This window comes from Simochromis diagramma, unplaced genomic scaffold, assembly GCF_900408965.1.
Source record: "Simochromis diagramma unplaced genomic scaffold, fSimDia1.1 OVJJ01000596.1, whole genome shotgun sequence".
Classification (NCBI taxonomy): Eukaryota; Metazoa; Chordata; class Actinopteri; order Cichliformes; family Cichlidae; genus Simochromis; species Simochromis diagramma.
The window spans coordinates 1,066,840-1,188,735 of NW_024387245.1; the positions used below are offsets into that span (position 1 = coordinate 1,066,840).

Consider the following 121,896-nt stretch of genomic DNA (forward strand, 5'->3'; position numbering starts at 1 on the left):
TATATTTATAATATAGCTATTTCTCGGGACTGTACTATTGCATTGCAAAGCTAGTCACGATTTATGCCTCGTATAAGAGGCTACAGATCCTTTTGAAGAGCAGCCTTCACAAAACGATCAGCCAATCAGTAAACCACACCTCTGGTGCAGTTTCCTCACTTGCTGCCTATGCCTTCTGTCTTCTCCTACAACAGCTGCAGATGTATTGAACCTCAGCTGGTTAAGGCAGCAGGCCAAGGTTAGAAACAGGAGAGTGGTGGTGGATTTGTTTGTGCGATACTTTCATGATTTGGCTGTTGTTTAGTCCAGGGATTTTTCCATGCTTCTACAGAAGGACCAGCTTTTGTCCTTGTGAATTTCAATATTGTTTGAGCCAATGAAGTGGGGGCATCATAAGTTTCTTATTTTGATATGAATATGTATGCTTTTGCAAAATGACTTACAGATCTACATTTTTTGACAGTGTATGCTTTAGTTAGGAAAGTATTCAGGAAATATAAGGGATATTTGCTATACTTTTATCATGTGAAAGCAACACAAATGCTCACAATGTAAAGTATTTTGAAGATGTGAACCACGTATTATTGTCACTTTCCTTAAACAAGGCTTTTCTAATCAATGCCCGTAGGCTAAACTAAATGTCAAAATTAGATACATTTTAAGTAGTTACTACAGTGAGACCATTAAAAAGAAAAATCTGGTCATGTTTTCACTGAAGGCACATAGTGAGATGTTCTCATAATAAGTGAATGCTCAATGAAAGTGATTAGACACATTCTGTATATTTATTAGGCAATAACTTGTCACCTCATACTGTTTTTAAAATATAGTAGCAGAATGGGTTGAACTTACTCCTCACTATTTAAAAAGACATCCATCAGTTGGGGGGGGGAAAAAGCATATTTCATAACTTAAATTCAACGGAAAATTCAAATTTGTTTTGGACATCAGGTGTGGAATTAAAAGTTTAGAATTCCTTATTTTTCTTATGACATTCACTTACATGGTGTTTATTAGGCCTTATTTGATGTGGCTTCAGTGTAAAAACATCCAGCCCATCCTGTAGGATTACTTAATTATACTCAGAAGACCAAGTTTAAAGAGACTCAAGGTCAAACGCTAGCTTTTCCTTTCTGAGGGCCATTGACTGTGGTCTTGAGGGTAATGAGCACATGCAAACACGATCTTTTTATTCTGTTTTATTTCATAGTTTTATCTTTGAAGGTGTTTTAACATCCTAGAGAGACTCAAACTACAAGTTCATTTTAATTGTAACTCCTGTGTAAGAAGCAACTGCAAAGGTGTCAAACACTGGGAGCAGGCGCCATTTGTCCATTTTGGCCCAATAGATGAATTTCCAAAATTAAGCCTTCTATTTCTATATTTTTGCTCATAAAGAGGTAAAATAATATTGTTTTGCTTACAAAAACTATGTGTGAAGGATTTGTGTCTCTGTAGAGCCATTACAATCTGTAAATTACATAAATTATAACAAAACAAACGGAGAATGTGAATCTGCAAAGTTATATTTTTAAAATCACCCTAACTTTTTAAAAGATGTCTCAGTAAATGCTTTACACATTAAACAAGAAGGTTAATTTAATTTAAGTGCTCCGTGACATGATTTTTTCAAGGGAGTAAGGAATGTCTTTCTTTGGACCTCTTTGTTCAACTTTTTAGTGCAAAACAAGTGTATTGTCTCCAGTACAGTATTAAGCATTTACTGGTCCAGCTCACTCTACATCAAATTGGGCTGTATGTGGCCCAAACTGACCCTTTAGGAGGAGGATCTGTTCCCACCCTCTCTTCAAGCTGCCGAGGAAGCTGCTTATCACGAGTATCTTGGTTTACAGTGCCCGTGTTAAACCCATTTTTAAGCAAAGACGTTAGATCCAAGGATTTCTCCAAAGGACACATGATGTTCCGAAATTTTTCCTCGCTAATCCAACAGAAGATGGTTTCGATCAGACGGATGTAGGCACATCGAGGACTGATTCCTAGAAGGGAATTTACACCTGGGAACCAACACGAGAAAGAAATGAAACAGCCCGAGTGCAGGAGTTGTCACTGCATGGGAGATACGAGAGGAGGGCGGGGTCAGAGCCATATCAGAGGGCCGGAAGACTGCACCGGAGAGTAGGCCACAGTGTAAACGGCAGTCATTTTAAGAGTAAGTTGAAGTCACGGCGTAATTATAGTACGAGAATGTATATAACGATCTCCACATCAGACAAGGGTTTCTAGATTAACGGTCACATGACTGGATTTGATAGTTTATTTCAATGCAATTGAATAGCATTTCTACTCTTCACTTTTCCCAATTTTCATTGCAAAATTTAAAAAAATTCCAACAATGACTTTAGGCGCAAATATGCCATCTTTGTCAGCAGCTTACTGGACTGCAACTTACGTTTAAGTGAAATTCGAGTACTATATGATGTGTATTGCTTCGTTATTGTGAAGTATTTTCTGGACACTGTTCTGGCTGAAGGACTCGTATATGCTGTGCAGCTGCATGTAATTAACACACATCTTGGCAAAGATTTGTGTTAAGAGTGGCGTGGTGATGAATGCTCTCCACCCATGAGGTTTTTTTCAACTTGTGAAATTCAACCTGGAATTTTTTACTTTTATTTTGTGTTCAGGATTCTGTTAGATACAAACAAAACACAACTATACGTGACGCACACGAGTAAAGCGCTACGGATTCAATTATCACTATAAAGGTATAATATTTTTTATTACTGTTTTTATCTTTTAAAGATAGATTTTAAATCTGCGGAGTACCTGCTAAAAGACTGACCGTTATTAAGCATCCGATATGGATGTTATTAAGACTCATATCAGTATATCTCAAATACAATGGAATATTATCCAATATGATGATTAATCAGTTAATGTACTAAATGAAAACAAAAAGACACCTATTCTAATTGTTGATCTTGTAATTACCAACTTTGCAAAGTGCAAAAAGCTATGTGACTTCATGATTACCAATAATGGGCTGTCCTGTTACTATTAAATGTTCAGTTGCAGGGAATATTGTGTAGCCTTCACAATGAGAAACTAATGATAACCAATATATCCAGAGTTGAAATTAGCCAAATCAATATATATATTTGACATGTATTGATATCCCACGAATTAAAAGGACAAAAGCAATGAAAATTGTGCAGATAAAATAGAGAATCTTTGTTAGATGTGTGTGTGTGGAATGGTGACATATTGAAATATGTCTCAGTATGCTCATGTTTTTAAATTAATTCTATTTCAGTACATTGCGAAGAAAACAAAATTTTAAAACAACAAAACAGTGTGCTATCTTTTTGTTTTCAGGTGAAAATCTGGTTAAAGAACAGCAGATTGAAGAGAAGAATCAGGAGACTGTGGCTACCTGTTCTGAACTGGTGAGGAAGAAGAACTAAAAGACAATCATCTGCAACCTTTGGACACCTATAAGCAGGTGGTAAGAGACATATAAGAGGGTAATACACAAACCCAGCTAAAGGAAGACCCAGAGCTCATGGTGTTTTTCTCTTGTACCAACACAGATTTTATTATGTTTGCTATTGAGAAAACCTTTTGGAATGCTTCTCTTAACTCCAGCTTCAAGTCATGTGGTTTCACTGCAAAGCCATTAATGCTCTCTCTGCCTCAGGCCATGTCCTTTGAACACAAGGCCATGTGAGCAAGCATGAAGTTTTATCCATTTTCATTTGAAACAAGAAAAACAAAACAAAATATATGTTTTGAGTTTTCTGTTAATATCTTTTTAAAAATATGTATATTGGATTTTGATGTTATTTTCTTTAAGTTGGTGTTTATCATGATGTTAATGTGTATGCATTCATAAAAAATGTCCTGCTTAATGCTAATAGCTTCAGTTTAGTAGTCAGTACCTCAGTATACTGAAGCTGAATATAAAACCAAATGAATATGAGTCTAAACAATCATCTTTGCATAACGTTTGATGTTTGCCTCTTTGCTATTTCTCCTCTAATCAGCAAAATCAACAGAAGTGCAGTTATATTCATGGTTTTCCTTTATGTACTCATTTAAGGATGATGAATATGAGGACTATGAGGAAACTGTTGTTGATTAAACATTAAAAAGAATATCATTACCACTGACACATTGTCTAATGTCTAATTCCTCTTTTTTGTCTCGTTTAATGTCGCATATATATTCTTAAATGTAAAATGTAATGAAATATTATTAAATACCCTTGTGACAGGACTGTTTACAGTAACACCGACTTGTTTCTTTTGAAATGGGTTTAGTGGGAGTTGTGACAACCTAGATGTTGATTTGTGACAGTTTACTGACTTAATTTTATAGCTTTAAAGTTTCCAACATCTGTTGTTTATGGGAGACCTGGCCAAGGATGAACAATATTACAAGGTTACAAAATGTGTAAAACAGTGTTAAGTATATTTAAAAATTCTGTAAATGTTAAAATTAAAAGAATCACTGGCTAAAAATATTACAGAAAATTACTTCATTAAAAATTGAATTTTTCAGTGTATAACAAAAGCAGTGAACAGAAATAAATAACATCAAGGCAAGTAACACAACATCTAACTTAGGAATGCAAATGTCATTGTTCAGTCACAGAAGTTTGAGATTTGAACTCCAGAGAAACCAAAATTATTTAGTGTTAGTATTTCCTGAAGGTTATTCTATGGCTAAGGAGTAATAGAAGAGGATGATGTTCTACCAAGCTCTGATAAAACCCTGGGTACTCAGAAAAAGGAGCTCGACAACCATACTGGACAATGGATTTAATGGAATTTTAAAAACACCTGTTGTAACTGAAATGTAAGGCAGTCTAAAATACTATAAAATTTAATATTCGACATCAAAGAGAAGAAGTACTGCATTAAAGAAAATCTGGAAAGAAGAACTTCTCAGACTTCTGTTCTTTGTTCTTTTACACCTTGGTGTGCTGAGTCTGAACAACATGGGACCAGACAGCAGAAACACCCAGTGAGTCCAAGGCTGCTAATGAACCTTGAACCGCAAACAAATCCCAACAAACCACACGGCCACAAACCACCATTTCCTCAACTCGTGACTTTTATTGGGGCAATACAGACAGTCTGCTGCCTCTCGCTTTGTTTGTCTCAAACACTCACCTCATCTGTGTGTGAGTGGGACTGCAAACGGGTGTGTATTTGTGAGTGATGTCTAAAGAAAGACAAAGGAGAGATTGTGTTTCTGGCTGGAAATAAAGACATTAAAGCTAGCTACCCCCAATAAAACTATTTTTGGGGTGTTTTACCTTTGCAAGAACTTGATGCTGTCGTACTAGTAGTTGTTGCAACCTTTTAGTTACATAATATTGAAAATGAAAGGAGTGTAGAAGTAGACTTACAGGGGCTTTAATAGTCAGTCATTTCATTAAAGAAATAATCAAACAATTCTGAAAAAAGTTCCTACTGGAAACCTTCAAAATCAACATTTCAATTTTTTTACAATGTGGAATGAAGTTGGTGCGTATTTAATCAACCCATGCAGTATATTACCTTTAAACAAGTCAGTTTAACCTACTCACCAAGTGTCCGAATCAAAAGCCAAAATTTCATTTTTTATATTTTTAAGCAATTTTGAGCATCGTTATCATGGAATATATCATAGCTCCAACAGGAAAAATAAAAAATTTAATGTCTATGAGCAAGATATAGAAATAGGTATTGGTGCCTAGGATGTTTTATCTGATGGAGGAAACTTGAAAAGATGCATTTGAGATATATGGCTAGTGAAACAAGTTATAGCATATGAAAGATCATATGAAGATACATTTTGGTACCAGGCTCATCTTTTAGTTGTAGTTGTCCTGTGTCAAATTATTTTTAATATAGTAATATTCTAACACTGACTAAAATGTACAATTCTGTTTTATTCAAAGAATTAAAACCATGATAATACAAAGAGTGTGTGTAGAAATATATTAGCAATTACTCCGAATCTACTAACAGGGGCACTTGAATGAGGTATTTTGCATTTAGTGTCCATTATAATGTTTATAAGACACAACATATAGTTGTTTGCAGAAGCACAAGCAAAGTGTTACCAATACGGGGAACACAAGTAAATAAAAAGATGATGAATGACAAACCAGGGCAGTAATCATGTAAAATATGGCCTGATAGTAATAACAACACTTCACTAATTGTTTTTCTTAATACTCATCTCTAAAACGTCTTGGCATCAGTTTAGGGAAATGCATCGTGGGAAATGGTGCCAACATTGTCCCATCATATCTTACAATCTGTCATATAAATTTAAAGAGCAGCTTGAGTGACTTTTAATTTTTACACAGCAAACACTCTCCATTCTTTTACAGCATCCTCAGACCCCCCACCCCCACCCACGCCCATTAGCAGAGGAGCCGTTATCACACTGCCACCTAGAGTAAGATACCCTGAATTTCATTCAGGCATTGAGAAGTCTCTCTGGTCCGAATGAGGTTTGAAGTCATTAAATCATAAATTCTGATTCATGTGTTTCTCCATGTCAGTATTTTCATAAAACCACTTAAGAAACAAGATTTTCAGATCTTAAAATCACTTCTGCAGTGATTTATAAATGATTGCTGGGATATTTTGTATAACATAGAGGACTGTTTTGCTCACATACCTCTCTTCATCCTGCTGGAAGTGACTCTCAAAGTGTCTATTTATTTTCAAGACGTTATATTCCAAGCATATAATCTCATTTTATCTGAATATTATTAGCTGTAGTAATTAATTAATTTAGTGAAAGCCTTTGGACCTTCTTTAATTGCAAAGTTTGGAGTCCTCGCAGTGCTTTCAATCAGATTTGTCTCATTCAGCCAGAAGATGGCGCTAGCTGTGCACGATCAAGGTGTAGCCCAAGGGTGTCAAACTCATTTTAGCGAATGGGCCACATAAAGAGCAGTTAGATCTGAAGTAGGGCGAGAAAGTAAAACCTTTACAAAACAGTTTTTATTTAAAAATTAATGAATAAAACTAAAATATCACGATGAAAACATTCACGTGGCTCTTGTGATTTTTGAAAAGCTGAAACAATTAAGATACCACAACCCCTCCCCCACAAAATCTGTCAGACAATAGGAACTTTTACTTATATTCCTTGAGCCTGCAGTCATTAGATGCACAATAACATTTGCTGATCACTGTGGATTTATAAAGACACAAACCTTTACATGTACAGTTTTTGTATTTAACCAACAGTATTATTTACTATTATTATTTATTATTCCAACAACTTGACTAAATCTAGAGATAATTTTAAATTTCCATCTATTTTCACTCCTGTGTAACGCCACCAGTATTACCCTGGAAATAGCAGTGCAATATATTAAAAATGTTCTTGCAGTTTTCACGCTTTTCACACTTTTTCCGAACTCAAAAGTCAGTGGGCCAAAATGAATCCTTACTGTTTACCGTTCCTGGCCTAACCTAGCATATAAGAGCCACAAAGAAAAGCACTTGGAATTTCACTTTTATGCACAAGCACTGCTATATATATAGATTATGACACTGTTTTCCTTCCACTGCTTAAAATGACGGATAAATCAAATGATCTTCTTAGATTTGGTTTATTTAGTAAGAGAACAACAAAAGCACAGCAACAACAAAACACTCGACACTTTAAAATTAGAAAAAAGTAACTAATTTGAGCACAGAACTTGTGAACTGATACAAATCAATTTCTGATCTTGGGTAATAGTTCCAGGAAAATAAAGCTGCACGCAATTCAACATGAACTTCAAGGGAGAATCACTCTAAGCTCGAAATGAGTCACGATTCACACAAAGGAAAGCCGAAGCCCATCCCCTCCCGTTTTAATCAGTCCTGTGACAATCTGAGGCTGTGATGACATAATTACTAATAAAGTGTAAGTCATATTTTTGCATTAAATAAGTGCAAAAGGCAGAAGCACCTACGCTCTCTTCAAACGGGCATACGAACGGCCCAATGCTACTTTTTATTCAGCCTCTAAAAAGAGTCCAAGTTTTTTTTTTTTTTTATTTATTTTTTTTTATATATATATGTTACATTCAGGTCCATCCGCAGTAGGCGTGCTATCACATTTCTGAAAACAAAAGAAAGAATTGATTTATCTTCTATACTGGCTAAATACAGTCTAACCATGTGATCCGCAGAGTAACCAATGGGCAGCCGAGGAGAAAGTAAGGGCAGGAAAAAATTACTACCATTTTAGGGGAGGATGTAAGCCACTATACCAGCCCATCTAACGTTTTACAGTCGCATTTAAGTGTCTTTTTATTGAAATAATAAAATAAACATGTCGCTAACGAATTATTATTCCATGATGGGTCTCCAGACCGAGGAGCCTTACGGTGCACATTTCATCCCGGGAGGCTTGCAGGGTTCGACGGCTGGCTGCGCAAAGCCAGGCCGGGGAGCAGAGGAGGAGGAGGGGACCCCCGGCTCACACATCCCGGATTTCTCTCATTTTTCCAACAAACAGTCGAGTTTAAATGGCTTTTCTCCTTGGACAAACACTTCCACTTCTTCTACGTCTTCTTCTCCGCAGCGGCAATCCGCCCCCGGTGCGTCCATCCCCGGCCTTTTTCATCCACATCACCTCCTGAGCCACCACCCCTACTACGGCCCGCAGACTCAGACACACGCCGAACACCTTGCATCCGCGTCGGACAGCAGGTTTGTACGCTGCTGGGAAGGGGCGAGCCCCACCTCGGAGACTGCTCTGTCGCAAGTTTCGGCCACTTTCCCCGCGTGTCTCCCAGCACAGAGTGACCTCTCCAATCCGAGCCCGAGGTATGAGACAATTAAGCCCGAGAATTCACCCCCGTCACACGACAGTCCTGAAGATTCCAGCTTCGCCAGTCCGGCGGAGGTGGTCCTGGAGCGGCTTGGGACTGTAGAGGAGCTGGGGAGGAAGCCTGAGCCAAAGAAAGAGGACGACGACAGAAAAACACAGCAGCAGCAGCAGCTTGACCCGGGTAAACACAGATACACTAAACTCAGGAATGTTTATTAGCTTTAAGAAGTGGCGATACACAGGTGTGTGTGTGTGTGTGTGTGTGTGTGTGTGTGTGTGTGTGTGTGTGTGTGTGTGTGTGTGTGTGTGTGTTTTAGAGAGGGGAGGACTGTGGAAGTGAGTGTGTGACTTTTATGGGCCTATAAATGTCTTGTAAACTGTAAAATATAAAACCTTATTGTCCATTAAAATAATTAAGGTGATATTGTTATTTAACAATTTGTCAATAGCTATATGAAAACCCAGGTTGACTTGCACATGAAGGTTTTTCTGATAGTAGGAGAGTTAGCGAGCCCGTTTTTGCAAATACTACTCCAAGCTAGTTTTGCCTAAAATAGTCAGTATAATCACGCTATGCTCTAAAAGCATGCCATGCCATTTAAAACACATTATTGGACCCTTACTCCAGAGTGCAGACTCATAGCTTTATTATTATTATTATTATTATTATTATCATTATTATTATTAGTAGTAGTAGTAGTAGTAGTAGAGATACATTAATATATTTTATCTTGGGATAAACAAAACAATTATCTGGGTTTCATTAAAATATCTACTTTTTGTAAAATGAGAGATTTTAGCTAATCTAAAGTTAATTTAATGATGTAAGAATCCTAAGTGCTTTAAAATTTTTTTTAATGCAAAATAGCATTGTGAGAGCATGACTATCAAACTATTAAATGTTTAAAAAAATATCCTTACTCAGCTGTTTAAAAAAACAGAAAAAATGAGCATGAGTGTGGCTGTGGTTGTTTTTCAGCCCTGTCTCCTCTCGTACTGAGATTTAGGCTCATCTTTATTGGGTATACTTTCCTGTATTTATAGCAGCTCACTGTCCTTCCAAATCGAAAAGGACAGAAACCTCAAATGTGGCCACATTTTCAATTATGTCACATTATGTTAAATTACGGGTTTGTCATAAATTACAGGAGGAGTATGTGAAAAAAGGTGTAGAAGTGTTTCTTTTTCTAATGAGCCAAAAACTGTGGGCTCATAAAATTTGCTCCACAAAATGTTTTCTTTGAATCTTATGCCAGCCTTTGAACTCCTCAAAACACACACAGAAAGACATGCTTAAAACCAGAGGAAAGTAAATATACGTGGTGTTTGGTGTGAGTAAAAACCTATGCAACTCTCGTCTCTTTTCCTGCAGAAAATCCATCAGCTAGCTGGATCCATGCCAAATCGACCCGGAAAAAGAGATGTCCTTACACCAAACACCAGACCCTGGAGCTGGAGAAGGAATTCCTCTACAACATGTATCTGACCAGAGATCGGCGCCTGGAGGTGGCAGGACTCTTAAATCTGACAGAGAGACAGGTCAAAATCTGGTTCCAAAACAGACGGATGAAGATGAAGAAGTTGATGATTCGGGAGAGGAGGAGTATGAATGAATGATGGATTTAGAGGCTGGGCTTTTGTTTTCTTCCTGTGATAGGTGAAGAGGTGGTGGTGATAAAAGAAACACAGTGCTCAGAGATGGCCAACACCTCTAACATGAACTGACAAGATCAGTTGTGACTAAGCAAAGGATTGTAGAGCTAACATGGCTGCTTTTGAAAACTGCAGTGATAAACTCTGCAGGGGAGACCGGGATGTGCTGTAACACACACATTAATGTCTTAAAAAAAAAAAGTTAGGTAATCTGTACTTTGGCGCATAATTCTTCCATCTGCATGTTTTAAAAAGAAAACAGCTCATCTGAAACCCGGGGTAGTTGTAAATAATGATGTGTTAACATTTACAGGGAGGTCAATAAACCCGATCACAAACATACCAGCTCATATCAAAGACTACTCATTTTAAAACACATCTGTTTTTAATATGGATGCACATCTCTCATGTTCAGAAATGGCAATGCTTGAAACATTCCAGACGTAATACTTAAACTGTCTGTGCTCTCAACAAAAAAAATGGGAATGGTGTTTTATGATTTAAGGCTAAAACTATCGTCCTCGTGAAAACTATGTTTAATGTGCAAGCTCGGACTGAAGTACAAGGGAAAACGATCAAAGATAAACCCCATGAGTAATCTCATGGCTGAATACCTGCTTGTTATAGCCTGAAAAATAGCTGCAGAATATTTGTATGGGATTAAAATGAAATATTTTTGGGAGCAAACAGGATTCAGGCTAATGGACTGTATCTGATGCATGTAAGTATTAACATATTTACATGAAACATGTTAATACTCTTGGGTTGGCATTACCAAAAGATAAAAGACACATTCGCTAAGGCTGGAGTTATTCTCTTTATGCTCTTTTAACAATGCGATTACCCTTAGAAAACAAACCAAAACCAAATGTATCTTCAAAAACACCAAGATTACACATGTGAAAAATCTAAAAATCGCAAGTACTTAAAAGGTGAATTGATCATGCTAAAGTAATAATGTGTTTTAAATGTGATACTTTCACATCTGTCCCACTTCAGTGGCTTTTTCAGACCAGGGTCAGCTGTACTTTGTCTAACTGGCTAATAAGCGACTAAAGATGAATATTTTCTGTCTAACACATTATCTGTGACTTGAGGCTTTATTGTCTGTAAATAAAATGAGTCTACTGCATTTTAAATAGGACCACCTCTTGTTTGGGTTTAAAAGGCGCTCTTGTCTTTTCCTGGTTCTCCATTGAAGTTTCTGCACAAATGCGTGGGTCATAATAGTTAAAAATACTGATGTAGGTTTTGTATAATCACAACCTTTTACATGTCATGCACTTGTAACCACAGTGCATTTGCTAAATTTACGAGATTTTATATATTTACAATAAGCAACATAAAAAAGGAAGCAAAACACCACTTCTTCTTCTCGCTGTATTTCAGGTGCCTGACAGGTCTGTACAGAAACTTGTTTCACTTTGCTCTTAGTGGAGAAGTTCTCTGTGTTACAACCAATTCTGGTCTCCCTTATTAATCAGAAAGGAGCTTTTAAGGAATTTGCTCCAGAAGACAGAATAAAGCTTCTTTGTTTTGTTTTTATAAACTCTGCATGTAGCCTTATAGGGGCATATTTGTTGGTATTGTTGTCCTTGCTGTTGTTGTCATTGTTGCTGTGTATATTTGTTGTTACTGTGGGTTTGAAATGCAGATATGGTCATGCCTACACACACACACACACACACACACACACACACACACACACACACACACACACACACACATATACACCAGTCATGGCTAAGCTATGGTGTGACTGCAGTTTGATTGTTAGATTTTCTGTTTCGCTGTTTCCTCCCAGTAACCAGCTACTGTCCTCTTAAGACGTTTTACAACAACGCACAATCGATTTCCATTTTCCAATGTAAGTTGGTATAACATCCGCGGCAACGGGAACATTGTGGGGATTTTAAAGGTATTTTGGTGCTTTTCGTTTTTGTCCACATTCTCCTTGAGAGAAGAGGAAGAACAACAGGCTATGTTAGCCTACAGCGACAGGCCTGTGCTGTACTGTGAGGCGAAGTGTGATCAAATAAGGCCTTCATCCTGTCATTTAGGTTATAGGTTCAATATGCTGCTCATGGTGATTTTTCTAAATAAAATAAAAGATGGATTACAGCGTCGGTGTTCATTTGCGCCTTCTTTTTTGGCGACTTGGTAATTTTACGCACGGATTAGTCCGCACAAATCAGTTTTTTTTTTCTTTTTGTTTGTTTTTAACTTGATATTAAATGCATATTAATAATATTTATAGCATCACATGACAGCATTGTAGACATAAAAAATATCCTGCTATAGAACTACTGCAAAAATATTTTGTAGCCCCTGATCAATGTAGCCTAAAACTCATAAAGGTTAAAATTGTGCTGTCGTTTATTAAATAGCGCAATACAACCCAATAAAAAGGCTTACATACAGCATTATCCTATATTATTATCCTGCGGCTGATTCTACAGGGGGGGAAACAAAGGCAGTAATTCATGGTTGACATTAAACAGGATTATAGGCCAATAACTCGATTTATTATGTTTGTCATTATGATTATATTCCACCGTCAAGGTGTTTCACTGCTCTCAGGTATGTGTTCGGAGTTTCAGCCCACGGAGAGACATTTCTACCTCCTTGTTTTGTCAAAGTCAGTGCAGCGCCTCGTAGCTTCCTTCATTTATTGCGGCTATATAATCTTCTCAGGGCTCATCCTACTGCAGGGTCATAAACCAACAGCATGCATTTGGAGAATAAACGTGACTTTCCGCCCCAACTCAAGACAGAGAGACACGCAGAGAGAGGTGCCATAAAGTAATTTCGCCCAGACAGTCATCGTGACTATATGGTTTTATTGGACACCCTTTCCTGCCTTAGAGCCTCAACTGTCCTTCTAAATGTTAAAGTCATTGTCTGCAGATGAGACTAGACAGCTCCAGTCACGTCTTTTACAGACAGCGAGAGCACAAAACACGGGAAATTTCATTATGGAGGGAATTAAAACGGATTTGCCAAAAAGCATGTGAGTCTTGATGAGGTGTATTTTTCCTGTTTCAGAAGTAATCGTTTAATTTAGGCTAGGTTATCTACAACCTCGGTGTAGCGGTACTGGTAAAAACAGGAAGCTTTAACATCAGCAGTAGTTTAATTTTTTTCAGCTAGAGCAGAACCTTCTTCTTATTTTTAAAGTTAAGAAATGGCCGTCTGAGTTGCAAACACCATTCAGGCCTTTTGTGCTGACTGGGCACAGGTATTGGTTTCTATGGACTAGTATTAAAATAATTTGGTCCTGTATTGGAGCACAGACGAGTGACAAAAGAACGAATATATGCATCCATTTTAATAGCTGATGGACAAGAATAAAACATATTATAACCATTTAAATCTCAAAACTTCACTCAGAGCACACGGACAAATGCATTAGAATTATTGTAGCCGAAAATAGCACTGAATGTAGATAACATATATTTTTTTTAAAAAAGATAATAATAATACTAATAACCTGAAAACATTTTTAAGTAAATGCCTCCAAAGTTCTGATTTAATGTGCACTTTTAATAAAACTTTCACAAACGAAACTCTTCCATCTGCATTTACATGTAATTAGCCTCCAAAAGAATAATATTGAAAGTGCTGCAGAAATTCGGATGTATTAGGATGATAGGATTGCACGTAGAAACGTTAAAACCATTACAACTGTCTAAGTGCTGCATGCTCCCCATCACATTTCTTCAGTATGGTAAAAATAGATTCATAATGATCCATTAACAGAGTCCAGGGCCTGACCAGCTGAGCTGCATGGAAACGATTGATGTAGAAAAGTGATGTGTACTTGCATTTATTATGTTACGAAGAAAAAATATAGACGGTAAAGCACGTAAGCCTACTGCGGCCTGACATGAATATTCTGTTTTATACTAACATAGATAAATTTAAAAAATAAGTTTTATTAATCAAGGTGGTCTCGATAAGTTAAAGTAACATTTTTGAATTAGGTAACTTCAAGACACGAGCTGATTTAAAATCCTCATAAACACAAAAAAAATCAAAAAACAGGGCTGCTTCTTCATGTGTAATTACTCATTATGTCCACTGGGCGGAGGTGTTGTCTTTCATGAGCTATTTGCACTCGAGCAGCAATTCTATGGTGTGATATTTATTACTGTGGACCTGAGTCCAAATCTCAGATTCTGACGTCAGCTTTCTTCACAGGCAAAATCTCATTCAGATGCTTGCAACACAGCATTTTACTACATTAACGTGTAGTTTCCCTGACATGAGTTAAGTCTGAGACAAAGAACCTTTTTTTCAGAGGACATCGTCACTGAAATTTCCTTTTAGTCTGAGACAACTTAATCCATGTCTGGGAAACTAGCTGTACACGTCCAACCTGTAGTATTCAACTGGTGACATGTTAAAAGCTGTAACTGTTCAGGCAATAACCTTTTCTCGACCTCTGGAAGAATTTATAATAATAATAATAATAATAATAATAATAATGGAACATTTCATTTGGGAGGAAGACAATGAAGGAAAAAAGCAGCTCAGTAATATTCAAACAGCTACTCCGTGATCCGAGTTTCTAATCAATTTCATCCACCCTATTAAATAAATTAATCCTCTTCTAATCCTGTTATGTTTCTTATTTAATAGTCAAAGGGGATAGTAACGCTACTTCCGCTCTGTTTCCTCTTCAAAATAAAAGGTGAAGCAATAATTGAAGCCTCTGAACTCATTTCGACCTGCAGTTTATGATCACAGCCTTAAAGTCCATAGAATAAAAAAAGGGTTATTTTTACTGAAACGTGCTCCAAATGATCTGACGCTATTTATTTTAAAGCAGGAGAAAGAAAATGAGAGGGAAAACAAAATGCCTACAAAATACACAAGAAATATCGACATTACTGCTTAACAACAGGCAGTGTTCAGCTTTGTCCATCTTATGTCTAAAACCATTACAACCAGTTTTAGACATAAAATTTGAAATAAAGGCGCATGTACAGAATTCTGAATCAAGACATGAATGTGTGAGGGATTAAGATAAAAAAAGGAGAAATTGTGGAATCTAAAATCAGAATTTATTAAGTTTATTAGTGTGTGTGTGTGTGTGTGTGGGGGGGGGGGGGGGGGGGTGCGCACACACACACTAACACACCAAATATACAGGTGCTAGCCATGATGACTTCCAGTGTAATAAAATAGAAATATAACGCACTGCACAAGCTATGTTTCTTCACTCTGTAAAATACTAACTATTACATACCAAAAATGAATGTACTAGAGCGTTACGACTAGATTAATGTGACTGGATGTTTTCTATCCCTTGCTATAAAGCTCTCTGTGGACAGACAGAGGATGTCGCTGAACTTTATGAATAATTAGGCTGCAATAATTCAGTATTTATTACATTAACCAAATATAAAATGTATCCATCCTAAGGCCAGCCTAAATTTGCTATAGATACCAATATAGACTTTTTAATAAAATGTACTTTATTTTATTTCAGGAAATAACCAGAAAATCAGGGTAAATATGAGAGCTGTTCTGCAACAAAGCGTTGTAGGCTATAATATTACTATTATACTATCAATATTAGCCTAAAATATTAATGTTACACTATTAATATTGTACTTTTCACCAACACAAGGAGGTCTGGAGATCTCCCATGAATGTAATTAGTGTTTTACTTTTGTTTGTTTTGTCTTGTTAAAAAAAAATAAAATTAGTGTTGTTTAATAAAAAAAAAAAAAAAAAAAAGTACAGGTGATGCATTCAGCAGCTCTGTTATTACAATTACTTAAAGTTAGTGCACCACTCATATTTTGGGGCTATTCGATATCAGCCAGGAATATGAATATTTCAGTAGAGAAGTTAAGCTGTCTTCACACGTCTAAACTGACGCCAAAAAAGTTTATAGTTGCTATTAAAACAATTTTTATCTATTAGGTTGAAGTCCAGCCAGAGTTCAAAGTATTTTGAAGGGCAGTAATACTAATATATAGACACTTGTGTAGTCGTCTCCGAAGAAGGGTAAAAAAAAATGCCAGTTTAATGATTTAATCAACAACTTTATTTAAGGCAAAATTATTATTATTAACATTACGACGTTTGGGCTGCATGTGGGCCGAAATTGTGGTAGTTATTAATTACTCCAATCTTCCAATAAAATACATTGATATTCCTGTTGCGGCGAACCCGACATCAATACATAACTATAAACTGTGTATCCAGACAGGTTGTTGCCGTCATAGCTAAAATTCTAGTTTAAAGATGCCTATATTTGAAGGTTCTGGGGCCTTCCGTTTTGTTCTGTAAGTGTAATGTAGCCTAAAGGAGCTGACTTGTTTTTTCTTACAACATTTATATTTTTAAGGGTTAAATAACAGCTAATATCAGAGGTGGTCATCGGATGATGGTGGTCTAAACAAATAATGATTAAACCTTCTTAAAACTGCTTCTTAGATTTATCTGGAGCCCTGCCTGCGCGTGTTTGTTTGTTTGGAAATGCGGCTCTCTTTTGCACCCAGCTGCCACAAATTCCAATTTTCTCTTTGCACAACTCACAGGTCGTAAAAGCGTTTTACGACCTGACCCTGTTCGCCATTGGCCGCTCACTGTCATGTGTGCGCGTGCAGTGTGCAGACAGCTTTGCCTCGCGCGCTCTCGACACCACAGAAGTGTTTCTCGGCATCCGCGCGCCTCCATGGACGGTAAACAATTTCTCACTTTTTATTTTTGTCTCTCTACTGTTCTCACCCTAAGGTCTTATTTTTTTAAATAACTCGTTAAATTTTTCGTTTGAACGTTAAGACGTCATATATACGGTTTACTTATTTACACATATAGGACAAGTTTCTAACCAACAGGCTGTCAAGAAAGCAGTGCTGAAAATGAGACGTATTTTTAGACTCTTTTCATTATGTGTAGGCCTATTACAAGCCTCGTGCTATTTGCGCTGATTTCTGACTGATTTAATCATCCTTTCTTTTTCTCCTTTTTCTTTTCCTGCTTATTTCAGAATGCTGTGGAAGAAAATGGAGTCCAGTAGACTGATGATGTCAGGTACTACTTCTGACTAATTCTTTACTATCTAGAACTATCCAGAATGTAATTCAGCAATGTAATTGAGTCCTCACAGTAGTTATGTTTTTCTGCCGACTAATATCCAAGGTTCAATAAGCTCTCATGTTATGCTGCAGAAATTTTTAACTTTGTGCACTGTATGCAAAATCGTGCACTCTTACTAAATAACTGAATTTGTAATGATGGTATTAATGCTTCAGGGTCTGTCTGTACGCACAAGAAACAGACTGAAACAGACTCCTCTTTAACTCTTTTTATCCAAATGATGAAACCAAATAATAATACTATTGTTAAAAAAAAAAAAAATTAAAATAATAATAAGGGAAAAAGAGAGAAGCAGCATCCTTCATATTTGCATATAACTGAATTGGGTTAATTACCTTAAATCAAATATGAAAAATGCGTCATTTGAATCTATATAAATACTATACATTTAAAATTTATATTGTAAAACAATAATATAATTGTAAATATACATGATGTACATGACGGTGATATAAGGCCTGATTCCTCTGAGTCTTTAACATACCTCTTTAAGATCACATGACAATGTGCACATGCATATAAATATGCTAGCCCAATGTTCATACATATTTGTCTGTTTCAGCCATCAATGCAATGTTTATCTGTAAATGGCTCCATGAACCATTGGGGTGCAACGCTAACAGGACACCTGGTGGCTCTTTTGAGGCAAACTGCAAAAATAGCCCCAGAAAGCAATTTTTTTTTCATTCTCAGGGGATTATCTGGCAGTATTATCACAAAATATCATCTTCTTGCATGTTATCTTTAGTGCTTGTTCTGCTATCTGTCTCAGTGCTGATACTTTTCAAGGTCTTTATGTCAGAAATTCAATTTCTCCTTCTTTCCCCTGTAAGTGTACTTAATCAGATGGGCAGAATCAGACAGAAGGAATGCTTTCCCCCATGTTTTTGTTTTCGCTGATGTCCCTTTTTATGAGGGCAAGTGTCAGAGAGACAAAGAGACAGAAAGACAGTGTTTTCTCCCTTTTTTGAATTTTACATTTTTTTTTTCCCACAAGGGCAGCAGGCGGGGTGTGAGAGATACAGAGAAACAAAGACAGTATTTCACTGGTGCTGCTCACTCAAGCTCAGCTGGCACTGAGTATTTACAACCTACTGCAATGCGGCAAAGACTCTCTCTCTGTGTGTGTGTGTGTGTGTGTGTGTGTGTGTGTGTGTGTGTGTGTGTGTGTGTGTGTGTGTGTGTGTGTGCGGTCAATGCGTATAAGACAGAAACAAAGAGACAAAAGGAGATAGGGAAGATAGTGACGCAGAGAACGAGGCAGACATTAAATTAAAGCCTGTGACAGACAGAAAGAAAGCCTGAGAAAGAATGACAAAGATGTGTGAGATGAGTTTGTGTGTGTGAGGTATAAAACATGCCTGTTTCTCTCTCTTTGCAGTGCAGTGCAAAAACCCAAGTTTCAACTGGATGTTTTTGAAGACAAAAACAGACTGCAGGTTTGTCCAGGGGGCTTCATTTCACAGTTTTCCTTGGCAGACATCGAGGTTTAAGTTGCTTAAACACTATCAAATTTCAGGCTTGATCATGCAGGCTGCTGTTTATTTCTGTTTTAATAGTCCTTCTGTCATGGCTCGTATTTGGTGTTCGGCACAGCTCAGCTGATGCTTGAGCATTTAAATAACAATGTGTTTCTTTATAAAATGTCCTTATTTCCCAGCATTCACACAGTTCGGCTAAATTGGCCATTATCACTGAATGCAAATACTTATTTACAAGCAGTGATTGCCTTATTGATCCTGTCATCTAACTTTCTTAACTTAGACAAAAACATAGACCAATTTGGGGGAACTGCTAGGCCTGGAGTGCTAATGTTATTATTAACCAGCAGGGGGTGCTATTTGCCAGGAAATCGGCAATGCACACTGCAGCGCACACTGCAGATACTGCAAAATATCCATCCACCCTTATCACAGTGCTAACAAACACATAGATAGAAAAATACAGGAGACAGCTTAATCCCACTTCATTCAAGACAGAAAAGGGAACGGCTTTTAAAAGCCAGTAACACAAAGCCCAAGAGCATTATCAAATTTGTAGCACATTAAAAAAAAAAAAAAAAAAAAAAAAAAAAATATATATATATATATATATATATATATATATATATATATATATATATATATGTGTGTGTGTGTGTGTGTGTGTGTGTGTGTGTGTGTGTGTGTGTGTGTGTAAAAAACTACTAACAAGGAAAGACTTTTCAGACTTCCAATACATGTGAGCTGGCGCTATTCGGTGTCGTTTGACCACTAGATGGCGTTAGAGACCCAAGGATGACATTTTTAAACAATGGCCTCAGCTAGCTGCACAAATTGAAGCTCTATGGATTTTTAACAGCCGCTGTTCAGACTGGGGTAGCAACACCATCTTCATCCTCCTCACGGTCCAGCCCCGTTATGACGTTCTTTTCTCCCACTTACATTGAATGCACCTGGAGCAGGGAGATTTTCTCCCGTTTAGTGTCCCGGGATCATTTTGTTTGGTCTGGATGGGATTTTATGTTACAGCTGCTAGGGGGAGTCATTAGGCAAGACGCCAAGCCAAGGTGCTATAAATCAGGGAGTCAAGTGGCTTGTGGTTTTAAAAGCACCACTAAAGCTTCAGTGATGGAAAGATTTATACAAAACGCGTACGAACGCCGTTGATCAGTGAAAGTTTGGCTTAACATGATTCATAATTATTAATTAGCCAAATGTTGAATATTTGAGTGTATTGTGCATCATCTTTTCAAGGGAGGAATAAGCCCAAACTAAAATCAATAAAATCTGCCATACAAGGAATAACGATATGTTTAAAAGAACCGATGAAATGCGTTTTATTGAAGTGTTATTGGCTTGTACGCACCAGTAGCCTGTGTGTTTGAATTAGGCTCAATTGTTACCATTGTTTTTGTTATTCATATTTTTCCTTCTTATTATTAGTAGCAGTAAGTTCGGTTATTAGGTTTTTGAAGCATTGCTACTTCATTAGAGAGATTCTTGTGTAACATTTGGTTAAATGTCTTGTTTGTGCCCAGCAGCCGCAAAGCTGCTAAAGCAAGCATACCGGTGTCCAGTCTGTTTTCACAGAGCAACTTTTATGGCTTTATTGCTCCCCATTTACGGAAATCAAAGCAGGAAACAAATGCTCCAAACAGCATTCCAGACACATCCGGAAAATGCAAAAGGCGTTCAGTCTCTGCTTGTTTTAGAGGAAAGCACTGCAGTGCAAACCACATGAGTCTCATGGGAGTGGCAGACTCCCCATTTTACGCACACAAAGTATTTTATGCACGAAAATGTATCTGTTAAAAGAAAATTTTAATGGTAAAAAAAAGGCGTTAGATTGAAAATGGGGGGAAAAATCAATATATTTTAGAAATGAAAGATAAAAAGGATTTGAAGCTTCAATAAATTGAGAAACCCGTATTCAAAGAACATTTAAGTGAGAAGGAAAACGCATTTATATATATATATATTTATATTAAAAAAAGACCACAAAACGGTTAATTTTTAAATCTCCAACAGCACAACCCCCAGAGATTAAAGCTCCCCTTTTTTTCCTTTGGCGCCATTATCGAATAAAGTGGTTCTGGTGCAGGGCCTAATAATTTATGAACCCTTGTGGGAGTTGCAAGAAAAAAAAGCTGAGCACGTGACGGTAATAAAGTGTGTTTTATTGCCGGAGCTTTGACAAGCCCCAAAATATAACTCAGAGAGAATAGCCGACAGGCGGCCAGATGGGATTGGTAGCCGATATTTGTCCGAAATCAACAGAATGCGCTTTGTATTGCTGAGAGAAACAACCGAGACGGTCTCCACACTCAGCTTCGATCCACTCTAACGGGATTTTACACTACACTAACGAACGATCGCGTTTTAACGCGAGAGCAGGACAGAGCAAGTAAGTGTGTTTCGTTTTTCATATTTGGCGCAGATATGAAGTTATGACTATGGGGCAAGGGGGGCAGGAAGAACATGGGTGGGGGAAGTGATCTCCGAATGAAAGCGGTGGTCGGGAGACCCCCGAGGGCCCTTGGTAGAGTGAGAGAGCGGTTCAGAGAGCCACCTGTAGTCCAATATATAATCGAATTAACTGAAGCAACAAATACGTTTGGACTGAAAGTAAACTTACATCGAATTTGTGAGAAAAATGTTGACTTTCCCATTTAGTTCGATTTAAGGCGTGTTTTAGTAGAAAGAAATCTGAAGAAATATTTGTTTGCTTTATATTGTCTCAGATCTAATATTGAAACTGCCGGTATATACTCCAGTACTCAATATATATGATTTTCTTCAAAAACAAAATTATCCACTTACACCTCTTTCAAGGAGAAAAAACCCTCTTTCAGTGGGGGACTGTTTAGGATCACAGGTTTAATGTTGCTGTCTGCATTCAGCTCATTGCGGACAGATGATTGATGCCGTAAAGCTGTTCCTCTGATTCTGGAAGAAAGATAACAGTAGTCAGAATTTTTAACGTGCTCTGTAGGAAGTCCTTAACATGAAACTCTATATCCGTGCTCGTGTGTGTGTGTGTGTGGGTGTGTGGGTTTACGATTTCCATGTGGCATATGTGTGTGTTCCTAAATCGGAAAACGGTAGCCTGCATCCTTTCTGAGGCGGCTTTATTCCATATGTTGAGGATTATCTTGCTTGTGTACATTTCGAAAATATAACCTCCCATTTAGATTATTATTATTATCAATAATAAAACAAATCATAATAATATTAATATGAATATCCTGTGGAATAATTTAATCAGGCTGGAGAAGTGCAATAATGCAAAACTAACCAGTCGCTTGCTTGGGAACTACACTTCTGTTTGGCGCATTCAAAATGATTTTACTATTGTCGTTGCTCGGCTCATGTTTGTATGGATATGTAAACGCAATCAGATAACAGGAGTTATGGCATCTTTGTTGAGATGTTAAATTTTACAGCTATCTCTCTAACGCCAAGCCCCGCTCCCTATAGGCTATAAACAGAAGCCAGAAGAGAACTATAAACCAGTGGTTTATGGCAAGGGGAAAATTTTGATTATACTCACAGCTGGGCACTCCGTTCCAGAGAGGCATGACAATTTAAAAAATACATGGCAGCAGGGACATTAATCTTTTAAATAACTAAATAATGGTTACGACTGCGGAGAGGGGAGCCTCACTAAGCTGCAACGACAAATTTTGCAATTGAGGCATCTTTTTTCACATTTTAACTTAAAAGTGAGTTCAGTCTTCTGAAGACGGATTGTTGGAAACAAAAGCAGTGTGTGTGTGTGTGTTACTTATTCTTATTTTGGCTTAACTGTATATATTTCTTAATATGTCATTTTATTTTTTCCGTAAAATTAAAGAATTTAATTGTTTACATACCGGCAACCATTTCGAACTGCGTCTTTACATCGAGAACTTTTCAGTTCACAGATATTTATGGGAGCTATGTTCATTTGTTGCGGGAACCCGTGTGATTTTTGAGGATTTAAAACTAGGGGTGTCTTATTTTGATGTAGTTTGATATAATTGTAGTTTTACGCATGCGTTTATGGAAAAAACAAACTTAAAAAATCAATTAAAAAAGAAGCTTATAATTTTTTTTTAATTAGAATTATGAGGTCAATATTGTTGTTTTTGTACTGAAAGTTGATTTATTCCCTCTTAGTGAAAAATGACCATATTTGAAACAATTTCAAAGTAAATAATTTTAGTCTCACAGTTAATAAAGTGTATCTTGTTAAGTAAAACGACCGTTTCCAGCGTTATAGATAATAAATTAATTCCAAAAATATTTTTGCAGTCTTGCCATAAGTGCTTGCTCATTTAAACTGCCCTCAGCATTTAATTTTACAGTTAGTTTTACTAATTTACAGCCAGATTTTCCGGGTTTTGCTCGATCGCACTGGTCAGTTCGAGGCGGTGCCTGGGTTCCCATGCGGGGCTGGAGTTCGCAGTTAATGTCTAAACCGGGTTAAAGCAGCTCTCAGCTCGGCTTTGACCCGGCACAGGGCCGGGGGTGGAGGGGTGAGCCCGCGGTCAGCCTGTCTAAGATGAAAAAGTGAAACGACCCCAGAAAGAAAAGCCACAACTGAATGGCTTCATGTCAAACTCGGGATGAGAGGAAAATTTATTTATGCGATCTTCTAAAAGGCAATAGGCTGTTTATACGGATAAGTGCTTATGTTACTGCTGCTTGTGGTTATATCATCTGCAGACCCGAGTGTTGGATTCAGATCTGCAAAGACAGCCTGGTGAAAAATTACGTAGTCGGAGTATCACATGAACACCAAGTCTGCAGCGAGAGTATCCAAGACGATCATCTTGGACTGAATTAACTCTACAACCGGAGTGAAGAGGGACATTAAGGACGTCTAATTATACTACCAGATTTACAGCGTTAATCAATAATCAACCTACAATGGAAAAACGATACGAGAAGGTTGATTAAACCGCTGCCAAAGTAGCAATAAGTCATACATGTGGTAGAGAATCCCTTTTTAGATCAGTGGATTATATTCAAATAACGGTCACGCACGCATCCTCCCACTTTAACCCCTAATATCGGAGGAGACTATCCAACGAGAGAGCGAGAGAGAGAGAAAGAGAGGGAGAGAGGGAGGGAGAAACCCACGGAACAATAGGCTCGCGACTCCCGCAGGCCGCGTGAACTCTGCGTGGTCCCCACCTCGAGCCCCTGCGTTGGCCTGTCCAGCGCGGGGACTAATGAAACGGTGAACCAGCGGTCAACGATTCTGATTGACCCTCTGGCGACCTGACGGCAGCTAGGCTACATTCTTAAAGAAGAATGCTCTTTGAGAAACCGAAGCATCGCTCCGTTGTTGTTGTCTGTAAAAGAAATCCACCAAAGTTCAGAGCTAGGGAACACCATTCAAAGGTGTAAGCTAATGACGCCAGTGTCCGAGGGCAAGAATAATTGTGAAAAATGAAAGTCAAAAAACAAAACAAAAAACTCAGGATTAATAGTTCAACGTGAATGAACTCTCTTTTTTTGACCATTTGTATTTTCCACATCAGCAGAAAGGTGCCCTAAACTCTGCAGCTTCATTTTTCACCCAAAATCAATCAGAATTGTTATGGATCAGTGTTTGCTTCGCTCTTTTATTTTTGTTTAGCTTTCCCACTGTTTAACGTGAAACCAATCATGCTCTACATAAAGTTTTGCTGTTCTTCTCACTCCATGCAACGCGAGCTTTTTGCTTTCGCAACAAATGGTTCTGACCGGAGTTGTCATCAAGCACTCATTCAACCAGCCATGGGAATTTAGAACATGTAAACACAAGGAATGAGCGTCTGCCAGAGCACAGAAAATCGCCTAGGGGAAGAAATGGAAACAGAAACTCTATGTGGCATCTTGACCAAATTTGCAATACAACTCGAAAAACAATGCAGACGTCAGCAATATTCATAATGATACATTACTGTATAAAGAGGTGAAGTGTGTGAGAATGGGGGAAAAAAAAGGCGTGGATAATGTTGCCTTCAGTGGAGCATGAGCATTGACACGTGAGACAAATCAATACATATGTAACACATACATCTTACCCAAAATTTAATATACAAGCAAAAAGAGTCAACATGATGACTAATGCTGTCAATTGCAAGTGCACAACTTGAATTCAAATACAGTTGGGTATAAACTGTGGTGCCTTCACTGGCAGCTGACGGCAGATGTTCAGCTGTAAACATTTAGAGGCGCTGTGGACCACCATAAATGTATTTCAGTAGGAACTAATGAGAAATTTAGATTCAGTTTCAGGGCCAAGTTCTCTGAAGCGCTGCAATTTTCAGTTCAGTCCAATAAATCTGAGGTCGAGGCCAAGTTTGGAAATTACCCCCAGCCACTATTTTAATGTGGATTAGTTTCACTGCAGCTGGTAGTTTGTTTACCAGCAAACTTGGCAGGAGACCAACTGCAATTTGGCAGTTACACTACAATCAAAGCTTGGCCGGCTAAATTATGAAAGACATGCAACTTTTAACTGCTGGTGGGCAACAGCACAGATCGCCTCCTCCTTGATTTCTGATGTTTAAAGTAAAGAAATGTGGCATACTTGTTTAACAAAGTGAGGTCATCAGTAACAAACTTCTCTACTGTAACAAAGTCTTTCTGATAAGCTAGCTTTTACCTCAGAAAGCCAAAATAGTAAAGTATAAAGACATGGAAGAGAAAGCAGAGTCAGACTCACAGTCACACTTGCAGAACTTCAATGAATTGTGTTCAAACGATAAAATTGATATCAGAGTAACTCCGACACTTTGTATAATAATTAACAAATGAGAATGTGGCTAGGACAAGGTGACCATCTCAGTTTCACATTAACTATACTCTGCTGCAGTTATCTTATGGGCAACTGTTTGCCCTCTTTCCAGTGGAAGGTGAGCTATTTTTCATGCAGCAAGACCAATTTCATAAACCTGAAATTCACCTTGTGCGAATTATTGCTGACCTGCCTAGAATTTATGGTTTTATGTTAAACTGTAGAGCCAATTTAGAAGTAATTAACTTCAAGGACATTTACCAATATTAGGTAGGACAAAATGAAACATTTTGCAGCATATCTTTAAAATGTACACATTAAAATGATATACGAATAATTAGAAGACACTGCCTTGCAGTTTTCAAGAAAATATCATAAACTAATCCAGCTCCAGATAACCTTCTGGATCCAGGGAATCAATTCGTGCCTATGTGGAGAGCATTATGATTATTTAACCCGGGGAGAAGTCTGAAGTCTCATGATGTTCTTGTTGAGCTTGCTAGTCTTCTGGATGATGGCCTCACCAGTTTACAGTAATTGCACACATGTATCAGAATTAATGTGTTATGCCTTATAACGAATTATTGATGTCAGAAGGTACATGCTGAAGCACCATTAATGGTTTCAATAAATTATACAATGACACTTAACAACAGGTACATGCACATCTTTACAAAGAAGGGACTGGCTGAATAGTGATTTTGGGCATTGTAATTACTCTTACGCAGAGCATTAGTCAACACAATGGCCTCTATGAAAAAAGTCAGAATGAGGGCACAGGAGTGTAAATCTCTGTCAACAACAAAAAGAAGTCATCAGCAGCCAGCCATGAAGTGAACCTTCGCCTATATATACCCTGTAGAACCGAATGTGTGTGGAGCTGCCTCAGTCACAGATTGGGTTCTTGGGGAGTCTATGGGCGATGACTAACCATCCATCAAAATCCACGACAGGGGAGGAAAAAGGGATGACTCTTTACTGTGCTCTAGCTTTGCTAAAGGAACGTGTCCTTCTTCAGCCCTACAGTTCCACACTTTCATAGATTAGAAGGATTGTTTGACATTTGTGCGGTGTCAAGCACAGAAAAGTGTCCGTGATGCTGTGCTTTGCTGCATACAAATGGATTGGCAAATCGGGCAGGATGGTTTGCTCATACTGAGTTTCACGGCATGAATTGTGATCATGCCGCTGGATCTAATTTCCTGCATGGTAGCGTAAAGGTTTGCTCAGTGACAAATCATAAAATCAATATTAAGTGCAGCATCTCAACAAGAACCACAGCACAGTATCTTGTTCTGGGGTGTAGAGCTGATAAAGCCCTGGCTTATGAAAAAAAAACTGCAACTCTGTTTGCTGCCCTGAGTACACCACCTCTGCAGACCATTCACAAATGTAGTAAATCTGTAACTCTTCAGTGAAAATCTGTTCACACCTTCCCTTTATCTCAGCTGGAACAAAAACTGTCTGATAGAAGCTGAAGCTACAAACGCTTCGGCTGAAAAATATCCATTGTAACAACAATGGAAGAGCTGCCTATTTAAATGGCACTAGACCATGACACAGAAAAAAAAATATTCTGACACTCTATTACCTATTTGGTTGCTTATCAGTCACTCTTTAAGGGCTGCTTTGTCTAAATGACTCATTAGATCAGAGCCATTAAGCCCAAAGATGCATAAGTCCAGTTGTATTTTGTCAGCCATGGCAAAGACTTCAAACGCATTACATCCTCCATAGGAACTCTTTAATGCTTTTTACAGGAGTATTATAGGAAGGAGTAAAAGTAGTTCATGTAGTAAAACTGGGGTTTTAGCTGCGCATCAGTCTTGCCAAATCCTCGGAGAGCAGCTGCAGCCAAAGAAATCCTCGTGAAATCTTGAAGGATTTCATACGGATTAATGGTCGATTGCTGGGTGTAAAGATGATCTATTAAGACCTTGACATTTGCGATTTACCATTTTTAAAGGGATCACTTTAGCAAAAGAGCAAAATTCCTTGCGCAATGACGCTCATTATGTCTCTCTTTCTTCGTGTGAGGGCACACATTTAGCATATTCCCACTTATCTCTTTCACCCTTTTTCCCACTAATTTTGCATTAAGGTTCATTTTTTAAGCCGTCGCATTTTTCTCTCGTTCGGCTTGATTTAGCATCATTTTTTTTAAAGCAATGCATTTTTCTCCCCCTCCTTTAAAAGCCGTGCTGGTGAGCGGGACACCTCGGCCTGACCTCGGCCGAACAAAGCCAACTACTAGTCACTGTCTGGGAACCTTTTATCCCATTCTTTTATTTGAGGCCTTTCTGACCGGCCACGTTTTGTTGTCCGTCCTTTGACTGGCCACAAGGCCAAATATGGCCCCGCCGTCCCTCAATATGGGCCAGATTAATTTTTCAGCTTCGGCCATCTGTGGGGGTAAAAGTCAGTCAGCTAAAAGTCATAAATCTACAGTCAGTGCGTCTTCAATAGGGGCTGTGTGGCAGAGGGTGATGGATAGATAGATAGATAGATAGATAGATAGATAGATAGATAGATAGATAGATAGATAGATTTGAATTACTCATATTAACACTTTAAACTGTCAGGATTATTTTTCAGTGTCCACAAACACCTAACCGTAGCAACTTACCCGGCCAGCAAATCTTCATTAGTTCTATAATGAACATTTTTTTCCTCCAAATTATCCCATTACGTCTGACATAAACAACCAAAAGTGTCGCCTCTCATTGGCTGGCCGCAGGGTCACGTGGCCCGAGCGGCCGTCCGTCTATTTGACAGCCGCAGGATGGCTTCATGCCAGAGGGGGGAAAAGAGACAGAGAGAGGGGAGAGAAAGAAAAATTAGTATTCTCCTACCAGCCTCACTATAAATCAATCATGGAGTCCTACGTGGTGAGCTGTAAATATGCTGAGCCGCAGTTCCCGCCATGTGAAGAAGATTACAGTAATTTTAATGAACAAGGGGGGTATTACAACAACCCCGAGGACAGTGGCAGTTATGGAGGGGGCTATATGTCCATGCAGCCCCCTCCGCCTCCCTATACACAACAACAAACCGGTTATCAACACTCTTTGCAGGGGCATCGCCGGCAAGATGGAGAGGACCCCTCGCAGCATCAAGATGCAACCTACCCGGTCTACAGAGAGACGGACGGGCCCGTGAAGGAGAGGTTTCCCGTGGGTGACCTGCAGTGCCAGGCTTGGATGACCTGCGCAAAGCCCGCTCAGGTGCAGAGGAAAACGGCCTGCCAGGGCAAAGACAAGCCGCCCATTGTTGTCTACCCGTGGATGAAGAAAGTGCACATCGCTCATGGTAGGGTAGCCTGAACGTTTTAATCAGTCGATCTTCACTCCCCATTTCATTTCTCCACAACATTGGTGTATTTCTCATGTTAATGTTTTTATCTGTCTGGCCTTTCTTTCTTTCTTTCTTTCTTTCTTTCTTTCTTTCTTTCTTTCTTTCTTTCTTTCTTTCTTTCTTTGTATAGTGTTTTGTCCATTTGTGAGCATCGCTTTTTGTTGTCGAGTTATTTACGATCTTAGTGAGAGTCAGCGAGAATTACAACCCCTATAAAGTTTTATGACCCTGCCCTGCTACAGCTTGTTTGTGTGTATGTGTGTATGTGTGTGTGTGTGTGTGTGGGGGGGGCAAGCAAGCTTATTGTGTGTATCTGATGTGTAACGCTTGCGGCGGAACAAACCTTTAAAGATAAAAGTCAAAATCGTTTCTTGGGCATCTTCCCAGACCACCACGAATGAAGATTACGACAGGAAAGGCTACGTGATTATATCTGGAATGAGAATTTTAAAAGATCAACTCATTTTTATTTTAAATATATTCTTAATATGGGGCTTCACCCAGGCCCACCCTCATCATTACGGAACACAAAACAAAATAAAAGCTGTAAAATAAATAAAATAAATTTAAAGCGGTCTGTAAACCTCTGTTCTTTGTTTTTACAGTTAATCCAAATCACGTGGGCCCGGAGCCAAAGAGGTTGCGGACGGCCTACACGCGACAGCAGGTCCTGGAGCTCGAGAAGGAGTTTCACTTCAGCCGCTATCTCACGCGCCGCCGCCGAGTCGAGGTGGCCCACGCGCTCTGCCTGTCCGAACGGCAGGTGAAGGTGTGGTTCCAGAACCGGCGCATGCGCTGGAAGAAAGACAACAAGCTGCCCAACACCAAAGGAAAGAGCAAAAACAAGAAAGCGACCGACAACAACAACAACAACAACAACAACAGCAACAGCAACAGCAGCGACAGCATGAAGACGGTGATAACTGTCTAAACACACAGGAGCGCAGAGTGTGGCAGTCGAAGCAGCCATGGTAGCACCTTCATTCTCCAAAGCTGATGTTGCTTAATTTATCCAGGGTGACTGCAGTCCTCAAACAATTCTCACCTGCTTTAAAGTTACGGCTTTGACGAACACACGTTTATAAATTCCATGATGTATTTTTTCCTTTGTTTTTAACTTCACCTTTGGAGCATTTTAATTTTTTTCCTTTTTTGAGGTTTCATCCATATTGAATCTCATAATGAATGAATGAATGAATATATTTTAAGTTCACGGAGGCCCTGACATCTCTCTGGTGCAGACAGGGAATTGCTTCATATTTAGACATCCGATGAAGACGCAAAAACAGTGCTCGTTTGTTGCGGTGCCAAAATACTCGTGACTGCGTGGAACCAGGATGAATCAGGGTTTTCTTTTCTCCACAGGGTAAACATAATACAGGGTTATATAACAGCTACCTAAAAGCAGAAAAATCCTAATTTATGAATATGCACGTTACCAAAATGTTACATAAACTGGCGCTTAAAGGGTAGGTAGAAGAGCAGAAACACCAAATTGCGTGTTGAGTGACTGCACAAATTATGTTTTAGCTTTTGATTTTGTACAGAGAAGCATCCAAAAATAATTCATATTTGGAAGGAAATTAGCCATATTTTTTCTTGGATTTTATTTCCCACATTTATAATTTTTTTTAAAAAAAAGAGCCAAAATGAAAGTACAATTTTTTAACGCACACACCTGACTGTAAATCCAACTTCTTTTCTCAGGGTTACAGGGTTTTACAAAGAGATCTTTTTTTTTTTCTGAAAAAACTTGTTTGATTTCGCACCGAGAGGATTAAATTAGCCCTCTGTGAAATACCATGATGTTGCATATAAATAGGTATGTTCTCTCTTTGATTCCAGTTTAATATGCTATCGATATCTATCATAGTCTACGCCAGTACTTATGTTTAATTTGTAATAATTAGAAGCATATTTTATTCCTTCTTTATAGCAAGCATCTTCTCCGTTATTTTTTCGTTACTTTTGAAAAAAAAAGTGTATTCCTGTAATAATTTTATATGTGGAAATGTTTTGATAAAAATAGATGAGAAAATAATAATAATAAAAAACTTCAAACATCAAAGGTGTGAATATTTGTCTGTGTTGGAAGATAAGCGAAGGACCGATGATTTTTTTTTTTTTTTTTTTTTTTGGCGATAGGGGAAGATGAGGTCGGGAGAGAATCAACGGAAGTGACGTGTGATTAGAAACAGTGAGTTAAAGGCGAAATCGTGATATCCATTTTCGGCTTAAGAAAATAAAATAAATAAATATATAAAATAAATAAATAAAATACGGTGTCATCTTTAAGCAGCACGGTCTTTGTCGCAGTCACAACTTAACGGGGGCGATAAGCCAAGACTAATGTCTAGTGCGTCATGGCTCCGTTGACAAGCTTTTAAAATGCATGCACGCTGTCCCACGGGTGGATTTAGGTTGATCTTTACAGTTTTCTGATTTTCGAGGAGTTATTAAACGGAGCCGAAACTAAGGAGAAAATTTGGCGTTAAAATATTTAAATTTTTGGGTATTCTGTGTCTTTTACCGTTTAAATTTTTTTGGGATGTAAATTATTATGTTAAGAGACTTAAGTATTGTCTATGATGATATCTTTGTTTAGAAGTTTATAAATCCCAGATACAATAATTTGGGCTCCTCATAGATCTTATTTGTCCAAATCGCGAATTTTTGTATGAATATCAACTTAAGTGAAATCGTTTGTGCCAGGATCAAGATTAGCGGTTAGGCCTATGTGTATAGTAAGTTTACGGGAAAGGAACGTAAATCAAAGTAAAATCCCTTGAAGTAGTGAAATCATGGCTGTGTGTATTTGTGTGTTGATATGTAAGAGAAATGAGCGCTGAGTGCCAATAATTGGTGGCTTCCGTTGGAGACTCGGTTACATGTGCAGGATAGGCACAAAGGGGCTGACACGGAGCAACCTGGATTATCTATCACACGCTGAAGATCAACCACAGAGCTGCCACAATCATGACAAACAAAGTTCAGATCTTCACTAAAAACAGAAAAGCTTCTGAAGTTCTGCATGTCTGCAGTTTGAGATGTTACTCAGGGGAATAATACCACAAAAACACGTCAAACATCTGGAATTCAAAACCTGATCCCACTAAGACACGCGTGATTACAAACGAGATGCAATTATTCCTAAAATTTCACACCACAAGTTCACACACATTCATGTATTTTATGTACATTTAAATGGACAGAAACAGAATGCAAACAGAATGCAATAATACTGAACAGCATACTTTGTAGATATGCATGTGTTTGTGTTTGTGCGTGTACACCTACCTATCTTTCTCTAGTCTGTGATGAAACAGGAATGCCCCCGACTGGTAGCATTAAGTATTACAGTCTGAAAGAGATTTTTTTTTCAGGTTAAGATAAATAATATTTTTTCATTTAAGAAAACATGGAAATATTTACATTAGAAATACATGGATATATTTATCATTAGCCCTTTGGATTAACAGAAATGTGTATAATACAATGTACCGTAATCAATGCTAAATTAGCCTTAGTAATAATAAGGTATATGAACCAGAAACATACACATCTTTGCAAAGGTTACAATTTTGGGTTGTTACATCTATCCATACATCATAATGTGTCTCAGTTACTTTGTCCACTTGTGTTTGCACTGTGAACACACAACCGTAAAAATGTACGACTACATCTACCTACAAGTAAGACTTTTAAGACGGGAATGAATGTTGGATACTTCTCACAAGATTAAGAGCATGGCAGGTCACTTTAAATACAGTCACGTGTTCGATTGTAGAGCTTAAAACAGGACAGGGTGAGAAATGTCACGAGAATGAAACAGTGAAGCATTTCTTGTTAGGGTGTGGACAATAACATAGCTACAGAAAAACACAGAAACATGGGTGTGCCACAGGCTTGTTTAGATATGGTCGAATGCAGCAGCATTTTTCTGCAAATAGTCTGGATTAATAAACAAAATTTAAAAGAGAAATGTTTAAATAGATAAAGTACAGTCGCTGTGACTTTCTTGTAAGTTTTTAAAGATAACGTTTTTATCTTTTATTTGGACATCATCTGCGTTTTCAGTCGTTTTCCTTGTACCTAACTATTTTTAGAGAAATGTTTTTTTTCTTTTTGTTGTTTCTACATCACTTAACACCGACATATTAATATTTAAGAGTAAAAAGTCATCTCACAAGGGACGAAAGGTGTGTATCAAAGAACTCATTTTAAATAGCATTTTTAGGCATTTAGTCTTTTTGCACCAACAATGCAATTCCCAAACACATATTAGACAAAAACATGGGATGTCTCAGCATGCTGAGCAGTGTGTAATTAAAAACTATCTCCCGCAGGTGAAAAGTATCTGAAAATCAACTGACACAGGATGCAAAAGATGCATCTGACCTTTCAGTTGATTCATCTGTTTGCAGAAATGATCTCAATGGAAGGAAACTGGGAAGAAAAGGCTGATGTATGTCAAACTATTGAAGAACTGGACTGAAAATCAGTAATCACTGACTTTCTTATCTTATGTCTTATGGAGTGATGAATCCAAATGTGAAAATTTAGGTTCACCCCCAGTATAAACAGAGATCATAAGGAGACAGGTACAACAGTGAGATGCTTCCGCCATCTGTGTCATTTTTGGGGGCTGCATTTCAACCAGTAATGTTGGGGGATCTTGATAGATAGAATTATAACTGCAGAAAAGTACAGTACATTTTTGATCCACCACCCAGAACCTTCTGGAAAGCAGTTGATTGCCAGCAGCTTAATTTTTTGAAAATGATCCCAAACAAACTGTCAATGCAGTAAACACATGTCTAGATAGAAAAAAACACATAATGAAACACTATCAGTCATGGACTGGCCTCCCCAGAGCCCAGACCTCGACATTATTAGAGCAATGTGAGATCATCTTGACAGAAAAAGGAGCCAGCATGCAAAATGGAATTTTGAGTGTCATTCAAGAAGGCTGGAGAAATATTCCTGAATAAAGAAATTACAAGAAAGTCTAAAACTAATAGAGTCTAAGAGAGTTCACACTGTGTTGAAGAATAAAGGTGGTCATATCAAACATGGATTTTCAAGCTCATTAGAACTGCACAACCCCTGTTTGTGCCTTGTATACTGCATTTCAATTGAAGTGAGTATATATGTAAGAAGATTTTAATTTCTGTGTTCATAAACTTGGTGGGAAGGAGGCAACTCTTAAAGAAACTCCTCTGAATTAAATAATAACAATACAACAAAAAAGCAAATATAATAAGACAGCAACAATAAAATAGTGGGCAAAATAACGAGTATATTAACTTTGCAGATATAAAGGTATAAACACACATAAATGCAGTTCTGCTAAAAATCTACGCTTGTCAAAGAATGATATTGTACTTGCTGCTAGGTAGCAGCAGCCATGGAGTGTGGATGAATGCACGAATATTACAAACGCTATTAACCTAAAATTCACACCAAACCTGAGTTTGGTGTCTTGCCCAAGGATACTTAAACATGCAAACTAGAGAAGTGTGGGATTGAACCACTGCCCTCTATCTCCTGAGCCACAGCCACCCCACACCACCAGTCAAATATGATAAAATCCATTCATATTTAGGTTTTGCTGACTTTACCCTCCAAATGTATGTTTTCTGCCCTGGACATTATCCTTTTAATCCTATGTTTGCTGTAACAAAATTATCACACAGATTTCAAATAATGCTTCTCTGAGTCCATGTCTCTCTCACATGATGTGTGTTTTAGTCAGTTTCATATACCCTTTTTGTGCAGTTAGTTCTTTCCCTTAAACCCAAATTAAAAATGCTACTTTAATAATATGTATTTTTCCATGCATCAAAAGCCCCAATTATTTCTAGTTAAATATAACAACATTGCTACAGTAGCCTCTATGCGCGTCCATAAAGTGGAACTAAAGATTAATGCAACCGTTTCTCTTACGGACATCAATCGCAGGCGGACCGGTCAGTGACTGCAGAACAAGTACTTGCCCTTAAACTTGCAAGCAGTGCTGTTGCTCAGATCGCTCATTATTCTAATCATTATTTAACAATAAGAGTACAACAGCAGCACCATGTCTCTTGCGGCAGAGGCGTTCATGTCGCAGATGGCAGGTAATATGTTGACTTCATCCCGTTTTTCTATTGATTATGAATAACATTAGCCAGCTAGCTAGCAAGAGCTAAGGTTCACAGTAGCATAAGCTCTTTACAAATGTAGTTACTTACATATATGGACCTTTAGCTGTTACTATAGCTGCCTTTGTTCGCCTTTTCTTGGTTTCTTAAACAAAGGCTGACTGGCCTGGAAAAGCCCCAAGGCACTCTGTCATTCTGCATGTCGTGGATTGCTTGGCAGGTGTAACACAGGACTCTAATGTAAATAGCGCCATATTTCTGTTTACTGTTAAAATCATAAATCAGCAGGGGGACGGCGAATTCAAGCGGAAACAGCTCAAGAGGGCTAAAGTTACTGACATCCCCGTATCGTTACAAAAACGGCTCAAATCTGTCAATTTTAACAGAGACATGCTCAGAGATTCCCCCGGTGGCTGGAGGCTGTACTGCAAGCACGGCGGTGTTACAGCATAGGTCGTTGAGTGAGCACCGTGCACCTCGTGTCTGTATTCTTTATAATCTTTTATTGATTAACTTTATATGAGTAGAGGTGAAGAAGAGGGTGATGTGGGTGGAGATGAGTGTCAGGGGTGATTTGTGACAAAGTGAGCCAGAGTGAAAGGGAAGGTCTGCAAGATGGTAGTGAGACCTGTTGTGATGTATGGTCTGTAGACGGTACACTAACAAAGGTCAGTGGTGCTAAGGTTTTCTTTGGGAGTGAGCAGGATGGACAAGATTAGAACTAAGTATATCAGAGGGACAGATCAGGTTAAGGAGTTTGACAAAGTTAGAGAGGTGAGGCTGAGATGGTTTAGATATTTGCAGAGGAGGGGTAGTGAACATGGAGCTGGCAGGCAGGAGGAGAAAAAGGAAGACCACACGAATGGTCATGGATATAGCAAAGGAGGACATGGGGAGAGTTGGTGTGAGATGAAGGCAGATGATCCACCGGGATGACTGTTAAAGGGAGAGTCAAAAGTAGATGAAGAACAATTAGTAAAAGAATGTTGACAGCTGATCCCACAAGCAACATTATAGATTAATGAGTTGCATTATCACCGTATAATTGTGTGTGTTTGCCTGCATGTCTGTTTGTGACGTTGACAGCTGCTGAGCCGTGGCCTGAAAATGCAACCTTGTACCAGCCACTGAAGGGTGAGTTAGTGAAATGGAGGCACAATACATAATGTCAATAGCAATATAGCTATTTATATATTTTGTTGTTTTTGCAGAGGATCAGATTCTCCTGTCAGACTGTGCCTCATCTCTCGCTGTTCAGGTAAAGCAAACATGCATGTACACAATTTACACACCTTGTTTAAATATAATGTTTATTTGTTAATAACTCAGTCTGTTGTGCTCAGGAAACAAGGAAAGCTTCTGTAAGTTTTAGTGGTTTTAATTCAAATATTTAATACTATTTTCATTATTTAATGAATTAAAACTGAACTCGTATAAAAGCTTTCAGTTCTTAATTGCGCAATTTTGAACATTTAACCAGCACAAAACTGATATAAGATAACAGATGAACATTGGCTTCTGCCAACGATTTAATGTCAACTTATTTGGTATCTTATTAATTGACTGCCAACTAATAAGATACTGATCTTAGGTTGTTATACTTTTTAAATGCATCAAGTATGAAATGCAGTTGTTGATATTATCTGTATTTGACCTTTTGACCTCTACTCTGACTTTGGATTTGAGCTTACTGCAGAAGGAAATCTGCAGTGCTGCAAAATAAAGTTAACTGTTTTTTTTTGTTTTTTTTTTAAAGCATATCAAAGTATACCACAAGTAATATTTTTCATTTACTTTCACAGTATGTTTAGTTAACACATTCATCCCACAGCTGAACTATTTGAGACTGGGAGGAGATGCAAACCCAACCTCATGGAATTACAAGCTAGTGTCCTCCTAGTGCTTTTATTCCTCAGCTGCTTAATTCTGTCCCGTTTCTGATGTGCAGGCGTACCTGAGGATGTGTGGTCTGCCAGTTCAGGTGTTCTGCAGAGCAAATGCTGAATACATGTCACCTTCTGGTTAGTATACATGTTGCTTCAGAGACAAATTCTGGGTGTCTGATCTCAACACTGTGTGAATCTCAGCACTCATTCTGCTCATTAAAACACAACACAACTGTACACTGTAAGCTGGTTTGAACATTGTCAGTTAGGATTTTATTAGAAATTTTAGTCTTACTCCACTATAAAATGAAATGCTAAGTTTGCTTCCAGGATTCGTGTAGGTGCATCTGGAAGTTACTTTGTTGCAGGTTAGCTTTTTGTGTTGAATTAAATGTGATGATTTTAATGCCCAGCCTTTTTATGTTTGTGTCCACAGGTAAAATTCCCTTTATCCACGTGGGCAACCAGGTGGTGTCAGAACTGGGGCCGATTGTGCAATTTACTAAAGCTAAGGCAAGTGTTGTACAGATGAAAGCTGTTTGTTTCTTTTGGCAAATTTGCTTCTAGTTTTTCCCAGTGGAGGAGCAGGTTTTCATATTTCTTTCTGCTGTTGTCTTCTTTTGGGTACTTAGGGTCATTCTTTGAGCGATGGCTTAGATGACGTTCAGAGAGCTGAAATGAAAGCGTACATGGAGCTGGTCAACAATATGCTGCTTACTGCTGAGGTATGAAAAACATAAAAACCATAACATACTGATACTAGAACTTCAGCACATGTACAGTTTTTATGAATGTGTCTGAGAAATATCCTCTCACACATGTCCTCATCTCTCTACAGTTGTACATTCAGTGGTGTGATGATTCTACAGCCACTGAGGTGTGTACACCACGTTTAAAAACAAAACTTGTTAAAGTCTTGATAGCCTCCTAATCAGCTGTATCTGTTTTTGTAGATTTCTCGTCCCAGATACAGCAGTCCATACTCATGGCCTCTCAATAAAATCCTCGCCTACCAGAAGCAGTGGGAGGTGCGCAGGAAGATGAACGCCATTGGCTGGGGAGGGAAAACGTTGGAGCAGGTTAGCAACAACCTGGAAGTGAAAAGTTGATGTTTTGCCAGCTCTACAATTCCCTTTCTGCAATCAGAAAAATAATTTCCTATCTTTTTCTTTTAAAGGTGGAATTCTTCAAAATTTTACAGAATTGATCTTTTAGACTGTTTGAAGGCCCTTAAGTTTAACTTATTTGTGTTTGTCTCTTATTTAAGTAGGAAAAAGAACCCAGTCTGATCGTCAACATCAGACTGTCTATAAAAAATAAAAAATAAAGTAAACAAACTTGTTTTAAAAGTCTGTATGTCCTCATGTATTTCAGGTTTATGAAGATGTGAGTCAATGCTGCCAGGCTCTCTCTCAGAGGCTGGGAACACAGTCATACTTTTTTAATAAACAGTATGTATTTTTTTTATATCTGTATGTTTCTGGTTATCGCTTTCTCTTTTGTCTTGTTTATAGCGACTGAATAACAAATCTACATCTGAGTTCTCCAGAATCCTTTCTCCAACCCCTGTTATAGGCATTCACACCAAAAAGGAAATGTTTCTAATTATTGCAAGCAGTTTTCCTGGAGCACCACCTTGTGGTTTAAAATTGTATTGATCTCGTAATCAACTGAAAAGCTTTGTTCTGTACTCCCTGGCAATGTTTGATTTGTGTTAGAACAAAGTATTACAAGTGAAGCCAGTGTCTGTAACACCTCATTTCTGATTATATTTAAAGCTGAAGGAGTGCCAGTCATTAACGGAGTGTGTGTGTGTGTGGCGTGTGTGTTATAGGCCTACGGAGCTGGATGCATTGGTGTTTGGCCATCTCTTCACTATACTGACTACTAGACTGACCAGCACTGAGCTGGCAGAGAGGGTCAAGAGCTACAGCAATCTTCTGTCCTTCTGCAGACGCATTGAACAGACCTACTTTGAAGACAAGAGCTCCTGAAGGACTGAAAATAACATATCACCTCTTCTCGTACATTCTTTCCTTCTCTCATTCCCCAGATTGTAGCCCTAAGAAGCTGAAATGCCTAAAACAAAAAAAACTGCATACGTGTCCTTTTTCCTATTTTTCCTTCACTTGTGGCTTCCTGTTCATGCATCATCTCCAGAAGTTTAAGAATTATGAATGTCCTAAAGTAAGCATAATTTGTAAATGTATTAAGAATATGTAAAAGAAAATGTCCTGAGTTAAATGTATTTTTCAGAATATTATGAGAACAAATGCCACATATGCTAGTAACTGTGATCATCACAGTTAGTGGAAGACCTTGAGAATCTAGCTTTATAAAAAGTGAATACAAAAAATATCAAAGCTGATATACAACCTTAAATCAGTCTGAAATGAACATCAAAGATTAGGATTAAATGCTGATCAGACCTCCAAATCTTTCAGATTTGTTGTCAGGATCAAGTTCACCGCAGCAGAATGTCTGCACACACTTGGGTTTTTCATGTTTTACACTCTTTTTTTTTTTTCACGAAAGTGGTGTCTACATGTGTCAGAGTGCATGAGTGCGTTTCTAAACGCCCACCGCCTCGCTGAAAACCGAGGTGTGGATTTCCCAGCCTCGTGACATGACTGCATTTCAAAAAACAGAACTCCACTTGACCTACGTCCGAGGTCAAATGGCTCACTGTGTTTTTCCTCCAGGGCACTCCCAAAGCTTGCAAGAAATGTGAAACCGAGAGAGAAAATCCAGAGAGAGGTTGCTTCTTATTCTGTACAAAATGCATGAACATAATCATGAAGATGTGATTTATTCCTTATTTTTTCCATGTTTTACTTGTGTGAATAGAAAGTGCCTACATGATGGAATACACTTGCCACAATACATTTCTCCCCCAAATAATACGTGTTCGGAAGTTTGTTTGATATTGTTTGAAATTATAACACAAAACTATATAGTGGCTCTTTCATTAGGTACCCCTGTATGTTTTAGCATCGGGTTTTATTGGATTAATCCCTCATATGTTGCCAAAACAAAATCTGAAAGAGAAGTTTAAAAAGACGGAACATGCTGCCAAGTTATCGGGTGTCTGTTTCTACCTTTGGGTCTAATACAAGCTCAATGGTAATGTCTGATCACCTCTGATTGCCCTTGAGTTGAACAGGTTGTGAGTGCATGACAGACGGGCAGAGCGAGTCTGTCTTCCAGGTTTCCTGTGAGGTCGGGCTTTGACCCTTGAACTTCCAGGAGCTGTGGCATCATGACTAATGACCTGCAACGACCAAATGTTGCACACTTGGAGGTCATCAGCCAGGCACCAGACAGAGATAAATACATGGAAAAACAAAACGGTACATCTTATTGAAGACATGTAGTCAAGTCTGCAGTTTTTTGTGGATTTTCTTTATGCTATATTAGGGTTTTGATTAATTATTAACCTCTAAAAATAGACCTAAAACACCATACAAGTAAAAGACTGAAGTAATGTGAATTAGTTTTGGTTGGAAATTGAACAGATGATGGAGAACAATGCTGAGAAATTGTCAGCAGACCTACAGTGTCATTTGTAGTTAGGTCCTTATAAATATTCTCATGTTTTTTTTTTTTTATTGTTGAACATTTCTAAGGAAAAAATGTAATGTGTGCAAAACCACAGTGTGAATAAAAGTTATGAAAATTTATCCTTTATTTGTCCAGGTAAAAGTCTCACAGAGATTAAAAAGAAACCTGGCCAAGAGGGCAACACAAAATACAACAAATATAACATATATCAATATAACTACAAACATCTGAATCATATGAAATAGCACATCTTTACAAGAGCAATTCGCATTATTATCATGCTGCCCAACTGCAAGCTCTAGATTTGGAGCTTATGAGGGGAAAAAAGGGTAAACAATGCATGATTTCTAATGTGAATCAACTGATTTTAAGCTAAGATAGAGTCACAACAGTAGTGGACAGCGAGAATGTTTTATGGTGCAGAGATAGTAATGGGCTTATTGTCAAAACTGGTGACACCGGGCGAGCAGAATTTTCCCTGATTGCCCTTGATTCTACTCTCCTGCAGGGAGGAAGATTACAGCCGAGTCCACACATCTCTGACTTTTCTGTTACCTTTAAAATGTTCTCATGCTGTGTCCAAACTCTTATTTTGGCCTTCCACTTCAAGGAGACAATGCCCGAGGCCATTAGAGGGGGCAAAGGGTTTCAGGTTCAATCTGTGGCAATGAGTTTGGGGTTGAAGGGCAGAGGTACAGCCTTGACCGGTCACTAGTCCATCACAGGGTAACACAGTCTTATATCCACACCTACAGTCAGTTTTGAATCACAAATTAATTCAAGTCAAAAGCATGACAGAGGAATATTAGAAACCAAAACAATAATCAAATTCTATGTTCATAAAAGTGCACAGAAAACTGAAAAACATGCATTTGTCCTCCCACACAAGCTTAATATTTGCATACAGGAAGGGACTGCATACAGATATATTTTTGAAACATGGACAAGATTTATCACTAAAGCAGGTTTACCCCGAGCTACTAATTGTATTGAAAACGTTTGTCCAGAAGGGGGCAGCATTGGGATTCCAAAGTATCTTGCAGTGGCAGGGCTTTAAGGGATTTGGGGCCAGCTTGTCAAAGCAAATTTATCGTGGATTTTCTCAAACTGCGGTTAGGAAAAAAACTGAAAGAAGAAGAAAAAGGATGAAACAAATGGCAAGAGAGTCTAGTTTAACTGCTTTTTCAGTTTTGGAGAGAGAGAAACATTTGGTTCTTATTATGAGAAAGAAAGTCACACAGCTGGTTGCACTGGTTATCATTATGTTTCTTGATCATGCTGGGTCAGTGTGTGCTCAAATTCAAACCACTGAGGAATTTGAGTGGGTGGAGCTGTACCGTCCAAATGCACTTAGAATTATTATTTTCAGCTGTGGATTTCATGTGATGGCCTGGAACAGGCGATGCATTTTCTTTTGATAATATTCTTGATCGATTTATACGTTTATGGATTTGTTCCCCCCAAAAAGTCTTCCCATGTAACAGTTCAGCATTCTCTTTGATAGATTAAATTAAAGGACAGTACAATTAGTTAATATGAGGGTGGTGATGGGAGGGAGGTAAAAATGAAGATTATTGCCAAATCGTGGGAATCATTGTCCCATCATGGAAGAAGTTGACAATGTAAGTTTTGTATTCAAGGATGTGAATGTGCATCTGTACATGTGCTGTGATATCAGATTAGCCAATACGTCTGGAGGCTGATGATTACACAGCTTGATTTTCAGAGTGAGTCATGATGCACAATGTGGACTTTCTGTGAAAGAGGTTGTTTTTTCACTTATGTTAATTGCATCTGGTGTGTATGAGCTGGTTTGTGTGTGTGTGTGTGTGTGTGTGTGTGTGTGTGTCTATGCAAGTACTGAACTGAATCAATGCAATGTGTAGTTTCTGATGCTGCGACCCAGTAATTCTTTAATCTCATTCACATAAACTGGATCAGCATGTCTTCTCAGGTGTCAAAGCATAGGGGTGGTTTAAGTGATTTGGAGACCTCAGGCAGTCAAACACTGAGCTAAGTGCCTGTGGGTTTGTATATGGGTGTGAGCCACACACACACACACACACACACACACACACACACACAGAGAGAGAGAGAAATCTGTGAATCTTACATTTTAACATGACAGAATCATCCCACCCTTGAAAAAGTAATTTCACTGAGACTGAGTGGCTGACTTTGCAAAATATGACGTGACACAACCCCCTACATTCCCTGCAATTTACCACCACTCTGCCAAGACTCGCTGCCATTACAGCTCTGCTGGAAACTCTGCCTCTCTACTCACATTTCACACTCATGGAAAGAAACAAAAACTATTTGCAGGCAATGATTTTCAGGGAGAAAATGCGGAAAAGCTTTCTAAGTCCGTGCAGAAATGTACCCTTTCTTGTTAAAAACAAAGATGTATAGACTTAAACTTATGAGGTCTTCACTGATTAGCAGTCTCTTAACTCTAAAGCTAGTTTTTCTTCATTGCCTTTAGAGGTAAGGAAGCACTTTTACACATTTTACACATATTACTTTATTTATTATGACGATTACTCAGCGAGGACAGTCAAGATTATAAACTGGAGTTAAAAGATGTGGACATGTTGGCTTTTGAGTTGAATAAAGAATCATTAGTTGTTCTTTTTAAAACATTAAACTAACTGAAGCATGAATATGCCAATAGAAACAAATCAATTATATTTTTAAAATTTCTTTGTTGTTTTTACTATTATCCTTTGTGAGATGATTGGCTTTAAATATTAAACCCTTAAAAGTGTAACATTTTAACTATGTGATCAAATGTTTCCATGCAACCGTTCACATTCTGAAACACTCTGCACAGGAGCTGCAGCAGCTGTTTCAATGCACCAGAATTTACTTAAGCAAACATTTCCCTGTCTGGTGCCACTGAGAAATTTACTTAAGTAAACATTTTTGCACCCGTGCTTCTTATGAACCCCTCCTGGTATGATCTAATATGAAAAACAGTATAAAAAAGTGATATGGTTTAGTAAAACGTAAGCACTTTCATTGTAACCTACAGAAAAGGCAGACGACATCTCATTTTTTGCTTTCTTGGTCCTTTCCCTGCAGCCAAACCAGGGTTTTCTACCTCTTTCTCCAGGTAGGTTTTCTTGTTTCTAGCATTTCCTTTAAAATGCTATATTTAGTTTCACATACTACTCTTGTAGGAGACCCAAAATGCAGTACACAGGAGATAGAGGTTGCAAACAAAAAGTGAGCATTATTGCTGGTAGCAAGTCCAAGAAAAACTCCAAATGAGAGGAGAAACAGAATCCAAAAAACACAAGGAAGCAGAAATAATGTAGGGTCAACACAAGAATCAAACATTTAAAACTAACCTGTATTCCTCATAACTGGGATCTAGATTCCAGACTGTTGCCACAGATGCTCTGGCAAATGAAGGTGCAATGCTAGAGCAGGGGGGATCCCAACCTTACTGCTGCAGTTTACCTTTAGCACCAGCAGGATTCTTAAAGTAAGCTAAGGGCAGCTCTTAGTTATATTTTATGCAGCCTTTGAGTACTACAAGGAAAGAATGCACCACTGTACATTTCATTAATTTCACATCATACTATGACAATGCATTGCTGAATGAAACCAGGAGAGCATTTCTATTTACTTTCATTTCATGTTGCTCCAGCTGTTATACCTCATCAAATCTTCTTCAGCTAACTCACTATTGGCTAAAAGATGAAACATGTTTGATGCGTGTGGATTTTCCCATGTGGCCAACTACATTTGCACTCCAGTCATCAAAACTTTAGCATTGATTCACAAACACACACACACACACAAACCAGTGAATTACTTTAATTGCTTTTTCATTGTTGTTTAATTTAGTGATAAAGGACACTAGTGCCCCAGTGAGGGTAGTCATTCTCACTCGTATCTAATATGTTGCCAGTACACGCCTGTGTGGCTGCTTTTGAGAGTATGTTGACTTCTGTATACCTGAAACATCTTATCATGTGTGTCTCCATCACATTCCATAGTGATCATGCGTGTTTATATGTGTGGATTCACTTTATAAGTATGTAAGGAGAAGATGGTTATTGAGAAAGTGTATTTGGTTTTTTTTTTTGTGATGGGTTGATGTAGATCAGAGTGGAATAACGAGATTAGCTGTGTGTTGATAATCCTCTTGTCAAAGTCCATCCCCTCACACTAACACATGCGCACGTACTACCATTTTATTACCGTCTCCTTTCATGATGTCTTCTCCTACCAGCCATGTTGCTTCTAGTTGTCGTGTTCAGCCTCATCTTTCACAGTTTATGCTGATAAACCTGCTTTGCTGCAGCAGACTTAAAGTCAGAATTTACATGTTAAAAAAACAATAAGTCTGATTTGTCTCAGGCAGGTTGTTGTTTACTCTAATAGGCTTAAACATTTCAAAGTTTCAGACTCATACTCTCCCACATGCCTCTCAGAAATTCCCAGTTTTACATACATATCACCCAATGTTTAATTCTCACCCTGCAGGAATAAGAGACACGTGTTTAAAACAAATAGTAAAAGCTGTCTGCTTCCCCTGAAATGTCTTTTCTTACGAGTTAAAAATAATTCCCCTCCATGGTCTTAAGATGCATTAATTTTAATATGAATGGAGTGTCAGGTACATAGTGTTAATATTCATTTTCTGTACAAATAAAGAGATGGTTTCATGTGCTAGCACCCACTCAATGGAAAATCAATGTAAGCGTGAATGTAATCAAGGACAAAAAATGAATAACATCGTGGATTTGAGCCAAGAGTATGCATTGGAAATCTTCCACCGCAGTTGAAAGGTTCCTTCCACAACACTTTAAATCCACTTTCTTAGCAAGCGGTTATTGGATCATTTTTTCTGCCAACATTTAAAGAAACTATAATATTACTGTTTTGTAAGTCGGTGATTCTGCTGATGATTAACGATGAGCGTTGTGGTCAAGACAAGTCTATTAAAGGCTCTTGGTTCCCTTCAGAGTCAGTATGGCCCTTTTACATCTGGGTCTGGTTTACAGCACAATCAGTAACTGAGCTGCAGTGTCATGCATGTGAAATGAAAAGAAAACAGTGCGTTTAGTCAAATTTGGTCAAAAATAGGAGTGTTTGAAGCATAAAGAGTATACAGTTCTCCAGCAGAGAAGTGGATTATGCCATATGACTAGCTTTAAAACTGTCTCCACCATGAAAGCTGGAATCCACTCTAACCACTGTGAATGGATCACAGCCCTCAGCTTCACAGAAATACAGAAAACTACAAAGTTTTCGCAGCACGTCTTTCACTGTCAAATGAGACATTGAGATCTATTTCTGGCATTTTGCCTTTATTGGATAGAGACAGCGAGAGAGAGAGACAGACAGACAGAAGGGAGGGAGAGGTGGGGGGCGTTCAGCAAATGGCCCAGGAACTCTCTGCAGTAGACTACAAAGTGAGCTAAGGAGGGACCCCTAAATAACACATTTTTAAGGAAAGCATCATTTTAATAAGCCATCCTTGAATTGTTCTGGCATTCAATAAAGTATAAAAAATATGTTTAGTTTTTTCCAACCCATCTTGTTTTTCTTCTAACTTCATACCACCAGTGTTAAAGATGCACCTTCTTCACTAGATTAATTCTTTCTCCTTTTCTTATTTTACACCCCCGATTTTTTGAGACATGCTCAGATTCAGGAAACAATCAGAAATGAACATTTCTGTCTATGTCAGTGTGTTTGCTATTGCCAACTTGCTTAAATCCTTTAATGCACAGGGTCACTTTTCCAACAGTGTCTCAGGTTGCAAACACACAGTCATTTAAATGTCAGCAAAGGGGTTTACTTTTTCAGTTTAGACAGATATATTTCATGTTTATACCGTCTTATCTGCACACAAATCACTGGAACTTATCATAGAGTCACACCTACTCAGCTCAAATTAGTCTACGTAGTAATCACAGTAATCACGTTGTGGCACCCATTTCCTTCTCTCCAGCCCTGGCCTCAGCAGCTGAAAGACAACATTTTCCAAGAGAGAGATATTCCGCCTTCCCGTGTTGGAAATTCATCCAGCAAGGCTGAGAGTCTTGAGATTACTATTTGGATGCATGTTGACTACTCAGAGTACAAATAAGGATAAAGAATATACAGCTCTGAACTAAACCTGTAACCCAGGTGCTTTATGTTTCTGTGGCATAAAGCGAAACAGATACACTTTTAGAGCATTTTGTGGAACCATGGGACAGTACCTCCACCACTAAATGCAGCAGCATGTCTTTATATGACTCAAGATTTTTGCACAATAATGTAGACCCCTTTATAGTCTTGTGAGCCTGCACAAACTATCTGGTCATTTTTGTGGGAATAACAATTTTAGATTTTCATCAGTGTTGTAAAGCTGAACTTTGCAACACTGCAGTAAACTATGGCAAACAACACCATCTTCCATAGTTACATAAAAGCCATTTCATAAATGATCATGTCCTAAATAATCAAAAATATGTGATTTAGTTAGTTGGTGATTATTACATCCTTTGTACTTTCAGTTCAGGCATTGCGTGTCTTTAAAAGGTTATCTTCAGGCAGAGAACTGTTGTGGTGTCGAGTGATTGACAGAAAGCAAAAAGTGGCTTAATGAATGTGTGGATGGGAAAAACTCTCAGCAGAAACCTGCATGTTTACTATGATGGTTTACTTAACTCCAGAACTTGTCTTTTAATATTAAACAACAGCAGATGGCTTCTGAAGGGAGGAAAACAAGCCTCGATATCTCCCGCTATGCCGAATGTGTGCAGGCACCGAGAGGAACAACGCAGAGGCAAAGGGGAAAACTACAAGTCTGGCACAAATAGTGAGTATTAAAACGGTGCGATATTCATTCTGGAGAGAAAGTCCTCGGTGTTCACGGTGTGACATTCTCACACTCTGCTGTTTGTGTTTTAAAGCAGTCGACAGAAAAAGGCAAGGTTTCAATCAAGAAACACGCTGGTCTGATGGAGAGAAAGCGAGTCATGCGAAACCACATGTTTTAAATGTTAGTTAATGTTGTTTAGCTGTAATTTGAGGTGTGTTTCATTTCCTGAAGCTGTCACTCTTTCTCCAATGACCTCACTCTTAGAGTGCGCTTGCATTTGAGGCCCTGTTCGAACATGAGGCTTAAGTGGCCCGAGAGACCCCGACACCATGTAATCACACACACGCACACACATATGTACCCTGAAATTTAATGATCATGTGAACCGCATTGAAAATGTGTGTGTGTTGCACTGCGTGAATGTGTGTGCAGACTAAACACTGACCGACATTGCTATTTTTACTGATTAGAGGTTGTTCATAACGAGACCTATTAACATCAGGCCTTAAAACACATGCACGCACCAAAACTTCAGATTCAGTCGGCAAAAGGCAGAGCAAGAACATACCCGCTGGCCAAAGCAAGTGCTTGTAATTGTCACGGTTGAAAAGGTAAGTGACTTTTTTTTACATTACATTTTTTACTTGAGTTTTTTTTTCCACTTGGTTGTTTTTAAATACAAATTGAGCGAAAACGTTTACCTTCGCAAACATATTCAGACACTTTATCTGGTCTTCTCTGATTGTTCGCCTTTTGAACTAGTGTGCAGGCATACATATATAATACTTTCTATCCTACAGTGGTGTTTTGTGTTTCAGTTGTGAGCACAGCTGGACAGCGGTGGCTGTGTGACAGTGATGTTTAGTGGAAAAGTGAGCTGAAGGTGGTAGTGTGTGCTCGGGTGTGGAAGAATGTGTTTTTCATGTACTTGTCATGTTTATATGCCTTCCACAGATAGGCATATGTATTTAGGAAGGCATCTGTGTCATTTTTCATTTATCTCTATTTCCTTTCATCGACCCTTTTCCTCCTTAATGCTTTGCATTCATTATTAGGTGCATTCTCTTTGTTACTATTTCTTTCTTTTTAATCTCGTATATCTTATTGGCATAGATGATGGCCAAAAATGAGTAATATAATTTTTAGATTTATACTGCTGCTGTCAACATCTAGAAAGTGGAGAAGGGTCAGAAATGGGATAAAGCGCTTGGGATTTTTGCATTTGATGAATTTGCTGTCACCCTCTCTATCTGAACAAATAAGCCTTTATTATCCAAAGAAAACTGTGCATCTTCAAAATATAAACTGAGGAACTGAGTACATGTGCTGACAAAACATCACAGTTTTTTTTAAAGGTGTTAAAATCCTAGGAGCTGGCATGTTAGTGTTTGGTGTGAACGTTAAACCAGGAAATTGAAAAGGGCAATTTATCAAATTCAGAAAAGAGTCAGGAGCAAGGGAGCAGTCAGTGTACAACAACAATCCAAAATCAGGACAAGCAGGTAATCAAAACAAAAAGAGTCATTAGCAATCAGGAAGACAAGCAAAACCAAAGATAAATGTCAAGCTGGAAAATGTGTGCATGCTAAGTGGAGGGTGAGGGGCAGGTGTGAAGGCAGGTCATGATCAGGTGTCCACTACATGGTTGGATCCACGATTACACAATTACATACATGATATATTACATATTAGATACACGATTAAAAGCTGCACAGCATGCACTGCAGTAGTTTAGCAAGGTTCACCTTTGCATGTGGGGCTCACCATTTTCAGGAAAAGAATGTAAAAATCATGTAAAGAGACAATGGCAACTGAAGCGGTGTGTGTGATACTAGCTGTCTAGTGTACTCTGTGTCACAGCTTTACATAACTGCACCAGCAACATTATTTTTTTTTCTCACCGTGCCATGTCTATGTATATATATGAGCAGAGAAAAAAAACTCAGGTGAAGACAAGTGCTTTGTACATATATTGGTCAACAAACAATTGGCTGTAATGTAAAACCCATTTTTATTTCCACCCCGAACCAATGTTTGTGTTGTCTGCCCATACTGCCTTTTTCAGCTAAGAAACATCTCCAAACTGCGAACTTTTTTGTCTAAATCTGAGTTAGACATGGTTATCCATGCTTTTATTTCTTCTCACTTAGATTACTGTAACAGTCTTTTTCTCTGTTTGAGCAAAAAGAATCTTGACCGTCTCCAGTTAGTCCAGAATGCTGCAGCAAGGCTTTTAACAAAGACACGAAAAAGAGAACACATTACACCAGTTTTACGATCATTACACTGGCTTCCAGTACATTTTAGAATTCATTTTAAAATCTTAGTCCTGACTTTTAAAGCTTTGAATCATGATGCTCCTATCTATATTCCTGATCTTTTAGAACCTCACACTCCCTCTCACAGCCTGAGATCATCTAATCAAAGGCTGTTGGTAGTCCCACGAACACGTTTTAAGACCAGAGGTGATAGATCTTTTAGAGCGGTGGCCCCCAGGTTCTGGATTTCTCTCCATCTTCACGTTGCCTGGATTGTATTTATTCTTTTAAACATCATCTTAAGACTCATTTATTTAGATTAGCTTTTGATTAGATTTGGCTTGTATGTTTGATTGTGCTGGTTTTTGTTTATCTGTTTTATATTATTGTGAAGCACTTAGTGGTTTTTATCCTGTGAAGAGTGCTATATAAATCAATAAAATAAAGTAAAGTAAAGTTTATACTGTATAGTCTGAGCCTAGCATTATACACACTGCAAAATTATTCTAAATATTTGTGCTGGTACAGTTCATCTAACATGCAAGTAGCCTAACCTAAAGTTAAAGCTAAAAGAAGACCAAACAAAATTAATCATATTCTTAAACATCACAAGTGCAAAGAAGCAAGAACAAGCCAAAATGTCTCACCCAAGCCTCACGTCTCAAATTGCAGGCATCAGAGAGGACAAGAGCACACCCAGCTACAACAGCTGACTCTGGGCCCTTCTCTAAAAACAAAATTTTCGAACTTTATTTCAACAAACGGGTTAAACAGATTCAGATTTAAATTAAAACATATGCAGTAAGTTTCCTTATTTTGATGTAATAGTAATAACATGCATGAGGACAAATTTTCTCGCTTTTTAAAACCATTTGGTTGCCATCAGGAGAAGAAGCTTCCAGCAATGTTAAGTTAGGGCTTTAATCTGTCATTTTACCTTTGAACCAGTGCACCAACCCTTCAATGTGGCACACTTTACAGGCTCAAACCTGGAAACTGTTAAAGATGTTCTTGACAGTGCTTTATGATTGATCTGATAACCACATACATACAATCACAAAGTGGGCAGCAGCCTTGAAAAATTCAAATTATGCCAACAATCTAGATCCTCTTAATGATGCTAATGTCATTATTTCCATGGAAGATTAATGAGAGCTATTTATGGCTCATTAATCATATCGAGAAGGACTACAGATTAAACTGTTAATCACACATCAAATACAACTGCTGCCCCCTGGGCAATAACTAAATCCCCCTGGGCGTGTGTGTGTGTGTACATGTATTACCACTGGAGTTCACCAAATATCTCCACCTGCTGCTATTGTGTCCTTCTGTCTTACTTTTATTTATTTAGTTAGTTATTTTTGTCTGTCTTCTCATTATGGCTGACTGATCTTCTGTGTCTTATTAGCCTGCAGTAAAGAGTCACTAGCCCAGAGGAACTGGGCCACGGTGCTGAAATCCAATCGTTCCACTGAATCCGCTTTCCCAGAAATAGTGACTTGGTGAACTCGTTGCTTGGCCTTTGCATGCTAAATGAATACTGCCCTCTGTCCTCGGTGCTCTGGTAGCTCTGTTTTATTTGTCACTAACTATCATTTATCTGACTGAGCAGCATGTCTGCATTTTTCTGCCTGTTTTACATCCAGGCATTTTTATAATGTTGTATCCAGAAACAACAACAACTGCTTTTTTGGTTGTGCATTGTTGGCTGAGCTGTTCATGTGGGGACAAATGACCACCAAACCAAAACGTATTTATCAGTATTTGGATGACAGGCACCCCTTCTCCATGAACAGGCAGATCAAAGCTGTTGTGGTGCCATGAAGGAAATCAATATAATTTACATTGATATGGATACTAGAAGGTCAGAAAAGGTGTTATCATCCAATCTGACCTATTCAAAACGTAGAATCAGTGATCAGATTAGAAAATAAACCAAGAGATCTCTTGCAGCCATGTGAAAAAGTGCAATGAAAACCATCATCATTTTATTTTAGCAAGCTTTCTAACATGTGGTTTACATTATAGTACACAGTTTTACTTTAATCACTAACCAAATCGTGAGTGAAAAGAAAACTATGGAGATGAAACTTAAATCCAAAAACTGGATTCAAGCTCAAGTCTCCTGGGTGAAAGTCATCAGATTCACTTAATTGTGAAACTCGGTTCTCAAAAAAGACTTCCAGACATCAGCATGCATTCCCGTAGAGGTGCTCAGATAGAAACCTCCAGTCCAAGAATGAAGCAACTTTTACAAAAATACAACTGAGCACAACAAGGCTCTGTATTGTAAAATGCCATGCTTATTGTGCAATACACACTTTGGGCTTAAACAAATTTAAAAGCTGGAGTTTTCCTTTAACTTTAAAATCTTTTCACTTATAGTTTTAACAATCCTTCATCTTCGGATGATGAAAAACAGGATGCCGGTCTCACTATACTTGCAGCACTTTATTATAATCCCATTCCTGTGTTTCTTTTTTGTGGTGGGTGGGGGTGAGGAAGAGGATTTTATGAAGACATTAGAACTGGCTTAACAATATAACAATCAATTTTCTGTTGTTGTGGGGAAAATGCAGCTTAAGCTGCAATCATAGGAGCAGTAGTGGACGATAGATGGGGTTAGGGGGCATCTGGACTGCAAATCCAGAGAAAGATAAAAAGAGACAGAAAGGGATTTCCCATCCCTTTCTACAGAATCTGGGTGTTCCTAATAACAAGCTTAGACCACCCCCCTTCACTTTTCCACTCCTTCTTTTGGATATGAGGGGAGATCATCCCACTGCGCTTTAAACACACACTCTGCTCAGATTAAAACACACACGCACACCAGATGCTGTTGTTGCCTGGGGTAAAGCCGATGTCAGCCACCCCCTCTTTCTCATGTGCTTATGAGTGGATGTGATTGTTTCATACCTGAAGGCTTTTCCTGACCTTTTCATGATGGTAGTGACTGAGAATAATGACACTCCGCACACTTTTTGAATAATTGGAGTAACAGGATAAAGATTCTGTGGTCCCTGTACCACTGGGACGTGATCTTGGGAACAAAGGTGTAAAAACTTTTATACACTTTCTGCATATGAACCATAAATAGCTCTCATTAATCTTCCAAGTCTCCTGCCACACTCAGATTGTGTGAAGCTGTACTTTGGCACAAGAGGCAAAAATTAAGAATACCAATATGCTCACCATGTAAATGCTCCAAAATTTGAGCTGATATAATACATTCAATATCTCGATTCCCCAGTACAGCAATGACCAGTGGCAATTTCATTAGTTTGCAAGTAAACTGAATTGACTAAACAGGAGATTATAAAATGCCGAGAGCAGGTTTTTGATCACCGAGCACCAACTTAGTGTGCTAGTATTTGACTTAAGGCTACAGAAGAAAAATGCAAATACCAACCTTTTTTTTTTCAATTTAATGTTTGTAATCTATCCGAAGATGAAGATTTATGTCTATAATATATCTTTTGTGCTGGTTTATATTTTTTAACCATGGGGTGTGAGTCAGTGAATGAGGTGTGTTGTATAAAGCACTTTGAGTCTTCAGGAGAGTAGAAAAGCGCTTTACCATTTACCATTAGTGAACCGACATTAGGAGGATTTAATCTGCAAAGATGGCGAGAACAGAGTTGAAATTGAAATGCAATATGCATGACACAAACTGTGGATGAATGCACCATATCAGTCCTCGTTGTGTGTGAGTTGCGCAAAATGTTATCAAAGGCCATCTCTGGCTTGGAGAGCACATTTTGAGAAACCTATAGGTTTAGAGGTGACTCAACCTGGTACTTTATTTTCATGAAGAGAGTAGCTGTAAATGCCTTTTATAACAGAGTAATAATAAACAACCATAATAATAACAGGAATATTTTACTTGTGTACACTAAAGTTTGAACTGCATGCCAGTGAAAATCCAAACTCTTTCCAGTTGGCATCATCAGCACGTTTTACATGAACTTTTGATCTGGAGTCCAACAAATCACTACAAGCACACATGAGCATGAGAAAACCTTTCACTTCTCACGCCTCCATCTGGTCGCAGCCTTTGGACACAGACTGCATCGTGCCTGCTTCGGCAGCGCTGTGAACGGAGTGTGCAGTCGTCTTAACGGCCCTCTGCTGTTGGTGATGGGACTCTAGGGTTGTTATTGTGCTGCTGTTTTTAATCACACACATGTTGTGAGGAGGAGGAAGCATTGCTCACCCTGAACTTTGCTGACTGCTTTTAAACTGTGTGGAACTGGGACATTTCTTGGAACTTAGTTTCTATCTCAGATTTTACAGTCCCTGCTCTGCATGAGCCAAACCTTTGATTATGTTATTATTGTGCAAGATTCTGAAAACTTTCCACTTTACTTTCATTTTAGATTAAACCCCTCAGGCTAGTTTCCTGACCAAAAATACAAACATGAAACTAATGCTAACTAAGCTTTGGTATGTCTATTTCAAGCTGAATTGCATAGCTGTATATACTTAATTTTTTTTACACACCAAAAATCCCAAGAGGGATTGTCATGACTGCATAAATGCAAAGCCTTTATAAAGTAAAATGCATTAACTCAGAACCGAAAGAAACAGAGATAGAGGTGAGGATTTGTGTAAATGGGGTGGGACAGAAAGAGGATTTGAAAGTTGGGCTTGAAAGCTGTCACTGCTAAACTCTCAGAGAATCTGTTTGGGACTGAATGTCCACATAATGGAGTTTCAGTACTGGATTTGCTCTCCAGCATTTGTACTATACAAAAAGCAAGGCAAAGTTTGTACCAAAGTACCCAATTTGGTCACCAGTTTGAAATCTTTACCTGATTACAGCACTCAGGTCCAATGGCTCTATGGCACCTTACCTTTTTCCTGAACAATTAATTTTGGGAGCTGTTGAAAAAGCTGATGATGTCCCTAACTATTGATTCTAATCAGGAAACAACCTCAACATGGAAGTGCAGTAATTTTTTATACAAGAAAAAAGCCACAGCTAAAGAGCAAATAACATAACTAAGCTGCAACTTAATTTTTTAACCTATTTATAGGTTTATGGGTGCATTGTTTGGATAGGTAACCATGTTGACTGGCAGATAGATGCCTACACAGGCAGCTGTAGCTGTCTGAGATGTCTGCTTGCCTTCACTTTATGTAAATTCAAGTCATAGAATTGGACTCTGTTTGTGCTGTTTGAATTTTTATCTGAAAAATAAAATGGTTTACTGTGTAGTAACTCACAGTCCAATAAGTCTGTGCTTCTTACAGTGTCATTTAGCATTTATTAGCCAGTATTTGTGTCTTAGCAAATAATTTTAGCCAATAATAACTTTCGCCAGTGGATACACTTATCTTAGCAACATTAGTAGCTTAAATTTAAGCCAAAAATCTTTGCATTTCATCAAAGGATAGCCACTTCTGGCTTTAGAAAACCAAGATGGCAACTGCTATACTCCTATAATAGAGAGTGAATGATGTTGCAGTGGGTACCTCCTTCTTTTATATATAGTTTGCAATTTGAATAACTTAAAATGATTATTTTTCTTAAACAAACAAGTGGCAGTAGATGAAAATTAAGGAATCATTTTCAATTCAGACTGCGAGTCTTGACCAAAGTGATGGCTGGTCACATTTGCTAGAATCACTAAAATAAACATTAGAGCCTAAATATACTAGAAGAGGCATATTAGACTTTTTTCTGTCTTATGGATATGAAAGAAATGATTTTCACCCAAGAGACTGAACTGCAATACTATTTTAAAAAGGTAAACTTATTGGACTTTGCTTTCTCCATTACACTAGTCTCCCTCTGTTATCACTTCTTCTCCTGTATTTGATTCTCTATTTATTATAAACTGATTTATGGGTGAAAATTGAAAGGTCAATATTTTATGATGTTCACTAAACAAGAAAACAAGAAAACTACTAACACCGGGAAACTACCATATCCAGACAGGAAAGCGTGACAAAAAGTAGACAAAAAGTATGTAAGATAAGAAATTAGCTTTTTATTCAGGCACTTAAAAAAAAACTTTAACTTGAGTTGTGTTTTAGCAGCTTATCTCTTTTATAGTAATTTTCTTTAATCACAGAATAATTAAACAACTGAAGAACATCCTGGTAATTTATTAAAAGGTAAATGTTTTTCTTTATCTATATCTACTTCACACTAACCAGCAGAAGCCAAAAAGCATTAATTCCAGTGGTGTCCACACTAAAAAACAGCGAAAATATAGGCAAACGCAATGAATTAGTGATCTGAACTCAAACGATGTACACTGCAAATACTAGACATTGCATACACAGAAAGAAAGTATGCATTATGTTATACATTAGACTAAAGAAAATAATTTAGACTTATAGATAGACTCATAAAGTTTTATCTGCAGCCAGAAAAGTGTGATACTACCTAAACTTAATAGTAAGACTCGAGATGTGCAATAAAGCAATGACATGATTGACAGTTAGGCTTTCTCCGTGTCCTCCACTTTCCTCCCACATTGTTATGATAAATGGAGATTCTAAATAGTTTATGTGGATATGTATGTCTATCTTTTAGGCCTGTGATGGACTACTGTCTGGGATCTACTCAGCCTCTTGCATCATGTCTGTTGGGATATACATTCCAGTGTGCTAATTATACTTCATAAACCTGAAATAATTATTCTGTTCATCTAATTTTAACTATTTGTTACACAATTTCATCAAACTACATTCCCCATACCCCAACTACAATTTAAACCACTTTATTCTTCCTGGTTCCAATGGTTACCAAGCAGACAGATTCTCCTTTCTAAGGCTCTGGCATAGACCTTCCTGGGAAGACTGTAAAATTCTGCTGCTTAATTCTAAGCACATTCCTCTGGCCCCCATTCTTAAAAAGGGGAGTCACCACCACAGTTTGCATCGCTGACTTCCATGTGATGTTTCATAAGGCATGTCAACCAAGGCAGCCTAACAATCAAAGCCTTGAGAAACTTGGGCTGAATCTCATGCACCTCTTATGACGGGCGAGCCATTCCCTTTGTTCCCAGACTCTGTTCTGTCTGTGGAAGGTATTAGGATTGAGGAGGTCGTCTAGTTATTCCTTCCATTGTCCAACTATGTCCTGTATTGAAGTCAGCAGCATTCCATTCCCACTGCATGCAGTGTCAGCAAGAAGCTGCTTCCCCCTCCTGAGTAGTGTGAGTTTTGTCAGAATCACTTAAAAGCTGACTAAACGCCTTGCTCTAAGGAATTACCAACTTCTTCCAGACCCAAGCTTGAGGCATTGATAGACCTGTGCTCCACAGGCCCAGAGTGTTGGAGTCGACTGGACAATTCAACGTCATTCCCATGTTCACACACATTTCACATTGTCACAGCTCAGAGAAGAACAGGCAGTCACTGGCAGTGTTGGGAAGGTTAGTTTTAAAATGTATTCCACTACAGATTACAGAATACATGCCCCAAAATGTATTTTGTAACGCATTCCGCTACGTTACTCAATAAGAGTAACGCATTCGGAATACTTTGGATTACCTATTATATTATCATGCTTTTTACAACTACATGAATGTACTATTGCTGTGTGAATTATTACTATTACTGAAGGTTACTTGCCATACCAACACCAACTAGATTTAAATCTTAATATCAAATGAGTAACAGTAGGGTGGACATTAGGTAAGGCTGCACTTTTTGCATCGATCTCGTATTGAAAACTATTCCACGAGTATAGAAAACAGGTCCGCAGCTCCGAAGTCCGAACCGTAGTAAAGGGACCTCTGGCTAATACGTCGGGTTCGTGTCGGGCTCGTAGCCAAAAACTAGCTTTACTTTGTTGTCTGGGTCAACTTTGCTAGCGAGAGACAGAGAGAGGCGTTGAAAGGCTGCTCCAACGGAACTTATTGTTTCGGAGGAAAACATGAACACAGTGTACAGTCGAGTCTTAATAGCTTACTTACAACTGGGCTCGTCAGATATTCTTTTTGGCTGCAGTGGTTATTATTATATTTACATGCTTCCATCTCCCGCTTCTGGTCAGTGACATCTCTTACTTTTCGACTCTCCTTTTTCTTCCTCCCTGGCGCTCACAGACACATAACGGGTATGGCAGTCCATTCTCCCTGCAGCACAGACTACACTGCCCATGAGGCTACATTCTTTGGGACTATGCCTGTAACACTCATATTAAATAATTTTTGTGAATAATTTTTTAAAAATATTTCTTCACATGATTATGCGGGCCGCAAGTAGGGGTGACATGGGCCGCGGGATTCAGACACAGGCATTAGAGCCTCTTAATGCGTGTTTTGCTTGGGGTGTGGAAACCAAAAATAGAGAGGGCATAGCTGAACATATGATACAGGAAAATACCGCCGTGTAAGCCCTTTATTTCAGCAAAGTAACTGTATTCTGAATACCACCTTTTTAAACGGTAACTGTAACGGAATACAGTTACTCGCATTTTGTATTTTAAATACGTAACGGCGGTACATGTATTCCGTTACTCCCCAACACTGGTCACTGGTTAGCTAGTTCTTGAATCACAATGGCAACTTCAAGTGCTGCTAGAACAGGAGAGTTAATTTCAATTGTTTATTTACAACAACATCCACTTTTAAGGCAGTCAGTCGAAGAAAAGAAAAAATTTAATTAATTAATTATTTATTCAGTAGCGATTCAGAAGAACACCTTCTCCAGCATGCTATATGACAAGCAGAACCGGATAACTTGATGTCCGGTGAGAAGTGCCTTCTTTTACTGAAACATTGTACTGAAACGTTGTGGACCACCACTGCTTGTTCAGTCTTCTGCCACAAATCATCAACAGTAACTTGCAGGAGAGTAAACGTCCTCAACGTGATGTTACCAGTGCGAAATGCTTTGGGCCGAGGAATTTTTCTACTGTGTGGGGTCACACTGACTTCCTACTATTGAAACAGTAGCAGCATGCAACACACACACATGCAGAGAGCACTGTGAAATGCCGTAACCTCTGTCTTCCTGTTGAGTTGATGGAAACTTCTGACCAGTGCAGCTGGATAACTACTTTACGTCACTTTAAGTTCACTGTAAAAACTCAACTCGATGCAGCCACACCTTGGGAATATTTTAAGAACTCCTCTGCAATTTCCTCTACTGCCACTTTTGAGGGTTGAAGATAAAAATTAAAATGAAAACAGTAAATTAGCAGCTAACCATGGTCATCAAAACAATCTCTTATATAGCGGCTTGTCTTGAGATCAGTGCAAATCAAAGTGCTACAGAGAAGACTAATGCTAACAACATAAGAAGACAGAGCAAATTAAATAAAAATCGAATAAAAAGACAAAAATAAATTAAAATATATTGCAATTTAAAGCTCACATAGACTAAAATTTGTAACAATAATAGCAATAAAAACGAAATACAGCAAAATAAAGGAGTTTAAAATAGAAACCAGTTAACATTAATGTGAAAAAATAAAGTAATACTGGATAAAATTGTCTATAAGAATATGTTATCAAAAGTAAAGCTGAAGAGAAAGGTTCTAAGTTTTAACACTATCAGATGTGACCAGGATGAAGTCATTGTGAATTTTAAGTATTTATGATATATCCTATAATGCTGTTCTTACAATCTTATTAGTATATTTTGATATGTTTTTTGTATCACAGCCAAGTTTTATAAAAGATTTCTACAATTCAAGCAGCATGTTGTTAATTTTGTTCATTATGTTTTTATTAGAGGTTCAGCCGAGTGTCTTCAAAGATACTTTTAGTACAAAACAACAAATCAGAGGAGCACTTGAAAGAAGTGAAGGGTTGTTGCTATGGAAACCACCAGCAGGAAGGACTGGGGAGACCTGATTAAGGACTGGCTAGATCAGATTAAGTATTGTTTCTATTATCTCACTTGGCTCACCCACACGCACAAGTGGACATGCGCTCATACGTGCGTCCGCGCATTACACACACACACACACGCCATACATGTTCACACTGAAACACAAACAAATACACACAAACACATCACTCTGTGGGACTGGTTTTCCAGATGTGAGCAAGGAGGAAATCCTTTTATGGAAATGACTTTTGATATGAGCCTCAGTTCCCTAAATGGGAATCTAGATTCAACTGTAGTCAATATAGCCAGCCAGCTGACTGGTTTGTTACGGTAAATGTCGTAACATTTTACTCAGTCTGAAAAGTATTTGAAGTTTTTTTTTTTTTTACCTCTGTGACTAACTTCCTTTTGTACACAGTGCAACAATAACATGACCTCACTTCAAAGAGCAAAGTGTAATTAGAAGAAGATAAGGTTTGAGCTGAGACCTCTTGGTGTTTTTATCAGTTAGCAGAAGAGGAAGTTTGTTTGTTCATTTATTCATCACTGTCATAAATAATAGTGTTTTTAAAAAACACAACAGAATTTGTAAAAAAAAAATGCTGCGTGTATCTATTGTTTTCCAAAAGTAACTGATAGCGTTTTTAAGAGTTTACCTTTCTTTGTCTGTAGGTCACCAGACTGGCCATGTTCTTAGGAAATATGATTTACTAAGGAGCAGTAAAACTGCTGAACAACGCGGTCTCAACACTTTGAAATCACACATGAGATATCTTATATTTTTAAGGTGCCATAAAAGATATTGGACATGTTCCATGTCCCAGGTATAAACCTTCATTTTATTTTATTTTATTTTATTTTACTATGACAATAGTAGTTTGAACCTCCCATATTAAAGGTCTTGAAGTATGCTCAATCATACAGGTAAGGTCTGAGAAAACTGATTCTGTTCATCTGGATGTTATATTCGAAATGCAACATCCAGATGAACAGAATCAGTTTTCTGGGATTCCCATATGAAAACATCAGTTTTGACTAATGCCAAATATATTTTTAAAAAAATTCAATAAAATGCGGTAAGCTGAGGTAGTTCAGGCGTCTCACTATAATGCTTCCTGGATGGTTTTTTGGTGACGTGTTTTGGGCATGTCTACCTGGGAGGAGACCCCTGGGGAATCCCAGGACTCTCTTCCGGATGCTGGAGAGATTATGTACTTTGGCTGTCTAGGGAACGCCTTGTTATTCCCCCAGAAGAGCTGGATCCAGTGGACAGGGAGTAGAAGCTCTAGGTATGTCTGCTTACACTGCTGCCCCTGCCACTATTAGTATAACTGATAGAACAATGAGAGGATAGTGAAAACATTTATTTTGCTTGGATATAATTTAACGATGGATAATAATTCTATCTGAAGTTAAAAATGATTGATTCACAGCATTGATTTGTCCAGATCCATGTTGTTCTCCTATAAGACTCATTTAACTGTTGCAAGAACATCTGCTAAACACAGCTCAGATGTAACACTGATTAAATCATAACGCACACTGCTCTCTTTCTAGGAGGACTCTCCTTTGGAAAGATCTGTAGATTAGTGAAAAGTGGATTTTTATTATAGTTGCGTTGGAATAAGGCAAAGCAGAAACTATTGTCCTTCAGAAGGGAGAGGCTAGGCCATCTGTGTGAGCTGATGTAATGCCTTGAGTGAAAATTAGCTCGAACTCGGTGCCATTACCTTTAGATTTGGGGAAACCTGGCATCAGGGAAATTTGTAGAATAAAGCTTTGTAGCCTTTGTTTATTTATTTTTTAAATAGCCAATTTTAAAAGCTAAACCTGGATCGTTTCCTTACCTTAACCACAAACTGTTTGTGTCTATCCCTAACTAAATGTGAACAGTGAGTGAAAATGAAACTTAAAATTGGGCCCAAAAAAGCCTCAAAATACAATCTCCCATCTACATGCTGCCCACCTTATAACGTGACCTGTTTAACTGAAAATTGCTTATAACTGTGGGCAAAAACAAAAAATTATTTTTTTTTATTTTTGAGGAACTTTCAAAGGAAGAAGTGACTGGTCATATACATCAACATTACAGTAATATGGACTTGAGAAACAATAATCAACAACTAGATGGCCTGATTAGTTCCCCTGGGCTCTGAGGGCAACAGCAGTTTTTTTTTTTCTTTTTCTCCAAACAGTCCTCGCCACAGGGTCTCTAAACCTGCATGTAGCCCAAACCTACTCAAACCTGATTAGTCAAGCTCAAAGTGTAAAATACCTTTGCCTAGGGAGTCTGTATATGCGTACACAGTTGTGGTCAGAAGTTTACACACACTTGTTATGGTCATAAATGTCATGGTACTTTTTGGTTTTATATAAATCCTTTGAACTTTTGTTTTTCAAAGGTGGAATGATTGTAGGGTATACATCTTTAATGATTGATAAAACAAAACAAAAAAAGAATTGCACGCACAAATTTGAGTTTATTTGGGATTTTTTTTTTTTAGGTTAAGCCTAGTTCAAACTAGGCTCATATATACATGTACACCCCCACCAATATATGTTTAAATGTCTTTTAACAAGTTGCAACTTGTTAGCCTACACCTACGTTCCTAAACCTACGACCACCTGTGTGGATTAGAGAAAAGAAAAAATAAATTTAAATCTGTTGTTCTGTACAACGTCGCCATCTTGGAAAAAAAGAACGGATCAAAGAAATGCCCAAAATTATAATGGCAATTTTTAATTTATACATTTTTCAACAAAAAGTGGTTAGTTACAGCCACAGGAAGAGCACTACATTTAAAACACTGCCTAGTTGAGTGTAATGTTTCAGTCTTTCTTATCGTCCCTTGTTGATTTATGTGGATCAAACATTGCACCAAATATTTTTTGCTTTTTGCAAAAGAAATAGGTTTTTTTTTTTCTGTATTTTTTTCCTAACCCCCCCTTTTCTCCAATTGTCTTTGACATGGATTTTTGTCCTGGTGGCATATTGAGCTTGTGTGTGTTCTTGCATATCTTGGTGTATTTGGCAGGAGGCTACAAGGGCAGTGAGAGCAGGAGTGGGGTTCTATGATGAAATTCAGTGGCAATTTGAAGTCTCCAATCATTGAACCATGTGAGAAAAAGAGGCAAAGGGGAAAGCGAGAGAGGTGGAAAGACAGAAATAGGTGGGAAGAGACAAAGAGAATGAAGAAGGTTTAGAGGAAACAGGAAAGAGGTGAATAGAGCCTAAGTAAAGAGAGGGAAAAGGTAGAGAGAGAAAGACAATTAATGGCTTCATCACACACATTTAACTGAGAGACGACATGAAAGCGTTGCCTCAGTCTGTTTATTATACAAAAACAGTGTGTGTGTGTGTGTGTGTGTGTGTGTGTGTGTGTCTTTGATTGCACAGTTGCATCTCTTGCAATTTTGTGTGTGCGTGTGTGTTTTTGTGTCTGTCAGTCTGTGTAATTACTCTCATTCCTTTCCACACACTATAGCTGGAGGTTTTGCCAAGTTGACATTCAAGCTCTTGTGATAAACAACTCAGTCAGATTTGTTTGGCTTGCTTGGTGCTCTGTGTGCTTCTAGGGAGGGCATTTGAATCGCATTCAGTGGGGGGAACCACAGCGATATGGAAGAAAAATATCAAGAAAAGGCATGAAGGAGGCAGTTGTAGAGTCTGGGCACTAGTTAGCACCGTTTGGCAAGGAGTGATGAGAGGTTGCATCATCAGAGAGAGAGAGGGAGGGAGATCACCTACTGGAAGCATCAAAGCATTTTAACCTTGATGCTCTCTGTATCACAGCTGGATGGCTGGATGTCAAAGAAAATCACACAGTCTGGTGACCTTGAAAACAAAATCATTTGCATTTTTACCTTTTAACACATTTAGCGGAGGTTTAGATCCAGACAGACATACAGTAATCCCAATAGTACAGCATTGCTCCCGTGGTACTGCAATATTGCTATGCCTGTGGCAAAATGATTAAAAAGAATAAATAAATAAGGATGCCTGTGAAGCAAAGACGGAAACACACAAAAGCTTCATGAATATATAAGAATGCTAAGTACTTATTATGTGTCAAATATACTGTGGATGTTTAATACTAAGCAAAGGCAACCAAAATATACCTTCGTCATATAGATCCTTTTTTTCTCTTTAAATAGCATGAGACATGCAGAATGTTTCTAAAGATGCTTCATTTTCAAACCAAAATGCAAGAGGAATACAAAAAGGAAGCGTGCAGAGCATGTTTATTTCTCCCTTTCTGCCTCAGGCAGTTTAAACTGAACACATTTTCTTTTGCACTGTGAGTTCATTTGAATTCAGTCATTTGAAAAGATAAAGTCTTTCTCTGTCACTTATTTTTCTTTTAAAAGCAGGAGCTCATTCTTTTCACCTTGTTTGCTGAGCGCTACCCAAAATTCAAACAAAGCAGAATAAAACACATGCCAGTTTCACGGTTCTGCATTTTAATACTCTATGCAGCAGTGTGAGTTGGTTTTCTATTGCCTCATTTCAGAAGTTGAGCATCACTCCGTTTGCCTGTAAACAAAGTGTTGATATGTGCTGCTCACTGGTGCAGTTGTAAGATTTTGCAAGTTCCAAGTGAAGGATTTTCAAATACCTTTGATTAAAATAATGCACAGGCAGAATTGTGGTATGGAAAAGCAGCTATGGTGTAGTTGACTGCTATCTCACACTGTTGTTATGACTGGTTATTTCAAAAGCTGACTACAGTTCCAGTGAACTCTCAGCCTTTCTGTCACAATGAGGCAGAAAGGCTGAGAGCTGAGACAATGAGACATTGTTTTCATCTGAAATATCGCTCGTTTTTCATGCGGATGTTGTGGCTCTGTAAGCTAATGCTGAGACTGTAGAGCAAGAAGACAGAAAACATTTTAGAAAAATATTAAATAGTAATAATTTTTTAAAATGTAATACTGATAGCAGTTTCATAGCAGCTCGGTAAAAAAGTGGTAATAGTAGGGTAACAAGGCACAAACAAGAATGTAATAACATGGTAATTACTACTCAATTACCAAAGTAATGACTACTTAATAGCCAAGAAATATCAACAGTTGAGTAATATTACACCAATATTACCCCCAAACTGGGGATAATAATGTGGAAATAAAGACATTCACATGAGACAAAACCAATTGCTGATAGTAGTGTAATACTTGATAACCTGATATGATAACCTGCTAGAAATAAGAAAGTAATGTCTGTGAGTTTGAATTTTCACATTTTTAAAAGTTTTCACTGTAATAACCTCATAATTAATAGGTAATATTGGCTCATGTCATATTTGGGCAGTATTACTATATTACAATGCTTGAATGAATCCTACACTAGGTTCCCAGCATTCTGCTTTGCTTAAAAGCAATAATTTAAATATTATGTTCAATGCTTTGGATTAATAAAAAACATCTATGGTAGTTTTGTCTAATAAGCTCTAGTTCTCTATTCATATTTACAATAATAATGGTCAACTTATTTCAAGACAACCTTACTTTTATTCAGTCTGAGTTTTTATTTCTTTATTGAAGAACTAAGCTAAAATTTGATGCTAAGGCACTGTTAGATACTCTAATGTGAGCTAATAGTATGTAGCTTAAGTTAATAACAACAAGACAATATAACTTACCTTGCAGTACAGCCGTAGCTAGCATGTGGATTTGATTCCAGATATTTGTGTTATAATCGACTGGTTTATACAAGCATGGATCTATGAGGCAAGCCAAAAAGGGGGCAAAAGGAGGCTAAAGTTAACAGGTGTCGCCCCACTTCTTCTTTGTCTTTATCCAGTGATAAAACAGAAAGTGCAAACTCCCAGCATTCTGCCACCTCCTGGCAGGTGGCTCTTTCCCGCAGTGCCTAGTGTTGAAGGGGACAGTTTAAAGTGACCAACACTCACAACTATAAGGAAAGCATAAATTATTAAACTAATTAATTACATTTCATAAAAATCCATAATAAACCAAAATAACTGCTGTACATTTTCTTTCTTTATTTTTACTGCAATGGAAGCAGAGTGAATGGGGGAAACTATTGTCTGATCACCACATTATTAGGTTCTTGTTTCTCTCTTGTTTCCCTACTATTACCACTTTATTACTGAGCTGTAATAGAAAGTACTGCTGTAATACTTTACCTTGTTTGTCATTTAAAGTGAGAATGTGTTCCACAAGGTAGTGTGGGTGGTCCAGTAGTGTGAAGGTTAAACACAATTCTTTCACTCTGCTCATCACAGCTGGTCAATGTGTTAAATTTAAAAAATTGGGTTTGCATTTATACTTACATGCTGATTAGTCTGCATTGCTCTCTCACCACTAGTGAAACTGAGCTGATCACATTGGACATGGTGTTAATAAATATTGAATAAAAAAGTACTTTTACTGGAATGCAAGAAAGAGAGAGAGAAAATGTCTGAACCTCATGAAAATTATAAAATATACATAGACAGGAATCATGCATTACATTAGCATTGTGAGAAAGCTAGTTACAAATACGGTCGGTTAAACTCTACTTCACAGAAAAATTATCCGAATGCTAATCAGTATAGCTTTGTTAATTCAGTTCAGTTCAGTTCAATGAATTTTATTCATATAAAATTAAGGCACTTTATATTTTGGGTTAAAGACCCTACAATAACAGAGGGACAAATAATAGTTAGACTTGCCCCTTTGAGATAGCACTTGGTGACATTGGGAAGAAAAAACTCTCAACAGAAAGAAACCTGCTGCAGAACCAGGCTCAGGGAGGGGCTGTCTGCCATCACTGGTTAGGGGTGAGGGGACAACAGCGTCCCCACATACACAGACAACATATGATTACCAAGTGGACCTATTGTTCACTCACCAGCCACTTTGTATATCTTGCTAGTATTGGGTTGGACCTAGTTGGAAATATTCCTCAGAGACTTTGGCCCATATTGACATGATAGCATCACACAGTTACTGCAGATTTATTGGCCTCACATCCATGATGCAAATCTCCCGGTCCACCATATCCGAAAGGTGCTATTTATGATTGAAATCTGGTGACTGTGAAGGTGAGTTGAATAGAGTAAATTTATTTTCATGCTCACAAAAACAGTTTTAGGTGATTGTGAAAAGGCATGTAACAATGGTGGAAACAGCATGGACATGGTCAACAACAATACTCAGGCAGGCTGTGGAGTACAACCAATGTTTGGTTTGTAGCGAGAAGCTGAAAGTGTGGCAAGAAATTATCCCCCACACCTTTACACCACCACAGCAGCCCGAACCAATGATACAAAGCAGGATGGCTCTATTGTCTCGTGTGGGTTACACCAAGTTTTGTTGCAGCAGAAATCAAAACTAATCAATTCAACATTTTTCCAATCTTCTACTGTATTATCTACTCTGGTAAACCGAAGTGAATTATACTCTTAGTATCCTGTTTTTGATTCAGTGTGTTGTGTGCTCTGAGATGTTCTTCCGCACATTTTAGTTCCCATTGCCCATTTTCCTCTGACCTGTGACGTGAACAAGGGCATGTTTATCCACAGAACTGCTGCTAACTGGATATTATCTCTTTTTAGGACCATTCGCTGTAAACCCTCGAGATGATTGTGCGGGAAAATTGCAGTAAATCAGTAGTTTCTGAAATACTCAGAGCAGCTTGTCTGGCACCAATAATCATGCCACATTCAAAGTCACTTAAATCACCTCCCTTCCCCATTCTGATGTTCACTTTGAGCTTCAGTAGGTTGTCTTGATCAGGGTTAAAGAAGCTAGGAACACTAAACATATAAAGGCTAATTTACATCAGGGCTCTGCTTGAAAAAACTGACACAGATGTAACTCTGTCTGTGAAGCTGACGAAACCTAACATAGACAATTCAATTAAATTCTCTTCAACAGTAAAGACTACTTAATAGTTTAATGAAGGTCAATAATGAAGAAACCAACAAAAGCTAAAAATTTTAAACCTGCTCTTCCAATGTCTTTTTTTTATCCTGTTTCTCTGTGGATATGCAATAATGTAAGTGTCAGTTTCTATATTTTGAAGGGGTATCTTTCCATGCTTGCATCTGTCTGCCTACATGTGAGTTGGTACAAGTATGTCTATCTGGTTCTACCACTGTCCATGTTTGTGTATGCTCTATATGTGAGCCTATTCAGTCCTGCTGTTTTCAACAGTTTGACGTGAATGAGAAGTGACTGTGTTAAAAGCATTAACATTTTCAAACCCCGAATCACTAATCAGGATGTTGTTGGGGAGGAGAGGCATTCGGCAGAATGCTGCATTATTTAGCATCCACTAGTTAGCATCCTCAAAGAAGAAGCTCACTCAAACACATGCAAAAAACACACACGCGCACACACACACACACGTAAATGTGTTTTTTCACACTTTTTGATGTATGAAATACTGAAATGGGAGCTAGGCAGAGCACATTAAACCACACAATCGCAAAATCTCTCAATAATGAGGAAGAAACACATACACAGATTTCTTTTCACAATGTGCAAATGCATACACACATTTTCTCTCACTCAGATCTCAGATATACATGCAGAGACATCCTCAGACATCTCGTCATTGATTCAACCTCTGATAGGTTTCGGCCACAGAGTGGAGGGGGTGATGAAAGACAGCAGCAATAAGAGACAGACAGGTGGGAGAGAGAAGGAGAGATGGGGGAGTAAAACAAGAGGAGGCAGAAGGGAGGAAAGTCTGTTTGGGAGAAATTTGTAGGTCATTATCTCTGGATTTTAATGGGGATGTTGCATATAAATCCTTTGTGTGTGCATCTGTGTGTGTGTGGGTGTAAGAAAGTGAGTCCTGTATCCTTTAGCGCTTCTTTATTCTTTTCACCTCCCTTTCTCCCTTCTTCACCTCCATATTTTCTCCCTATAGTTCTACACTAGAGACTGTCTTTCAAAACACCAGAACAAAAGACAAGTAGTATTTTCTGGTGTCATGAGGAAACTGTACTACTAAATATATTATGAGATCAACTGGAAGAAAATATTTCTAAGCTTGGTCATTTTTCTGCTTTAAAATACCCCAAATAACATGGATTCTTTTATATTAATCTCTTTGGATAACATGAAAAGTACATAGTCATTCAACTAAAGTAACACCCTGGTTTGAGGCCAGTTGCTGTCATGTTTCCAGTTTTCCAATTTTGTTTTTTTTAAGCAGCTGAAGCACAGCAGCACCTATTACCAGTGAATCATTTTGCATCAGTACTTTGTTAGGTCAAGGATGTTACGGTACTCTTTTACTCTCAGAAACATTTTTAACAAACAGCTTAACAAATAACTGGCTAAGTCACACAGTCAAATACCAACAATGCTATTCATTTTGGAGATGTGATTCAGGCCACCCAGTGAAGGTAGCGTTGGGACTGTGGATTTTGAGGTATTATATGGTGCTTCTTTTTTTATGCTTTGTTTGTTTGCTCTGTTTGTTTTATTGTTTCCCATTTTTATATTTATTGCTGTTTTTCTTCATATTCTTGGCAGTTGGATCGGTGGGGTGGAAGGTTCAAATGCCACTATAGGAATTTTATTTAAAATTAAATATATTCTGTGTCTATTTGGTGTAACGAACTTTAGTTTAACGAGTCTTAAAAAATCTAAGATTAAACATGTTTCTTTGTGTAGCTTTAATTTCCTTTAATGTGTGTTCTGTTTTGCTGGATGCCTCCTTTATGTCATCGTGTTTTCAGTTCTCTGTCCCCCTGTTTTGTTATCCTTGATTGGTTTCAGGTGTTTCTGTTACCCATGATTACCTTCAGTGTGTCTTTGTGTAGATATTGCTTTTGTGAGATCACCTTTTTGTTTCCCTAGTTTGACCTGTTTGTCTCGGTGTTCTTGTTTAGAATTTTTCTTCGTCTTTTCTTTGTTTTTTTTGAGCGTTTTCCTTCAGCCTAAATAAAAGGCTACTTTTACTTTATCTTATCAGCCTCTGATTTTGGATTTGGATCTTTTCAACCAAACCCTGAAGGTCCAACATTAGCTTTCAACATTTGGCTTTCATTTACTCCTCAGAGACATGATTGCCACAGATTTCCTGTAAATCTTTATCTGCTAAATTGTTGGCTTTGCATTCATAAATAACATAATTTGATTCAGTGTTAAGATAAAGCTGTTTACTTAAGCAGCTTTAATTTGCACTGTCAGACAGCTAATACAGCCACGCATCTGTCATTAGTGACTGATTAGAAAAAAATCAAATTCTTTCATTGTTTGGTTAGTTTTTTTTTTTCCCTCCTGATGTATGCAGAATTAGATAAGATAATTAATAATGACAGTCATGGGCTTGAGCTTCATTTCAGCATCGGGAGGAGGGGTTGGGTGGGGTAACACCCTATACATTTTTGAGCTGCAGGCACAATTTCCTGAGTCCTGGGGAAAAATATTCTTGACTTTTTGTTTTTATTTGTTTTTATTATACCTACTGAGTTAACACATATATAGGCATAAATTTGCTCTGCTCTGCCTTTTTGTGTTTTGTCTGATGCTCACTCCCCCAGATGTGACAGTCAGCATGTAATGATTGAACCCATCTGACAAGCTGGTTTGCAAACAGCAACAATTCTAAACTTATGGGAAAATGTCTGAATACCTGACTTTCGACCCTTTTTTCCGTGTGCCTCCTCCCTGATTATCAACTGCCAACACCAGATGAAATGCTGCAGCTGCTGACTAAGATCACAAAACTCCCTCTGTGTGTGTCACAGTTGTTTACCACAAAAGATTGGTTATGTGAGCTCATCATTTATGTTTTGTGAGTAAAAAGACCCTTCCTTTTCTTCACAGTTGATTCATAAATCTTGTCTTTTATGCACACCCCCAACCCCCACAGAAATGTTAAATCTACACCTATGATGTGAGTTGTGGATGCTTTACATTTGAGCTTTTGGGATTATGTATGATTTAGCCTATAGAGGTGACACTTTCTTTCTGTTCACATTTAAATGCAATGGGGCGATAATAACAGAAGCTATGTCAAAAACTGTGGGGATTAAAATAGGGATGGAGGAACATTAAATTACATGTAGCTAACATACAAATATAAATACTTAGCATGTTTGTTTTATATTGCTCTTTTGGCTCCTCATCTACCTTTTTTATTACCCCCCATCCTATTCTTTCTCTTCCTGAGTCACCCCGGGGCAGTATTTCACATTACTATGTACATCAGACACAGGAGCTCTGGATGAATACACCTCATTCCTCTTTGCAAACACACACACATATATTTATTATTACACACATGCACAAAGGGCATGCAGTGATCAGTCATGCCTGAAAACAGATCCTTTTTCTCATCGGAACACATGCAGAAAACACAGAATGATACAGTGCAGGAATAAACATACATTAGCGCACACAAAGATCATTGTGGTATCTTGGAATACACACACAAACACGGACAAATGGACACAGAAACAAAGAGCTCATCCAGAGCCAAGTAATGTTGACAGCGACCCTGCTATTTTTAAAGGGCACACTTCACAAGATATCATCTCCTCATCATTTGTCCTCAGGGATCTTGTCTATTTACACAACACAAAGACACACAGACACACACACAAATGATGTTAGACGCATGTATAGTAACACAAAAGATTTTCACACGCATGCACACAGGAGGGGTTAATGTCCTAACATATATCTCTCTTGATTGGTGTGTCGTAACAATTCAAGCTGGTTAAAACTGAAATGACTTTTTTTTTATACTGAGGTCATAGGAGAGGGAGGCCTTGTTTGCCCTGGTTTCATTTTCACAACATTTTCAGATTACAAAAGCTCTCAATACATTAGATTTCACTGTAAATTCAAAAATAACGTGAAAGATACAAATCAAGTCAGTCTCCAGGTTAAAGGCTGGACTTTTTTCTTTAAATTTTAAAGAAAATTCCTCTGTTTTTCCTTCTAAGTGCAAAGTGGAACAAATATTATACTGCATCTTTTAACAGGAAACTAGATACTAGTACACTTTGCAGAACAGGCTGGTTTCAATCCTTGTTTTAACTGCTGTTCTTAAATTTTATAGGTTAATGTGATGAGAAATCAAGAACAGGTGTCAAGCTTTAGAGTCACAGCTGACTGACAGCATGAGGGAGAGTTAGATACCTCAGCTTTTCAGATACAGACACAAACACTAAATCATACATCTGCAACTCAGTCTGACCTGTTTTAAAACTGTCTGTGGTGATGAAGCAAGATGCCCACAGTCTGCCTGAGGCAGCCAAGCAGAAAAGGGTAACTCGTCTGTTTGGCTCTAATTTGGGTTTTGATAGCTAGTAAATGATGTTATGGCCACAAATCTTTTTTTTTTTTCACTTGTAGCCATAACATATTTAAGATATATGGTGGATCGGCATACAAGAGCTTTTTTACTGGAAGCTCCATTATATCTTTGTTTTACAGAGGATACACTTTATTTTGCATGTGTGTGGATTTTATATGTTCTCCCTGTGGATGGTTAGGTTTGTACTTCCTGTTACAGGCAGGTAGAACAATATAGATGAGCTTTTTAATCTGCTTTCGAAAATTTCTTTTTCTAGCAAAAATAATTGTTAAAAATGTTACCAGTTTTATGATATCACCGGGATCTGTGTTGTGGGCAGCAGTCTAAGTGGACATGCACAGACCTTCTCCCCAGCCTCTGGTGAGACCAAGGTGCTCCCAAACCAGCCAAAAGATGTGATTTATCTGCAAAAAAAGCAGAAATAAGCTCCTGAAACCATCTAACCCAATACTCTCCACCCATTGGCTGCTCCTAGAAATCCTGTTTATAATAATTATGTACAGAATTAGTGACAGAGTGCAGGTCTTGCAGAGTCCAACACCCAGTGGAAACATGTCTTACTCATTGCTGGTAAGAACTAAGGTGGTTTGTGAAAAAAGTTGTCTTTAAATGTGGCTTAGAAGATTTTTTTTATGTGCGTGTGTGTGTGTGTATGATCTATGTTGAGTGTTGTGTTCATAAATAGTTGGTTGAAAATAGACAAGGATCAAGATGGCTAAATGAAGCCAACACTGACTGTAAATGGGAAACAGCCGTTTACTTTGTAGTAGATGATCTAACTTTATATTACTGTAAATATGTGTGTGTGTGTGTGGGGGGGTTCCGCTGCATTAGTTACAGTTTATATTATATAAAATATTTGGACCTAAGATTTGGGGGAAAAAGTAGAGATTTGAAAGAAACATCAGACATGGCATTTGATAATTCTGCCCAACTTGCTCTAGGAACGAGAGCCAAAATACAACATTTAGTGGAAATCAGGGCTGATGTGCATAATGTGGGTGACTAGAAACATGGAGGCTATGAGTCTCTAATACAAGCTTGCCAGGACGAAGGGTCATCTAATCGCATCCCAGTATGTTTGACCTAAATGTACAACAGCTGCTAAGAATGCTCTAAAAGTAAAGATATGCAGCTTTTTCACATGAAATGAATCTGATGCAATAACACACCGAGGAGGTCTGTACAACCATTAAACCATTTCAGTCACTATGCTGAAATTTACTGACAGCCATTTACATAATGCTTTTCTAACAGCCTTTTTGTGGTGGTTAGGCGATTAACAAATGTGTTGCAGCATGACTAATGAATCATGACTGAATTTACATGCTGAAATGTATTTAGTGATCAGCTTGTGCAGTAAGCATTGAAACATTGTTATTCGGCATGGTGTGAGGTGGGTGTATAGCACGGAGGATTTAACAGACTCTAACATGTACAAAGTGTAATCTGCAACAAAATAAAGTAGTTGAAAGCTGATGATTTCAAGGTTAAACATTTCCAAATCAATTTAAGCATTCAGTTCCTTAAAGTTACAAATCTAACCTTGGTGTCCTGACTTGAATAGAATTACTTTTATCTTTATTTTTTTCAGTAAGAAATCTTTTTCTAGCTTCATTTTAACTGGTGCAATGAAGATTTTTAATGTTCTTTTCAGAACTTGTTCCACTGAAAATATATTTTCAAAGTATTTGTTAGCAATATGGATGGGATTCAAATTATTTACTAAAGAGATAGGAAGGACTTCTCATCACTTAAGTAACTACTTCACAGTTCTTCAACTGTAGCTCCATGCTTTTGTCATCCTATGACATGCCTTTATACTCCACTTCACTTGTCAATATTCTGTATCTTCTTGGCAGGCTCTGTTCACAACCTGAAATCCTACATCTGATGATGCAAGTACTGGCCAAATGACAGCAAGAAAGACTCATTCCAGTCACAAGAGTTGTAATCATTCTCTTTATCAGATAAAAATGTGAAAATTTGATGAGGAGAGATAAGGAAAATGCAGTTTTCCCCAATGAATTCATCTTAAAATAAAACATTATGTAAAAAATACATTTTAACAGTAACTGCAAAGCGTAATGGTGTATATCATATTTTGAAGTAGAGTAAAACTTTGGCTAGAGGCATAATAAGAATTCACTCTGCCTGCCTTATTCTCTTGAAAGCAATATCTGTTGAACACCTTGAAGGGATTTCTTCAAGTTTGATGGAAATTTACACTTGCATTCAATGATGAAGTGATTAGACGGTAACAGGTCAACAATCAAGGTCATCCTGTTCTTGCAAATGAGGTATCTCTGGGGTAGGGAATCTCAGTAATGCATCAAGAGAAGATTTTTTTTTTTTAAATTGAAGTCAGTTGGGGTTTCTCATGTGGTGTCAGAGATTGGTTCCCAACGATATCGGACATACTTACAACCAGTAAGGAAACGTCTATTGCCCAACTACTTAGCAGTGGTTCCTGGAGCTTGCTGGCTGTCACTGGGTGAAACTGGTTGCAATGAAGGTGCTACAATGAAAACCTCGTATTGATCGCTTGGTTGCTAGCATGGTTGCCTATGTTTGTTTTTTTTCATGTTTGTCTGCAAATACTTCTAACTACTTCGTGAGCAGTATAGTAAAACTAGGACAAATTTCAACTCAAAGCAGAAATAGAGGTTAGCCTTCAAAGTAAGAGTTTTGCCTCAGCCCACATGTTTCACAAGCATATTTAATTGAAAGTCAAATGGTCACCATTATGGTCCAGTTTGTGTATTATTTTTCTCATATTTCACACTTGTCTATAAACAGTTTCACTGGTGTTTATAGACAAGCCAGTTGGTTCCACTTAAAATTTGTATGCAACAATTTGCTTTTGACCAAAGCAGAAAAAGGACGTTTTTGCAGACTAGTTACAGAATACACATTTTTCCCTAGCGACAGATGGTTGCCAAGGGGTCACCGACTGGTCTCTAGGTTTCTGTGACTGGTGCTTTATTCACTTGATCCTATATTCTCACCGTGATTACATGTTGACTTCATGTGGTTAGTGGTCATATATATGGAAAACCTCAATAGACATTAGTAATCAAATGTCAAGTGACCTCACAAACACGTTTTTCCTTCCTCAAGAAATTTCATGCAAATGTCTAATGATAATGATGTGATGATAGTTTATGTCCACATGATAAAAGGTCCACTTCTCTGGAAAAAATCGAATTCAATGCCATTACTGTTCTCACACTATACTTAAATTTGATTTGATACTGATTTGATGCCCACCTATTAAATTGCTTTAAACTCTTCTAGACAGTCTTCCAGACTGACATGAAGTTAAACTGACTGTTGGAGGCATAAATGCGTAAGGTGATCATTTTAGTTTTATGTGATAATTAGGTAATATTCTGATATACTGGATGGGCAGATGGGCAGATTACAATGCTCTAGTCTGTTGCTTTTCTAACTATGTGCTGCCTGGTGCTTATAGATAACAATGCAGGGAATGGAATTTGTTGTGATTCATTGTAGCATGGTTTTTTCGTATAATGAAGGGTTGAGGAGGATAAAATATGATGCTTGTCTCAAGAGTAGATGAAAACTGTCCAAAACAACAACAAAGAAAATATAAATGGGAACTATAATTTAAAAGAAGATGCACTATTTTAGAGAATGAGCCAAAGATTTGAGGCACAGAAAGCTTAACAAATACAGACATTTATCTTCTAAACTGCTCATTAACAAAATGACTTAATTTTTATGTCTCTTTTCAGTGTTTAAATAGATTTCATCATTCTTGCCCGCTCGACATAGCTCGTCATGACAATAGATTTCTATGTCGAGTGTAGTTATTATTTTTTTGAGTACCCAAGAGCAGGGCGCAGGAGGAAGATGTACAAAAATAAACATTTATTGCTAATAAATCAAAGAAATGCATAGTCCAAAATCTTCTAATCCAAGAAAACAGAAAAGGCAAAGTCCAGGGAATTAAGAAATCCAAAAATCACTAGGATCACAAGCTCAGGAACAAACTGCTGCAGATACCCAGCTAAATGGATGATGCAATACTGAACAAAGGAATTATAGAAGTATTTATAGACACACACTAATGGGGGGGTTTAACATAGGAGTGTAAATTAAATGCAAATGAAACTAATAAAGAGCTGCTGAAAGCAATAAAGGGAAGACAGTCAGCAAGTAAAACTAAAACAGGATGCTACAGAAAACCCACCACAATCTCAACGAAAACACAAAGAACTAACAGAGACACACTAACTAGACTCCAAAAGTATTAATAATAAAGCTAGAAATGAATCAAGATTAAGATCAAACAGAACAACCAACAGAGACCCAAACTCAAGGCTTCTGTATGTTGAGGTTGGACCAAACCAAGCAGAACCAAACCAACAAAACCAGCAGATAAGAACTAATGCTGGATTTGCATTAGTATTGATGGAAAGATCTGTTTTCTTAAAGTGCTAAATGTAGTGCTATTCCTGACTGACTCCTTCACTATAATAATGACAGCAGAGTTGCATGCTTTGCTTACAATAAAAAACGAGTGAGACAGCAGAGTATTTAAGGAGAAATGTGACCGCTGATACTGGCAAAATGCTAAATACCAAATGCTAGTGTAGGTAAAAGATAAAAATAAAATCAAGAGACTGGTTTATCTGAGCAGATCTTAGCAGTGCATATGTCGGCGTAACCACTTTCACTTATTGTGGTAGTAACATAATGATGTAGCGTGTGTCTCATAAATGGTCTGCATATGTTACATGGTTGGTGTAGCCGCAGAGTCATGAAGCAGCAGAATTCATTGTGCAAAAATTACACGGATGTGAATCAAGCCCAGTTGTGAGCAGTTTTTCTCCTAAAGAAAAATAAGTCTTCTGCTTATAAATTAACAAACATGTCAAAATTTCCAAGTCCCTGTTGGCAGTTTTGAAAAACAAAAATTATTTGAAGGGAAAAAACATATGGTTCCTTACAGTACGAGCGTGGCTTTCAAACTTTTAATTTATTATTGAAAACTAAGTCAAAATAAATCTGGTGGATCTTCATTTAAAATAAATGCCTTGTTGAAGCCTGTGGGAGTCAGCTGGACAAACTAAAAAGCCAATAATTTACTCTGAAATTATAACAACTTACTTTTACTTTTAAAAGCTGAATTTGCTTAAAGGTCAGCTGCAACTGAACCCTTAAAAGAATGGTATTTGTGAACCTAATAGGGAATGTGTTTCTTTTTCAGAAACGTTGTTGCTTTTAATCATTATGAGCAGTGGGAACATACTGGAACAGATAAGTAGGAAAAGTCCTGTGTCGTGTGGACCCACCTTTGAGGTAGAGTTTTCAACAGGGATCTATATTTATAGGAAAAACATTATATGTGTTAATGATGAAAGTGGACCCTCTAGGCACATAGACACTATTTAAAAAACATCTGTCATGTTAGACATATTCCTCTCTTGCTCATCCTTCTCTTTCTTCCCTCTCAGTGCTCCTTGATGTTCAGCCCCCAATGGTCTTCTTCCAGTCAAACCACTAGTGGGGGAATATCGCCCGTTTCCTTACATGTCATGAGTGGAACGAGGATGCAATTTTTAGTGCCAAAGTGTTATTTAGGAAAGTAGGCCAAGAGCATGAGGATTTTTGAAAAGACAGAATGACAGAGATACACTGAGGGGTAGAGGGAAAGAGATGTGTAAACAAGAGAGTTTCCATCATATTTGTGACATTTTGTTTGTTTGTTCTTGAGACAACCATCAGTCTTGTACATGTCGCCTTGTTTACTGAAAGAAAACAGACAGCCAACATGAGGAAAAAATCTTCCTCTTATTTCTGCGCTTGTTGCCTTTATTCACATACATCACTGCCTCTGCTCTGTAAAACTGAGCCCAATTAATGGGTGATTTAAAGAGTGTCTTTTTAGATTTAACAGTGGTTATGATGTGAGCATGCAAATGTCATTAAATGTTGCACACAATGTAAAGGATGCAATCTTAATTTTCATTAAATCTAACGATGGACTAACAAATAAAAAACGACACGTTTTCAAACACCATCGTTCAAGCTTTCTTTGTTCCCCCTGATGTGCAGCTGCCATTCAAGTCACCAGTTTCTTATTTCTTATCTGTTTAAAATGACAGTCTTTCTATCTCTCTCTCTCCCACACACACACACACACGCGCAGTCATTTTCCGACAGAGAAGGAGTGAAGCGGGTGAAAGATTTTCCCTGAAGGTAGATGTTACTTCTTGGTCAGAAACAAGAAAACACTTAGGAAGGGTGGTTCACCAGGGTGGAACAAGAATACTGAACAGAGCAGACAAGACTCTCGAATGCAAAGGCAGCATGATGTTTTTATAATAGTGCAAGACCACTTCATCCTCCATTTCGATAATGGAGTGGAAAAAACTGCACACACAAGGTATTCACACTGCAAATTAAATGGCCAGAAATTTGTGCTTCTATCATTTTGATTGGTCAGATTTTAGCCATCTCACACCTCTGCACTTCTTTTCTCCTCGAGCTTTTTGCACTGTTGCTGTGCTTCATGCAGTGCTGAAGTCAGTTTTAGCAATACAGAGAAACTAGCAGATTTTTCATTGTGTTTGCATAGTGAAAAAAACTTAAATTAGGGCTGTGGGTGGGGCTGCTTTCTGAGGTGCGGCCTCAGACATGACATTTGTCTGTTTTATAAAGTCTGTAATCCTCATGTATAGAACATACACAGCACAGGCTTCACAGAAAATCCTTCATTAATTAAAGAAGTTCCTGATTAGAAGAAGCTTGCATTGTTTTTGTGAAGGCCGTCTGTTTCTTATTTGAAAAGCAATGACAAACAGTCCTTTTGTCTTAAAGTTTGGACTGTGTCTAGAGAGAAAAAAATAACAGTATCGCCCTCACTAATCAGATCAGAGAACTGAGAGCAAGAGAGAGACTGTACATACACAAGTACTACATAAAGTAGATTTAAAGTAAATGTTGATGTATGATGTCTGGAAAAGCTGCTCCCAGATGAAATGACAATATTTTATGTAGAACTGAGCTGAAACTGCAAAATAAAATATAAAAGAAACAAGAGACAGAGCAAACGGGGAGAATGAGAAAAAGATGACAGAGAGAGGGAGGGTGAGATGGGAGTGAAAAAGAAAGGCTGGACTGCTATTGCCACAGGAGAGGTTTCAATTTAAAAACACACAGCCGGCTTTCCTGTCCAATTCGCCAAATTACTGACGAACAACTCACCCCCGAAGAGACGGGGGGAGTAAGATAAGGAGTGTGTGAGCGTGCGTGCGTGTGGCAAGGCGTCCCTCTCATCTCATTTTCCAGCTTAGACGACATCTCTCTGTCAGATACACTCACACACACATACACACACACACAAAGTCAGCCCTCTGAAATATTTACTAGCCTCATGTGGGGAAATCTCTAAGGATTATCCCCAATAACCTGTTTAACTTAATCCTTATCTCACACACATGAATAATAAATCTCTCCCCCACTCCCCGTCGCTCTCCCGCTCTCTGAGAAGGACCGAGAAGTAACGCCTCTCTCACCTTACTCTCCATCACCCTCCCTCCCTTCTCCTATCTCACACACTCACTCCATCTGCTTCATGAACATGAGCCGGCTGCTTTCTCTGCCTCTCCTAGTGTTTTTGAGCTGTTTTGACATATGCACTCCCTCTCTGCTTCTCTTGCTCTCTCCCTTTTTTTCTGTCTTTTCACCAATCCACCAATACCTCCATCTCTTTCTGTTTTCCCCTCCAGGACAGGAAAAGGAGCAGTAGCTGGGAGCACCAGCGGACAACACTGACCAGAATAACAGGAAGAGGAAGTGGGCAGTGACCTGTGTGAGAGAGGACTGCGGTCAGACAGCTGTGGTTCACCATTTTTGGGTCTTGGATGAGAAAACCACATCAGAGGGGAGAGAGGAAAAGAGAACAAGAGAGACTCGAAACCTGTTGGATTCACACCTGCGGAAAAACCTCGACAACCTGAGAAGAGAAAGAGGGTGACAAAGACATTTTGGGGTAAAAACTCCACTGTTGGAGTAGCTGGAGCTTTTACTTTTTTGATAAAAATCTTACTAACTAAGAGACAACTGTAATACCCACTTGAGTAAAAACTGATAATTATCTGATGAGTGGGGTTTTTTTTTATATTTGATTCTCAGTTTTTCTTTAGAAATCCATCTCTGGGATACAACTTAAGAGGCATCAACCCATTTTTCATCATCACAGACTTTCTTATCTCTCTGGCAGTCCAGGAAGGGATTTGTACAGAAGCCTAGTAAAAATCTAACAAAGAGAGAAATCCCTGCTTGTACACCTGCTGCTCTCATTCTACATCAGGGGGAAAAAAAGGAGTACGAGAGAGGAAAAGAAGTAGTCGTATCAGTAGGTGGTTTTTGCCTCTGTTGAGCTCATGACCACCCACCAACCACTGATTTCTACCTGCGAAATTAATAAAGCATAACTCAAGTCTGAGCAAGTGAACACGTTGAAGGATTTGGGCTTCATTTTATACCTCGACAAAGATCTGAACAGCAGTTCTGCCTGGCTTCGACTTCAGTTTGACTGGTAAGTTCTCTTTTTATGTCTTGGAAAGAAAAATACTGTGCATGTGTGTTATATACGTGTGTGTCTGTACCTGAATAATGAGAATGTGAGTTGGTGAAGGGTGTGCGCTTTCATGTTCAGCAAATGGAAAGTGTGAAGCAGTTCTTTCTGATTGAAAAGCAGTGCACTGCAGCGTACCCAGAAAATGTAGCCCAGATCCCTTTAAAACGCTACAGGCTACTTTCCCATTCACTCCAGGGTGAAATGCTCATGAATACTGGTAAAACTGCCTCCAAGAAGGTACAGAAATAACTGAAAATGATGGTTATAACCCCTTTTAAGGACATGCTGTCAGCCCCCGTCACTGTTCACATATGCTGTGCCAATGATCTCGGACAGCTCTGTGTAGATTTGAATGCTGTAATTGAGTGCTGTTCTCCCCCCCAGAGGCTGGACTGTCATTCCTGGAGACAAGAGGTTATAACCATTAAAACAATACAGGATGATCCAGAGACACAGCAGGAAAAAATTAGAACCAATCTCAGTTCACCGGGTGGTCTTCAGTTATTCAATTTTGAGGAGTTAAACAATGAAAAAAAAACTTAACTGTCAAACTGATGTCAAGTTCATTTGCGATTAAATATTGATGAAACAAAGTATGACGCACATCTAATATTAAAAAGTAGCGTAGCTCTTGTCAGTTGAGTGGTGTCAATTTGTGAGCTGAAGACTTCCTTGCGTTATAGTGAGTTTAGGCTCCCTCTTATCAACCTTTCAAGCCAAACTGTACATGAAAGGATAGAGAAAATAACACCTTACAGTAAAATTTTAATTTCTATTAGGTTATTCAGAGTGTGCTGTAGTTGCCTGTGGCTATCACTACACAGACAAAGTGTTTCTGTGTACCTGCATATATGCCCTGTATATATGGGAACAGTTGTTTTGTAGTACTCTGGATCTATGGCTCAAAGTGATAGAAGTGATTTGATTTGTTTGTTACATTGAAAGCCGTTGATGCAACTAAACCCAGTGGTCTAATTCCTGGAGAGAGAAATCCTTTGGGTGCCATCTGGGAGACTTCACCCTCCCACACACACACACACACACACACACACAAACACACAAGATTCATGATTAGAGCCGTTCATTCATTCAGATATGTCAGTGTGGTTGACAAGCTGTCCAGCTGTGGCGATGTTAGCTCAGCTGAAGTTACTGATTACTACTGAAAGACCCAGTTAAGGTTTTACTTAAAGGGACTGACCTGTATTCTTTGTTTTACACAGTATACCTTATTCCATTGTGTATCTGCACAATGTCATTTGTTACTTCAGATTTTTTTAAATGTTTTTGTTTCTTTTTTTTGTGATTGCTTGAGAAACTGATTAATAGGAAAATGCCATCAATAAAATTAAGAATAAAAGTGAGGAATAATCCAACTGGTCTCCAGCTCCCACACTACTATGCCCACTGTGGGGAATTAAAAGCTTTCCAGTGCAGCAAACTGATCTGATCTGGCAAATCAGCATTCATGTATTTATTGTTTTTACATTCAGTCAGCACCACTTAGAGTTATGGAGTATTTACTGGAGATGAAGCTCGATTTTTGAGAAATAATTAGATTATAAATATTGCTCATAGTATTTTTTGGTCATTTAAATTATGTTTAATATGAAAGGAAACTCATAAGTCCAGTATTTAGACTCATTTATTTTGTTTATCTGCTATGTAGTGCTGTAGTTGCAAAATTTGCCTTCAGCAGAGGGGCTGACAGCTGAGTCCAAACCAATGAGGATAAGACTTGAGGCTTTAAATTACTTTCAAATGACTGTTTGTTATCACCATCGCTTATAAGCTGGCCAACATCAGTCATAACCAATTCACTGTATGGAAATGGGATTTGACTGATGTGACCCAGTGACTGTGTCAGCGAGGACGCTGTGTGTGTGTGTGTGTGTGTGCGTGGTGTGTGTGTGTGTGTGTGTGTGTGTGTGTGTGTGTGTGTGTGTGAATGACTCCTGGTGTGACTTTCTGGCAGACAGATTGTTAGAAGCTGCTCTGTGATTAAACCTGTTTTAATCTCTACAACACACACTACACTATTCAATAGGCGAAGATCACAGATCTGAGACTGTGAAATCACTCTGCATTCCTAGTGCCCACAAATAAACAACCTCCTGATTTTAAGGTGACAAAAACGGCTAAAAAAGCTAAATAGTGCCAAACACTGATATTTGTGTAACACAACCTAAAGACTGATGGTGATGTGTTCATTAAAAAGAAACTAGTGTCCCTTTGCATGTATAATTTGTTATTTAATGTACAAAATATGATTAAAATATCCAAACTTGGGGAAGACAGAACAGATAAAGACATGAATTTAAATGTGATCAATAATAGCAGTAAAGTGAGATAGAATTCATTAAAATGGTTCCAGCTCTGCTTTGCTTTTCGCCAGCTCTTAGCTATGAGAATTTGTTCAAAAGAATCAACAACTTGGTCGTGATCTGGAGTCCAAGCAAATCTCATACTAAACCTGCTTCATTTTACGACAACCTCCATGTTAAATAAACCAGCTGATAACTTTAATAGATTATCATGTAAATGCCACTTACATGATCCCGCTTTTGCACACAAACGTTTAGTTTTATTTTAATTAAAGGTACAGATGATGATTATCCACAGCAAAGATATGATGTCTATGTGGTGATTTGTTGTTGAGATCTTTTGCTTCAACACAAGCATTGGACAGATGTTACTGAATATTGATTTTATATGCTCAAGTTATGCATATTGAAATCATAAATTAGTTACAATTTCATCTATAGACATGTTATTATTATATTATGGCAAAAAGAATCTGAAAGGAATCATCATCATCAAGGATCTTACTTTGTCAATTTAATACTGGAGGAACAGATGCCACTTCTCAAGACCAGATTGGTTTTAACAACTAAAAAAAGTGATGTGATTTTAGAGCGTTGGAACTAGTTAAACTTGAATGGACACATTTTTATTTTACTCATTTTAAATGTTTTAGTTATTTAGTTATGAGTTATTAGGTTAAGATTTGTCTTCAGATTTCCTGCCCATTAGAGGTGGTGTTTTGAGTCGCGGAGACATCCTATCACTGTGGCACCCTTAATTAAAACTTTTGGTTTAGGATAAGTCAAAAACAAAGATAGGAAAAAGTAGAAGTAAACTTGGTAAGTGTAATTAACTTCTTGCAAATCCAAATCTGCCTGAATTTCTTTGTGAGAAAAAGTCATTGACTCAAATCCACCAAGTGTCAAGATATGCTGAATGACAGACTGAAGGAAAGACAGATTTCTTGTCCCACCATAGTGAGAAAGGATTAAATCAAATTATATTTCCATCTTCAAAAACACAGACGCGACAACAGGACTTCAACGTGAACTTCAAATACCCTTCAGCGACCGCTAGGATTATGAAGTCTTGTTGACTCGCTTCTGTGCTTTAGCCTTTGGTAGACTGAAGAACTAGGTCAGACCTGTCTGCCAGTCACAAAACATCCCGGAGAATGACAACTGTATCTCTGAGTCTGTCTGTTTCTGCTCCTCTGTCACACTCACACACACTCACTTGCCTGCGGACAATGTACAGATGTAATTACAGATATTCCTGAATGTTATTTATTCTTCATAGCTCCGAAAGATGCCTTTGATAAATGATGCCATAAATAACTTTGTATAATCCTCAAGTGAGATTTGTGTGCCTGACACTTGCAGTTTACAAAGTGATTATTATATAAGCTTATATATATACTGTCATGTATTTAAAAAAACAAACAAACATACACTTAAACTGAAAACTCCTGTAACTTTTCATACATCAATCTGCATGTCTGTTTTTACATTTTTAATTCAAAGAATTAAAAAAACTTGAGTTAAACTATAAAAAAGGGGTGAACTTGGGTAAACTGGGTGCACTGGTGTGTTTATTTATCCGGGTTCTTATAAGGTGCTAGATCTGCTTTTAAGGTGAGACAGAGAGAGTATGGGGGTGGAGAAAAGGAAAGGGGGAGAAAAAAGGTGAGAAAAGGAAAAGGGAGAAGGAATGATAGACAGGGACAGAAATAGACTGTATGAAAACAACATGCATCTTTCACCTTGAGAGATACAACAAGCCACAAGTGGAGACTTTTAAGAGGAAAAATGTATTGAAAGCACTGTCAGAGAAAAGAAAAGAAAGAAGACGTGGAGGGAAGAGAGACAGCGAGGTGTCAACGGGCAGAAAGAGGAAACTAAAAAAGGAATGAAACAAAATACAAAATGTTAGTCAAACACAGTGAGACACTGAGTCTGAAACTGAGACAAATGTACAGTCAGCAGCAGGAATGAATCCCAGGAAGGGTGTGTCCACTTACTAATGATGACCCCCACATTAGTAGACCCGACAGCATTTCCCAGAAGGCATTGTGTTTACACTTCCTGTTTGCTGATAAAGAGAAGGAGGAATTGCTGTTTCAAAAAAAAAAAGCCCCTTTGGGGAAAACGCCCCCAACAGATTTTTTCTCTGTCAGAAATAACTGTGAATGTACGTGTGACATTTCTGTGTAAAAGTTAGTTGTGATGGTGAGATATTTGACTTTTATCTTTCTTTTTTCAGTATGCAATCACAGCTAAAGTTCAGCTTTGTCAAACAATTATTGTTATTCATCTGAAGCTACTTTTAGTTGCCACAGTGTGAAGCTCCACATATTTGATCTGGGAGATTTTTTATACAGAATGCCTTTCCTGACACAATCCAGGGGACTTGTGTTTCCTTCCATGACTGAATTGGGGATCATTCGGTTGTTAGGCAAATGTGTAAATTATTACACTGTGGAGACACTTAAATAAATAAATAAATAAATAAATAAATAAATAAATAAATAAATAAATAAAATAAAGGGCAGCAATTCTAACTGCTGGTCAACATTCTAAGGTGGAAATGTTATAAAGGTAATAATGATAAATGGTTATTAGTAATTAATTATTAAACTCCTTTATATTTGTGGTATATTAGTTTATATTGGCTAAACATACAACTCACAAAATGAACAAGTAGGTGGGTCTTTTACTTTTAAGTACTCACTAAATTATGAACTAAGGTTGGGATTTACCCTTCACAATTCCATTAATGTTTGAGTTGTCAGTTTAAAAAGTCCCCCTGCTGCTGCTGAGACTAAGGTGAAGCAATTCTTTAATTATTTTTAGTGCTTATTTCAACTCTATTGCTCAGGAATAACATAAATAAAGTCAACAATTGTTTAAGTAAATATTCTAATAGTTAAGTAGCTCATTTTGCCATCAAAATACACTGAATGAGTCGCAGTCCTCTTAAGCAGTTATGGGACAAATCACAGGTTTGGTCACCTAAGAGGTTTTCCTGCATATGTTTTATATGTTAAATTGCTTCATTTATGGTGTTTGTGAAATTTAGGGAGGTTTAATGAGTTTGATTAATTCTCAAATAAATTTCTTTTTGCTTTATTTTATTTAGTTTTAATGTAATTGTATTTATTTTAGCTTTAGTCTTGGCTAACATTCTTCTTCAAATTGTAGGTAAGGCAAGTTTAGTGAGTACAGTTTTTTGTTTTAAAGGCAACAGAAAGTGTGATTGCTTTCTTTGTTCAGATTATTTCAAGAAGAAGCATAGAAGCTGACAAACTAAACAAAGGTGATACAGTGATTAGAAATGTACTGTTAATATATGATTTACTGAAGATGTAAATGTTTGAAGGGACCAAATGCATATTATTATTGTTTTTCCAGTTTTTCAGAGGAAAAAAAATTAAATGGATCAGAAATGGACAAAATTTGAAAGCAGAAAGAGATATTAGCTAAACGTGCTGAGGTCAAAATAGAAGAAAGGAAAGAAAAACACTATTAAAAACATCTGAATTCCCACAACTCAGCTCTTCATATGATTCATCATGTGAAATTTCATGTTTTAACTTTTTAAACAAGTTATAAAGGAGAAAGTTAGCTAATTCTCCTTTAATGGACCCTTCCTTCCTCAAATCCCTGAAATGAATGAGGAGCGAAATGAATGGGAAATAAATCACCTTGTCATCCATTTACAGATCGGCATTGTGACATCACACTCACCCCTGAAATATAATTAAGATAAACTTTGAGATGTAATGTATTGCATGAAAATAAAAAAGGGGGAATATTTGATAGTTTCAGACTCTTCTCCTCGTGATCATCATTTACATTTTTTTCTTGTCAACTCTACATAAGAGACAGCTGTAGCAGCCGTGCATCATTTATTGGTTTGTGGCCCAAACCGATGTTTCAAAACCTCAAGGCTGGCATATTTGTCATGTTGGAGCCAGAAGTGATCCTACTTGGAATGGGTTACTGTTATCAGCTAACAAGCTTGATTGGCAAGCTACAGTAATAGACTGTAGGGCTGCATTCCACAGACAAACACACACATACTTGCTAATTAGTGCAAAATTCATTTTCAGTTACCACAGGTCTAGAAACCTGAAGCAACCAGTGTCTAGACCTGACTGACTGAAAGTGGATACTGGAGATTGCTGGCATTTGCTTTTAAATCAGTTGCTAAAGCTCCATTCACGCAGGTCTAGAGACCAAAGGACTGTTTTCTGTGACTATTTGGCAAGTGGAAGGTAGAAGCTTTTGGCTGTCGCTAGCAATAAAATTGGTCTCAAGGGGTTTAAGGTGCTTCACAGAGACCTCCTTGGCAGCTTTGCCATGCTTGTCGTTGCCATGGTTTCCCATAATTTGCATGGAAGATGCTGACTTGTCCGCAAACAAAAAATGAACACTTTAGTAATTCAAATTAGAAAAGGTGATGCCTAACAGACAGCTACTTGCCACAGCTGCCTGAACCCGAAGATCAAAGACTTCCTCATTTTTGGGGGCTGATCCTGACAGGGGTCACACCAGCGGATCATTTGCCTCTATCTCACACTCTCCCTTGTGTCCTCTGATGTCACATTTACCCATTTACCCAGTGTTTCTAACTTTAGGTGTTTACAGGTGCTTATCATCAGCCTATGTGATTGATGATTGGGGGACATTTCCAATAAGGTAAATGTAGGTTGCCTGATAGATTTAAAACTGCCCTCACAGGCAAATTTAAATGTAGCGACACACATAGTAATTTTATCAAATCAAATCACCAAATACCTGGATTACTGCTTTAAAGTAATAGTAAAAGTAATAAAAAAAATGTTTACTTAGAAGATAGAATAACAGTGTTATGGAAAACAGATGCTGAAGCTACTTAAAGGTAACAAAAATCAAAAAGCAAAAGAAGGTTAATAGCAAGTGAAATTAAAGTATTTGGAGGCAACATTATTTCTCAGTGGTATTAACTTTTAATTTAGTTTTGATCACACTGTGTTTATTACCTGCCCATGGGGACAGATGTATGGGGATCCACAGCCAGGAAAAACAAATATTTATTAGCGCTGCACAAATGCACTTTTATGAACATGGTGCTCAGATGTTCACTCAAGTCTCTGTTAGACTGCAATAGAACACAATGCACTTCTGTTTAATTAATTTAGTCCTGAAAGGAAACTAAAGAAAGAAAGCACAAGAGAAAAAAATAAAACCCAAACAAAGGGACGTCAACTAAAGGCCAAAAAACACTACTAAGTCTTTGTCTGAGCTGATTTGTGGGGAGCAGTGTGAAGAGGTCATGGGAGGTCAGCAGAATATGAGATTAGACCATTAGAGTGAGGAGACTTTGTGCCAGTATAATCCCTTCATCATAATCTTGCTTTCTTCCTCCCTGCTGCTAATGGCTGGAAGACAATAAGATGCACTAATCTCTGCTGGGATGGCGAGGGGCTGTGCTGAAATATCTACTGAAGTACAGAGTGCATATAGACTAAAGTGTTTTGAAGATTATTTCCCTGGCATTTCTGCTTTATTAGATAGGGCCCAGTGGGGGGAGACAAGAACGATGGGGAAGACAAACACAGACAGAGAGGGTGAAACAGTATAAGAAAGACTGGCAACAAAAGTGAAGATTTGCTGCACTGCTGGTGTTTGTGTACCACATACACTTTCATTTTGGTTAAATGGTGTTAAATGCCTTGCAGGCAGGAAGAAGTGATGCAACGCACTGAAACGCCTTCCAACTTGTAATCAGTCAAAAGCCATAAATCAAACGAGGTGCCAGTTGGGCCCAAGTTTTTACGATAAATGGAAGTAATTTTGAATTTGATATAAATGAATCCAATGATTGCTGTTGTTCATGATTAGATAGCTTGGGTCAAGGTAAATGTGAATCGCTTGCAAGTGTTACAGTACACACCACATCAATGGTTTATGATGCAATCTATGAGTGAAGTGGTGGGAAATGTAAGAAAACAGTAAGACTTACAAGTGTTGGAAAAAAGCTGAGGTATGTAAAATGGTCAATATCAGTTAATACTGGTAATATCGCTCGACTGAAATCAGAAGCGATGAGTGAGGGTTTGCACTCTCATAGTGTAGTGACTTGTCAGTTACAAGGTAGCCAGTCCCTACTTCATATCCTGCTTTTTCGCTTATCTAACTTTGAAAGGAACCATCATTTAAATATTAATGTCATTCTGGAATAAAGAAGATGCAAAACAATTGGGACCATACAGTAAAGACATCAGGATAATGCCTACTGAAGTCAAAAATCAAGTGAGAGTGTTTTCTTGTTGACTTCTATAGAATTGTCTTTTCACAACCAGAGCACTTGCCCCTGCTGGGAATGAGAAATAATGCAGGTTTAAGGCTTTTCTGCATTAGTTTAACTCTTTAGATCTGAAGGTTGCATCAGTCTTTTCCGTGCAGTGTATTATAAATGTCTTTAATCCCATTGTTTTTTATATTTTTAACTACACTAGCAGCATGATTAACTTTCATGCAGCAGAATGAATTACAATGCAAAATCTCATATATATTAATTAGAGATGGACCGATCCGATATTATTATCAGTCCGATACTGACCTAAATTACTGGATCGAATATCGGAGAAAAATAAAAAAAAATGTAATCCGATCTATTAAATATCACGAAAGCACCTCACAAAACTGGCGACATGGCGTAACTCATGGCTCATAAACTTAGCACATAGGAGCAGTATGTCATGTGATAGAGCGGCTGTGGCATGTGAGACCTGTCAGCGGTCTGGTTGAGCATTTGAAGCAGCATTTCATCTCCGAGAAAGTTATCCCAGAGGGAAGTAAAGCAAGTGTGTAAGTTCATCTCTGAATGTTTGTAAAGTGTTCCCACGTGAAGCTTAACAACCCATATATGGAGCGAGTGCCTCTCTCTCCCCCTCCCTCTCCTGTTCCTACTTCAATCATGAAACTGATCAATGATCAGCTGATCGGCTTTTCTGTCGCGACTCCCGTCTCTCTTGTTTGTTTTTGGCCTACTTTGCACCAGAAAGAGGAAACCAGCGGCTGAACAACAGCAGCACGTTTAAGCTTGATAGGCTGTTGTTAGAATGTATTTAATATTACTTTCTACACCAGGATCCTTTTCTACTTAGCTGACAGCTGGTAACTGTGCAGGGGCGGGTCTAGCAAAGTATAGCCAGGGGGGCCGATAGGGCATTAACAGGGAAAAGGGGGGATACAAAGAAATACTTTTCTTTCTTATTCTCATTTAAAATGTGTAGCTTTTAATAAATAATTATCTGAATCTTACACCCAAAGTTTTGATCTGATGTAAAATGTATAGAAGTCCATTACTGTATATAGTAACTGTTAAGTCTAATATATACCCTAGTAAGCTATAGTACTTTTTACTTTGGGAAGGTACCATCTGTGCTGTCTGCAATTCTGTTGAAGAAAGATGTTGAATCTATTTAATTATTGTGGAAAAATAATTGATTTCTGTGCATTTTTTTTTACACGTGCATTAAATTAAAGTTGATTACGGCGATTAAGCATCGGGAGGCAGAGGGTGGGGGGTGGTTCCCTATTTTTTTTTTTTTTTTTTGCTGGGAGTTTGCAACCCTATTAGTTAGGTTGCTTAATATTTCCGCTAAGTACTCTTTAAAATACCAGAATAGGGAGGATGGAGGATTCGAGTTTATTAGATTGATCAGTATTGCTGAACTATGAAATATTTTGGGTGCAGTGTATTTTTTGCATACAAGTATAACAGAATAGCTTTAGTGTTTGTTTGTTTTTTTAAACTTGAGTATGAACTTATACGAAATGCAGCAAGATATTTAAAAAAAAAAACAGTTTTATTGATTAAAAAATACACTATATCGGATTCATATCGGTATCGGCAGATATCCAGATTTATGATATCGGTATTGGTATCGGACATAAAAAAGTGGTATCGTGCCATCTCTAATATTAATTATAGTTGCTTTGTACAAACATTTTTGATGAATAATAATGATGTTGGCTAACTTTTTGGCTTTGAGTATTATGTCTCTACAGCTGTTGGATGAGTTGCCGGAATTATTCAACTTTGAATACAAAACCCGAGCTACCTTATATTGAAAAAGAACAAAGAAAATCCAGAAAGAAAATCCAGAAATCCAAATGTCAAAAAGTCCCTTTATGGAAAGTGGCCTTTCTAATGGCTGATTAAGACAGACATCGTAAGTGGTTGTAGCATCTCTGTCAGTCTCTCTTTCTCTGTCTGTGCCGCTCTCTCGCACTACACCAGTGGGTCAAGACCTAAAATAGGTCACAAGCCTATGTTTAATAGATCCCCATATGACCACAGTGGTGATGTGCTTTCATTCCAGGTCCCATGATGAGGGGCTAAATGTTTCATTGGAGTCCCAGGATGAAAAGCTTTAAGAGCCCTGGTCCTAAATGATAGCTAGACCTCGAGCTCAGTAGCTGACTGTAAGGGGAGGACAGAGAGTCCTTGGCCTTCACTCTAAGTCTCACCCGTGCACAGTGAAGGGGTCTGTCCGTAGCTGATAAGTGGTTTTAATGTGATCCTCTCTCTGTTCCTTTCTGGTCCCTCTCTCCTCTCTCCTTTCTACTACCCCAATGTTCCTTTCTGCATCCTTTACTCCTGTCTTGCCTCTTCCTTCTTTCATCTTTATTCTTTTACCCCCTCTTCCTCTCATTCCTCTCTCTTCTTGATCCTATCCTCTTCTGTCCAGATGATGGCTTGGCTCCAGCAGTGGACCACAGGACTTATGGCCACTATGGCCTTGACTGTCATCACTGCTCAAGACTCTGGACTTCCTGGGGTAGAAAGAGAGAATCTCGGCCCAGCTGACATTGTCAAAAAGGAATCCCATCCTGTGCTGTTCAGGCAAAAAAGAGGCTGGATCTGGAACTCTCTCTATGTAGAAGAGGAGAAACCTGTTGTGACTCCGCTCAAGATAGGACGGGTATATTAATATTAGTATTTTCACCTCAGAGTCAAAAACAGCATTCTCCTTGCCATGGCTGTCTATGAGAAAGCATTTTGGTATTTTGCCACGCCCCCTCAGGTTGAAGCTATAACATCCAAAGTGAATCTGGGGCATTATCTGTTGCTGAGAATCTCTTTCATGCATATCTGAATTTTTTTTTTTCAGAATAGTTTATTTGCAGTAATTTATTAAAAGGTCTATTTTCTTTCTTTCTCAGCTCAAGTCAGACAAGAGTAACCCAGATGGGGTTTTTAAAATAGAAGGTGAGGGAGCAAACGACATCTTCATCGTGGATAATAAAGGAGACCTGTTTGTCACCAAATCTCTGGACAGAGAAAAGAAGAATGCTTACCATTTGACTGCTATGATGTCAGATGCATATGGCAACCAAATAGAAAACCCTGGAGAATTTGTTGTCCAGGTGACAGATATCAATGACAACACCCCTGTTTTCACTCAATCATACAATGGATCCATTGAGGAGAGGTCTAGAATAGGTAAGTATTATCAAGGATTTTTTTTTTTTTTTTTGTAGAAGGAATTGCCAGCAGCTTATTTCAGGTTAAAAAAGATGTTCATGCATTTACGTTTATCTGTACTGCCTCGTGCCTTAACTGTGCAGTGGAAACCTACGATGTAACTGGAAACCCCTCTTAACCCTAGATTGTAGCCTTCCACGTGCACCTCCTGAGAATTGTAACCACACATGAGGTTAACGCAGCCTACAATGGCTGAATGGCAAGGAAGGTTGTGGTGTAGAGTTAATAGGGGTTTTCGGTTATAATCTACAATGTAGACTTCCAGTTGAAGTATAATGAGGCATCACACTCTCAAGTAGTGGTTAATGTTAAGGAAGGAACCCAAACTCAGAAAGAAAAGGTACAGAAACACAGTTTTCAGAGTTGCTAAACATTATTTTTTTTAAGTATGCATGTGGCATCTGCTAAACAGGGGTAACGAGACAGATTCAAAATAGACTGAAGTGTGAAAATCCTAAGAAAAACGAAACATTATGCTCACACCTGTCACAATCATTAGTACATCTCGCTGTGAAAAACACAAGTCGGTGACTTTAATTACAGTGCTGGCACTTAGTCATGAAGCATTAACCATTTGACATCTGCAAAACACATACACTTAAACATGATCAGCTATTTACTATGAGGATTTCTACCATACATGTATATTATTTCCTTCTTCCAGGAAAAACAGTGGTTGAGGTGAAAGCTACTGATGCAGATGACCCCACCACTGCTAATGCAGAACTCAGGTACTCTTTGACCCATGGAGACATTTCAGCCTTTGAAATCGACAGCATCACAGGTAGGCTGACTCCAGTGGTACCCACCATGATTGCCATGCTTTAGCGGCCTTTTTTCATCCTGGCAAATTAATTTAGGATCACTTTAGGTTTTCAAGCTATTTTTACTGTAATATGAGTCAGAGTTGACCTGAAAGATAACACCCTCTCCAAATATCTCGCTCTTTCTCTGTCCCTCTGCAGGTGTGATCAGCTGCAAGATAAGCACTTTGGACCGGGAAACCAGGGAGGAGTATATGGTGGTGGTTAAAGCTCAGGACATGAGAGGATTGGCCTCTGGCAGCACAGCCACCACCTCGGTCACTATTAAGATAACTGACATCAATGACAACATTGCTTCTTTTACCAGAAGTAAGGAACAGTTTTATGAGCATTTACAGTAATGATAAAGAGATGCTTAAAAAGAAGAGATTATCATCAGTCAGGTTTTAGAACCATTAGAAGCATTACATTATCAAATTGTACAGAATCAACAGAAATATTCAGTCTTAATTAGTGTGTGTTTTCCATCCACAGCAAAATATGATCTGAACGTTCCAGAAAACCACAAGGTGGATGAGACGATTGGGATTCTGGAATTGGTGGATAAAGATGAGATTCAGAACAAGGAGCCCATATTTACCATTCAAAATCTTAATAGCAACATATTCAATATTGAACCCAACCATAACAAGGATGGAAACCTCGTGCTCAAAGAGGTAAGAGACTTATGTGTAAATGGTAGAAAGAGAGCCATAACATAACCATAACAAAATAAGTTTTGTTTTTTTTCCCCATCAATCATGTATAATCTTATGTTAATAAAATCCATGCTAGTATTATATAGTATATATTATGGATATGTCTAACTGATGGAATTACAAGTACATTTATCAGCATTTTTACTACAATTAATGCATATAGCTATGTTTATCACTACCCAGCTGAACCTGTGCAACAGTTCTGCTGGTTCATTTCCTGGTTTGGCTTATAAGAGGAATGTGGGGCAGCCATATTTGACGTATAATTCTCTGTTGTATTTCAATTTAACATTCCTGAACTGCCATGGCTGTCCCATATTTTTGTATAATGCATTTAGAGAGTGATTTCTCTCTTGTAATTGCTGTCTCCAGTTTGGGGATAAAATAGAGACATGGTTCCCAGCATTTTTTTTTCCTGTGCACGCAAACAGCTCTGACCTGCTCAACCTCATCTTTATTTTATGGTTTTAAAAGACATGATGATTTCATTGGATTAATTTGAATTATTTTGAAACAAACCTTGACTTTCATTTTATTCTTTTATTTATTTAACTTGATTCAAACATGTTATTCTGCCAAAGTTGTTTGGTTGTTGGTCAAAATATGATAAAGGTGAAATTTCATCATTCATGCTACCACGAGGAGTGGCACCATTCTTGAGTGATTGCCTTTAAAAATTTTATTATACATGATCAATTTTAATCAGTACCAGGCTTATAAACTCAATTAGCTACTTGACCCATTGCTACCAATCAAGGGATTGTAGTAATTTATATTATAAATGTGCATCAGACATTATTTTTATGTGGGTTTTCTTTCTGTATTTCAAACAAACAAAAAACGGTGAAATTAGTGAAATATTATTACTTTTGTAAAAGCAGATTTATCAGTCTGATGACCATCTGTTTTGCAATACATAGATTTTTAAAAATCCTATTAGTGTGTTCATTTTCCTCATGAACACATATTGCGCATAAATATTATGTAATCAAATCAATAATTTAGTTTTAATGTGCTATGTAAACTGGCTCAGTCTTTCCATGCAGCACCAGGAAATGGATGCATATCCCAAAATACATAAAGGGCAACTCGCTTTTATTTTTATTTATATATGTACACAAGTAAATCAGAGTGTTTTGGGAAGTGTTGTATCCTCACACTTTTTACAGCATCCAAATTGATGGGACCTCATGCCCAAACAGCTTTAGCACAAAAATAGATTTGCAGTCTACCATTACCAACGAGGATCATAGCCACAGCATGGTGACAGGATTTCCACAAATTCAAAATACTAATGTACTGACATTTTCAAAGTGGTTTCTGAAGCCTTCCTGCATACTCTGCCACCGCATGGCCACTAATTACATATAACATTAAAAGGTGCAATGTCAAATTTCTGATTTTTTTTTCCTGCAGGATGTATAAGGTGTGACGTGTTTAAACTTGAAACCTGGCCTCCTTCTGGTTTCTAAAGATATTTATGCTTGCAGGATTTCTAGCAGGTTGACTTCACTGGGTTGTGCTCTTCAGATAAAGTATTTAGGACATCAGAGAGCTGGAAATGTATTCTAATGAAATGAGCTCTGTAATAGCTTGCACCCTTGCTGGCCTGGAATCAAATCGTACCTCAATCTTCCCCTCAGCTCTCGAGCCCTTCTCATCTTTCTCAACGGCTGTGTTTACACATACAGAATAAGCCAGCTGTTGGCCACACTGTGGTTAAGGTCTTATTCTTGTTAAGCTGTTTACAAATGCCTTTGATACCTTGGGACTGACTATCCTTGTAACCATGAATAATCCAGTTAGCAGAATATTCCTCTCTACCTTTAGTGTCCCATTCACTGATAAAAGAGTCTACCAGAATAAATAAGAATATCTGTGTATTTCTAATAAATTATAGTGCCAATGTGAATATGACAGTAAGATTTCTTATATTTGCCAATGTAAAAATGTTTCCATAAAACTTTGCAACTAAAAGTTGTTTTTGCCCCCCACCCGAAAATATAGAACCTTTTAAAAATTGAGGAAAGTGAGCTACACAGGTTGCATAGACTGATTTGTGACATTTACAGCCTTTTTGCACCTGAAATCGTGAGTTGTCCTTGGTGGACTGATGCAGGTGTACAAGACACATTTATGAAGAAAAAAACCCCACTAAGGTGCTAATGCAGTGTGTCCCCAGTTACAAGCAAAGACCTACAAGGAAAATGAGGTCAAAAGATTTAAAGTTGACAGGCTTAAAGAGTAACATATTGTTGAAGGACTACTATTAATTTTGTGGAAGACTGAAAGAAATTGTAACAGAACCCAAATGCATCAGATTCACACAGCATACAGTTGAGTTCTGTGTTAGTGAGAACTTTAAGCAAACAGCATAATCTAATTTCAGATGCCTTAAAAAAAATGGAAATTAACGACAACAAAAATCTCAAATATTTAATGTTTAAAAGAGCGCAACCTTCCACTACGAACACTGTTTTGTATATTTATGTAATAAAGATAGCATTGACTCTGCACTGAAGCTTAGAGTCACAGCTATCAATTCTAATCTAATTAGCACTGACATGTTGCTTACTCACTCACACTATCTTTGCTCCCTAGGCTCTGGACTTTGAGAAGACAAACAGCTATTCTTTCACTGTCCGGATGAAAGAAAATGTCCAAATTCCCGCTGACAACACAAACGCTGCAATCACCAGTGCACAGGTAAATATCAAACAGGGCAACTGTAACTTTCATGAGTCAGCAAGTGAATGTTTGTGATTTGCAGTTCAAATTGATTATTTACTTTATTTTATTGATCACTTTAGCCATCTTCAAAGCCAGTTGCCGACTTGATTTTCATTCTCTAAAAAAAAGAGAATCAATGCTGAGGAATGTATTTAATGCTTCACTGTCAAGAAATACTTTTCACAGATTCGGATTAGCAGGACACAGTGTGATGCTGTGTAAAGGATTATAGAAAAAAAAATAAACAAAACATTTCATAGTTTCATATTCCTAGTACAATTAAATTTCCAATGTTGGTCTAAACTGTTGGCAATCATTTAAAATTGCCAGGTCAACATCAACGTGTTAGATGTAGATGAGCCACCGATCTTCTCTGAGGACATGTACAGCTTTAACGTGAAGGAAGAAATGCATGTGAACAACATAGGATTCATCAAAGCCAGAGATCCTGACAGAGCCAACAAGACCATACAGTATGCTGCACTCATTCCCCAAAATAAGTAATAGTGTTACTAATCCTGTAAAGTGTTTGTTAGAGTGATCTTGGTCTCTCTGTTTAGGTTCTCCATCATGCAGCCGGACTGTCCTATCGGTATCAACCGACTCACAGGTCAACTGTACACTCTGAGAAATCTGGACAGAGAGGATAAGCCCACACACATGTTTCAAGTTAAGGCGCAAGAGGAGCCAAGTGGTATGTCACACACTCTCATAAGAGCTGTACGGGGTTTATTAATCCCTTTCCTCTAAACAATACATCCTCACATGAAAAATTGAAACCACGTGTTTTACAACAACAGCAATGTGCATACAGGGAGGGAGTTAAAGTACAAAGGCCAAAGAAGACAGTTTGTTCTCTTGGCTGAACATCTCTTGTAGATTTATTGAAGGATGGGAGTGTAACACATTAACAGGGATTTTTACAGACTTAACACATCACCATAACACCTGGTCGACCCACATGAGAAGGAGAGAGTAAGCAGGAAAATCACATTAGACTGCCTCTTTGTTCACTTCCAGCTTCCAAACCAAACTCTATATTTTTAGATCAGCAATGAATGAAATACAGAGATCTATTTTAGTGGCTTGTCACAGCGTTTAAGGAAGACAATGGTCCCCTGAGCTTGACAAGGTCCTCGGTATACAGTACATGTTCTGTACTAAAGATAGATTCAAAATCTTAGTACAAGAGACAAAAAAGAGACTCACATATTTATCAAAAGATGAATATTCAAAAAGAACATCAGTGATATAAAATAAATGTAAAAGATGCTTTAATGTGACGAAAATAGCTGTCCAACAAACAGCTCACAAATAGAAATCCTTTAGTTACTTGACCTTTAATCTAGTCCTTCAGTGACAGAGATATACACACTAAATCTCCTGCATAGTTAATCACTGTTACATTGGCGCATCAAGGTAAATGACAACTAAATCCTTAGTTTAAGAACTTTTATATTTCATTTCTATGTGGCTTCAGTATTTTAAGATAAATGACACAAAGTGTTGCAGAAACAAAAAGTGCAGTTGTTTCCACATTTGCATCTCCTCCGCAAATACTGAATGAGACTAAATTATACTATCACTACTGAATGCCCTCTTGAATCTCTGTTTGCAGCTTTTGCGCATTTATTTGGACTATTTTCATTGTTAGACGTGTCATTAATCTGATGTTTTCTTTCCTCTCTAGGTTTAGAGTCAGTTGTAAAAGTTAATATTAATGTTCAGGATGTGAATGACAATGAACCTGAACTCAGAGCTGACGACATCTATATATGTGAGAACGACGAGTCTAATACGGTAAGAGGTGATAGTTTTTATATCTATACTAATTATAGATTTTAATTATATTTTTTAATTTATATAGTACCAAATCACACAAAAACATTAGCCTCAAGTGGCTTTATACTATAAGGTAAAGACTCTAAATATTCAGGAAAATCCCACAACAATCAAATGATCTGCTATGAGCAAGCACTTTGTGATGGTGGGAAGGAAAAACTCCCTTTTAACAGGAAGAAATCTTCTGCTGACCCAGGTTCGGGGAAAGGCAGCCATCTGCTGTGTCAGGTTAGGAGAAAACATGAGGAGAAGCTTGTTTCTTATTATTAGAGGATGCATCTTAATGGAAACTAAACGCCAACAGATCATGCTGAATTGTTGTTGATGTGTCTTCTGAATTAAAACTCACGTGAAGCCAAGCATGTGATGAGCTGGGGTAATGAATGCATTTTACATAAAAGCCTAAACGCATATTTAACTGTCTGTCTCCTCAATAACGGAGCCTGGAAAGCTACAATAGGTTTCTCCATTATTTACAGTTAAGTTCTTATTTGATTTTTTTTCTAATTGTGACTTTAATATACATAATCTGAAATTTGGATCCCAACCTAAAATAGTGTTTTTGTCACGTGCCATGTGCATGGCAGTCGATGACTCAATGATTCACATGCATGCCATACATGTCTGCATAAATCAGTGCATATATAATTTACATATATGGGCTGCACACATTGACTGCAGAAATGTGCAGTCAATGTGCAGAAAGGTTAATTTTAGAGTCATTTTTTGGTCTTTCCTCAGATAATTGGAACCTTGACTGCCACAGATAAAGATGATCAGCCAGTTGCCTTCACTTTCAGTCTGGCAAGTGAGAATTCCAACTTCTCCATCAGAAACTATGGCAGTAAGTCCTTCTGTGTACTGAACATTTATTTACTTTTCTTTTCTTGCTTGTTGCTTTAAATGGTGCTCTGAGAAAGCACTAGCCTTGGAACTTGTTGCTATGCAACAACTGCAACTCTATGTGAAGCCCAATGTTCTGTTTTTGAAATGTAAAATTATTTTAACTTCCAAAAACATCCTTCGGTTCTTTAAGCCAGACGGGAGACTTTGAGAGCCTGTCTGGGACCATAAGTACTATCTAAAATGCACAACAAAGACTGGAAATAATGAGAGCTATTGGTTCGATGGGCTTGAAGATAACTCCCTCTGTGTTGTAACCTTGTCACAGCTGATGATGTTCAAAGAGCATAGTAACACAAAGTGGTGCTGTTGAGAGGTCTATAATACATTCAAGGACGGAAAAAAGAGAAACTACATCAAGTGGACAATTACTAACTATGGAAACTGTAGAAAGAGGTCCTGGGCTCAAGTTCAGTGGCTGGCTAGGGTCTTTTTTGTGTGGAGTTTGCATGATCTCCTTGTGCCTACTTGGGTTCTCACCAGGTACAGCAAAACACATTCATATTAGCAAGTGGTTAATTTAAATAGGCTGTGCGTGTGAGTTGTTTGCTTCTATATGATCCCCCTGTGACAGACTGGTGATATATATTTTATGGGCCTGGTTTACTAATAACTTGTAGCACTGCAAACTGGGTTTTGGCATAAAAAAAATTACTTTGGGTATTTACCAAGAGAACAGTGACAAAATTTCTTAGTGGGAGTTCCTTTCTCAATGTGCAAAATATAAAGATAAGAATATCTAAATTAGACACGCTAACTGATTTACAGGTTTAGTGCTAATTGTGATGCTAATTGTGATTACATTTAATTTAGAAAAAAAAAGCACGTCTTATGTTTTGCACATGAAGATGAACTGTCTGCGCCTGTGCTTAAAAAACAGTGAAACTGCTAAAGGTCACATGTAAAACTAACCAGTATTGTTAGCATTTTGGGATGGATTGTGCTGACATGCTAATTTGCTCATTTAATTTAGTATATCTATATCATGCTTTAGTTTTTCTCATTAAATGAGGAGTAATTAACAAATTGGAATATATTAGGGATGAACAAAGAATTTTAATCAGAGAAAACTTATTAATATTAACGCACACAATACTAAAACCTGTGTAACTAATGTCTTCAAAGTAGTCAAAGGATTCAAAGGCATGATGGCTGTTTGATTCTCATTCATTAAATGATGCAAGTGGTCTTTTTCAGGATGTAGTATGTCTGTAGACACTAAAATGAACCAGCTAGTTGGCGCCAGCATGCAGAGATCTCATTTTGATTATTCCATATGCAAAGAGCTCAAAGAGTGAATAGTACTGATGTCATTTGGGGAAAAAATATGTAGGTGTATATTTACAAATGAAAAAGGTTTAGCTTGAATTAACTGATGTGGCATATGAAGAGGTATGATCCTGAGAGAAATTTGTTGGTATCAGCTTTAGGGCAGAGGTCATTCAATATAGGATACATAACAGCAGAAGTAAAAGTGCATTCATGATTTTTATCATCATATTCAGTTATTATCCATGACAGCCAGAGGGAAATTCATACCAACTGTTGCAGTCAGAAATAAAAAAAATATATAAGTAGATGAAAGCCTAAGGTAATCAGATGAAAGATTTAGGTGAGGTGTTAGTATTTAATCTATCTAATCTGAAACCTGAACCATATTGAAAAGAAGATAAACAGAAAAATGATATGAATTTTACTCAACAAATTCCACTCGTGCACGTGCCCAAAGGGGTTGACTTGTTGAACTGAAGGAGGAAAGAAAGATAGAGTAGTGCAAAAGCAAGGAAAATTAGGCTTAGGTGCAAGAAAAGATTTTAAAAAAGGCAAGAAGTTCAGAACTAAGAGGAGAGCAGGAGGAGCTGAACCAAAAGAGACTTACAAGCAGTAAAAGAAAAAAAGAAAATGAAGATAAAACTGAAATGGATGCTTTACGTAAGGCAAAGATTAAAGAAGGAAAGGAAAAATAGAAAATCCAAGACAACTAAATGGAGAATAACAGTCTCGAGGCAGACTGAAGAAACGGTGGACCGACAAAATCAAGGAAGACATTAAGTCCGTCAATGCATCACCTGAGGACGCCTTGGACAGAACCAAATGGAGAAACCTTTGCCGAAGAGCGGACCCTGCACTAGCGGGAACAACGCCAGGGTGAAGAAGGAGAATAACAGTAGATGAGAACCTGAGATAAAAGAGGACTAAAACTAATGAAGAGGGAGGAAAAGCAGTGCCTTGAGAGGGGAGGAGAAGAAAGAAGAGCATGGGATGAAAAATGAAACAAGGACACTTGCAGGACAAAGTAGCAAGAGAAGATGAGGACATGAAAGAACATTAGAAACACCACATTTTAAGAGCAGTGGTTAAAAAGGTGAAGAGGAAACAGGGATGCAAGAAAGGTGGGAAAGAGAAAAGGAGAGAAGAGAGAAGAAGGTAGCTGTTTGATAAAGTGCTGGTTGTCAGTGCAAACCGATGTTTTCCTCTGTGGCTCAAGACTGTGCCCCCCAAAACCCATCTGACAACACCTCACACCACTTAACACACAAACTAAAACATGGCCTAGAGACACAAACACACATACACACACACACACACAACAAGAGCTGCAAAGTGAAGGCTTTTGAAATATTCATCGACTACCAGCTCTTTAAAACTTGCAAAAAACAACCTTCATTATGGGATTCACAAAGAATCTCACACTCCAACAGTCAATGTAGCTGCACAGTGAAGTGACAGGACTCCATGTTCAGACCACACGACTACATGAAGCTTAGCCCATTAATGCCGGACAGACAGAAGGGAAGGAGAAGTAGGAAAACAAGGAAATGAAATAAGAAAAGATGAATAGGATGCCGGAAGAAAAATATGTAAATAGAAAAAGAAAGAGAAAGAGGGGATAGTGAGAAATATCCAGACAGAGAGGAAAGAAATTAAATCAAACAAAAACGGAGCAGGAGACGAGACGAAGAGGAGGGATGAGATGAAGCGCGGGCAGAAGCTGTTTCATCTTTTATTCGGTTAGTTAAGGCTTCATTTACAACCATATCCTTCCACACATACCTTTGCAGATGTTGTCATACAGGCTTTATCTGGTTTATCTTGGTTATTGAGATAGTAAACTTAGTTAAGCACCTTATATGCAGAGCCTTGTTCATCCCTATGTCCTGTGACTGGGAATAGAGTCAAAATTATGTGGAAGACTCTGTGTATATAGACTAGTCTCATTCATGTTCGTGCTTTTGTCCCATCATTTAGTTTAGTTCATCGTGCAGAGAAATCAGAATTCAGAAGATAAAGAATGTATTTGTAGTGAAGATAAATGGTTAAAAACAATAGAAATTGCAGTGCTTCTCAAGCATGTTTTTTTTGTTTTTGTTATCATGTACTTTTTTCTCTTTGAAACGAGCTCCACTGTCCTGCATGTTATGTGCTCTTGGCCTTTTGGAATAATACACACAAGTGTGTCTCTGTAACCTCTGCATAGGTTAAAGATCAATGCAAAAAGGACGCCACACGTGGTTGGAGTGTCATCACTGTTTATTTCCTATAAGGCATTGAGGAATTGTTACAGAACTGAATCTTCTCCTGTATTCATTATTGCTGCTTTTCCCATATACACGGACACTTGAAATACCTGCAGCACAGTTTTAGAGTTTATACACTCATTTGTGTTCATGAGCATTCTTTCAACTGCAAATTCAAAGAGCAACAATGTCACATATCCTTCACGAAGAGTTTAAAAACAATAAATAAATAATTAAATTGTGGTGCAGGTATTTAATATATTTTCATTTCCAAGGTAGAAATGATTGTGTGTTCAAAACACAATGGAACAAATACTTGAATAGATCTTTTCAGTAAACATTCTCAGTATTCCCCTATATAAATCACACAAGACAGTGTGACCTGATTTTCGCTGGAAATACTTGTACATGAAAAAGAATTGCAACACTTTAAAGGACTTTAAGTGTAAGAACATACTTTGACTCTGTGCAAGTGTTTGTGAAAATGCTTTCAGGCAGGAAGTTATTCATGCTGGTGAAAAATCAGGGCTTCTGTTAAACACTCTGGATTTGAACTTCAAGTCCAAATGTCAAAAATCGCAAAGTTGTTTTTGTTTGAACTTGACCTTAAACCAAAGCTACTGAATGTGTTTCTTTATTTGAGAGTATTCAGAAAGGTCCTTCCTGCCATTGTGTTCTCTGAAATTCCTCTAGTGGTGGGATATTGTGGAGGAAAGCGTTTGGCAGGAAATTTCTGCCTGCCAGGAGTTTGACTAATGACTGTATTGTTGCTCAGGTCTATGAAAAGGACATCGATGTAATCTACTCAACAAGTTTCTTTTAACTAAAACTGCAATTCAGTTCAGTTCTTTTTTAATAGCTTTTTTAATAACGTCACAATAACAGTAATCTCAAGGTGCCTTTTTTTTATTGTAACTGAAGATCATACATTATTACAACAAGTCAATATGGCAGTTACTCTTGCTGAATGGGAGTGAGAAGGTAAACCTCTGTCTTAACACTGGGGGTTCCCATGTGCCAGGAAATGGGGGGTGAGGGGCAAGAAAAGCAGAAAAGAATCGATGGAGAGGCCACAAAATGTAAAGGACGGCAATGAGATGACCAAAGTTTTCTGTATCAGACTTTGTCTGGTCACTGATAGACCAAATTACATACAGAGTAGTCTGTAATGAAGAGATATTTCCAATGACAACAACATTCTTCTGCAAAGGAGAGTGATCTATGTTAATACATTTGTTCTGCCACTTCATTTAAAAACCACCTTGGCTCCTTGTAGGATTTGCTTTTGCAGATTTTTTATGTTCTGTGATTATTTATGATCCTAATTGACTCCAATCTGAAATGCATCAAAGCCGTAACCACAAATGATCTCTCTGCCTTTATTTAGTCACTCTCTCCTCGCCGTCTTATCTCAAATCTAGTCTTATCTGTTCAGCATGACTCACATAAATAGACTTTGTAGACTGAGCAGGTGAGCATTAGTTTTGCTTTAGTGAAACGAGGTGATGGGTGAGGCACATTAAGGGAAATTTGTGAAGCAAAGGTGGTGTGATATGTTGTACTTAACTTACTATGTGTATTTTCTTGTATCTCTTTGTATAGATGGCACAGCAGCTCTCATTGTGAAACAGGGCCCGTTCAGCCTGGATGACCCCAAGAATTACAAGGTGGATATAAGGGTCAGTGATGGAGGACATCCCTCCAAGAGCAGCGTCTCCACAGTATCAGTTGGGGTATGCATTTTTTGTGTGTGTGATATTGAAAGCTGCTTGAGATTATTTTAGCACTGCTAATTTTAAATAATTGCAAAGATGAAATGTTTTGTCTCTGTAAACCCAGTTTTAATGCAGTAAATATGTAGCTTCAATGAATTTTCAGTAAATGGACATTCAGGCAAGTTACTGACCGACTGATTGGTAATATGTTGTAGATATGCCAGTGTGATCCCAACCGGAATCGTACTTATTGCAAACCTGAGGCTCGGAGAATGGGAGTCAGTGTTCATGCCCTGACAGCCATTTTGCTTTGCATACTGACAATTCTCGGTAAGTTATTTTTTACTTTTTTGTTATACTACTTGTTTTTTCTACCTTCTTTCATTGTTTTGACATTTAGAACCATCTAAAAGGGTTAACCTTGAGATTTTTAATGCTATAGTCTGTGTACAGGCTTTTTTAAGAGTATTAATGTTCATAAGAAAATTATTTTTTAGCTGCATAAAATCTGAACCTTAAGGATGTCACAGATGACTAGAAGTTGTGCAGGTATGGAGTTAATAAAAAGCAATGACGTATGTACTCTGCTCATCTTTGCTTGAGGCCAAAAGAAACCTGAACAGATATCTGACAGATCTATCAGTGGTTGAGTTGCATTCTGGGTATTGTAGGTGTCAGGTTTTGACAGGAATAAAGCATAATGATATATCTGGTTTTTCAGCATCCTTTTTTATACCGTCCATCATGAATATGATGTGAAAATGAAGTTTTAAGTTGTTATGATGTTAGGTAATATATCCTGATTTGGTTGCATGTGAATTTGCTTGAGTAACTATCTCTATGTTGTTTTAAGTTTATTTATGCTTGTCTGTGTTGTGAAAACACATCATTCCCAGAATATTTGCATTTATGCTGAAAGTATGGGAAATGCATTGAAATATTTATTGCATTTTTTTGCATTCGTATTGTAGAATCTGTCCAAGTTACACATAATGGCATGTGCAATATCAGTGCACATAATGATGGGATTATAATGCAACAGGAAAGTCCATATATCCAAATGACAAGTTTTTTCTTAAGACTATAGCTTTTCACCTTTAATACCAGAGGACCTGCTTAATGTCATCTTCTGTCTTACAATAGTAATTATTTTTGGCTTTTTCCAACATTTGACTATTTTCCAAAAAATATGTTTTCCTGTTTTTCTTGGAATAACAAAGCCAATAAACATTCAGAAACAAAACCATTTTCATTTTGCAGAATCATTTAATTTCTGCACTCGGTCTGGCTCGTGAAATGCAAAAGCATTTTGACTGATTTCAAAGCTAGAAATTTATCTTACCTAAAAATCTATTTTTCCACTGTTCTCCAGTGGTCAGATGTGTTTTCTCACCCTCAGAGACTCACTGAAGTGTACTCCAGGGTGTGATCTAGAGTCCTGTGGTGTAGTGGTTAACACTTTCACCTTATGTGTGAAAGATCTCTGGTTTGAGACCAGGAGGAAACACAAAAAATGCTCAAAGGGGTCACATGCTTGGAAAAATGTGCCAAATCAAATAAACTAATGAGAGAGCAGCTGAAAAAGCCCAAACATAATATGGGTATGGATGAAGCAAAGCGCACCCAAGGGGATCTGGAAGTGAAAAAGGAGATACAACTTTCAAACAGAAAGGGCAATGAAACATTTTAACCCACTGTGTAGACAGCCATGTTTATGCCTGGAATAGAGATTGGATAAAAAAAAATGTTGTTGTTGGAAGTAGGAAAAGTTTTAAAAATGAACAATAGGACTTGAAAAAAATTCTAAACAACAGGGAAAAACCAACACTCGCCTTGTTTTGGGTTTGTTTGCATTTACACACAACAAATAATAAACAAGCTTTTGTGAAATATTTGAAGATTGAATCAAAGATCGATGCCTAAATGTTTAGACAGACAGTAATGTAAAAATAGTACTTTTCTTCGTTCTTCTTTAACTTTATTACCGGTAAGCAGAGAACTTCTGTATATATTGTTATTCTCTGACAGAAATTCATGAAGACAGCATCAGTGATAGATGCAAAAAGCCAGTGCTGAGTGATCAGGACACGTGCACAGATTCACTTGCCCTTGCTTTGCGATAAATAAGATTTGTGTTTTGCGGGGAACGTTTTCCCCTTCTGGTGTTGTTGGTTTTATGAATAATGCAGCGGCGGATGTGAAAATAATGCCTGTAGTTGTGCGCTCAATATTCTCTTTGATACCTTCGCCCCCTGCCTTTTTTGTATTTCTTTGGGAAAAAGAGACAGTTGTCATGTTGGATGAGAGGCACACTGGAGATACTTGGCCAAACAAGAGGGGTGTGGAATGAGATGTACTGAAGAAGGAAGGAAAAAAGAAGAGGAACTTTAAGATAAGGAGGGATGGAGGCAAAGTGACACGTGGAAAAAAGTGTATATCAAGACTTAGATATTGGATGTGGAGAGTGGTGAAACAGGCGGACAGATGTAAGACGGTGAATTGAGGTGGAATGAGACCGGCTGAGTGACAGAGAGACAGAAAGAGGTTAAAGAAGAGAGACACGGAAGAGGAGAATTGTGGGAAAAGCAGCAGAAGAATAGGAGTGGTAATGAGGGGAGTTTATCAGTTCTTTAGGTGCCGTCTGCTTATCAAGCACCACCAAACACTCAACCTATTAACTATTAATACACTCCTTCACTATCGGGCCTTTTCCCCTTCATTTTTTCCCTTCATCTCCCCCTTCCTCTGTTTCTTTCCCTGTGGGTCTCTCTGTCTCCCTAACTTCCCCCTTCTATCTCTCCTTCTCTTTATCAAACAGCCCTAACACAGGCTAGATTAACTATTTAATGCACTTGTCATTATCTGTCAGGGCCCAAAGCAATTTAGCGTGCTCCCCATTCACAGGCACATTTTCTCACATGAAGCCGGGTTTGACACACGAAAAGACATTTTTTCTCAGTCCTTCTTCTCTAAAGAAAGGGCTTCTTTTTTTCCCCCTCTCTTTTCTTGTCCCTCTAAGTCTGATATCTCCAGAGCTTATTAAACTGCAGAGCATGTGTTGTAAAAGATTAATCTGTTGGTTTCCCATGCAAACTTAAATTAGTCCCACTCACCCTCAACTAAAAGGCATGGCTAATGCTGCCCGTCCGCTGAGAGAGAAAGAGGTTCATATCGGGACCGAGGCTTGGGGCCTAATCTAATGTCAAATGTATCCTTCCTTCTCTCCTTGTCGCTCTCTTTCTCTCCTGATTTCCTCACCCCTAAGTCGCCAGTTTCTTCCACTTCCTCCTCCCCTCAATCAGTGCCCTCCCCCCTTTTTGTTTTCTTCTTTTTTCTCTTGCTTCCTTCTCCTCTGTACTCTGTGCCCACTGACAAAAAAACAAAAACTTTACTGAGCTTCTTTTACCCTACTTTTTATCAAGTTTGGCCTTTTGAACCCACTTTAATGTCATCATAATGTTGTGTACAAGTCAATTCGTTTAATTTTAGAGTAAGCCTGGTTGTTCTGGAAACAATTACAGTTATAGCTTCAGTTTATGAATGATCAGACCGGCTCTGGTGTAACAGCCTGCAGATAAAATCATAAGGGGATTATCGTAAGGGGCTGCCCATCATTCTCTCTGAGATTGTTTTACACACAATAGCAAAGAGCTATTTCATGCAGACTATGAAGTCGAGCTCAGCTGTTATCCTTCTACACATCCAATTGGTTGATATCTAATCAAGTGCATAGCTGCTTCAACCTGCCCACAGTTGCTCTACATGTTTAAGCCCCTTTGCAACCCACCTCCCTCACAGCTGGGTTCCTGTGTGGAAATAAAAGACATTTATAAATAACAGCATACTTGTTCATAGCTGCTTACTACAGGAACACAGATTGATTGATGTTCCAGTGGAATTTTTAAAGTTACTAATGTCACAGTTCGAGTCAGATTATACTTTCATATAATCTATAATCTTGCACGTTTAATTAGGTTTAGAGTTAGGCCTTGTTCTGCTAGAATATTTTGCCCTGTGCACAGCATGCTACCTCGATTGTTTTTGAGACAGAGATAATTAAAAGTCTCAAGTCTGATAATTGTCTTTGTTTCTTGAACTGAAACAAATGTTTTTCTTTATTGATTTTGTGATTTAAGACTCCCATTGTTACACCCCCTCCCCCCCGTTTCTCTCTTTCACAATTGTTTATTTCATCGTCATCTGCTTCTCTTTCCTTTCCTTCTCAACATCCCTGCACGTTGTTCTCTCACACTCATTTCCACTTCCCTCGTTGTGTTTACTGAAATTCCCTTCCTGTCTTTTATGCCCCCCTTTCTTGTCTTTCTTTGTGCAGTTACTCTGTGCATGTCTCTGGCTGGGTAGATTCACTTAAGGTTTTCACGCTTGGGGCGAACGTCTCAGATACCTTAAACCATTTATTCCTCATTTTCTCTCCTTCGTCACTGCACTGTTCTCTAGTCTCATTCCCTTGTCAGTGCTCTACTTTTCTCACTTGTTTCCTGGCCCCATTCTTATTCTGCTTTGGTTGCGAGTCTCTATCGTGATTTCACAGTCATAGAGCCATTGCTCTGAAAGGATAAATGAGTAAATGCAGTCTGTCTTTTTGTTTTACTCTTGATGTCTTCATTTTCTACCAACAGCAGTTTTGATTCGCTGTGCTGGATGTCAGCCGAGTAGATTCTAAACACACGTTTCTTTTCTGCTTTTAAGTCATAGTGATCCTGTTCGTTATGAGGAAACGCTACCAGAAGGATTCTCTGGCCAATATGAAAAACAGCGGAGAGATTCATGAGCAGCTGGTCACATACGATGAGGAGGGAGGAGGAGAGATGGACACTAATGGGTATGCAGATGAAAAGAAGCACCGCTATACACTTTTAAACTGACAACTTGAATATAACTGAAATGAGTTGACATGGTTTATCAGCAGCCCCCCTTTTTTGCAGACTTACATTTGATTCTATTTTCTTTATAAACCTCACAAAGGAAAGATTTTTAACCTCTGAATGAAACAACAAAAACCCAAGAATTTATAAAGTCTTGTCAAAGAATGAGAGAAAATCCATTTTAAGTAAAAATGTAAAATAAATCTTGCTTCTTACTCACACTTTCAGCAATGCCAGTGAGGCCATTAATGCTCTTTTTTATGTCATTAATTTCTCTTTTGTGGCTGCCATGCATAAAAAAAACAGCTCACAAAAACTGAAGGGAGCTTTAATTATTTAAATGTAGGATTGAAACTGTCTACTGGAACATAGACAGCTTTTTAAACATTTAAACATTCCTCTTTACCTTATACTGTTTATGTTTCTATTGCTTACATCCTGATATTCATATTTTTAAAATAAATGAAACAGATATATTCAGCGTTTCTTATGCTTTTTTATGGTTTCTTTGCATAATCCTTTTATTATTATAAAATCCTTGACAACAAATAATAAAGTGTGCTACCTCCTATATCTCCACTTTAATCTAATCTTATCTACTGACTTAGTTTTACCTAATCTAATTCTAAATATCACTAGAGATCCACATAATTCAGGTAAACTATCCATATTAAATGTACCAGAACTCACTGTTTGCCGATAAAAGCCACAAACGCAAGTTAATATAAGAATATCTAAGTTGCAGAGTAGCCAAGATATTACATTACTATTGGTGACTTTCTAAAATATATTTAAAAAGACAAAAAGATCAAATATAACTTGATAGTTGAGCTGTAGCATTAAGCATTCTGTAATAAATATGTCAGTGGACATATTTAAATGTCCGTACCCAGAAAATCTCTGTGATGAAGAAATGTGATCAGCAAATTTATTCACTCTATCCTCTTTTCTTTTAGTTATGATGTCTCAATCCTCACTTCCGCTTGCCATGACGGTTCCCTGCTTCGCCACCAAGATCACCGCCCCCACCCCTCACTCTACGCCATGGTCCAGAAACCCCCCCACCACACTCAGCCCACCGCATGTAAGGGCGACATGGCAGCGATGATTGAGGTAAAGAAAGACGAAGCTGATCACGACCGAGATGGATTCCCTTATGACACTCTCCACATCTACGGCTACGAGGGACCCGAGTCTTTAGCCGGAAGTCTCAGCTCTCTGGGAAGTTCCTCTACTGGTTCGAACTTGGATTATGACTTTCTCAACGATTGGGGCCCGAGGTTCAGGACCCTGGCAGAGCTCTATGGTGTAGATGGCCCAGATTACTACCATCAGTACTGATACCACATACCACCACATAATGACAAATCATACACATACATAACAAACATACAGCTTGATACAGTAATCAGAAAGAGCCATAGCAATACACTCACATACTGACCAGAAGCATGCAGGAAATATACACATTCACACAGAAACAGACCTACAGTAGATAACCGTGTTCTTGAGAGACTTCTCCAGCTCCTCAAAACAAAATCAGGGAGCTCATTTTTATCCAGTAACAATGACTAACTTCTGTTATGATGTGTAATTCAGTGAATCCATTAGTGTGTTGTGCCTCTGTCTGTTCACTCCCAGTCAAAAGAAAAGAAAAAGCTTCATCAAAATCCTGGAAGCTCCATGAAGTTGAGTCAAGGAGGCTCTTCTTTTTTCCTGTTTCCAGTGAAATATTGGAAAGATTTTAAAGGAACAGAACACCAGGACATCTTTGATAGAAATAATAGAAATAGTGGCTTCATACATTTGCAAGAGGACTGATTATTTGGTGACAATACGAGATCCACACCATGAGGATTTTCCTTTACAGCAGTGTTGTGAGTTTTACACGGTAACCCTTTTATTCTGAAAAAGGTCTAAGCAGGTGAAGCCAGTTGGGTTGGTTATGGATGGGTATGGATAATCCAGTCCCTTTCAGTGATGTTACTCAATTACTTAATTTCTTTTGCATTTAATAATTTTGCAGCAGCATTTTGTGATATGATTTTTCCCCCTGTGGTGACTTTGGCAAAAGACACAGACTATTGAAGATGAAAAGTTTATAACGATTCATTTTGTATCCCCTAAAATAAGCATTAACCTTACCCATCATATTGGCCTGTTAATGTATGATTAACTGAATTCATATATTTAAATCCTTATATCCTGTTTAACATTAAAATGTATTGCTAATATAATATTGCAGACTCTGAAGATTAGTTCATTTTGCTACAAAGAGAATTAAAGGATTCGTAATAATTCAATCCAACAGGGGCTGCAAAATGCTGCGTGTGAAAGCAACTCACTGCTGATCTTTTTTTCCCCTTCGTTCTTTTTTTCTGTCTCTTTTGGTATATGCCGTGTGATCTCTTCTAACTTTGATGTGTGGTTGTTTTTTTTATAAATTTGACAAAAGGGACACGAACATGGGGAGAACGAGGTGATTTTATTTTTGATCTGTAGTTGATGATTTGATTTGTAAATATGATTGCTTGAGGGGGTTACTGTACTGGGAAACTCTGAGCAGCCACACGAGTTTAAGCTCAAAGGGGTTTGAAGTGTTTGATCACAGCAAGATGCCAGTTATGTTTTCTTCATCTGAAATACTAGAAGAGACCGTCTCTGAGGAAAGTTCAGCTCTGTAAAGTCTACTTTGTTCATCAGAGCGTCAAGTCCGATGGGTTATTTTGTGACGTGTCCATTGAGTTTGTGATTTTTCTGAGGTCCAGACATGACATCAGGTGTCTGAACAGTAGTCAACAGAATTCAAAAGAAGCATCAGAAGTCCCTGATTTTTTTTTTTTGCTGTTTTTTAAGGTGAAAACCTTAAAAAACCTTTCCCGCTTTGTGTTCCTAAAACCAACCCTCTGATATGAATAAGGTCATTTTCCGAGTAAGTCATTTTGCCCATTTTCTCAGTTATCTTCTGCTCTGAAAAGAGAAAAGACAATCGACAGGCAGACAGAAAGGAAATGACGCTACTGCTTCTCAGACAGAATTACAGCATGTTCCGAGGGTTTATTTGACAGAACCCATCATCACAGTTATTGTTGAGATGAAAGCCTAATTCTCAGAGGCCTACTGGAACAAAAGTAATTCAGACAACTCAGGAAGCACAGAGCTGGAAAAGCAGCTAGTTGGGCAGCCACAATGACTCTGAGGTGGCTTGAATAACTTTAACCTCTAAACCTTCTTGGCTGCTATCAGATCATAAAACTTGAGATGAAAAATACCCCAAACTTTTTGATAGTCTAGATGGTTACTTAATATAGCTACTAAAAGTTAGGTAATAGTTTCTTCTAATAGTTGTGTAGGATTATTTCTACCTTGAATTTTAGCATTACATAGTAAGGATATTCTACTTAGCAACGGATACGGCGCTCCTTGGCGTCAAATTGAAGTTTTGTCTATAAAATGTCAATAAATATGAGAAATACCCACAAGAGCTTCTCAAAAACCAAAGTAGCTCCTTTTTTCCTTTCCAGATATGCTGGATATTTGGCCTGCCCCGTCTTTTAAGTAATCAGGAACAACCAATCGCAAGGCCGCACTTGGTAGCGTTTAAACAATAATCACAGATCTTTTAGATTATTGTACGAACGAATGCCCAGGAAATAAACCATTGTTTCTGCATTCATTCATAAAGCACCACGAAGGTAGAAGGTCACCATTGTCTGTGATTATTGTGACATCTGTGAATCTAGTACCAATTGTTGCTGATAGTACCACCCTACTGAACACACACACAGCCTAGTGTGTTTCTTTTTTCTTTTTAAAAAAAAGTAATTTCATTTCAGTTTATTTAACCTGCTATTCAGCCCCAGGAATCGGAGTTGAACTTGTTCCCTTAAAACTCAGTCCTGCTTGGAATGCCTTTTGATAAACAGTGAGACAATAGCTGGAAGTCCTCTCAACTTTCTTCCTGTTGGGGTTTAAATATATATATATATATATATACACTTAGCCAGTTCCTTCTCCTCAGTCTCAGCTTTGCTCTCCTTGTTTGCCTCACCATATCTCCTCGGCGCTGTCTTTTTCTCCGTCGTCTAATCAGTCAGACCAAACAGTGGACTCAACTTCCTGTCCATCTGGGAGGTTGTGCCCGCCTCTTCCTGTCTGTGTTATCTTTCTCCTGGGCCAACACATTGTGCTCACTTCCTGCAAGTCCAGCCTGAGAAATGGGCTTGAAGAGGAAGAGGGAGCGAGGCAAGGAGCAGCATGGGATGAGGTTGGGGGTTAAGAAGAAAGAAAGACGAAAAGAACAATGCAGAGCAACGATTAGTTTTCCAGCTGAACAGAAACACCTCAGAGCAAAGATGTGTTTTTTTGACCTGTACAATTTGCCATCCTCATGAAAGAAGGCTGATCCCACCGGTAAATATTAAGTTTATTTAAAAAAAACACACACACAGTCTCAGTTTTGTGGCTTCAAAATGGCAGGAATGGAATCTTAAGTACTCTTACCTTCAGTTTATTTTTCCTCATTGTTTTTAGGCATTGCACTCATGATCTTGGTCAAAAGCAACCCACTGTTTTGTAAGTGTAAAAAAACCTTCAAAGATCTCTTAAAAAATCTGGCACAACAAGCACCACTGCTAAAAAAAAAAAAAAACATTTCTAGAATCTAAGAATCTTAGCTAGTTTTATAATCCATGTCCTCGCTCGGTGAACAAACAATGGCTCATTTTTCTGTCTGACATCTTTGTTTGAGTCAAAGAATGGAAACAAACTTTGTAAACTTTGGTTCAATTTTGCTTCATTGTGCAGTGAAAGAAAAACTTTTTGTCTTGTTATTTCAAGCTATTTCGTGGCTCTAAAAGTAACAGTAATCTTTTTTATGTGTGTGTGCGTGTGTGTATGTTCACCATTATTGTAATCATGGCTGTTATTTAAAAGGTGTTCCCGTGAAAAAGAAAAACTTCATTGTTAAAAACCAGCAGGCTGTAGCAAAGACAGGTGCTCCATTATCTACTTTCCTAAAAGCAACAAGTGCTGGCTGTACTTAGGTGAGAAAAGCTGGCACATTATTCGAGGCAGATGGACATTTGCTAGCAATTTTGGCCAGCAGTATTTTCAACTTGTTTAGCTCGTTCCAAAACGATATAAAAATGTAGCACATACATTTTTATGACAAAAATCCATTAATAGAATACATCAATCATTAAACACTTCCAAAACATGGACCATATAGTCAGACATGGCGTAATAATTTCCAGAGCGTGTCATATTTATTTTTTCTTTGTGTGCTGCCAGGACCAAGACTTGGACATATTGGTTTAGACTAACATGTTTCTTCCAATCCATCATGCCCAGCATGCTTTCATTTTTAGGAATTTTCTTGAGCTCTTCACCCGCTTCTCCACACTTATTCATCAGATTTTGCAACTTCCAACATTTTTCAAGTATTACAATAACACGCTACAGGACAATGACAGCCATACGAGTGCCATAATTAATTTGATATGTTGGTTATCAGTGGTTGTGGGAGGACATTTACCTCCCCTGCTGAAGGAGTCACCTTGGAAGCAGTGAAAATTAAACCTCTCAGGGTGGGATCCCAACACAAAAAAGTTATTCACATGAACGTGAAGAAACAAAAATATGTAGTGTGGTTTAAAAGACAACATTTAAGTGTTTTTCTTCTGTTTCTGTCTAATGTTTCAACAAGGGATTTTATTTTGAAATGTATAAAGAAAAAATGTGCCTAATAGGGATCTTTCTCTGGCCTCACCTTGTTTATTTTTTTCTTATTGTTGCTATTATTTTTGCCTAGATAACTGTATTTAAAGGATTTTAAACTTGACACTCTCTTTTTTTAATTGCTGTATAAAGGAAAATTAGATTCAGTTTCAGCACATGAAAGAAAATAGTGTTTGATGCATGAATGAGTCCTCGAGTGAATATGTAACTTTCTGCTTGTGTGTCCACTTTTGTGTGTGTGTGTGTGTGTGTGCGTGTGTGTGTGTGCGTGTGTGTGTGTGCAAGGGTGCTTGTGATTGTACCATGACTGTACCCATGTAGATATACACATAAACGAGTATCAGACCAGTTAAAAAAAACAAAAAAGGGAAAGAAACTACATTTCTCTTGTGTGAAAACATTAAGGTCTGCAAGGGAGCGACATGTGCCTTTACTCTTTAAAAAAAAAAAAAAAACCATGTAAAGAAAAAGAAAAAATGCTTTTTTTTTGATGGTGAACACGATGTTTTCTATAGTGTTTTATGGTGTACAGCAACTACTTTTTATTACATGAATTTTTGTAAGTGTAGAAGAATAAAAATCCACTCAAATATGTTTTGTTTATCTGGTGATTTTATCTGGTGATCTTTGGGACAGAAGAAAATATTTCACCAAATGAACTATAAAATGTTAAATGGACTGGTTTATATACAGCACATTTCTGCTCTGCTTGAGCTTTACACAACATGTTTCATTCGCCCATTCAGAGAAGGACTTCTTTTTCTACACCTAAGGGTAGATCAAACATTCACACTTGGGTGCTTGAGAAGCAACTTGGGTTAAGCATCTTGCCCGAGGATAGTATGATAGGTGAATGGAGCAGCCAAGGGTCAAACCACCAACCTTCCAATTAGTAGATGAGCTGCTCTACCTCCTGAGCTACAACCAAGACATCTGTGCTGAATAAATGTGGATGTACTAGCTCACCGGTTTATTTTTATACTAAAAAATATTCAAGTAAGCTCTGACAACCATTTCAAATTGCATCAGCTTGTAAATTCCGCTATCTGATGATATGATACATGATGCCATGATGCTGCCTCCAGTTTTGAGCCACCCCAGATTACTTCAAGTAGCCAGAGGTTCTTGTATTTTTAAGTGGTCTTCAGCAATAGTCCTCCTCATAGATTTTCTGAAGGTCTTTGGCTGCTTATTCAGTCTTTTTCAACCCAGGCCATTTTCAGAGGAATGATTTTGTTTGTTTGCTTGTTTGCTTTTTGGTGTGTTTGTTAATCTATTTAACTGACCTATGAATCAGTCAAGCATAAAAAAGCACCTAACTCAACAAGTGGTGTACCTACACATAACAAACAACTTAGCAAAGAAAAAATATTGTAAATTGTATCTTTAGGCATTTTATTAGCAGCCTGTCGCAAAAATGCATAATTTTTTCTGATTTCTTCAGCCGAATCAATGAATATAATATCCCAAAGAGCTTTTAGCTGCAAACTTGGCAAATCTCAGCAAGGTGTCAAGGGTGTCCTTAAAAATGTAATGAAACTGGACAAGTGAAGGGCAAAAGAAAAAAAAAAAGACTATCTACAGCAGATGAACATGTGAAAGTCATTTCCTTAAGAAACTTTTCAGCATGACAGTGATGCCAAGAAAACTGCTAATACAGTAAAAGCATACCTGGACAGAAAAACACACTTTGAATAACCTCTCCAGCGCCCAGAACTCAACATTATTGAAGTATTGTGGGATCTTGACAGAACTAAAGGCACTCTAATTCCTTTTTATTTATATGTCGCCAAATTACAAAAACTGTTGCCTCAAGGTGCTTTATATTGTAAAGTAAAGACCCTACAATAATACAGAGGAAACAGAGAAATTCAGCCAGCAACCAAAGAAGAGCTTTCGAATGTCCTTCAAGAAGCCTGGAGAACTATTACTATTAAGAGTACTTAAAGAAATTGGAAGAGGACTTGACTTGAGTTCAGACTCTACTGAAGAATAAAGGTGCTGATAATAAATATTGACTTTTAAGTTTGTTGGAACTGTAAAAATTCTGTTTTTGCCTCATATAGTGTATTTCCATGTGTGTTTGCACATTATCGAATAGATAGCTGCAAATATTTACCATTTTGCAAGCAGAATATAAAGAAATGAGGAGTGACTTAAGACTTTTCTAGAGCACGTTATACTGGAAGGCTTACAATACAGCTTGAAAGAACATATTGAAAATATTTAATGCTCCACAGAGTAATAGCAATCCCTGAGATTATAGTATATGCATATATGTGAAGGACTGACAATAATAATTTGATGGGCTAAAAACAACTCAATGGGGTGATTTCGTTCAACACAAAGCTTTTTTTTGTTTACATAATCAACCAAACTTAATCACAAGATCCTTAATGGCCAGATACTGTTCAACAAATTAATATGATAGGGGTGAGAATTCTTAAACACCTAACTAATCTTCAAGTTTTTACGTTTTTTTAAGGTTTTACTCAGTATCAAAAGTGCCTGTGACTCATGAGAGAAATCCAAGAGAAAAGGAGGCGAACATGAACAATATTTTCTGTCACATCACTCTGTTGAAGAACAACAAGAAACAAAGAAAAAGAACAGCAGGTACCATATGTGGTGTGTCTGCCTTTTCATGACAAAAACACACCTAAGTCTCATGCAAAGAAAAAGTGGAATTTACCGGGATAACCCACTAAATGTTTTTTTGTCAGGTTTAAAGTATCAACATGGGTCTGAAAAACCAAAATACTAGCAAGTTCCCTAACACGGTGAGACCAGCTCTGTTCCTTTGTGTAAAATGATCCAGCATGTCAAAGATTATACATTGTGGGGCCGTGTGAGGAAAAGCTCTGATCCCCCTCACCTTAATCCTTGACAAGCGATCAGATGTGAGTTGGAGGATATCCTGTGTTTTTCTCCTTTTTTAACATGAGTGTAAATTCAACTCAGGTTCGTGCAGTTTTATTGTTGTAGGGCCTGTAGTGGATTTGGGTGTCAGACCTCCATATGTGATCATGTCCATATGCGACGTGACTCATTCTACATGTCCACGGGGTTAAAACAGAGAAACAGACACAGACGTGAATAAGAAGGAAATACCAGAGTGACATCCGCTCTTTTGGGACTTCTTGGGAGCCACACACACACACACACACACACACACACACAGTTAAAACTTCGAGAGTGGAAATTTTGTGATCTTGATCTAGCTGATAAATTATGCTATAAATTAGGACCAGTGTTCTTACACCCTCAGGCTTTACTCGGTGCAGTATTACTGGCCTTATATCGACCTACAAGCTAATACCTGTATATATTTATAAACCTTTTCACAAGTCTTTTGATGTTAACATCAGAATACATAATTAGCCTTACAAAATAATTCATATGCATATTAAAAAATACTGATTATCCTACACTCTATACCACCCTACTTTTACCATTGCTTCTAAGAATGGAGAACCAGCAGTCATTAGTGGTTTTCAGCATCTGAATGAACAACATATTTTTCCCATTAGAACACTCTGGTTTAAAGACTTTGTATGTTTAAACAATGAACTTCTCATTAGCTCTACCTAGAGAGCACAATGACTTTACAACCCTCAAGCCCTGCACATTTATCAGCATTCAAGCTTTCATATTTTCTCACATTTACAATTACACCCTAATTCAGTCTAATAAGAAAGTGGGATGCTTTTAAATAGCTTTTACTGTGATTTTTGAGATGCACAGACACCCGTCTATCAGTTATTCAGGCAAGCAGCATAGCTGGGAGATGTGACAGATGTCTGCATGAAGAAGAGAGACTGAAAAGGAAAGAAAATGTTAAATGAGAGAGGAGAGAGACATACTTCCATCCCATCTCTACTTGTGTCTCAGCCTCATCTCAACTTTGGTCCATTTGTGGTGAGGATGGGACAGGACTAGCCCGCAGCCACGTGCTAAACGTTGTGCTACGGTCAAACTACAAAAATCAGACTATTAAAGTGAGGCATGCTTATACTTGAAAAAGATTACATGGAGACTGCAAATGGATAATCCTTTGAAGCCTGATCAAAGAAAGTCTGAATTTTGAAGTGGGGTGCAGTATGTGTTTACATGCAAAAGGAGTTGATACGGGTAGCTGTTTACATGACTCCAGCATGTAATCCAGTTAGAGAGCGCTCTGTCTTGTCAAGAGCGGCTGCTGTTGTTTGTTGGCATAAAAAAATAGCACAGATGAATGTGAGAGAGTGGCACAGGTATCTGTAAGGGAAACATTTTAAGTGCTCACACTGCTTCAGATTATTTTGGTTAAGGTATATGATATGCGTAGGTTTTTAGGCATTATATTTCCTTCTGATATTCTATATTTGCAGCCTTATTTCAAGATTTCAACAAGAGCTAACAATCTACCCTTACATTATCCTTCAGATTGTAGGTCTAATAGTTTACACAGAGTATTGTTAGTGTAAGAAGAAACATTTATATTTTAGACCCTTTAGATTTACCCTTTAGACATTCATTATAGATGCTAGATGAAAGTTAAAGAATACTTCAAACTGTCAAAACTGTGATCTCAGATCTAAAATGACTCAGCAGAAAATAATGGAAAAGAAATGCACAAATGTCTTCAATTTTCCAACTCACGTGCAGCCAAGAGAAAATGTCTATGATGCAACCAAAGAATGTTTTCATTTAGAAGTCATTTAAAAGAAACTTTCAAAGAAATGTTGCATAAAGAGGGTGACATTAAAAAAAACTATTTTTAAATGAATAAATCTAAATGTTGTGCCTTCCACAAAGTCATGCACCTGTGCCTAATTACATGTGCACTGTGGTATTTTGGATCTGAAACACTTTGATCTTACAGTAAAAAGAAGTTAATATAAATGTCAATGGGCTTTAACAGGGAGCAATCTTTCGAAAATGGATTTTCTTTCTGTCCAATCAAACGTGAAGAATTTCTTCCATTGTCAGAGATAAACCCATGTTTTTTATAAAGCCTTCCAACTCGTCTTCTCGCCAAGCTCTTTCGATAAAATCTCGTAAATAAAACGGTCTGTCTCTGTTGTTATTGCAGAAGGAGAAAAATGTTTTCTTTTGCTTGTCTGTGCAAATATTTCAGTGTGGTGTAACACAAACATCTACAGACTAAACACTGACATACAAAGGTTCTGGCCTCGTGTTGTGCATGAGGATTTGCAATTGGGTTGCTTTTGTTTTCATGTCCTCTGACGGTCTGTAAAGCAGATGTGCTGTTGTCTTTGTAATGGGAAGAAATAAAGCTGTGGCATGTAGATAAATAGGTAGATCATGGAATTGCCAGATGTAAAGGTTCAATGTGTAAGTCATGGCAGAGCAGATTACTGAAATTTACCAGTACCCCTCCCAAATGTATGCCCATTGGCAGCAGTCCTAGCCCTCATTCCTGGTTTAAAAAGCACTGCAGTCAACCATCACAAAAGCAGAGCTGCATCAAACATCCCAATGACACACTGACAAATAAATCCAAGTTCAAAACAGCCCTACAAAAACAGGAGCACAAACGCAGACACTGCCCATGTCTAAAAGCTCATATTTGTTGGAACCACAGACATGCTGTGGTTCCCTGTTTGACTAAAGAAAAGACACACGAGGCATTTTCTAGTGAAAAATGCACTACAAGATGTTTCTCCACACAACAAGGAGACCTGTTTGACTAACATCCTGCCTGTGAACAATAAACGCTTCACAATGTGAAGAAAAAGATATTCTTTTTCCTTCCATCCTCTCCATGCTCAACACTCTTTGTTTTCTCCATATCCTGTTAAGGAGCCTTGGAACAGCTGGTACTGCTGAATCAAAGCAGATTTTAAATGATGTCAAAATATTGCACCAATGATGACAGCGCAAATAATGAAAGCACTAAAAAAGTTCAGCTTTATCTTAACTATTGATTAATTATGCATGAAATATAAATTTCAGATATGATGGAAATGTGCATTGATGTACAGGGAGAAAAGCACTGCATACATACTTTTTTGGCTAGGAGTGAACATTGTAGCAGGGGTGCAGTTGTCACAGGTTTGTATCTTTGATACTGTTAATGTGCACTCGAAATGAGATGCAGTATTTACCAGCAAAGGGGAAACAGCACTACCTGAGCAGACAGCTAGCTCTACAAGAAAACTGGAAGTGCGCTGTCTCCACACTGTGGTTCAAACCGTTAAATACATCCTTCCATGTATTTTTTCCTAGACATTTGGTTCATTTTGTTAAGAAGATGAGTAAGACATAATAGTACTTTTCAATCCGTTACTTAAAGATATCCTGATTACGATATGAAACAGGATTTTCCTTTCAAGAAAAGGATTATTTAAAAGCACCACAATATGAGACACTCACTTTATGTAAATAAATCTAAAGAAAATTTCCATATTATATTCACATTATACCTCCCAACTAAATGTTGTTTATGGGATTTTGTTGTTTAGGTATAACAGAAAAGAGTTATACAGCAAACCGGTCATGTCTAACGTCAAAAGAACAAAATGCAACCACAGAAAACGGAGCAGTCAAAAGGAGCAGTCAAAGCCCGAGTCCAGGTTTCAGAGTCAAAAACAGACAGATGGTCACTTAGATGCAGCAGCATGAAGGTCAAAATGCAACCTGGT

At 37.9% G+C, this 121,896-nt stretch overlaps 4 protein-coding genes and 1 long non-coding RNA gene across 8 annotated transcripts; 4 read left to right on the top strand and 1 right to left on the bottom strand.

Moving 5' to 3' along the window:
* The first annotated feature begins 8,231 nt into the window (after positions 1 to 8,231).
* On the top strand, positions 8,232 to 12,554 carry LOC120714123 (homeobox protein Hox-D9b-like). The gene is made up of 2 exons (XM_040000175.1): positions 8,232 to 8,977; positions 10,169 to 12,554. Exons 1-2 carry the CDS (start codon positions 8,296 to 8,298, stop codon positions 10,411 to 10,413), a joined length of 927 nt encoding a protein of 308 aa, XP_039856109.1. The 5' UTR covers positions 8,232 to 8,295; the 3' UTR covers positions 10,414 to 12,554.
* An 11,386-nt stretch (positions 12,555 to 23,940) lies between these two features.
* Positions 23,941 to 35,678, bottom strand: LOC120714425. The gene is made up of 3 exons (XR_005691411.1): positions 35,406 to 35,678; positions 32,470 to 32,533; positions 23,941 to 28,604 (listed from the first exon to the last, which is right to left on the bottom strand). It is a non-coding gene; the product is annotated as an uncharacterized LOC120714425 (long non-coding RNA).
* Positions 28,582 to 31,179, top strand: LOC120714424 (homeobox protein Hox-D4b-like). The gene is made up of 2 exons (XM_040000629.1): positions 28,582 to 29,127; positions 29,778 to 31,179. The coding sequence occupies exons 1-2, from the start codon at positions 28,692 to 28,694 to the stop codon at positions 30,101 to 30,103; spliced, it is 762 nt and encodes a 253-aa protein (XP_039856563.1). The 5' UTR covers positions 28,582 to 28,691; the 3' UTR covers positions 30,104 to 31,179.
* mtx2 (metaxin 2) lies at positions 35,113 to 40,102 on the top strand. Of its 2 annotated transcripts, XM_040000627.1 has the most exons (10): positions 35,252 to 35,291; positions 36,402 to 36,449; positions 36,527 to 36,573; positions 37,264 to 37,336; positions 37,638 to 37,714; positions 37,834 to 37,926; positions 38,040 to 38,078; positions 38,155 to 38,280; positions 38,576 to 38,652; positions 39,036 to 40,102. In XM_040000627.1, the coding sequence occupies exons 1-10, from the start codon at positions 35,252 to 35,254 to the stop codon at positions 39,193 to 39,195; spliced, it is 780 nt and encodes a 259-aa protein (XP_039856561.1). In that variant the 3' UTR covers positions 39,196 to 40,102. The 2 variants fall into 2 exon arrangements, with proteins under 2 accessions (XP_039856562.1, XP_039856561.1); XM_040000628.1 differs by lacking the exons at positions 38,576 to 38,652; positions 39,036 to 40,102 and adding an exon at positions 38,379 to 38,471 and having other exon boundaries at positions 35,113 to 35,291.
* A 7,367-nt stretch (positions 40,103 to 47,469) lies between these two features.
* Positions 47,470 to 115,843, top strand: cdh5 (cadherin 5). 3 transcript variants are annotated; one of them, XM_039999991.1, is made up of 16 exons: positions 47,470 to 47,588; positions 79,697 to 80,508; positions 91,598 to 91,831; positions 92,073 to 92,352; positions 93,059 to 93,178; positions 93,360 to 93,527; positions 93,693 to 93,874; positions 96,518 to 96,622; positions 96,977 to 97,119; positions 97,207 to 97,340; positions 98,337 to 98,446; positions 99,230 to 99,332; positions 104,512 to 104,642; positions 104,840 to 104,954; positions 109,335 to 109,467; positions 110,467 to 115,843. In XM_039999991.1, the coding sequence occupies exons 3-16, from the start codon at positions 91,598 to 91,600 to the stop codon at positions 110,849 to 110,851; spliced, it is 2,343 nt and encodes a 780-aa protein (XP_039855925.1). In that variant the 5' UTR covers positions 47,470 to 47,588; positions 79,697 to 80,508; the 3' UTR covers positions 110,852 to 115,843. The 3 variants fall into 3 exon arrangements, with proteins under 3 accessions (XP_039855925.1, XP_039855926.1, XP_039855924.1); XM_039999992.1 differs by lacking the exon at positions 47,470 to 47,588 and having other exon boundaries at positions 79,525 to 79,959; positions 80,103 to 80,508; XM_039999990.1 differs by lacking the exon at positions 47,470 to 47,588 and having other exon boundaries at positions 79,525 to 80,508.
* The last annotated feature ends 6,053 nt before the right edge of the window (positions 115,844 to 121,896 follow it).

Bases quoted from the DNA above. Each gene is read 5' to 3' on its own strand.
- LOC120714123 (XM_040000175.1), top strand. From the start codon at position 8,296: ATGTCGCTAACGAATTATTATTCCATGATGGGTCTCCAGACCGAGGAG. The intron at 8,978-10,168 runs GTAAACACAGAT...CTTTTCCTGCAG, and splicing joins GCAGCAGCAGCTTGACCCGG to AAAATCCATCAGCTAGCTGG.
- cdh5 (XM_039999991.1), top strand. From the start codon at position 91,598: ATGATGGCTTGGCTCCAGCAGTGGACCACAGGACTTATGGCCACTATG. The intron at 93,179-93,359 runs GTAGGCTGACTC...GTCCCTCTGCAG, and splicing joins TGAAATCGACAGCATCACAG to GTGTGATCAGCTGCAAGATA. The intron at 104,955-109,334 runs GTAAGTTATTTT...TCTGCTTTTAAG, and splicing joins TTGCATACTGACAATTCTCG to TCATAGTGATCCTGTTCGTT.
- LOC120714424 (XM_040000629.1), top strand. From the start codon at position 28,692: ATGGAGTCCTACGTGGTGAGCTGTAAATATGCTGAGCCGCAGTTCCCG. The intron at 29,128-29,777 runs GTAGGGTAGCCT...TTGTTTTTACAG, and splicing joins GAAAGTGCACATCGCTCATG to TTAATCCAAATCACGTGGGC.
- mtx2 (XM_040000627.1), top strand. From the start codon at position 35,252: ATGTCTCTTGCGGCAGAGGCGTTCATGTCGCAGATGGCAG. The intron at 38,281-38,575 runs GTTAGCAACAAC...CATGTATTTCAG, and splicing joins GAGGGAAAACGTTGGAGCAG to GTTTATGAAGATGTGAGTCA. The intron at 38,653-39,035 runs GTATGTATTTTT...TGTGTGTTATAG, and splicing joins TCATACTTTTTTAATAAACA to GCCTACGGAGCTGGATGCAT.